Here is a 144179-nt window from a genome sequence, read left to right on the forward strand (position 1 = left end):
ATTTTGGTGATCCTTTCCTTTTTGAATTCTAGATGAATTATTTCATCATAAGTCTTGTTGACCTATGTTTTAATTTCTCTAATTTTAACACCAGGTTGGCTAAGATGATTTTTGAATGCCTTGACTACATCATGCCTTTTAGTTCCTCATGATAAATGTCCTTGGTGAATTTAAAGGACATGGAACATTTGGTATATAATGCCCTGCCTTCAAGTTTTCACCTTCTAAAATCCTTGATGCAAGAATCAAGAGCTCCCAAGTCACTCCCAATGTTCTAACATACAATGTTGAACATTTAAGCATCATGTATCACTTGAGCCTAAGTTGTTGCTACCTCTGACAAGATTTTGAATTCAACATCAAATGCACAAATCACTACCTTGGCTCTATCCTCTAGATTAGGATCTAATAATTTCACTATCAATGTTCCTTGTAACTTTTTAGTTACAACCATAAGAGTTTTTTGTAAGCTCTTTACTTAATTTTTATTGCTAATAATCTTGTAGAAAAATGATATCAACTCTGTTTGATCATCATCATCATTTGATCCTATTAGTGCATCTAGGGTGAGAGATGTGTTGGGTGCACTTTGCTACTCATCCTCCTTCTTTCTTCTTCCTTTGTTCTTCTTCTTCAATTTTCTTTTCCTCATCCTCTTTCTTCTTTTCATCTTCCTTCCTTTTGATTACTTCTTCCTCTTTCTTCTTCTTGTCTTCTTCTTCCTTCTTTCTATTCTCTTCTTCTTCCTTCCTCTTATTCTCTTCATTTTCTTCTTTCCTCTTCTTCTCTACTTCCTCCTTTTTCATTTTCTCCCCTTCTTCCAATTTCTTCTTTCTTTTTTCTTCCTCCTTTGTTTTCTCATCCTCTTCCTTCCTTTTCTTATCTTCTACTTTATTTTTCTTTATTTCTTCTTCTTCCTTATTCCTTTTATCTTCTTCTACATCTTCTTCTTCATCTGAATTAAAGTATCTAGTTATATGCCAACAATCTCTGGTCCAAGATCCTTAGAAGGATCTTCTACAATGTTAATTGTAACCTTTGTGGCACCAACTTGCATGGTGTTAGTCCCAATTGAGATTTACAAAGATAATTTTTTCATCTTTGTGTCCTTGACTTCCATTGTTGTTGATGTTGGTATACTATTCTCAATAGACATAGGGATTTCTCCCCCTAACTTCAAGTTCTTCTATGCAAATTTGGTTCAAGAGGTCATGTATTTAACAATGGCTTCCTCTGCCTCTTATTCACTTCTTCATAGTTTCCTCCCATTAATAGAATGGATCTTCTTTTGTTTCTTAAAAAGTGCTCGATACCCTTGATTATTCCACTCATGTCTTCATCATCATTTACTTCAAAAAGTTTCTTTATTAGGTTTTCTCATATTTTCTTTTCTTTTTCAACAAATCTTCTTCATTTATTGATCAATTTATTATACAAATCTTGTGGGATATTACTCTGTATGTCTTCAGATATTTTGTTCCTCAAAAACCATATTCCTAACTATAGAATTTTCTAGTTGTAGACTATCCATGTTGCTATACAAAATATAGTACTTATTTAATTGAATGAAATTGTAATTATCAATCATTTTTACATTTGAATTTTCTACCTTGGGCTTTCATGACTTCTTTTTAGATGATTCCCTTGCTTCTCCACTTACTTGTTTAATTGGTCTATCTTTTGTTTGCTCTTCTTATTCAGACTCATCAAACTTATCTGATTCAATCATTTGCAATGTCTTTCTTTTTTTTCTAGGCCCACTTGACAATTTCTTAGTCCTCTTCTTTCTAGATGACTCAATCTCTTGTTTTAACTTGGTGAGTCTCTCTATTTTTCTTGTGCCTTGAGGAATAACTATTTTCCCTTCTACTACTTGTACTTCCTCTTCATAAATCTTCTTGGATAGTTGTACAATAATGGGTTGTAACATACAATTTTTTGAGATTGAAATTAAATACTATATTATGAAAATAAAGTAGTTAGGAATGATGTATAGATAACCATATTACCAAAGTAAACATCTTAAGTTCATTTCACATGAAAATAACTATAAAAATACAAGAGAAAATAAATTATTTCTACCCATTTTGTGATATATATATATATATATATATATATATATATATATATATATATATATATATATATATATATATATATATATATATATATATATATATATATATATATATATATATATATATATATATATATGAGAAAAAAAATACATGATAAAGATTGGAAAAGGAAACATACAAAATCTGGTTGAAGTGTCTTATGATGTTGTGCAAGGCTTGGATTTCATGTAAGAGGAGAAGCATTAGCTTAACTAAACCTCCTAAACATAGAACTTATCAATCCCCACACAATAGTATTGCAATAAAGGTCCTCCCTATTCCAAGGTTATGATTGGGGCACTATATTTCTTGCCATCTGAGAAATACCAGTGTTTATAATGTTTGATTAGTAATAGGCAGGCATGCCTAATTAACTAACACCACCGACATCATATGATCAATAGAAGAAAATCATGGGCTTTTAAATGACCTTGGCCAAGGATTTAGATGGGTTTTTTATACTTTATCACCACCACTTGACATGACAACAACATATATGAACTGGGCAAACATTAGATTACTTGGAATTCTGTACAGATTAATTATAAAATTGATCATCTATGATAGTTTTGATTTATGTTCTTTCTTTGGCAGGGATTTTCTTTAGCTCTTCACCCTCTTTTATTGGCCATTCCAGTCAGGGTAAGTCCTTAGTGTTTGTTCTACTTGTAAATCATGGAATTATTTCCATTAGCAGGTATTCCACTGGCATTCAACTAATGTAGAGATGAGAATTTAATTATGGAAATAAGTCATTCTTATGAATCAAAACCACATTTGTTTAATCAAAAGATAATTCATAGATGTAACATAAGAATGAAATGCTTGTTCTTCATGAGAGAAACACATTATGTATATTAGTTCCAAATTTGATGCTAATAATCTACATTTGATCTTGAAGGAAATAAAGGAAAATTGGTAAAACATGAGCCAAGTAGATATAACTCGAATGTATAGTAGATACATATATGAAAGAGAGATGAATGCAAAATTTATCTACCAATAAACATACTTTCATTGATTAAAAGCATTAAGAAAGAATGTAAGTAACATCAACATAACCTAAAATAATACTTGGTGATATTCAAGAAGTCTTGGCCGAATGACTCAAGCCATTTGGACCATGAAAGAAAAATGCTATTCTCTAGTATGGAGAAACCTGCAAAGAAAATAGGGTATCATGCTTGGTGTATAGGTAACAATTAGATCTAAGAGAAAGGAAGGTGAATAATTCCATTCTTAGCAATGTGAAATGTTTTTAAATCAAGCTGTGTCTCAAGGTGGTAGTTTTCAAATCAAGACCATCAGTTTCTTAAGTTCACTAATTCAAAAAGAAGGGGCACCAAGTGTACATGTTGCCTCTCATAGAGAGTTACAAGTTTGAAATATTTAAGAGCTCCTTTGAAAAAATATTTTTAAAAATTCTCTATATATATACAATTTTCAAATGATGCCATCATGCTATTATTATGTTCAAGGTCATACCCATTAAAAACTATATGTGTGTGTGTGTGCGTGCGTGTGTGTGTGCACAATTAAGAGAATTATGATTTATCTTAACCTCATATCCTCTTGGTATATATATATATATATATATATATATATATATATATATATATATATATATATATATATATATATATATATATATATATATATATATATGTATATACATATATATATGTGTATATGTATATATATATGTATATGTATATATATATGTATATATATATATAGATATATATATATATGTATATATATATATATATATATATATATATATATATATATATGTATATATATGTATATATACATATATATACATATATATACATATGTACATATATATACATAAATATATACATATATACATATGTATACATATATATATAGATATATACATATGTATATATGTATATATATACATACATATATACATATATACATACATACATATATACATATATACATACATACATATATATGTATATATACATATATATATACATATATATGTATATATGTATATATGTGTGTGTGTGTATTTATACATACATTAGTAGAGACAAAATAGATATACTTTTTTAATATCATGGTGGCATCATACATTTATATACATATGTGTGTGGGTGTGTATAATGAAGAAAAATGTAGATGCCATCATAGAACACCAAAGGTAATGGTTCTAAACATGAATTTTTTATTATGATTAAATATATAAACATTTTATATGTTGTGCAAGCAGCTCATGTGTGTCCAATATATGTACCCTGTTATGAAGTCACTAGATCCTTACCAAGGTAGTTAGAGGCCATATCTAATGATCAAGCCAATGGAATAAAGTAGTTCCCCATTCCTTAAATCCAATTTAGCAATTCTTTCTCCCCTTTGTTTGATCCTGCAACCACCCTCACAACATTTTCACAATAATAGAAAATTCTTCCATTTTAAATCAATACTAGAATATAACATAGATAATTGTAACAACAACTAACTACCATCATTAGTAAATATAGAAATCAACAATTAACTAGCATAATCATGTTGGAAATATAAGAGGAGTAACTAAGAGGGAGGGGTGAATTAGTTACTACTTAAATAAATCCTAGATCCCTTAGATGTCAGTACAAAATACAATCTAAAAATTGAATACTACTAATTCTTGGTAAACACATAAAATGATGTAACTCAGTGAATACTGAATGTCCTTTGTAACTAATTAACTTTGTAGATTTTAAGATATTTTTTAGTGATTATCTTTACTCAAACTTTATTGTAAACATGAAATAAATAGCATGAATGCATGTGACACCAAGATTTAATGTGGAAACCCAATTTGGGAAAACCACCAATTGTAACTAGTTACTATTTTTTACTCTTCTGAAGTGAGCCTTGTTAGGAGCCAACCCTGTTAAAGGTTACAAAACACACTATTAGGTGTGACCCTATTAAAGGATTTAACCATCCTATAAGGAGTGGCCTTGTTAGAGGTCTTAAAATAATTCAATAGAATTGCCACCTTGTTAGAGGATTTGGAAATAGCTATTAGACCAACTCTGTTAAGAGATTTAGATCACTGCGACAATGGTAAGAGAGTAACAATGGAATGACCTGATTGAGATGCAACTGAGTTGCTGATTATAGATTTGTGTTCTATCTTGTACTTAATACTTCTTAATTGAATATAGCTTTTCTACTCCTTAAGGATATTCTACTTATCCTTCAAATTTGCTTCCTCTCTTCATCTCTTGCAATTCATTCATTACAATTTGCAAAATTGAAACCAAAACTTGACCTTTTACTTATACCTTTAATATTGTCAAGTTGGCTCAAATACAATTTACAATAACTAATATTCATCACCATAGCTAGCTAGAACCAATAAAAAAATCAATTGAGCTTAATATGCCAAAATAAGAAAATCCTTCGTTAGCCAACCCAGCTCAGTAGAACCTAACTTAGAAGTGATTTCCTATGTTAACCAATAGAAGCTTGGTTAATACTGCAAACTTGAAAAAATCCTTTGGTAACTAAGTGAGATCGGTTAACATTGGTTCTATCCAACTTTTCTTCATTAACTGACTAAGCTTGATTGACACTCTTCTAATGCATGATTTCCTTTGATGCCCCAGTGGACTCGATAGACATTGCCTTTTACAGAGGAATGCTCAGTAGACATAGAAAACTATCTTCACTAGCCAAGTAAGCTCAGTAGGCACTGACTAATAATGATATGGCATTTGTCTAACATCAAAGAGAACAATCAATTGATTAATTGTATCCAACAATCTCCCTCTTTGGCATTGATGGCAACACAACATGTAATAGCATAATGAAATTTTGAGGTCAAGACTCCCTTTGTCAGTAAACTTTAGTTTGTAACAATCTTCTACCAAATTAATTCTCTTTTGATGCTTCTTTATATAACTTCTCCCTCTTTGTAGAATTATTCTTCTTTTAATTTTCTTCATAGAGCTTCTACTTCTGTGAAACAAATTTTTTTTTAGAGAGATGACAATAAATTTCTCCCTCTTTGACAACACATGCCAAAGACAATAGCTCTATTTAGTATCAATAGACCTTGAGTACTAATTCATTTTCAATATGCCCTTGACAATAATACATCAACTAATTGATCTTAAACTTAGTTCTTGTTGATGCATCACTAAACTTTATTTAGTGAGCTTCAAATAGGGGAATGACCCCTATCTTACCTCTTAGATACAAGAATGCATCCTTAGGTAATGCCTTGATGAATATGTCTGCAATCTATTCTTTTGTATTCACATATTCTAATCTAACTTCTTTATCCTGCACTAATTCTCTTAAGACATGATATTTTATAGAAATGTTCTTTGTTTTGGAATACATCACTAGATTCTTTGATATGTTGACTGTATTGGTGTTATCACAGTATATGATTATTGGATCTTTGATTTCTATCTTCATTCATTCAAACAATTGTTTGAACCAAACAATGTTAGAAAAGTTGACTGTTTCTACCACATACTCTACTTCTACTATGGATTGAGATGTGCAATTTTTCTTCTTGCTTGTCCAAGATACCAATCTTTTACCAAAGAAAAATGCTCCACCACTAGTGCTTTTTCTATCATCAAGACTTCCTATCCAAATAGCATTAGTAAACACCTTTAAGTCCAGATTGCCTGCAAGTTTTTACCATAAGCCATAATCTTAAATACCTTTTAGATATCTCAAGATTCTTTTAATTGTCATCATATGGTTTTCTTTGGTATTTTTTGAGAATATTTCCACTACTCTAACTACAAAGGAAATGTCAAGCGTTGTATGTATTACATACTTTAATTTCCCAATCATTGATCTATATAAGGTTTGATCTACTTCTTTCAAGTCATCATTTTTGGAAAGCTTATGTCTAGTAGACATGGGAGTTCCAACTGGTCTTGAATCTTCCATTCTAAATTTCTTTAGTATCTCCTTGATGTAATTAGATTGAGTGATGTAGATACCATTTATGTTCTACTGTATCTGTAGTCTAACAAAGAATTCTATCTCACCAAACATGGACATCTCAAATTCTTTACTCATTTCTTCTAAAAATAGTTTTCATAAGTCATCATTTTCTGTAAATAGAGTATCATCAACAAATATTTCTGCTAACACAATCTTTTTATCTAGTCCTTCCTTGATATACATACTATTATTATCATTTATACTTTGAAAACCAATCTGTATCAAATAGTTATGTAGTCTTTCATACTAGGCTCTAGGAGCTTGTTTGTGACCATATAGTGCTTTGTGTAATTTTTAGACCATGTCCTTGTTGTTAGGATCTACAAAACCTTTTGGTTGTTCAATGTAGACTTCCTCATCAATAATTCCATTTGAGGATGCAGATTTAACATCCATCTGATATACTTTGAATCCTTTGTGAGCTGCATATGAAAATAGAGTTTTAACACTTTCTAATCTTGCAATAGGGGCAAAGGTTTCACCATAATCAATACCTTCTTCTTGAGAATAGCCTTTACATAATAGTCTTACTTTATTTCAAGATACTTTTCCATCTTCATTCAACTTGTTTTTGAGTACCCCTTTTGTACCAATTATATTTTTATTCTTAGGCCTAGGAACATGAGTCCAAGTATTCTTCTTCTTTATCTATTCTATCTCTTCATTCATAGCTTCAATCTAACTTTCATTTTCTAGAGCATCTTTAGCATTTATAGGTTCAAATTCATCAAGCAAACATGTACCTTTCAATTTTCTTCTTATCATTATTCCATCTAATTTGTCTCCAATGATCTGATCAGGTGCATGATGCCTTCTGACATATCTTGCTAATATAGGTTCTTTGACCTTTGAATGATTTCCACTATCTTTAGTATGAACTTCAACTTCAAGCTTAGGTCCTTCTATCTATGGCTTGAGTCCATCATATTCAGTTTGAACTAGCTCGGTAGCCTCTAAAAGTGACCTGAGTCCTTCAGGCTATGACTTTGTTTGCACTTCTTGCAACTTGATAACTGTTGGAGATTTGGGGAGCTCAGGAGATGAAGTCTCCTTTCTCTCAAATATATTTTTTAGGGTATTAGGTTCATATTAGATGAATCTTCTATAATTTTCTGGCTCCTTTTTACTTTCTTCTTCACTCTTTTCTGTAGACTCATCAATTCTTACATGTGCACTTTCTATCATCTTATGAGTGGAAAAATTTAAACATTTGTATGCTATACTTCTACAGGAGTATCCTAGAAATATGCCTTCATCACCTTTTACATTAAATTTTCCTTTCCTAGATTCTTTCAAGATAAACATTTTTTGCTAAATACTTTCAAGTAACTTACATTTGGTTCGCATCCATACCATAGTTCATAGGGAGTTTGGTTTGAGTCTTTCATCAACTGAATTTGGTTCAAAGTATGAATTGCAATGCTAATAGTTTCTTTCTAGTATTTGATAGAAACATTTTTTTCAATCATTAGTGTCCTTGCACAGTCCATGATGGATCTATTTTTTCTTTCAGCTATTCCATTCTGTTGAGGTGTACTAGGGGTTGATACTTGTCTTTTGAATCCTCTTTCAATGCAAAAAATGAATGAATGAATTCAAGATGAATTCACCACCTTTTTCTGATCTTAAACTCTTCAATCTTTTTCCATTTTCTTTTTTCACTCTTGCCAAATACCATTTTGAATATCTTGAAGGCTTTTGATTTTTATTTTAGATACATCACTGCCATCATTCTAGAATAGTCATAAAAAAAAAAAAGAATGAAGAATTTTTCTCCACTATAACTTTCTATTTCAATGGGTCTACATAAGTCACTATGAACAATTTCCAAGACTTCTTCTGACTAATAGTTTTTTCTCTTAAAACTTGTCTTTCCCATTTTACCAATTTGGCAATTTGTGCACAAACCAACATTAGGTTTCTTCAAACTAGGAATACTTCTTACTCTTTTATGTTTTCTTATTTTGACCAAATTATCAAATTTTACATGACATAATCTTCTGTGACATAACCAACTTTCTTCAACTTGAGCAATAAAACATGAAAATTCATTAAGATCAAGATAAAATAGATTACCTTTTGTTTGCTTGCCTAATCCAACCAGATTTCCTTTTTCATCCAGTAGGTTTTCCTTGCCATTCATGAATTCTACCTTGAATCCAATATTTTTCAATTTTTCTACAATTAGTAGATTATTCTTTAGTCCTTTAACCCAATAGGCATTATCACATACAAGTTCATTAGTTAATGAGATACAACATTTTCATTTTATGCGACAAGGTTCATTATTTCCAAACCTTACACTAACCCCATCATAGTATTCAAAATGTTCAAATTTTTTTTATCTCTAGTCATATGGTGTGAACATCTACTATCAATAATCCATTTATCATTTTTGCTAACATGAGAAATAAGTGCCATCTTATCTTCTTCATCATCAGATTCATCTTTTACAACAATATACACTATTTCATCTTTACTATTATCAGAATCTTTAGCCACAAAACAAGTTTTCTTACCTTTTTCCTTGTAGGTTTTGTGACCTTTGAATTCCTTCTTGCCTTTGTATTTATGGGATTTCTTCTCATCCTTTCTTTCTTTGTTTCAATGCCTGGTAGTAATATGACCAATTTCTTCACAAGAAAAATAGATTAGAGGGATTTTACCTTTGTACTTTCCTCTACCTTTGGAGTATTTCTTTGCAAGTAGGGCTTCAATAATTTAAATATCATTGTTAGAAATTTATTTAGTTTCTTCCTCACTTCCTGATTGATTTGCCTTTGATTTCTTTCTCTTTTCTTTGAGTAATAGTTTGGCCTTAATCATGAACTCAATATTCTTGGAAACAGGAACATAGTTATCATAATTATATAGTTCAAAAACTGTCAATCTTCCAACTAGAGTATCCAAGTTCAATTTTTTATTCGGATCACATCTCATTTCTTGAATAGTAGACACTCTAATTGCATCGATAGGAAGAATATTTTAAAGTACCTTACTCACAATAGTTCCATATTTAATGTCTCCTCCAAATGTTTTGATTGCACTTACACTAGCTTTGATTCTCTCATTTTCATTTGGTCAAACTGTCCTCTGAGACTTTTTTCCTTGGCTCTTCTTACATTGTCATACCCTCCATAGATATCTTTCAATTTGTTCCACATTTCATGAGCAATTTTATAGTCTTTTACCTCATCAAATTTAGCATAACTAAGAGTAGATGCAATATCAATCATCATGATGTTATGGTTCTTCTTCTCAATAATATCTTTAACTGATAATGTTCTAGTGGAAGTTTTGTATTTAATATCAAGATACTTGCAACCTGAATCATTGATAGTAGTTAGATGTAACCTAATGAGTCCTTGCCATGCTGTAAAATTGTCTCTATTGAGCTTTGGAATCTCTCTTTTATAAGACATCTTGATCTTTAGCTTAGGTCCTTGAAACATTCTCTGCAAGCACCAAAAGCTTTGATACTAATTGTTGGAAATATATGAGGATTAATTGAGAGGGGAGGGGTGAATCAATTACTACTTAAATAAATCACAGCTCCCTTAAATGTCAGTACAAAATACAATCTAAAAACTAAATACTACTGATGCTCGATAAACACATATAAAATGTTGTAACTCGATGAATACTGAATTTCCTTTGTAACTAATTAACTTTGTAGATTTTACAATATTTTTCAGTGGTTATCTTTACTCAAACTTTATTGTAAACATGAAATAAATAGCATGAATGCATGTAACACCAAGATTTTACATGGAACCCAATTTGGGAAAACCACCAATTGCAACTAGTTACTAGTTTTCACTCTTCTAAAGTGAGCCTTGTTAGGAGCCAACCCTATTAAAGGTTACAAAAAACACGGTTAGGTGTGACCCTATTAAAAGATTTAATCACCTTGTTAGGATTGGCCTTGTTAGAAGTCTTGAAACAATTCAATAGAATTGCCATCTTGTTAGAGGATTTACAAATAGTTGCTAGACCAACTATGTTAAGAGATTTAGATCATTGTAGTAATGGTTAGAGAGTAACAATGAAATGACCTAATTGAGATGCAACTAAATTTTTTATTATAGATCTCTATTCTGGCTTGCACTTAATCCTTCCTGATTGAATATAGCTTTTTTGCTGCTCAAGGATATTCTTCTTATCCTTCAAATTTGCTTCCTCTCTTCATCTCTTTCAATTCATTCATTACAACTTGCACACTTAAAACTATAATGTGACCTTTTACTTATACCTTTCATGTTGTCAAGTTGAATAAATACAATTTAAAATAACTAATATTCATCACCATAGTCGTCTAGAACCAATAAAAAAATCAATTGAGCTTAATATGCCAAAATAAGAAAATCCTTCATCGGCCAACCTGGCTCAATAGAAACTAACTTAGAAGTGATTTCTTGTGTTAACCAATAGAAGCTTGGTTAACATTTTAAACTTGCAAAAATCCTTTGGTAACCGAGTGAGATTAGTTAACACTAGTTCCATCCAACTTTCCTTCATTAACTGAGTGAGCTCAATTGACACTCTTCTTCTGCATGATTTCCTTCAATACTCGAGTGGACTTAGTAGACACTATCTTTTGCATAGGAACACTCGATAGATATGGAAAATTATCTTCACTTCCCAAGTGAGCTCGACAAGCACTGACTAACAATGATATGACATTTGTGTAACATAAAAGACAACACACAATTGATTAATTATATCCAACACATCAAATATATGACAAGAAATGGATAACTACCTTTATCATTAACTAATTATATAGAATAACTATTAACAACCAAGATCACATAAAATAAATGGTTAACTGCAACTTCCTTTTTCACATGATCAAAAGAAATGATGGTTTTAACTAATCATCTCAACAACTATAAATTAGTTTTAATTAGGTCAAAATTTTGGGACATAACATACCCTCCCCCTTATGTTTCATCATCCTCTATGAAATTCCTAACTAAAATTTAAATGTAGTATATGTGCAACTAATGTTTTTAACATTGCAAAAAAAAGAAGAAATACAAAAGGAAATAATCAAGCTCTAGTCCTAGAGAAAAGATGAGGGTATTTCTAAAATATATCATTGTATCCATCCCAAGTAGCCTTGTATTTTGCATACTAGTCCCATTGGACTTTGCATTGAGTTATGTCTCAATTTCATAAGTAAAGCTTACATACCTCAAGTATTCTTAGTGGCTCTATTTCTACCACCCTTGGGTCTCGCACCTATAGTATGTTTCAATCAATTATATGATCATAATGAGTGATGCATTTCTTCAAATATGACATATGAAATATGTCATGCATCTTGGAAAGAGCTAGAAGTAGTGCGATTTTGTAGGCTACTAGGTTCATGACTTCCAACACCTCAAAGGGTCCCACATACCTTGGGGGCTAACTTGGAATTCTTACCGAACTTGATGGTACTCTTTTGGAGTTTTAATTTTAATAGTACCTTTTCTCCTATTGAGTATTATTTGGGTATCATTTTTTTGGAAATATAGGAGTAATTGAGAGGGGGTGGGGGGTGAATCAATTACCAAAAAATTATTTCATAGATCCCTTAGATGTCAACATAAATTAGACTAATAAAACTAATTACTATTGTAGCTTGGTAAACATACATAAATTGCTATAACTCTACTAGTAATAACTTGCAAATGTGAAATAAAGGAAATGAACACATGAGACACCAAATTTTAATGTGTAAACCCAATATGGGAAAAACCATCAATGTAACTAGTTACTATTTTTCACTCTTTTGAAGTGAGCCCTGTTAGGAGCAAACCCGGTTAAAGGTTACAAAACAAACTATTAGGTGTGACCTTGTTAGAGGATGTAATCACCCTGTTAGGAGTGGCCTTATGAGAGGTCTTAAAAAAATTCAATGGAACTATCACCTTGTTAGAGGATTTACAACTAGTTGTTAAACCAACTCTATTAAGAGATTTTAGATCACTGCTACAATGGTTAGAGATTAACAATGAATAACCTAATTGTGATGCAGCTGAATTATTGAATCTAGATCTATGTTCTATTTAAACTTGATCCTTCTTGATTGAATATTAATTTTTTTCTCCACAAGGATATCTACTTATCCTTCAAATTCACTTCCACTCTTGCCTTCTTAATTCAATCAACACACTTGCACACTCTTGAAAATCACAACTTGACTTTATATTTATATCATCTAGATTGTCAAGTTGGCTCAATACAAATTTGAGTGACCATAATCATTACTATAGTTGGCTAGAACCAATACTTGAAATAATTAATCTACATATGCTAGAATAAAAAAATCCTTCATTAAGCTTGGTAGACACTAGTCCTGAGACAATTTCTTGTGTTAACCAATAGAAGCTCGATTAACATTGTGAACTTGTAAAAATCCTTTGGTAACTGAGTGAACTTGGTTAGCACTAACTCTATCCAACTTTCCATCACTAACCATGAGAACTTGATTAACATTGTTTTCTACCATAATTTCCTTCAACACTTGAGTGAGCTCAGTAGACATTGCCTTCACAAAATAAACTTTGGGAATGCTTGATAGATAAGGAAAACTATCTTGTTGACCAAGTGAGCTTAGTAAGCACTAACTAACAACTGATATGACATTTATGTAACATCAAAGGCAACACACAATTAAACAAATGTATCCAACAATCTCCCTCTTTGGTGTTGATGGAAAAACATGTCATAGCACAATGAAATTTGAGAACAAGACTTTCTTTTACAGAAAGTTTCTCCTTCTTATATTTTATAAGCTTTTACTTCATGTAGTAATCTATTGGAAATGATTGAAAAGATCATGAATGAAGAATAATGGAACTAGTAAAGAATGTTTTCAATCATTTTTTTTTCATTGATGTCAAACTTGCTACTTGCAGTGATGACAATTCCTTAAGTGATCCAAATACTATCAATTGGTTGATTGACAAGGACGAGGAAATCAATAAGATGTAACCAAAGCACCTAGAGAAAGGTTGAAGTTATGATGGTGTAATGAAGTATGAGGATCAGCTAAGCCATTGATGAAATAGTGTATTGATGACATACTCTAAGAGGATGGACACACTAAGAAACATTAAATATGTAAGGTTTAACTAAGTCATTTGTAAAGCCTAACTAAGTTCATTAGAGAGAACCGAGCAAGCTAGTTAGAGCCAAGTGAATTCGTAGTTGAAGCCAAGAAAATTGTTTAGGTGCTGAGTAATTGTTTAGGTGTTGAGTAATTATTCAAGTGTTGAGTAACTCAGGAAAAGACTTCAAGTGTTGAACATCAGTAAACCAATGATGCTAAGTTCCTGCATTATTTGTTAAGAGAAAAGATTTGATAGATTAGCAACGATAAGTTTGTTACATTGAATTTTGTGAATTAGTTGGATGATAAGGATGATGAGTAGATGTCACATAATTTTATGTAAACCATACAAACCAATTCAAGGTGAATGTTGATGGATCTATCATGAAGTTTCTGGAAGAAATAATTTGGAGGGAAAACAATACCATTTTCTCAAGATTAAATTAAATTGATAAGTGGGAAGACTAGAGTGAGAAATAAAGAACATAACTTCTTTATAAGGAATTATAGGTTAGAGATTAGGAGCGAGTGTGAGAGGGAGTTGGTCATAAGTGTGGTCATGTGAAGAAGCCAAGAGAAGGCTAGTGTGAAGTGTCAAGAAGAGGACACAGTGAGGAGTAAGCATAGAGCATCAAGACTTTGAGTTGATCAAGTGACCATAGAGTGCATTAGCATAACAAGTGGGAGAACTCAAGGAGATAGATCTTGAAGGGTGGACAAGCTATCAGCATTGTAAGGAAGAAAAGCCAAGCAAAGAAAAGAACTAAAGAGTGATTTGAAAATTGCAAGGTTAGAGTTGCAATCTTTATTAGGTCAATTTTTTTGATACTTTCTTACCATTCTATTAGACATTGAAATCCTACATTGCTAGGTTAGCTTAACAATTAGGTGGATAAGCCTCAAGAAAAGGATAGGAGATCCCCAAGAGAAGGATAAGAGATCCTTAGGAGAAGGATAAGAGATCCTTAGGAGAGGGATAAAAGATTCTTTTGAGAAGGTGACTGTAAATCCCATGGACTTGGGTGGGCCTAATAGCTCTATGTAAATCCTTTAATAGGGTGACATTCTAAGTTGAATGTTCTTAAGTCCTCTAACAAGGCACACTCCTAACAGGGTGTAGAAATCCTTTAACAGGGTCACATTTTGTAGTGTGTAACGCATTTAATAGGGTAGGCCTTTAACAAGGCTAACCATAAAAAGTGGTTGAAATCAATTATGTAGTTATTTTTTGGGTTTCATCCCCACACCAGTTTAACCTTCTTATTTTTGGAGAGTTTCTAGGTCACCAAAATCCTTTGTGTTATGTGGTGATGCATGTTTACTTTTCATGATTTTTTAATGTTTAATTGCATCCAAAAAAGGATAGTACTTCTAATTCACCTCTATTTTATTAGAAAGTTTGGATTGGACATTATTGGACCTTGAATAATAGATTCACCCCCCATCTTAGTTATTCTAAAGAATTCTAACAATTGGTATCAGAGAACACTGCTGATTTGTTTCAAGGTACTAGCAGTAGGAAGATCAAGATGTCCAAGAGAGAAGTTCCCAAGATAAACAAAGACAACTTTGTTGCATGGAAAAGTCTGATGAAGCTGTACCTTGGATCAATAAGTGACTATGCACAGACCTCAATCATAGTTGATCATGTAGACCTTGCTGGACCCCTCACTATAGATGACATGAGCAAGAAGAAGGAGCACAATCAAGCAATGTTAGATATTGCTTCAGCACTAAGCTATGCCGAGTATGATGACATCAAAGAATGTGGTACTACACATCAAATGTGGGAAACATTATCAAGAATCTATGGAGGAGATGATAATGTCAAGAGAGCCAAAAGAGAGAGCCTAAGAGGAAAGCTTGATGACATGAAAATGGAAGAAGGAGAGAATGCTACTCAATATGGTGCAAGGATAAAAGAAGTGGTAAGTGCCATAAGAAGCCTAGGAGGATAGTTATCAGAAGAAACAGTATGTAGCAAATACTTGAGAAATTTGCTTCCTATCTATGCTATAAGAGTATCAACCATCCAAGAGCTAAGATGTGTACCAGGAAACACATTATTATTTGAAGGAATAATTGGAAGACTCACTTTCTTTGAGCTATCCAACTTTGACAACTACAAGACAAAAAACTTTGAATCTACATTCAAAGCCAAGATGACAATAAAAGACAATGAGGAGGTGCAAACAAAGAAAAAGAGTGGAAAAGTAAAGTATGTATCCAGTAATAGCAGCACTGATGAAGATGATGTAGACCAACTGGAGGAATTACTAGTAAGAAGATTTCATAGAGGAAGAGGAAAATTCAAAGGTAAGCTACCAATCATTTGTTTCAATTGCAATGAAGTTGGTCATATTGCAGCCAGATGCACACAAAAAAAAAATTACAAGGATGGAGGAAACTTCAAGAACAAGAAAGAGGACAACAAGGACTACAAAGGTAAAGGCAAAAGATGCTACATTATTGAAGGAGACTTTGAGGAGAATGATGATGAAGTAGTCTATGTGGCTATGAAAGATGAATTAGATGAAGATGAAGCAATTGCCCTAGTAACCTGTATGAACAAGAATAACAAATGGATCATAGATAATGGATGCTCTCATCACATGAATGGAAATAAAAGTAAGTTCATTTCCTTTATTATATATGAAGGAAATAGTGTTAGATTTGGTAACAATGCACCATGTCAGATCAAAGGGAAAGGTAGTATCAAGCTTATTTAAAAGATATCATGTGATAAGGCATACTATGTTGAAGGCTTGAATTATAACTTGTTAAGTGTCTCACAGTTAGGCAACATAGGATGCAAGGTTGAATTTGAAAAAAGAGTTGCTAATATTTATGATTCTCAAGGAAGTCTAATAGGAAAAGGTGACCAGACTAGGAGTAATTTGTTTTATCTAGACATGGAAGATGCTTCTTGTCTCATTGTTCAAACTGATGATGTATGGTTATGGCATCAACAAAATGAAGAAAGTCAAAGGTCTACCAAAGTTGAAGAAGCCTGATAACACCATGTGTAAACAATGCCAACTAGGGAAGATGTTCAAGTCAACTTTCAAAAGCAAGGCTTATACTTCTAATGAACTATTAGAGCTAGTTCATACTGATTTGTGTGGTCCTATTGAAGTACAAAGCTACAAAGGTGATAGATACATAATGCTATTTGTAGATGACTATTCAAGGATGATGACAGTAATGTTCCTGAAACAAAAATCAAATGTGTTCCAAATGTTTAAATGGTACTTGGCCAGAGTTGAGAAAGAAACTGGGAAGAGCCTAAAATGTCTCTGATCTGATAGAGGAGGTGAATTTGCATCAAGAGAATTTGAAGAATTCTATAATGAAAGAGGAATCAAAAGGCAGACATTAGCACCTAGGACTCCACCTCAAAATGGTATAGCAAAAGGAAAGAATAGATCAATTATTGACTATGCCAGGGCCTTAATGACGAAGAAAAATGTTGCACTCAAGTACTGGAGAGAAGTTGTAAGTACTATAGTCTACACACTCAATAGAGTTCAAGTCAAGAAAGGTACAAATGCAACACCTTTTGAATTATGGTATGGGCATTCTCCTAATCTAAAACATTTCAAAATATTTGGATGGAAACTCTATATATATAAAGAGTCTAGAAATGGAAATTTTGATGCAAAGAGTGAGGAAGGCACATTTCTTGGTTATTCTACTAGAAGAAAAGCTTATAAGTGCTTGAATATTAACACTAACAAAGTAGTAAAAAGCACAAATGTGAAATTTGACGAGCTTGTAGAAGATCAAAGTGTTGAGTACACCAAGAAACTAGAAGAATACAAGACCTTTGTATACTTTTATGAAGGTATACCTAATAATGGTGAAGTTGCAACTTAGAATGATAATCAACAAAAAAATCTAGTATCTGCCAAGTCACAGACAGTGAATGTTGAACAGTAGACACATTCAGAAGTTGAGCTGCAGACTATAGAGAATGTTCATTTAGATTCTAAAAACTGTTAACATGAAGGAAATGAAGAAATATCTGATGAAAATACACATGAAGATTCAAATTTTGAAAGAGAACATACAAACAAGGAGAGAACCCATATTGGCAAAATATGTGAAAAGACATCATCCTACAGATCAAATTGTTGAAAACAAAGAGGCAGGACCAATGAAAAGGAATAGACTCAGAAGTAAGACATGTCTGCTCAACAAAATGGAACTAAAAATAGTAAGTGAAGCCATAAAAGATGATGACTGGAACAATGCTATGAAAGAAGAAATAGAACAAATTGAAAAGAACAAGACATGGGCCTTAGTCTCAAGACTAGCTGACAAGAATGTAATTGGAACCAAGTGGGTGTTTAGAAACAAGTTAGATGAGAATGGTGAAATCAAAAGGAACAAGGCAAGACTAGTCTGTAAATGGTATGCACAAGAAGAAGGAGTAGACTATGGAGAAACTTTTTCTCCAGTTGCCAAAATGGAAGGAGTAAGGACCTTAGTGGTGTATGCAGCCTTCAAAGGATTTAAAGTCTATCAAATGGATGTTAAGTCTGCATTTTTGAATGGTATACTTGAAGAAGAATTCTACATAGAGAAACCAAAAGATTTTTTGATGAAAATAACCAAAACAAGGTATGTAAATTGCATAAGGCTCTATATGGATTAAAGCAAGCCCCTAGAGCTTGGTATGAGAGACTTCACAAGTATCTAGTGCAAATAGAATTTGAAAGAACTGATGACAACAACAACATGTAAATCAAATCAAAAGAAGGTAAGGATATCCTTGTATCTAAAATCTTTGTGGATGACATAGTTTTTGGAGGAAAGGAAGCACTTTGCAAAAGTTTTGCTGACAAAATGAAACATGAGTTTGAGATGTCTATCTTTGGAGAAACCAAGTTCTTTGTTGGATTGCAAGTACATCAACTAAAACATGGTATATTCATGACACAATCAAAGTACATCAAAGAGATACTCAAGATGTTTGGATTGGAAGACTCCAAACATGTCAACACACCAATGGCAACAGGACATAAGCTATCCAAAAATGATGAATTAGCTGAAGTCAATCAAATAATGTACAGATCCATGATTGGAAAACTACAATATGTTGTACATAGTAGACCAAACATAGCATTAGCAGTTAGAATAGTGGCTAGATTCTCTACTAATCCTAGAGAAAACCATCTCATGGTAGTAAAAAAGATAATGAGGTATCTCAAAGGAACTGATGATTTTGGCCTATACTAAAAAGAGAATGAGAAGTTTGAGCTCAATGCATACATAGACACAAATTGGGGAGGCAACATTGATGACAGGAAAATCACAAGTGGAGGAGCATTATTCTCAGGTAAAGGGCTAGTTACTTGGACTAGCAAGAAACAAACTTGCACATCTCAGTCCACTGTAGAAGCAAAATATGTGGCAGTAGCAATCAATTGCACAAACATTGTATGGCTCAAACATCTATTGAAAGGAATGAAAGAAGAGTTAACCAAACCTATGATACTGTATTGAGATAATACAAGTGATATAAAAATATCCAAGAATCCAGTAATGCATGCAAAAACCAAGCATATTGCAATCAAGTATCACTATGTCAGAGAATTGGTGGAAGACAAATAAGTGAAGATGGAGTACATTCACACAAAGGAACAAATTGTAGATATCTTCACCAAACCATTACCCAAGGATGCTTATGAATATCTTAGAGGCAAGTTGGGGGCAATGCCCCTAACTCAAGTAGTTTAAAGCAACAAAGAAGCTACCCTACATCAACAGGAGTAGATCCTTGCAATATCAAAAGAATGATGTAGAAGATGACAATAGGAACAAAAATTCCAGCATTGTGATAGAGAGAGAAAACATGAGATACAAAGCTTATATTTAGCATGTTGAAGATGCTACATCTTTAGCATTTATGTCAAAGAGGGAGATTTATGAGAAAATGATCAATGAAAGGTAAAGATATGGAGACGTATGAGAATGTATGAAAGGAGAGATGAAAGAGGGAGATTCAGAAGAGATAAAAAATTGATCAGCAAGCAGCTATGAAGGAAGGATTAGGAATACAGAGTAAGAATGCAACAGTCAAGAGGGAGAAGTAGAATAAAGGATTCAATTTGTATTAGCAAAAGAGGAATACATGATACAAAGAGAAAGATATGTAATTCCAACAAGTTTTATGTTTGATATATAATTTTGGTGATAACTAAGTTGATCAGCTCAATCAATTGATCAGTTTAGTTTACCATCAATGCTAAAGAGGGAGAATGTTGGAAATGATTGAAAAGATCATGAATGAAGAATAATGGAACTGGTAAAGAATTTTTTCAATCATTGTTTTGTCATTGATGTCAAACTTGCTACTTGTAGGGATAAAAATTTCTTAAGTGATCCAAATACTATCAATTGGTTGATTGACAAGGAGGAGGCAATCAATAAGATGTAACTAGAGCACCTAGAGAAAGGTTGAAGTTATGATGTTGTAATGAAGTATAAGGATTAGCTAAGCCATTGATGAAATAGTGTATTGATGACATACTCTAAGAGGATGGACACACTAAGACACATCAAAGATGTAAGGTTTAACTAAGTCATTTATAAAGCCTAACTAAGTTCAATAGAGAGAGCTGAGCAAGCTAGTTAGAGCTGAGAAAATTCATAGTTGAAGCCAAGCAAATTTTTTAGGTGTCGAGTAATTGTTCAAGTGTCGAGTAACTTATGAAAAGACATCAGGTGTCAAGCATCAGTAAACCAATGATGCCAAGTTGTTGCATTATTTGTTAAGACAAAATATTTGGCAGATCAGTAATGATAAGTTTGTTACATTGGATTTTGTTAATTAGTTGGATGATAAGGATGATGAGTAGATGTCATAGAATTTTACGTAAACCATGCAAACCAATTCAAGGTGAATGTTGATGGATCTATCATGAAGTTTCTGGAAGAAACAATTTGGAGGAAAATAATACCGTTTTCTCAAGATTAAATCAAATTGATAAGTGGGAAGACTAGAGTGGTAAATAAAGAACATAACTTCTTTATAAGGAGTTATAGGTCAGAGATCAAGAGCGAGTGTGAGAGGAAGTTGGTCATAAGTGTGATCGTGTGAAGAAGCCAAGAGAAGGCTAGTGTGAAGTGTCAAGAAAAGGACACAGTGAGGAGTAAGCACGGAGCATCAAGATTTTGAGTTGATCAAGTGACCATAGAGTGCATTGACATAACAAGTGGAAGAACTCAAGGAGATAGATCTTGAAGGGTGGATAAGCTATTAGCACTATAAGGAAGAAAAGCCAAGCCAAGAAAAGAACTAAAGAATGATCTAAAAACTACAAGGTTGGAGTTGCAATCTTTATCAAGTCAAAACCTTTCTAATAATTTCTTACCATTGTATTAGACATTGAAATTCTATATTGCTAGGTTAGCTTAACATCTAGGTGGATAAGCCTCAGGAAAAGGACAGGAGATCCCTAGGAGAAGGATAAGAGATCCTGAGGAGAAGGATAGGAGATCCTTAGAGAGGGATAAAAGATTCTTTTGAGAAGGTGACTGTAAATTTCATGGACTTGGGTGGGCCTAATAGCTCTATGTAAATCCTTTAATAGGGTGACATTCTAAGTTGAATGCTCTTAAGTCCTCTAACAAGGCACACTCCTAATAGGGTTTAGAAATCCTTTAATAGGGTCACATTTTGCAGTGTGTAAAGCCTTTAATAGGGCAAACCATCAGAAGTGGTTGAAATCAATTGCACAGTTATTTTGTGGGTGTCATCCCCACCCCAATTTTACCTTCTTATTTCTAGAGGGTTTTTGGGTCACCAAAACCCTTTGTTTTATGTGGTGATGCATGTTTACTTTTCATGATTGTTTATTGTTTAATTGCATGCACGATAAGAAAGTGAAAAGGATAGTACATCTGATTCACCCACCCAACCCCCCCCTAGTTATTCTAAAGAATTCTAACATAATCTCCCTCTATGAAGGAATTACATAACTTCTCCCTCTTGAAATGATAAAAAAAAAAATTCAAAAAGATATGATAGTAAACTTCTCCCTCTTTGACAACACATGCTAAAGATAACACATACTAAACTAGTATCAATGTACCTTAAGTACTAATTCATATGCAATATTCTCTTGACTATGCTACATCAACTTATTAATCTTTAACTTTGTTCCTATTGATGTATCACTAACACTTCATTTAGTGATCTTCATATAGGGGAATGACCTCTAACTTACATCTTAGATATAGGAATGCATCCTTAGGTAATGGTTTGGTAAATATGTCTACAATCTATTATTTTGTATAGACATATTCCAATTTGATTTCTTTATCCTAAACTGATTCTCTAACAAAATGATATTTTATAGCAATGTGCTTCGTTTTGGAGTGCATCACTAGGTTCTTTGATATGTTCATTGTGCTGGTGTTATCACAATACATGAAAATTGGTTTTTTGATCTTAATCTTCATACCTTTCAACAATTATTTAAATCAAATAATGTTAGAACAATTCACTATTGCTACAACATATTTTGCTTTTGTCGTGGATTGGGATGTGTAGTTTTTATTCTTGCTTGTCCAAGATACCAACCTTTTACCAAGAAAGAATGCTCCACCACTTGTACTTTTTCTATCATCAAGCTTCCTACCCAATCAGCATCAATAAATATCTTTAGGTCCAAATTTCCTCCAAGTTTGTACCATAATGCATAGTCTTTAGTGCCTTTCAGATATCTCAAGATTCTTTTGATTGCCATCATGTAGTTTTCTCTAGGTTTTGCCAAGAATCTTGCCAATATTCCAATTGCTAGGGTAATATTAGCTCTTATATGGACTACATGTTACAATTTTCCAATCATTGATATGTATAAGGTCTAATCTACCTCTTTGGAATCATCATCTTTTGTAAGCTTTAGTCCAGTACACATGGGGGTTCCAACTAGTTTTGAATATACCATTCCAAACTTATTGAGTATCTCTATTATATACTTAGATTGAGTAATGTAGATATCATTCTTGTTCTATTGTATCTGCAATCCAACAAAGAAATTTATCTCACCAAACATGGATATTTCAAAATCTTTGTTCATTTGTTCTAAAAATTCTTTGCATAGATCATCATTCCCTATAAATACAATATCATCCACTAATATCTCTGCCAACATAATCTTGTTATCTAGTCCTTCCTTGATGTATAGACTACTATTATCATTTGTTCTCTAAAAACCAATTTGTATAAGCTAGTTATGTAACCTTTCATACCATGCTCTAAGAGCTTGTTTCAAACCATATAATGGTTTTTGTAATTTGCAGACCATGTCCCTTTTTTTGGATCAAAAAAACCTTCTAGTTATTCAATGTAGATTTATTCATCAAGAATACCATTGAGGAATGCAAATTTAACATCCATATGACATACTATGAATTTTTTGTATGTTGCATATGCAAGTAAAGTCTACACACCTACCAATCTTACAATAGGAGCAAAAGTTTCACCATAATCAATACCTTCTTCTTGAGAGTAGCCTTTACATACTAGTCTTGCTTTGTTTCTTGATACTTTGCTATCTTCATTCAACTTATTTATGAATACCCATTTTTTTCCAATCACATTTTCATCTTTAGGTCTAGGTACAAGGGTCCAAGTCTTGTTCTTTTGTATTTGTTCTATTTCATCATTCATAACCTCAATCCAACTATCATTTTCCAATGCATCTTTAACACTTCTAGATTCAAATTCAACAAGTAAAAATGTACCTTTGAGCTTACTTCTTATCATAGTACCTTCTAATTTATCTCCAATAATTTGATTAGGTGTATGATGCCTTCTAACATACTTGGCCAATATAGTATCTTTGCCTTTTGAATGAATTGCATTGTCTTCCTCTTGAATTTCAACTTGAGACTTAGGTTGTTCAGTTTATGGCTCAAGTCCTTTAGACTCGATAAGAATTAACTTGGTAGCTTTAGACTATAACTCAGGTCCCTGTGACTCAGTTTGAACTTTTTGCAACTTGGTAACTATAGTAGACTCAGGAGATGAAATCTCCTTATTATCAAATATGCTTGGCAATGTATCTAATTCGAAGTAGACAAATCTTCTATAGTCTTTTGGTCATTTCTTGCTTTCTTCTTCCACCTTTTTTGCAAACTCATCAATTCTCACATGTGCACTTTCTATGATTTTGTGAGTAGATAGTTTCAAACAATTATATGCTTTTCTTTTGTAGGATATACTAGAAATATACCTTCATCACCTTTTACATAAAACTTTCCTTTTCTAGAATCTTTCAAGATATAACATTTACTTCCAAATAATTTTAGGTAATTTGCATTTTGTTTGTAGCCATACCATAGTTCATAGGGAGTCTTTTCTGAATCCTTCTTCAACTAAACTTGATTCAAAGCATAAACTACAATGTTGATAGCTTCCTTCCAGTTTTGATAGCAACATTCTTTTCAATCATTAGAGTCCTTGCAAATTTCATGATGGTCTATTTCTTCTTTTAGCTATCCCATTTTGCTTGGGAGTACCAGGGGTTGATACCTATCTTTTGATTCCTCTTTCAATGCAAAAATTATTGAATTCATTGGAGATGAATTACCTCTGTCTGATCTTAAGCATTTTAATATTTTCCCTATTTCCTTCTCTACTCTTGCCAAATACCATTTGAATTTCTTAAATGCTTCTATCTTTTCTCTTAAATACATAGCAATAATCATTCTAGAGTAGTCATCAACAAAAAGAATAAAGAATTTTTCTCCACTATAGGTTTCTACTCCTATAGGTCCACATAAGTCAATATCCACAATTTCCAAGATATCTTCAAATTGATAGTTTTTTCTTTTAAAGCTAGTCTTTTCCATTTTTCCAATTTGATAGTTCTTGCATAAACCAACATCTGGTTTCTTCAAACTAGGTATACCACTTACTTTCTTGAATTTTCTTATTTTCACCATGTTATCAAAACATGACATAATCTTCTATGCGATAACTAACTTTCTTCTACTTGAGAAATAAGACATGAGCAATCACCAAGATCAAGATCAAATAGGTTACCTTTTCTTTGTTTGCATGATCCAATCAGATTCCATTTGTCATCCAATAGTCTTTCCTTGCCATGCATGAATTCTACCTTGAATCCATTATTGATTAACTATGCCACACTCAATAGATTATGTTTTAATCCTTCAACCCAATAAGCATTTTCACATACAAGTTCTTTGGTTAAAGAGATATAGCCTTTTCCTTTAATGCAACAAGGTTCATTGTTTCCAAATCTTACACTACCTCCATCATAATGTTCAAAATGTTCAAACTTTGTTTTGTCTGCAATCATATGGTATTAAGATCCACTATCTATGATCCATGTATCATTTTTACTAACATGAGAGATCAATGCCATCTTATCTCCTTCATCATCATATTCATCTTTTACAACAATGTACACTATTTCATTGTACACTATTTCATTCTCATTATTATCAGTATCCTTAGCCATAAAACAAGTTTTCTTACCTTTGTCTTTGTATGATTTGTGACTTTTGAAATCCTTTTTTCCTTTGTACTTGTGGCTCTTCTTCTCATCCTTACTTTCTTTGTTTGGGCACCTAGTAGCAATATGACCAATTTCTTCACATGAAAAATAGATTAGGGGAACTTTACCTTTGTATTTTCCTCTACTTCTAGAATATTTCTTTGCAAGTAAAGCTTCAACAACTTCAAAAAAACTATTTGAGCTTTCCTCGATTTCTTCTTCACTATCTGAATGATTTTCCTTTATCTTCTTGCCTTTATTTTTGAGTGAAAGTTTGGCTTCAAATGCAGACTCAGTATTTTTAGAAGTTGGAACATAATTGTCAAAGTTGTCTACCTCAAAAGTTGTCAATCTTCCTACTAGGACCTATCTTGTTATTTGAATCACATCTCACTTCTTGAATAGTAGATACTCTACTTGCATAGATGGGAAGCAAAGTTCTAAGAATTTTACTTACAAGAGTTTCTTCTTTGATCTCTCCTCTAGATGCTCTAATTGCACTAACACTGGCTTTGATTCTTTCCAAATATTTGGCAACATTTTCATCTTCTCTCATTCTCGTCTGATCAAATTGTCCTCTGAGGATTTCTACTTTGGCTCTTGTTACATTGTCATCACCACCATAGATTTCCTTGAGTTTGTTCCACAATTCAAAAGTAGTTTTACAATATTTGACATCATCAAATTCTTCATAGTGAAGAGCAAATGCAATATCAATCATCATGATGTTATGGTTCTTTTTCTCAACAAGATCTTCAATATATAATGTATCAATAGGAGTTCTGTATTCTACATCAAGATATTTTCAACTTGAATCACTAATGGTAGCTAGATGAAGCCTCATGAGTCCTTGTCATGCTAAAAAGTTATCTCTATTAAGCCTTGGGATCTCTTTCTTATAAGAAATCTTGATCTTTTGCTTAGGTCCTTAAAACCTTATTGCAAGCACCAAATGCTCTGATACCAATTGTTGGAAATATAGAAGGAGTAACTAGGGTTGGGGGGGGGGGGGGGGTTGGTTGAATTAGTTACCACAAAAACATTTCATAGATCCCTTGGATGTCAACATAAATTAGATTGATAAAATTAATTACTAATGCAGCTCGGTAAACATATAGAAATTGTTGTAACTCAGTAAATGTAGAGTATATATTACTTTAGCATATCTAATACTAATAATAATAACTTGCAAACATGAAAGAAAGGAAATGAACACATGAGACATAAGATTTTAATGTGGAAACCCAATATGGGAAAAGAAACTAATGTAACTAGCTACTTTTTTCACTCTTTTGAAGTGAGCCCTGTTAGGAGCCAACCCAGTTAAAGGTTACAAAACACACTGTTAGGTGTGACATTTTTAGAGGATTTAATCACCCTATCAGGAGTGGTCTTGTGAGAGGTCTTAAAATAATTCAATGGAACTATCACCTTGTTAGAGGATTTACAAAAGTCTACTAAACCAACTTTGTTAAGAGATTTTAGATCACTGCTACAATGGTTAAAGAGCAACAATGAAATGACCTGATTGTGATGCAACTCAATTGCTAAATCTAGATATCTATTCTACTTAAACTTGATCATTCTTGATAAAATATTACTTTTCTACTCCACAAGGATATCTGCTTATCCTTCAAGTTCAGTTCCACTCTTTCCTTCTCAATTCAATCAACACACTTGCACACTCTTGAAAATCACAACCTGACCTTATGTTTGTATCATCCAGATTGTCAAGTCATCTCAATACAAATTAGAATGACTACTAATAATTACCATAGTTGGGTAGAACCAATACTTGAAATAATTAATCTTCATATACCAAAACAAAAAAATCCTTCATTAGCCAACCTAGCTTGATAGACATTGGTCCTAAGACAATTTCTTGTGTTAACCAACAGAAGCTCGGTTAACACTACAAACTTGCAAAAATCCTTGGTAACTAAGTGAACTTAGTTAGCACTAACTCTTTCCAACTTTCCTTCATTAGCCATGAGAACTTAGTTAACACTATTTTATGCCATAATTTTCTTCGACACTTGAGTGAGCTTGATAAACACTATCTTCACAAAATAAACTTTAGGAATGCTCGGTAGACAAGGAAAACTATCTTACTAACCAAGTGGGCTCAGTAAGCACTAACTGCCAATTAATATGACATTTGTGTAATATCAAAGACAACACACAATTAAACAATTTTATCCAACACCTCTTTGTATTTGCATAACTTTTCTATCTATCATTTTCTTCCTTTAGTGTTTGATAGATTTGGATCACCTATTCTTCTATCTCCCTAAGTAGGCTCGATAATAATTTTGTCCTCAACATGGTTCTAGCTTGTTGGGGTTCTACATTTGTGGCCATATAGGGCCTCAAAGGGTGCCATCTTAATGGTGGATTGATAGGAATTATCATAAGAAAATTCCACCAAGGGGAGGTACATTTCCTATTGGTATTGTCAATCCATACAATAAACTCTTATAAGATCTTCCAAAACCTACTTTACTCTTTCTATATGTCCATCAATATCATGATGATAAGCTAAGCTGATATTTAACTTAGTTCCTAAGGAAAAGAATAGTGATTGCCAAAATTTGGAGGTTATTCTAGCATCCCTGTCTGAGATAATCTTCTCTAGGACTCCATGTAGTCTAAAAATTTCTCTCATGAATTTCTAAGTGATTTCTAGTGCTCCATTAGTTATGTTACTAGGCATGAAGTGATCCACCTTGGTCAGTCTATCTACCACTACTAGAAAGGTGTTGTATTTGCTTCAAGTCATAGGTAATCCTTGTATGAAATCTATGGAAATGATCTACCATTTCCATTTTGGTACTTTTTTTTGGGTATCGGAGGCCAATTGGATAACAATGTTCTACCTTAACTCTTTGGCACTCCAAACATCTAGCCACATAACCTATTATTTATCTTTTTATCCCCTTCCAAAATAATAGTGGATTTATATCTTCATCATTTTTGTCACCCTAGGATGCCTTGAATAAGGAGTTGACAAGAATTATTCTAAAATCAATTTTTAGGTTTTTAGAGCTTTGTGTATATACATCCTATCACCATACCTTAATAATTAATCTACTTCCATTCTAAATTCTTTGTATTGTGGATCCCATGGGTCCTTGAGAAGAGGACAATTAACCTTTGCATAGAATTTTTCTTACTTTAGATGTTGTAATACTTGATCCCTTATTCTCTAATCTATGCTGATCATATTGGAAACATGCCTTCATTGGCTCAAGGAATCTCCTAGCTTGTTCTTTTTTACCTCTAATTTAGCTAATCTCAAAGTCATAATCTACTATAAATTCCAACCATGTTCTCTACCTAGGTTGAGCAAAGATTTACCTTACACCATGGTGATCTGATTGAAGTTTGAAAAGATTCCCTATCAAATAGTGCCTCCACATTTTGAGCACATGCACAAAGGTGGCTATTTCCAGATCATGAGGAACATAGTTTTTCTTGTAGTTATTTAACTTTCTTGAATCATACACAACAACTTGTTATTCTTGCATCAGTACACCTCCTAATCCTACTTTGGATGCATTAGTTATCACCACAAATTCCTTTTAGGGGTCGGGCAATTTTAGTATAGGTGTAGTAGTTAACTTCTCCTTCAAGTACTCAAAGGATGATTGGTATTTTTTAGCCCATATAAATTTCTTCCCCTTCTTCTGAACTAAGGTGATCGGGTAAGCTATTTTGGAGAAATATCTAACAAACTTCCTATAGAATCGTACCAACCCCATAAAGCTTTTGACTTCTATCACATTCTTAGGTATGGTCCATTCCTTAATTGTTTTGCTTTTTAAAGTATCTACAACTACCCCTTTAGCTGATATAATATGTCCTAGATATTGGATCTCTTTTTGATAAAAAAACACTCTTAGACAACTTCTTGTATAGCTTATGTTCTCTCAACCTTTGTAGAAATTTTTCTAGATGTTCTTGATATTCTCTTTTATTTCTTGAGTAGATCAAAATATCATTGATGAAGACAAATACAAACTTATCCAAATAGTCTTGAAAAATACTATTCATTAGATTCATAAAGGCTATCAGGGTGTTAGTTAACCCAAAAGGTAATACCATAAACTCATAATACCCATATCTACTCTTAAACACAATCTTGTCGATGTCCTCATCTTTGATCATTGATTCTAGGAAGTGGGTACCAGTTCTTGATGGTGATCTTATTGAGAATCCTATAGTCTATGCATAATCTCGTAGTTCCATCCTTCTTCCTGAAAAAAAATATCAGGGCTCCCCAAGGTGAAACATTGGGTTGAATAAGTTTTTTTATCTAACATATCCTGTAACTACAATTGTAGCTCCATCAATTCAGTGGTGGTCATCTGATAAGGAGCTTGAGATATAGGTTCTACCTTGGGTACTAAATCTATTATAAAATCAAAATATCTTGATGGAGGTAGGCTACGAAGTTCCTCTAGAAATACATCTTGGAATTTCTCAAGGTATGGGTACTTGTCTGCAATTGATCTTTTTGGTTCATCCACTATTTCTCCATCTTCCACGTTACTTCTATCTCTCTACATCTTCAATTTTAACTAAAAAAATCTCACATCCCTTTCTTTTGCATCTTTTGATTTGCATGGAAAATATTAGACAAGGTTTGATTTATTGTAGAATTCCCTTAATACTTATAGGATTTCCTTGATCATCCAAAAATTCTACTATTTTGCAAGATAGTCAACCTTGGCCTTATGCTCACTAAGACAGTTAATTCCTATGATGATTTCGTATGACCCAAGAGGTTCTACATACAACTTTATATCTATAGATAATTGTAGAAAGTCAACCCATTCCTCAAACAAATACTTCTCTACCTTAGCCCTTGACTAATTTTCATACTCAACCATTGATGGTCTTTCCACAAAACTAGATCTCTTTGGAAATCTACTTAATAACTTAGGAGATATAAAAAATTATGAGGCTTGAGTATCAATTAATATAGAAATAGGGTTTCTATAGATCTTACCAAGAGTTTCAATCAAGCCTATCTAATGTTTTTTCTACTTATTATCTATTGTTATGTAAATTCTCTATTAGTAAACATGTTGCTATGATAATAGGGGTGGCAAGGTGGTTGGTAGGAGTTTGTCTTACTAGGACATTTGTTAGCATAGAGATCCTCTCTACAATTGTAGCATCTTGTTAGTGGTCCCTTCCTCTCATTTTCCTTGCCATTCTTATTTTTATTGGGTTTACTTTTGAAATTCATGTTACCATTTCCTCTTGGTTCCCATTTTTTTGGGTTTGTAGTCTTTAAATCATTTCTTCTAGGATATAGTATCTACACCTTCTAAATTCCAACTCATTTTCCTTTTGTTATCTTAAATAGAATCATCTCTTTTTATTTTATGTTCCCAATGGAAAACCTTTTCTAGGGCTTATTCCATGGTTTGAGGTGTGAGGCCTCACCCCGACCTATCATAGCACATATATTTTAGTCACATTTTGATATTCGAGACTTTGATATTTTGATAGTTATTCGAGACTTAGATGGATAGTGAATTGTTTTATCTATTGATTTTGATACTTCAGTAGTGTTTCACATTATGATATGCACTAAGAACCTGATATTGTGTATGAAATGATCAAACACATATGGATGTATTTTTATGGCATAATAGTATTAGATTATAATGTGATGCAAAATGCTAATTGGATTATGATGATTTATGATATGCAGATAAATGTTAAATTGAATATGATGATTGATGACATGTAGATGGATGTTAAATTTATTATGATGGTATATGATATGCAGAATTGAGATTCTAACACCTTGAATGATTTCATTGAAATGATTAGGAAAGGGAATTTAATTTGAATTATGTTAATATGGATTTCATAAAATTTAAATTATGCATTTATGATATACATTTTATATGACCTCCTTCGACTACTGATGATTGGGTTTAATGTGTAGGAAGTGGAACCATGGAAATTCTTGGGGAAAACAAGTTCCAACCTTATGTGAACACAGTTTAACCAAGGCAAATCTTTGGAAGATTCAAAAGCCTCTTCGTGAAAGTATTTTATTTCATAATGTCAATTTTCTTGTATGAGGAAATGTTTAATCATAAAATGCATTAGGGACATGTCATGGTTAAGTGTAATGTATTTTAATGTGTTGCTTGACACTTGTAATTGTCCATGTATTGATGACATGTCATCTAGGGTGTTGGTCATAAGGTCACTTAATCTTTTTTTTTTCTTTTTCTTTTTCAATAAATGTTTAAGTACACCCACTTGGGAGAGAGTGTTAGGATGAGTCACCATCATATTGATTTTCGAATTCAAAGTTGTGAAGAAGTTTAGGGGCCCTAAATGTGACCCTAAAGTGTCCTCTTATTGAAAATAGCCACCCATATGGTAGTATAACATGTTAGGGGCCTAAATTCAACCATTTTAGTGCTTAGCTAACTTAGGGGACCCCTTAAACAATGCACTCTTGAACCAATTCGAAATTTTGGATTTCCCCATGAGTGTAGCCTCACAATCCCACTTGGTCAAACTTTTTTATTTTGAAGGGACAACAATGTAAGAAATAGGAGGCTTGATGTTCCTACTAAAAAAAGGTTAGTAGAGAGCCTTTTTAGAGGAGTGGTGACAAATTAGTGAGTTGTTCACCCACTCTCTAAGTTTAGAGATAGTTAGGTTTTTTAGGGAGATTAAGGGAGCTCTACTACAACTATCATTGCCTTAAGCTTGGACCAAGGTTGGTGTTTCAAAGTATGTTTCATCTTTTTTCTTGTAGTATTGCAAAATAAATCTACAAGTATGGAGAATTTGTCAATGGAACATGCATTGTATTGTGAGTCTTTGCATTGTGGATTTTGGTATTGTGTTGTGGCAATGTGAATGTGTATAGTGTTCTTGTAGATTTATTGGTTTTTCATTCTTGATTTTCTTATTTTTATTTGAATGTTGAAAGTGATCATGGTTGTGAAGGCTTCACTCACCCTTGGGATGGAAGAGAAGCCTTGGGTGAAGGGATTAGTTGGGCTCAACATTGTAGTTGAGAAGATTTACCTCATGATATGGAGTTATCTTTCTTTCATGGAGTATGGGCTCCATTGAAGCCATATACGTTTATTTTTTTGGGAGATACAAGGGGTTTTGTGTGTAAGAAGGAAGAGATTGTTATGATGGCCTTGAGAGGCAAAATGCAATTGCAATATGATGTTTATATTTGGTTATGTCATCTCCTATTTGAAGAGTCCACCTTTACCCAATGTGATTATGATTCCAATGGTGAATCAATGTGTAAAACTTGGGAGGGAGTATTATTTGTTGTCTTATAAATTTCTCATGCACTATCATATGTTGTATGTGTGTATCCCATTTGGATCTTATTTCCCCTGCTCGGTGGGTGGCTTCATAGAAGCCTAGGATGGGAGGTGAGCCTCCATGGTTCCTAGTTTGTGTGTGTATGTAGGTTTTGTGAAGATGGATTCCTTGAAGATATTAGGGTTTCACCCTTGACAAAGTTGAAAAAAAATTAAGTGTTTAAAGAGAGACCAATGTTTCATGTCATCTCAAATGTGTTGTGATTTCAAGTATCCGTTGTTATTTCAATGTAAAGTAAACTAAAAATTTTATATTATTGTAAATTGTTGAAAAGGTGTAAGGATAGATTGAGAAGTTGTAATTGTAAGGAAATATTCATTGTAAGTCTTTACATTATGTGATTGATGCAATATGGGAAATCATGTAAATGAAACACTTCTCCTTACAATTCAATTAGTGTAAATATTTCATAGTGGCTATAATTTTTCTTGAAATGGTTGATTTAATTTGATACATAAATGGTTGTAGTGTAAATGTATATGCCAGGAATTCATTATAATGGAAGAAAGATATCATATTTTATAGTCCATTTCATGAGTATGAAAATTAGTCCATTTGGTTTTCCAAGTCCTAATAAATTCATAGGTTAGGTAACAACATTACATTCTCAAACATATTCATTAAAATACCATGGTAGGATAAGAGCAAAAATAGCTTGAGAATGAATACATAGTTCAAAACCCATAAGGGGACAAGCCTATAGGTGCACATTAAGCCTCCAAAAAATGTATGGAAAATATAATAATACCCTCCCCTAGATTACAGAGCAATATTTTAATCAAAGAGGATATACTAAGAATCTTGTGCTTGGAGGATTAAAAAATAATACATGTACTAATTGTATGGCTCAAATAATAGTGACTTACTCCCTAGATTATTTGTAAAAAGAGGACATATAAATCCAGTGACCATTGGGTCATCATATTAGAAAACAACTAACACACACACACACACACACACACACACACACACACACACACACACACACACACACACACACACACACACATACACAAAATAAGGCTATGTCAAATCAAAAAGAAAATAAACTAGACACTCAATACTAAAACTAGGAAGTGCCCTATGGAAGTCCCCATATAGTAGCAATAAAAAAGAAAAATCAAAATGAGCAAAACATGAATAATACCAAACATACTCCCTTTTACCTAGGCAGTCAACTCCCTAGTATGCATAAAGGGAAAAGTCAAAGAGGGGATTTAAGATTAGTGGGTCCCTTACACTTCTCAATGCCTCCATTCCCATCTAACATTGGGAAGTACTTGGGATAATGTATACCCACTGACATATGTTAGGCACCCAAAATAAAATGCCTCCTCCTTGCAAAAGGATAAGGCATCATGTTTTATTTAAAAGTGTCAATCCTTTAATAAGAAGCTAAAGGAAGGAGGGGTGTTGGAACCAAGGTAATGTCACCTCGGGAGGATGAAGAGGCACATGTAAAGCCTAGGGGGGTAGGGAAATTTTAGGTGGGGTAGGTAGATGTGATGGGGTAAAAGGGGTAGCAGGTTAATAAAGTAAGTCTATTTATTTTATTTTCCTTATTTATCTCATGTCATGTGTAGGGAACTGAAGCTGTGTTTTTGTTATTATTAAATGGATTTCTTTTATTAAATGTTTAGGGTTAGTTTTTTTTGTGACATGTGTCAGTGGTTAAAACAAGAAAAGTTTATGACATGAGTAGTAGAGGTTAGAGGGAAATGTTGGGACATGGAATTGGGGTGTTGAACCTAAGCAAATAAGGGGTTAATCAACTAATAATGTATTTATTAAAGGGAATAATTAATAATACATTTTACTAATTGGGATTATTAGGATTTATTTAATAAATTATAAAGTAACTATGTTATAGATTTATTGCCTTGTAGTGAATAGACATTGGACTATAGGATTAATATAGTAATTATAAAGTAACTAATTTATAAATATATATTAGTGGATGGATATGTATATGTAATGGTAATAAGTAACGTAGTTGGTAACTAGATGATGTTAATAGTTAGAATATAATTTTATTAATTAGAGGTATGAACTAAGAATCATAGTTAAGAGTAATAGCTTATAGTTGATAATAGAATCATAATTCTCAATTGGATCTTTATATATATTATTTATTCAATTCATTAAATCATAATGTTATGATTTTTAGATAATAATAAAGGATTTATAAATAGTAATTTATTTCAGAATTTGGATAGTGAATAAATGTTAAGCAATTTAAAATACCTTGTTGTAAAATATCTTCACCAAGCAACCATGGAACCATTATAGTAACAATGATGTAGAAATTTTTCTTCCCACTTGCATCCATAATGTCTCACCTCAAGGATAGGATGAGAATTTGAAAGGATAGGATGAGAATTTGAAATGATAACATCACATACTTGTTTTGTCATAACCTAGATTGTTAGATAATGTTAGGAGATAAATTGACACCACCATGGAAAAAAATGAAGTTTAGGATGAAAACAAATTTCATACATCAACTAACCTTATCATCTCCAAACTTAATGATCAAATTAGTAAATTTTTCTAGCACCCTTGAGGATATATAATTTGTTATTCAAACAATTCTCCATTCAATAGAGCATTCATAACAAATATATATTTATACATTTTATCTTTAACTTCACCTTTCAAAAAAAAATTGGTTGTGTTTGGCCTCGTAAACTTAGGGCATGACATGAGCTGTGAGAACATCAATTATCCAACTGGTCCTATTATTTTTATCTTGTTGGTACGTAGGTACATACTTCAGCAGATGGGTGAATTTCTACCAATACTTGTGTACAAACATATCTCCTTGCTTAAGGTTCTCAAAGTCCAACAAATTTTGGTCAAATAAAGTTTGGGGTTACCAAAAATTTTTAAAGATGGTAAGAAAATTTTCCAAGGTAATTTTAGTTATTTTCATATTGATTTCAATCTTGGTGTTTCCCCACCAAGTTGCATTTTCTCCTGAAAAATGGTATATTCCCCAAATTGCCTTTAAGGTTTCTGATAAATTTCTAATCTCAAAAAATTATTCCATTTCCATTAACTAGGCCTCTATAGCATCTCTAAATTCAAATCTAGAGAACTTGAGTGATTTTATATTTTTAATGTATTTGGACAAGTCATTAACTATTTCAAGTTTCTTTTGTTTCTTTGTATGGGTATGTGAGGCTTGTGCATTACTCTCACTATGCTCACAAATTTCAAGTTTTGTTTTGGTAGGGGGTGAGGATTGAATTTTCCCCTAACTTTGCCCAATTTGGGTGGCCAATTCATTCATCCTCTTCCCTATATTGTCTAAATTTGTTTGTGTGTCTTGCAAAACCTAAAGTATTAAATCAATGGGAGGGAGTGGTTTGTTCTCATGAAACATTTCATGGTCTATGACATTCCTTTTTTTGTTCATGTTTCTTAGTTATTTTTTTCTAAAAATAAGTGCAAGTTCTTTATGTCAAATTTTTTGGTTTATACACATTTATGTTGAAACAAAAATTTTGAGAAGAGAAGGGGTTACACAAGAATAGATAGAACTCAACAACTTTTTTTAACACTAAGATTTCTAGCTACATTTGTAGCAACCTTTATTTACAAAATTCCCTATACTAAGGGTGTTACATTTACATTATAGATTCAATCACTCTAAGAATTTATTTTTGACTTCTTGTTTAGTTTCAATTTTGGTTTTATAGATATGTTGCACCATCCAAGATTATGGAAGTGCATAATAGGGTTAGCTTGGTGGACATTCCAAACTTGAATAACTTTTTTTATATAAGTCATCATCTTGGAAAGAGTCCACCCGACCCTTTCCTTCCTCATTTATTGAAAAGCTTATTTTAAAGTTTTTCTATCTTGACGCATGAAGCAATAAGAATAATCATACTTTAATATATTCTTAATAAGGTATGGAAAGATTGGATGTCGTGCTTTCTTATGAGGTGCCTTTTGTGTATACATCCTATTACATTTAAAAATAAGAAAATATTAGGTTTACTAATCTTGTTAGGTGATGTGCCCAAGGTTTAGTATCAAACCCAATGCTTTGATACCATATGTACCATAAAAATTTCTAGACTGAAATTAAATACTATATTATGAAAATAAAATAGTTAGGAATTCTATACATATAACCATATTACCAAAGTAAACATCTTAAATCCATTTCACATAAAAATAATTGAAAAAATGATTAACTAACTAACTACTATAATAATATAAGAGAAACTAAATCATTTCCATCCATTCCATGATATATATTAATTACGAGAAAGAAACTACATGATCAAGATTTGAAAAGGAAACATACAAAATATGGATGAAGTGTCTTATGATGTTGTGTAAGACTTGACTTTAGGTAAGAGGAGAAGCATTAAATTAGGCTTAACCTTCCAACCACTGACCTCATGAATCCCCACACAATCTTATAGCAAGAAAGGTCCTTCCTACCCCATGGTTAGGCTTGGGGCACTATTTGTTTATATCCATCTATGCAATACCAGTGTTTAGAATGTTTGCTCAGTAATAAGCAAGCATGCCTAACTAACTAGCACCACCAACATCATGTGATCAATATAGGGAAAGCATGCCTTTAAATGACCTTGTCCAAGGATTTAGATGGAATTATGATACCTGATTACCACTACTTAACTTGACAACATGGCATATGAATTTGACAAACATGAGCTTACTTAGAAGTCAACATAAATTAATTATAAAATTTATCATTGGCATGGATTTTCTTTACCTCTTCACCTTCTTTCATTAGCCATTTTGGCCAGGGTGAGTTCTTGGTATTTGTTCTACATGTAAATCATAAATTTTTTCCCATTAGTAAGTAAACCACTGGCATTCAACTAATGCAAAGACAAGAATTCAATTCTTGAAATAAGCCATTCTAATGATTCAGAACCACACTTGTTTAACCAAAAGAAAATTCAAAGACATAACATAAGAAGGAAAGGCTCGTTCTTTATGAGAGCCACACATTGTGTATATCAGTTCCAAATCTAATGCTGATAGTCTAGATTTGATCTTGAAGGAAATAAAAGAAAACCAATAGAACATGAGCCGAGTACATATAATTCAAATGTACAGTTGATACATATGTAAAAGAGTGAAAAATATGTGATTTATCTACCAAGAAAAATACTTGCATCAATCACAAGTATGCAGAAAGAATTTAAGTAACATCAATATAATCTGAAATAGTACTTGGTGAGATTCATGAAGTCTTGGTCGAGTGGCTCAAGCCATCTGGACTGTGAACTAAAAATGCTTTTCTTTGGCATAGAGAAACCCGTAAAGAAAATAGAGTATGATACTCAATGCACATGTAACAATTAGAGCCAAGAGAAAGGAAGGAGAATAATATCATTCTTAGCAACATGAAATATTTTTAATTTGATCCATGACTCAAGGTGGCAGTTTTCAAGTAAAGACCATCAATTTTTAAAGTTCACCAATTTAAAAAGAAAGGGGCACCATATTGAGAAATATTATCTCCTTCTTCCATTCTCATATCATCAAACTTACCTTTGAGACTCTCAAATTTGGCTCTTTGAACATTCTTGTCTCCTCCATAGATAGTGTGCAAGGCATCCCATACTTTCTTTGCAGTATCATAGTCTTTTATATCATCAAATTTGGCATAGCTTAGGGAAGAGGCAATCTCTAACATCACCTAATTGTGTTCTTTATTATTCTTCATATCTTCAATAGTTGGAACTCCAGTAGGATCAATATGTTCCATTGTGATAGTAGGTTGTGCATGATCTCCTAGTCCTCCAAGGTGCTGCTTCATCAAACTTTTCCATGGAAGAAATTTATCTCTATTAAGCTTGGGTACATCTCTTTTCAACATGTTGATCTTTTTTCTTCTAGTACCTTCAAATTAGTCCTCTTAAGTAGAAGGCTCTAATACCAATTGTTGGAATTCTTTAGAATAATTGAGAGGGGGGTTGAATTAGTTATTCAAGGTCTAGATGTAAAAAATAAAATATTTCTCTTAGCTTAGTGAACCCTTAAAACATTCATATATATGCATGCATCCATGTAATCACTAAAACATGTAGGTTAATATCAAATAAAATTATAGAAATGTAAAGCATGAAACATAAAAGATTCATCAACATAATTGACATAACGATTTAATGTGGAAACCCAATTTGGAAAAAATCACTAGTAACATGCTACTCTTTTCACTCTTTTGAAGTAACGCCCTGTGAAAGGCCAACATTGTTAAAGGTTACAATATACACTTTTAGGTGTGACATGGTTAAAGGATTTCAATCACTCTATTAGGAGTGAGACTTGTTAGAGGACTTTAGGCCATTCACCTATAATGACACCCAGTTAGAGGATTTACAAATGACTATTACGTTAACCTTAATCCAAAGGATTTACCCTAAACTAATACAATTGTTAGAGAGTAACAATAGAGCTTTGATCTAATATAATTTACAACTTCTCTTAAAAATTATAGATCTCTATTTAGTCCTCCATTCTTCCTAGCTTTCATACTTTGCAGCTCTGATAGATTGTTCACCTTTCAAGCATACATCTCCTTAAGCCTTCTTTCTTAGTACACCAATGTGGTTACCTTTTAGGTCACTTGATGAAGCAAAGTCCTTGACTTCCTATCTTCCTTTTCTATTTTGTTCCTTCCTTGTATTCTCTAACCTTCTCTCTCCCTCAAAACTTTTCTTCATGACCAAACATTCCTTTTTATAGGAAATTAAGATACTTTTCCGCTTTGTTTTCCATCATTCATTTTTGGGTTTTAACTGATTAGGTAGGATACAATGTATCTACCTCATATTCCATTTCTCTTCTAGAAACTTCTCCTAGAATCCATTTAAATTTTCTTAGAAATGGTTCACATCAATTTCTGTGTGATCAACTCATCAACCTTATTTTCTACCTAGTTTACAAGTTTAAAGAAAACAAACTTGTTGGCTTAGTTTTGATAAATCTTCGATCTTTAACATAATGCAGCAACTTGACATTATCAATTTCTTCTGAAGCTTGGCACATACTGCATTTCTTAGCATTAACTATTTAATCACTTGGCATCAAATAAAGTTTATTAACACTTGACATCCTTTAGACTTTACTCGACATCTATTGTTTTGCTCGGTTTGCACTAACTTTTCTCGGCACCTACTAACAACTCAGTCAAGCTTGGTAGAGAATCTTTGTGTAATTTGTTCTTCTAAAGTTTATAAGTGTAACTAGCCTTTGCAACCTCAAGTAGATTATCAACACATCATGTCATCAATATCTTAACTGATCCTTGTACTTCATTACATAATCATAACTCAACCTTTCCTCTAGGTGCTATTCTTACATCTCATTAATCAAATCCTCTTCATCAATAAACTAAGTGATATTACTTTAATATTATAAAAAAAATTCCTACCAACACATAGAAAGTTTGACATCAGTGATAAAACAATGATTGAAACATATTCTTCATCAAAAATCTTCCTCTTTCAATAATCTCTTTCAGCAATGATCTTTTCAATCAGATCTCAACAATTTATTTTTAAATTGATTTTGTTTTCCTAGTTTTAAACATGCTAGTTGATATAAAAGAGATGGTTCCTTGAGGTGTAAAGATGTTGATTAAACCCTCTGCATGCCCTAATGAGGATAGGGGGTTAGGCCATGATTGGGAAAGTATTTTCCTATTTGATAATTTTTCTTTAATAAGGGTTTATGGATACCCTCAACTCGCTCATGTTTTTCCTAGATATATTCGAGAGAGAATGGGGACAATATATTTTTCTAGAAACTAATAATGATGAACAAGGAATAGCTAGGGCCTACAATAAAAAGGGTTCTTTTGTTCTTAGAAATATCAAAATGGGGGATTTTATCATAGGAAAGGACGCTACTGAAGAGATAGATGAATTCATGAATGAATTCTTATTTCCATTAGCCCCTAATAGGACCTATGATCCTAATGACCTTGTTAGGCATACCTTGAAGTAGATGAGGAAGTACACTCTATCAAATAGTAAACCCTACTGGAAAGAAGATGTGATAATGAATTATTTGAATACAGAGAACTGCAAAGACAAGACCTCAAAATGGAGCAAAATTATAAGAGTAGAAGAGAAGAATAGAAGATTTGACCCCTCCTTTAAAGGTTTATACCATGAGGAGAGTTACTTGGATAGATATAATAAATGCCTAGACAATTTTGATGCCATATTGTCTCAAGTCCCTCCTAAAATAAGAGACAAATAAGTACCCTAATCTCCTAAGCATGATGACATTATAGATATTGGTGTTGAAGATGATCATCCAAAGAGATTATCATGGGCACAAGGTGGAAGAAATAAACAAAAAATGATAGAGATCCCAAACAAGGCAAGGGAAAAGGCACTACGAATCTTGCCAAGAGGGACAATATTTTGATGACATAAGGCATAATTTCCTAATAAGACAAGCATGCTAGAATGAAAGAATCCCTAATAAACTTGAGCTTTAAACAAGGATGATGGATGAAAGGATAATCCAAGCTCAAGAATTTATGAAGGATGGTGACTTAATTAATTCTGAGGAATTCAAATGATCCAAGTTTAAGATTAAAAAAATGAACTTACTATTCAACTGTAGCTAGGAGACTCACTAGGGAAAATTGTTGACCTAGTGGAGAAGATACAAGAGTATGACCCAAATAGTGAGACTTATATTGTTGATGATGTTTGAGAGCTTATGAAGAGAAGTGGGATGATGCTTTCTCCTAGATGAGAGATCAATATATCCTGTATGTTAGACCAAATAAGGAGGAAAAGTAGATATATCTCATTTGAGGAGACAAATATTACAGGAGAGTTGCAGGGGTTTTGATTCAATGTTGACTCCAAGCCAATGGAAATCTAGAGCATGGCCCTTGAATCTGTCAAGACAACTCTGATAGAAGTCAAAGATTCCCCCCAAGGAAATTTGATATTCTAGAATGTCATAACAACATCAAGTGTTCAGATTCACAACCTGATGAACAATGCTTCACTAATGGGGAAGAGCAAAATGGATATTCTTGAAGAGAAATTATATCAAATTTATAGCATATCCATTGAAACCAAAAATATATATGAGGAAAAAATAAATAAGACAAATATACTTGAGTAGAGAATGGCTACCCTCAAGAATGAGGTACGAACTTTGAGGTGTGCAACAAGACTTATCACAAAGGTTAAAGATAAAACATTGGTCATCCTTTGAAGTTGATCTAATTTGGAATATCTTATATGGTGCAAAAATTCATATAAATTGATCATTTTACTACTCTATTGTTGAAGATATGTAATGTTAGCCTATACTTGATTCATGGAGTTCTAGGGTTTGATAAAATAGCCATTTATCATCTCTTTTGGAGTCCTAGAATTAGAAGAATTAGGGCTAAATCATCTATTATATTAGAATTCATGTTAAGATTTTGAATTTTAAAGAAATAAAGAATGAATTCCTAGGTATACTTGCCTGAATTTTGTAGAGTTCAAAGTGGAGAAGACATTGGAGTCTTGTCAGTTGGTCCTTTTATTTTTCTTCTCAAAACACCCATTATGGTTGCTAGCTAATTCCTAGGATTGTGATCTTGTAAGAGGTTGTTAAAATTCTAACAAATCAAAAGCCAACATGTTCTTCATAACCATTTTTCAAAATCTTGTAATGTGACCAAAGTTGTTGTATAATTGATATATTGGTGTACTTCTTCTCTGATATATTCCTTTCACTATGTCCAAAATTATTACACTTGTAACAAACAATTTTTCTCCTTGAATCATTAGCTCTTTCTCCTTCATTAGATCTCCTTCTTTCATTACCTATAGGGTTAGACCCCTAAACATTCTACTTTTTCCATTGTCACTATCAAACATAGATTTCCTACAATCTACTACTTTATGTCCAAAACCATGACAATTATAATAATAGAAATTAGTTATATGTTTGAAAGACTTACCTATATAATCTCTCTTCCTATGACCAACTTTATAAAATATAAAGAATCTCCCTTTGGATTGATATCTTACTTCTTTAGGTGGTTCAACTTTGTTTGTTTGTTTGTGTTCATCACATTTCTTAGGTTGACTTATGTGCTCAAATTCTTTAGGTACTTCTATAAACTTTCTTGGTTCAATCCCATTCTAATCATTTTCCTTAGGTTTAGGGGTTTCAACAATTGGAATTGGTTCTTTTCTAGCTTTATCTTTCTTTGCTAATTTTTCTTCAATAAGATATCCAATACCTATCCTATCATAAGAAGATCTCTAATAAAATAGATGTTCATCAATTTTCTCACTACTAGAATATAACTTCTCTAGATATTTCTTAGCTTGAGTTAATTCTCCTTTCACAATAGTCTTGTACTTCTCTAATTTTGCATGCTCTATTTTGATAGAATCTAGTTTAGATGTCACTTGAGTCAGATGGGATCTTAGATTTTACATCTAATTCAATCATGCTATCATCTTTCTTCAAGCTCAATTTTAGTTCAAATATATTCAACTCATGTTTCAAAATCTCATTTTCTTTCTTTAGGGTTTCTACCTCATCACTATCACTAGTCTGCTCCCTAGGTTATTTTCTAGATTTGAGGTGATCAATATTATCTTTTAGTTTTTCAATGTAATATTTTGCATCTTCATAGATTTCTTTGATATTGTCTCCTTCTTCAGTAAGAAGAACAATCTTCTCAGGGGATTCTTCTAGGTTCCTCTTTAACTATTTCAGATCCATAGGGATCTTACTCAAGAAATTAAGCCTCTTTTGAGTAACTGAGATCTGATACCAATTGTTAGAAATAGATAATGCTGGGGGGGCTGAATTAGTAATATAATTTTTTTTTCCCATAATTGGATATTATTAATTACTTTATAACATGCATATGAAAGTAAAACAAAAATGATGAATAGTAAATAAGTTCATACACAAAGAGAACTCATAACACCATATTTTGTTAACTAAGGAAACCTTGGCAAGGGGAAAACCCTAGTGGGATGGTACCAAAAAAATGATCCACTAAACAAAAGAATCTTGTTAAGGATACTGACCCTATTAGGAGTCTATGAAATACATATAGTGTCTTAGTCCTTGTTAGAGGACTAGGCCCTATTAAAAGCCTCAACCCTGTTAGGAGTTGGTTTAACCCTTTTAGGAGTTGTTATTACAAAATGTATGCAAGATGAGCCCATTTCCAAAACATTCAATTATACAATGTAGTTCTTATATACAAATGAGATAGATACAAAAACCTCTTTACTGTTCACTATTGTACTTCTCATATCTCTGATCTTACATTAGAATCCACATCACATAGCCTTCATATAAGTTTGCATATTGCATACATAGTTTGCATCCTCACCATAACTTCTCAAATTACAATCTTCCTTTATATCTTACATTTTAACAAAACTTTCTCCTATCGGCCTTCAAGATTTTGTACACTTGGCATATTAAAAAATTAACTCTTTCTAACATAGGGTTAACATCTAGGATGTCATCCCTAATAAGTTAAGTAATTATTTCTTAGCCAAAATAATTTTTGAACCTTTAATACACCTTTTACTGTTGTTCTCTGTTGTTCTCTATTTACTGCCTTTACTAATAAAATTGATGTATCTGATGCCATACTATATGTGCCATATTGTGCACTTAGCCACATCATTAGGGTACTCTATACTACTTGTCATAAACTACGTACATTCCAAATATCTGTCTAGACTATCCATTACCAAAATTGTCTCTGTATTACCAATGAAAATATCTAATACTAAGACAATTTTTAGTCATAGACTGTGAGATCTTTAACTATATGTTCTTCCATCTCATCCTGAGACATATGTTTCTATAAATGAAAGTCCTAACTCATCCTACTTGGCCATATTTCCAAAAGCTGCTCCCCATATCATTAACATAAACACACTTACATGCATTTAAACATGTTTTCATTTAATTAAAATCTTATGAATCACTGTGTCTAGGGTAAACTTTAAGAAAGCCACCTCCAAAAAAAGATATAAAATATTGGTGAATATTTCATTATTTAAAAAAAACAAAATTATTTATATTGGCGAAACTCTCAATTTTTTATTCTAAATATGATTAATTTTGCCAATTATTTTTGAATCATAATTATTTTTGTATAAAATATTGACGAATCTCAATAATAATAGGAAGTTCATTAATCACCATGGAATATTACAAATCAAAATTGAACCATTTTTTACCTTGTGGAATGTTATGAGAATCATTACATATACTTTAAATCAATAGTGAATAATAAATATTGGTGATATATACCTAAATTAACTAATAATTATAATAATTATTAGTTAGTTCAATTTAATTTCTTCAATAATATATTATATTTAGGTTACTCAAATCTATTCATGTAACGAATATTGTGGCGAATATTTGAGTTTAAATTTTTCAATAAAATAAATTATTAAGCGATTTTAAATATTCTAGAATTGAATTTTATAAAACTACGACGATTTAGGTTGTATCAAATCTTAAATTATTAGCCAAAATACTAGCCAAAAAATTCTAAAATTAGCCAATTTACGAATATTAGCCACTAAATTATACCCTAACTGTGTCATTGATTTTTTACTTTTAAAGTGAATTGCACTTTGTTGCATTCATCCATTCATAATCATTAAATTACATTCTCATTCATTTTGTTACCTTTTTGATTCATTGGTTATCTCATTACAATGCCTTCACTTGTACATTATTATTTCCTTATCATTTAATTGCATTTTCATTTGTCATTTAAAAATATTTAGTTTCATCATTATTTCAACATCCTTTCATTTTATTTTCATTTTTCATTTAGGTACCTTACATCTCATTACCATTTGAGTGCATTTTCATTTGTCATTTAGGTACATTAATTTTTCTTATCATTTTATTGCATTTTCATTTATCATTTAGGTACATGTTGTGTTTCATTATCATTTCATTTTCAATTTCATTTATAATTTAGGTACATTCTATTTAATTATCATTCCATTTTCATATCATTACATTGTCATTTCATTACATCTTCATTTGGCATATAGGTACATTAGGTTATCTCATTTTTCATTACATGGGTTATTTATTTCCATTAAATTTAACTCATCATCATTTCATTAACATGCCATACATTTTCATGCATTAGATTATCCTTTAGATGAATTAGTTAAACTCATTTCATTTCATTTATTTATGTGTAGTGCCTACCCTCATTCACATCTTTTCTGAACATTGTTATTATCTTCAGACTATGATAGACTAGTTTTATGTCGATGGATTAGTGGTATTGTTTTGACACTATCAGACATTATGTTATGGATTCAGTGGTTATATGATGAGATCATTTAGATTTTACATTTCATGCATACATGATGATCATTATACTATTTTCAGTTATTATTGATGATTAGATGGATGGTTTATTATCTTATGTGTTTTATTATGGATACTTACCCCATACTTGCATGTGTATGGTGTGCGTGTTTTCTTATTGTATGGCATTTTTTATGTGGTTAAGGAAGGGATTTGTAGTCACCTACTTAGTCAGGATCTACACGATGCACCACTTCCTGCCATTGTATGTTTAGCTTAGCATTATATATATTGTATGTACATGCATGGTTTTTTTGCAAGTTGCAAGTATCGGGTATCAACTTCCCTGAATTGCCAGGATGAGTGTACCCTATTATACTATCTCAATGATAAGAGAAGGGAGATAAATTCTCAAGTCCAAATCTCAAACCTTTAAACCAATTGTCCTAGTGAGGTAGGACAAGTATCTGGATATTTTACCCACCGAATGTGTTGGATGACATGATTCGTGATTTTTAACCCTTTAGACTGATTTTGAGTGATTTGCTCTATGATGGGTTTTCATATTTTATCTTGGAAGTCTATGGTGAATTTTCTATTAATTAAAGTCTTAATAAATGGATTTAATTAACAAATTAGTTATTTGAGAAAATTAATATAAAATATCATGTTATTTGATATTTTTGATTGTAATTAATTAAATGTGAATTATTGAGAAAAAAGAATTAAATAAAAGAAAAATAGAAATTAAAATTAATAATAGTAATAAAATAATAATAAATAAATAAATAAATAATAATAATAAAACTTATAAAAGTTAAAATGAAAGTTATAGATATTTAAATAAAAATTATATAAAAAGTGAATTGGAGTTATAAGCTTGCATGGGAGTTAACTCTCTATTTCTCAAGTGTCAACAACACAGGGGTTAGTGCATCAATTAAGCACATGGTCTCTACAACCCTAAGGCTCATCTTGAAGGTTGGAAAAGGACCCATGCTTAGTTGGTGACACCTTCTAGCCATTTCTAGAAGCATTCTAGATGTTTCCTAAAAGCTCTTTATATTCAGGCATTCATAGAAGCTTGGATATAGCGGTTGGAGTGCAATTGGAGCATTGGAGGACTTGAGAATTCTGAAGAAGGGAGGAGTTGCTCGGTGAATTTTCTGAGGAAGAGTGATTTAGCATTAGAATCCGGGTAGATTCTTGTGATTTTACTTTTGCTATTTTTGCATCACGCATTCTTTGTCTTCTTCGTGTCTTCCATATGTCTTCTGAGAAGTTTCATATTTATATGCATTCTCAATGTGGGTAGATTAATTTAATTGGAGAATTTTAAATGCATATATCTTATTCTTAATTGTGGATATAATCTTTGTGGAAAAAAAAAAAAACATACATGGTTATGTATTCAGATCTGCAAACATATACATATATAAATATATATTTATATATATGCATATGTATACATTTATTATGGATCTATTATAAAATTTGAATATATGTATATACATACATATATATATATATATATATATATATATATATATATATATATATATATATACTAATATATATATATGTATATATATATGTATATATGTATGTATATACATATATATATATGTATATATATACATATATATATATGTATATATATATATATATGTGTGTGTGTGTGTGTATATATATATATATATATATATATATATATACCTATGTATATTTATGTATAATGCACCGAATTGAGTGATTAATAAAATTGCAATGAAAAAATTATTAATTTGTATCACGATTCATATTGCATGAAACAAAAGTTTATACATTATATGTTGTGGGAATTAAATAAAAGAAAAATAGAAATTAAAATTAATAATAGTAATAAAATAATAATAAATTAATAAATAAATAATAATAATAAAAGTTATAGAAGTTAAAATGAAAGTTATAAATATTTAAATAAAAATTATATAAAAAGTGAATTGGAGTTATAAGCTTGCATGGGAGTTAACTCTCTATTTCTCAAGTGTCAACAACACGGGGGTTAGTGCATCAATTAAGCACATGGTGTCTACAACCCTAAGGCTCATCTTGAAGGTTGGAAAAGGACCCATGCTTAGTTGGTGACACCTTCCAGCCATTTCTAGAAGCATTCTAGATGTTTCCTGAAAGCTCTTTATATTCAGGCATTCATAGAAGCTTGGATATAGCGGTTGGAGTGCAATTGGAGCATTGGAGGACTTGAGAATTCTGAAGAAGGGAGGAGTTGCTCGGTGAATTTTCTGAGGAAGAGTGATTTAGCATTAGAATCCGGGTAGATTCTTGTGATTTTACTTATGCTATTTTTGCATCACACATTCCCTGTCTTCTTCGTGTCTTCCATATGTCTTCTGAGAAGTTTCATATTTATATGCATTCTCAATGTGGCCAGATTAATTTAATTGGAGAAGTTTAAATGCATATATCTTATTCTTAATTGTGGATATAATCTTTGTGGAAAAAAAAAAAAAAACATACATGGTTATGTATTCAGATCTGCAAACATATACATATATATAAATATATATTTATATATATGCATATGTATACATTTATTATGGATCTATTATAAAATTTGAATATATGTATATACATACATATATATATATATATATATACATATATATATATACATATACATATATATATATACATATATATATATACATATATATATACATACATATATATACATACATATATATATATATACCTATGTATATTTATGTATAATGCACCGAATTGAGTGATTAGTAAAATCGCAATGGAAAATTTATTAATTTGTATCGCGATTCATATTGCATGAAACAAAAGTTTATACATTATATGTTGTGGGCACGATTCGTACCCCGCGCCAACGGATGGTAGAGACCTGTCGTCGCAGGTCTGCGGCGACAAGGGTACTATGTACCCGTTGTCGGCGCAGTGCCTGCAACCGCAGGTACTGCGTACTGCAGCAAGAGTTTGGGGGGGGGGGGGTGTTTAATTGATGTTATGATATGTAAAAATAATAATAATAACATTTATATACAATTTGATTCTCATATGGTGTCAATTTGAAATTGTTAATTCGATTTTATGAAAACGTAATACATATGTATGTATGTATGTATATATATATATATATATGTATGTATGTATGTATGTATGTATATGTATATATGTAAATATGTATTTAAGTTATTATTTGATCAATGACTTATATTGAAGGTTTATTTTCATAAGGTGACTCTTTAATAACTTTCAACTATTTAATAATTTAAATGTTTTAAATTATTAAATAAGGAATTGATAGTTGGGTGGGGGATGTATCAAACAAATGTTAATTGGAAAATGGATTTTTTTTAGTTCTAATAAGGAAAACTTTTATTTATCCAAAAACAATATATGTGTTCCTCCATTCATTCTTCAGACTTGGAAACTTAAACTGAGATCTCTACATTTAAATTCAAGTTGTAAAACCAAAACATGTGTCTACATTGTGTATTCTTTATGCTATTGTTTTGTGTTTTGGGTTGACTAGTGTTGACCAATATAGGACATCTACCAGAGGCTTGGGGGTTATGTGATTGTGGTGACATGATGATGTTTTAATCTCGATCTTAATAAACCCAACCATGGTTATGTATTGGAATTCTCTATGTATTGGTTGTGATTACTGATTGTTATAGTTGAAATTCTTATGTATGAGACACTTGACTTAACCATTATTTTGGTCATCGATCAGTTATCCTTGGTTATTTTTCTAGTCGCCATGATGGGACTGTTATGTGGATTTATTTTGATGATGTCATGTTGTGACATGTTTCACTCAACCATTTTTGGAGTCTTCGATCAGTATGATTGATATATATATATATATATATATATATATATATATATATATATATATATATATATATATAGGTTATTGAGAACCATTGGATATTTGATTATCAGTGATACTTCAGTTGCTAATAGAGAGCTGTTGTGTTCATGATTTTCTATGGATGTTAGCTTATGGAGATTTGATGCTTTTATGCATATTTGATGATTTTATGGATTATCTTTTGTGATTTTGAGATTTATGATTCTAGGAGCATTAGGGTAGGATATCTGCATGTAGTAATGGGAAGTGGCTTGCAATGGGGGCCAGGGCCCTAAGAGGCTGCCAGGGTAACTCATTGTAAGTTGGATTAATAAGTGATAACATTCACACCTAATACTAACTAAATGAACCTAAAAAGATAAGTGTTTTGTTCTCGCCCATGCCTTGAGGGCTTGTATAAGCTAGGATGGGAGTAGTGAGACACATGGTTGCGACCTTGCATTTCATAGTATGCCTCATCAGTATGAGAGGATACTAGTGGCCGCATGAAATCAGTATGGACCCATGGAGTTTAGCTAACTACTAGGGTAACTTGTATGTGATAATTGCGATGACACTTTCCCACTTGCATAGTAGGTTTCCTACATGTCATTGTGTGCCTCTAGAGATTAGATGTCAGATTTTGTGTTTGGAACCTTTGAGTTTTAGGATTCCTGGACTTATAGAGATATGTGCTATGTGATTTTGATAGCCTGTTTGGGACTTGAGATTATCTCCTTAGCATGGTGGGAGTGGACCACTTAGGTACCACACGGTCGGGTGGTAGTGTGTTTTCCACTCTTATCATTTTGAGATTCATTGAGACATCGTGGCTGGTGCGTCCTTCATGATGGTGGATATGTATCCTTTTTCATTGATGGTTAGCATATGTTAGATGATGTTATCTTATGCTTTTATTTTCATGTTAGATTACTTCTACATATGATGTTGTATTTATTAGGAGTGACATTCCTACTATGTATACCGATGATCTCTTCGATGATTGGAATGTTACGCACAGAGGGATGGCTAGGATCCACGATGGTCTAATGATGCTATTGATGGTTGGGAGGAACCGTGCACTTAGTTTATTATGTTTGATCTATATGATGAATGTATATGTTTTCTATGATGATGTATCATGTGTATCATGTGATTATCTTTACTCTGATGTATCATGGATTAGAATAGGATGATGTACCTTATTCTATGTATGTATATTTTTGAGCTTGTCATACCTTGTGACATGTACAGTGGATGAATGAGCATTTGAAATGTAATGTATAAACATTGGGCTTATCATTATTATTTCATGTGGATGTTGTGCTAGATGGATTCATGTATGTAATTCAACGTTAAGGGATCTTAAAGAATGTAATCTGTTATTTTATGTTTACTTTCATGAAGAAAAAAAATGCTACTAAACGTAGTGAAAATATAGGTTAATTCTTTGAATCCCTTGGCAGGGCATTACATTATGTATAAGATCATATAAAAAATCAATGTTGTAAAAAGCATCTCATATAAACAAATATGCATATAACATTTGCATCTCATAAAAAATACATGACATATACATTTCATCCATATAGAAAAAAAAACATATGCATAATTCATCATTTCATCATTTACATCTTGAAGTACATATCACACATATAACATCTATAAAAATCATGTCAACCTACATAAGTCATATAGGTTGCAAATACATCACATCCTACATAAACTTGTTAGTACCATTACAAAGCATATATAAAAAATCATATCCTACAATCACACATGTTAGTAACATCTAATAGGTATTATATAAGCATCATAGACATCTCATAGAAATAAGTAGCACAAATCTATAAAGACACATACATCCCACCTAATCAATGCTCTTCATGTATATATATTATCCACAAAAGAATACAAATACATGCCACCCATGAAAGAATATAGAGTCCATCAAATGTCCACACTATCCATCATATCATACATCAAGGTATGTTCCCTAAAAAATATAATTATAAATCATAGAAAGTACATCAAAATGCATATCATACACAAAAACTCAAAATGAAACATATCATTTCTCATCTATAGTTGGTGCTCCCTTTGCATCTAGATCTGGTCCTTTGATGACCTGGGTGGGACCTAATAGTGGTGGTGGCATAACCTGAACCCCTTCTCTCCTCTCCTCCTCTCCACCCCAATATCCTTCTTCTACTCCACCTCCAACCCTAGAAATATATGTATCATCCATCATAATAACTATAAGCCTATGTCACTAGCTCCATCTTTTCTATTATAATCCTCTAAATCCAAAACTATTGCTACTGAAAACCTCCATCCTTTTGGTAGTCCCTATTGTCCTTGACTATGTTGACTGTCAATAATGCTCTACTTGATTGGTGGAAATGACTATATAATACCTATCTTTGTAAAAACTAACGCTATCCATCAAATCCTCTTTCTCCCCCTATAGCCCACATATCTCATTAATAGCCCACCAAGATCTGCCTCCACCCATCATCGCCTATTCCCTCAAGGTTTATAGCTCTATTAGCAACATATCTCTCTCTCTTCCTATACACTCTTCACCTTCTCCTAGAATCTATCCCTCTCCTTTTGTACCACCTCTAATATCCCCTAAAAAATATGTCATTATGTTTATAATCCATCCCTCTCTAGCTAAAAGTGATCTCTACTCTACTCCTCACCTTCTACATCTCTTCTCTCCACTCCTCCCCTTCTTCCACCACCCTCTATTTGGGGCACTTTTGAATAAGAACCTCTTCTTATCTAACCACTTGCACCTGAGACCTGTCCTACCTCACCACTTATGAATCCTCTCTCCTCCTCCTAAAAACCTATGGCTCTTGTGATATCCAAATAGATTGAGTCCTTTCCACTGAGCCAAGTATGCCTAGGTTAAGCTTGAATCTATCAATCCTTTGAACCAATCCCATGTCTATGGTTCCATATGTCTCTACTCCCCCAGTAGACCATATCCCATAATCTATTCCTAAAATCTATAGTATTCTTGTATGTCACACGATTTTACCATAGAAGATCTATAGGAATATCATGTGACCAACCAAACTGGTGCAATACCCTATCAAGGTGATAGTGCTAATCTACTATGCAATCTCATCAACAAAAAAAACCTTAGTGTAATAGTAAAAGGATGATGCAATTTCTCCTTAATCCATGGACCTAACCCCATATAAAACCTTCATGTAACTACTTTAATGTCATAAAAAATGACTCTCCAATAATCAAGGTCGCCTATTTTAAGGTAGGTCAAGGATTCACCTAACTATACATCATCGATGCATCCACTCACCTATCATGCCAACCAACTAGCCTGATCATTGTAATATGCTCCCAGACCCACACCTATAAGAGCATATAAAATACAATACTCTTCCCCATATCTCCATTTCCATGATACACAATTTGGTGGAGGTCCCCATATAACTCAACCAATATCAAAGAACCCCATGCTACTAGAACACTAGTGTCTATGATCTACACTATGGTGGGGATCAAGCCTAGAGTATTGCATGTCCCACCTATGTCTAGGGAAAGGTACCTCAACACTAATCCACACACATATAAATATATCTACATATTTTATGTTGCATCAATTTATTGATCTAAGGTAATCTAAATTTTTTAGATCCTAAATGGTACACTAGGACCTACCAGCATTTGCTTTGCCTACTCTCTAGACATGTCTCAAGTTGCAAGGACCATATATCCTCACATATGTAATCTAAAAATATTTTACACATCCTCTAAAGTAACAATCATCTCCCCTTTCAAGAGATGGAATATGATAGTCTCGGATTGTCATCTCTCACATTAATGTGTGACCATGGCCATGTATGTGCACCTATGAGGAATTTTGGCAAGATAATCCTAACTAATAAATTTAACCCATGCCCACTCAACAAGTTCAAAGTGCTATGCATCTTGCAAAAATTCAACTTATCTCTCTTGTAACAAAAGTGTGTCTATTGACTATTGCATCCACAAAAGACATAACACTATCAGTCTTTTCCTATAGTTATAAAAACCTAACTAGCTACCCAACCCTCAAATTCCTAAAGCTCAAACTCCCCTGACACCAAACCAAAAAATTCAAAACCTTAACCTATACAAGCATGAATCTACCTACATTTCTATAGATATATTTTGTGATCCCCAAATGACCTATAGCTCAATCATTCCCATTGGAATGCATTCTGGTGAGAACACATTCTAACATTTTCCCTACCCTAGTGAAAACCCTAATCAATCCTACATTAACCAAATTCCTTTCACTCCCTTAAGTTGAAGGATTATAGTCCTACTAGAAAGAACACATCCATGCCAAAATTTCCTTTTGGGAATGTACTCCTGTAAAATATTTACAAACCACCAAAATTTACCTTTTATTTTGTCTTTATTGGGAGACTGTGATCTGGCTAGTCCCATAAGGGATCTTGTTAGAATCCAATCTATGAGAATATGATTCTAAACTACTAAGAATGTAAAACATCAAAAATATAAAAGAAAAAAAACAAGAAGAGTTTCAAGCCTACGGATCTACCTACTAACATCACACCTATAGACTTTGTGCCATATCTTCTCAATGCACTAGATGTCCATGCATAAAAATCTCGCTAATCTAAACTAGAGATCCAAAATCAATAATATCTATAAGAAAAATAAAGTAAAATGACCCTTTTCAACCCTTCTAGGTCCTGACATGTAGGACCCTTTATGTGCCCTTTTTCTCCATGTCCCCTCCTAGATAATCCACATTCACCCTTACTTGCTACTTTTACAACATCTTGATCACCAATAAAACCCTTTATCAAAACTTTTTGTTTCATCTTTCTCACCCCAACTTTTATACTTTTTGAGATGTACTCAAGCCTCATATTCTCTTCCTTCTACATTTTCAAGGGGGAGTCACATAGTCTAGTCTCTGTCTCTTATTTTTAAGACTAGGGAAACTTTGTATCTTTAAAAATCTTCTTTGCATCATCTATTGTTTAAAAACTAAGTTAAAGAGGAGAAAACTATAGAAACATAAATCTAATCACATAATAAGTAATCATACTTAATCATCTTCTAAGGTACTATTGATTAAATATTTGATATTTAATTAATTTATGTTATCCCATAATCAACTAATTTAATTATTTGACTATAGTTTGATTAATAATCATATGAAAACCAATAGTTTAACCTATTAATGAAGTCCTCCTTCCTCTATCAAATTAAGTAAATGTGCAATCTATTTAATTTAATTCTAATTCCCCACTTGTATTTAATTAATTCAATAAATTAAATCCCTCAACCTCAAACTAACACCCAAACCCAAAAATTATCCTAACCCAATTTGTGAAGTAATAAATCCACTTTTTAATTAAATAATTCAATTTATTTAATTTACTCCACCTACCTCTTTTTGTCACAAATCCATCCAACAGCCACATCACCCCCTGTAATTGAACCACATCACCGTCTTGTGTAATCCACATCACCCCATTATCTATGTCTAATTACCACTCTAAGATCACTTACAAAATTCAAGGAACAACTCAAGAATTCCTAACTCAAGTCAAGTCCACTCTCCTACCACATCTCCCTCTCCCACTAGAGAACACTAAAGTCCATGTCACATGTCCTTTAGATAACTATCCATTCACAAATCATATCACCTCACACTCATTCTCCTTACAATACTTGTCACAAGGTTATGCATTTGAGAAAGCACAAACCATGTGCTCATTTATCCTTGCATCCTAGCCCTCCCTCAAAATCTCTCTTCTTTATACATCTTGGCTATCCATTTCCTCTATCCATGACCTATATTTTGAACCCTCCATCCTTCACAATTCATCCACCATTTAAGAAAAGTTATTAAGTTATTTTAAGAGATAAATACTATCAAAGCACCATTACAATACTCAAAGTCCCATACACCTAACCATCCTCAAATCTACATCATTGAAGCTTGAAGAAACCATTGAGCACACATACACAACATTGGAACACATCAAAAGAATTAAGGAGGCTACAAGGGTTCACAAGTTTAACATTTCTATTATTTTTGCTTTCTTTTTGTCTTATTATATTTGTTGTTGTTGAATTAGTTTGTTGGATGTTTAGCTTCAATTTTGTATCTTTTTCACACTAATTCTATAACACCCATCATTAAAACCTCTCAAGTTAACCTCCATGTATTTTACCCAATACTCTTATAAAATTGAGCATAGAGTAACCACGATAGATTTTTGCAACATGAAACAAAGAAATGGGGAGTCATTTTTGAGTTTCTTACAAAGATGAAGAATGTTCTTGTAAAATAAATAAGAAATATATTGAAAAAAGAAAGGATGAATATCTCTATCTATAACATAGATAATGAGATATATTTTTAATTATAACTCTAGTTTCCTCCAATCTTTGATTAGATGATATATTTTTTAATCAAGATTGAGGATTTTTTAGTAAAGATGGATGAACTAAATCTATTTAGGGACATTAAGGGTTTTTCTATCAGAAATACCCACAATAATTCTTCAATCGATAACCATAATGATAAATTCAAATTTTGGTTGAATAAAAATAACATTATTGTGGTGAACAATGGAGTAGTTGAATCTAACAATCTCAATCCAAAACCCTTCAATACTTCTAGTGGTTCTAGCTAACAAACAAACAATTTTAATGCAATAAACAATGTTTTTTCTTTAGATAATAATAATCAAAGAGGTAATCAATCAAATCCAAATTCAATTTAACTCAATTTAATATTCTAAGAAGGAAATTCACTCCATTGGGTGATCTCCTTAGCAACGCTTTAAAGACTCTAATTTCTAATAAAGTCACCACTTTATTAGAGTATAGACCCTATGAACTGCAAGTCTAACCAAATTGGTTGAATGATTCTTATAATTTTACATGTTATTCAAGAACTTATTAGTCCCTACCTTATATATAAGGTAGGGAACTAATGTTCCCATTAGACACCCCTCTTATTAATTTTTGCTAGAAAAACATGTGTATTCCAAATTTTCTAAGGTTCTATTTTAAAAATGAATTATGCTATACAAATTTCTATTTTTTGATTGGTTGGAGGCAATTTTGTATGGCATAAATCTGATTTTCCCAAGACAAAAATAAAGGAAAAACATAAGAGATAAGAATGAATTTATTGCATGTTAGATGCATTTAATATTTTTAAGAAACATGTGGCTACCGAACACTCTTACCATTTTAGTTCAAAGTGTTATTGTTACCATTTTCATCCAATTTGATAGGGGATAGGTGTATGTGCTAAAGTTGATATTTTCTAAAAATATACAATTAACAAAGCATATGAATTAATACAATGATTACTTTCCTTTTTTTTAGCAATAGAATATTAATATAACATAATTTGTTTAATAGGACATATGAAAGAAAAGTGGTGTTAAAAATAATAATAAAACTATTAATAAAATAATTTTATATCACATTTTCTAATTTTCACTATACTTTAAAATATTTTCTAATCTTCACTATATTTAATATATATTATAGACATATAATATATTTATAATATTTATGTGTTTGCTTAGATTTTTATAATAACACAATATTTTGTTTTGATAAAGGTGAAAAGGTTATTTTTATTTTGGTAAAAGAAATTTGTAAATGTCATTTCTTCAAATGAAGATAACTAAATTTATCATACATATTTATTTAAATTTTCTAATTAAATTATTATACAAGAATTAGATTTTTAAAAATTAAAATATAATTAGTTATTCACATAATATCAAATTATTCGAAATATATTAAAAGATTAAAATATAAATTTGAAAATGATTACTTGATCATGAAATACTTTTTTTAAAAATACAACATTTTGATCATTAAATAGTTTTCTAAAAAATACAACATTTTCATCATTAAAAAAAATACAACATTTTCATCATTAAATAGTTTATAAAAAAATACAACATTTTCATGTTCTAAATCAAAAGGTAGGAACTCTAGCTCTTGAAGAGCTCTTGTTAATGATGAAATTATTTGAGTTGATTTGTCAAAAAATAACAAAGATCACAAAACCTTTAAAACCCCTTTCATAAATCACGAGAAAGGAAAATGTTAAAACTCTAATCAAAATAAAAAGGGTACTAAAAAAGTATACTTTGCACTTGTCTATGAAAAGACCATGAATTATCTATCTATTTTTAAGAACACCATTAATGTCACTATGGTCATAGACAAGAAAATAAAAGATCCCACCAATATGGTGACTAGGAAAAAAATGTCTAAAGCCACTTTGCAAGGAACTTCTAACAAGGAAGGAGTACCTAACCCTTCATCTTATTTTGAAAAATAATACAATCTAGTAGATCAACTCCAAAAGTATCATTCTCAAATTTTAATCTTGGAGCTTTTGAAACTTTCACCATCTCACAAATAAATATTAGAAAAGCCTTGGTGGATACAATGTTTCCCAACAACTTGGATTCTATTCAATTCCAAACCATGGTTAGTCATATTATAGCCCCTCATTTCGTTTTATTTTCTTAGCAAGATGACATGTTCTTAACTAACCTTTGAAATATACCCTTGTTTATATAAGTCCTAATCCACAAACATAGAGTAAAGTGGTTCTCGATAGATAGAGATGGATGCATATACATTTGTACCTCAAATCTTGTAAGAGTATTGGGATTTTAAAAAAAATTGTGGATCCAAAAATAAAAATCACAATAATATATATATGATGATGAAGAGATATCATCTATAGTATTGGTTTTTTTTACCTATTTGGGTTGGATGTATTGAGAAATAAATGGTTGACAAGTGCTAGAATTAAAGTTTACCTACAACATCTTGTTCTCTAGGCTATGGATACATGAAATGTGAGGTGCACCTTTAATATACCATCAATGCCTCAATTTCTCTATCTTGGAAAAGAGATTAATATAAGTAGAGACTTAAATCAATTCCAATACTACAATAATGTCAAACTAGTCATAGATACTTTTTGTGCCAAACAATAGTGAAACCTCTCCATATAATTCATCTCAATAAAAATCTATAGAAGAGGTTCCTTATGCACATCTTTCATCCTAAGACAATGGGAACTAAAAATAAAAATATAATCCTTCTAATTAAAATAGAAAAGAGGTCAGTGTTAGATAGCTCAAGGGGGGGGATGGGGGTGCACTATAAATAAGTTATCCTAAAGCCTTTTAAAAAAATTCACTAACTTTTAACAACATAAACTTATTGACAATTCACTCAGTAAATAGATTAACCTTCATTAAATGAATCACACCAATAACTAACAGTTATAACATATAAACATAAAATAACATGTAAAACATTCATGCACACATTAACACCAATATTTTAATGTGGAAACTCAATTAGGGTAAAATCAATTTATGAATTGTCACCCAAAAATAATCCACTCTTATGAAGTGAGCTCAGTTAAGAGGCAACCTTGTTAAAGATTACATACAAATTTTCTAGATGTGACCCTATTAGGGTATTTGCACCAAAGATCATCTAGAACTTATCACCCTTTAATGAGTGGCCTATCTAAAGGACTTACACACATTCAATAGAATTACACTTTACAAAAGGATTTACAAATAGAACTATTATGTGCACTCAGTTAAGATATTTTCTTATAAAATGGTTAGAGAGTAACAATTGAATAATATGATAAATATGCAACTACCTTTTCTTCATTAGATCTCCATTTTTCTAATATCTTTCCTTCCTGACTAGCCATGACACTAACTCTTTCAATCCTTTTCACTTCACACTTCATATCTTCATAGTATACCCCTTTGTACCTTCTCTTTTAACAACTTTGCCACTAACTTGACTAGAAAATAGACTAGTAGTGATTGTCTTCTTCTCATCTCCTTATATAGATATATATTTTTTGTTTCATCACACTCATTATGGTTTCTGTGAATTCCTCTCATCCATGTGATCATTAACCAACTCAAACTAGTTGAATCTAGCATTAGGTAAACTATTTTTTGAATCTTGCTAGCTATATCTTTACCTAGAAACTTGAACTTTTCTTGGATTTCAAAATGTCTTCTATCTTCAACATTTGCTTTTACCTTATCAATTTTGCCCATTGATCTTGTTGTCTAACTTTATCCTTATCTTAGAATCTTCTAGAACAATCTAGACCTTCACTTGATGTCATCCTTTCCTAAATCTAGCACAAAATTTTCTTCTTTATTGAACAATGTTCTTGCTTTGTTGAACACCTCCATCACTTAGTTAACATTATGCTCAATTAATACTAAGCTCACTCAATCACAATATTTTTCTTGGTAAAACTTGACTAACTTAACCTTCATTTCTCTTAATTTACTGACCATCATTTCTAGCTTGGTGCAACTCACTGATTCCTAAATTTTTATCTATACAACTTCATTCATTCCTTTATCAACCAAAATAATTTACTTATGCATCATATTAACACTTCAACAAATCATGCAAAATATTCAAACTAGTATTATCTTTACATAGAAAAATTCATTAGTTGCCCAATTAATTTTACATTATTAACATCACTTCATTATCTCAACTTCTTTATTTACCTTCCAGTTCTTCATTCAACACCACTGTTGTCATGAATATTGATGGTATTCCTATGGGGAAGTATGCTAACATTTTTGGAGACATGATTTGGATGTTGTGTGTGGTATTCATGATAGAGTTTGTTATTGATGTCAACATACTGATTATTCTGAGAAGAATGTATAAGAAGCAAAATAAATTTGGCTTCATATGGTTCAAGTAATGAAGATCATCTTATGCATAGTTTGGATTTATTCTTGAGAGTGGATAGATGCTAAAGTTAAAAGCATGCACATAAACATGGAGACAACATTGAGTTATGATGATTTTAGTGAAGGAAATATTTAGGCATAATTTCTGGTAAGTGGTTAACTTTTTTTGGATGGTATCTCCTACTAGAGATTTAGTTTGGTCATGTAAACTTGGATAGAGGTACAAGACATCTTGAATATGTTTTGATTAATCACACACATCTAGATGAGAATTGAGTGAAGAGTTATGAAGACCGTGAGATGAAAGTTTGTGGGTAATTGAGAAATGGTGTAATTTTGTAATGTAACATGTAAATATAATATCTTAATTTTCTCCTATATTATTATTGTAAATTGGAAAATCCTTTAAGCCAAATCAATAATTTTTTCTAGGACTTGGTATAAAGGAAAAGTTATTTTTTTGTGGTAGAGGGTATAGATTATTGAGATCATTTTTATGATATGAAAACTTTAGAGTGAGATCCAATGCAAATATGTATTATGAAAACTTACATGCAAACATCTTTTGAATTAGAGAAGGAATTGGTGTAGTTGATGCACACCGAGCTTACAAGGAATTGTATTTGGAAAATAAGTTGTTTTTGGATAGTGTTGATGGGCAAGTTTATAATTTAGTGAGGATAATACTAAAAGTGTTTGGATAGTGTTTCCTTTTGTCTTCCTTTCAAATCCTAATAAGGGTGACACTACTCCTAACAAGTTTGGAATCTCCTAAAAATGATTCAAAGTCTCCTAACATGGACATATATGTACTAATTGTATTTCACTAACTCCTAACAAGGTCCATCCTTCATAAGGAAATTTGTATGAGTATATCATCTTGTGGGTGCCATCCCCACTTGGGTTTTCCCTCTAATCGATGGTTTCCCTAGTTAATAGATCTAGTGTTATTGTGTATGGTTATCTTTCTATCTTTTCTACATCTACTATTTACATGTTTCAAAAATAATAAGGATATTGAGAGCTTTTTAATTGAATAACTAATTCATCCCCCTTCTCAGTTATCTTGGTGGAATTTACTTTCTAACAATTGGTATTAGAGCATCAGGTTCTTAAAGAAAAATTTTAATAGCTTAAGGAGATATATGGTAAATTTCATAAAAGAATGTATGAAGTTTGATGGAGTTAACTATTACAAATAGAAGGAGAAGATGAAGACACATTTTCTATGCATGGGTCTAGGTTACTAGTTGATTATTAAAAGTCAAAAGGATGTGATTGAAGAAGACAAGCTTGAAGGCTATGAGGAAACTCAGAAAGATATATTCATGTTCAATATGCTTATAGAGAAGCACTATTACTAGCTCTTCCTAAAACTTAATTTTCTTAGGTAAATTTTTTAATATTAGCTCATGAGATTTGGAAAACTTTAAAAAGTACATTTGAAGGTGATAATCATGCTCAAAAGGTTAGATTACAAAATTGGATATGCTTGTATCAAGATGCTTAAATGATGCAAGATGAATCTGTAAGAAGTTACTATGGTAGGATATAATACATTGTTAAAGGAATTAAGACCTATGGAGGAGAAAAGTCTAAAGATGAAATTGTATGGAAGATAATTAAAACTTTGACACTTGCATACAAATAAACAACACAAATGATAGAACAAGTTATTCCCTTGTCATTTAATTTAATAAGAGAGACCCTTCTTGGGAGATTATAGTCAACGAAAATGTAGATGAGACAGAGTGGAGAACTTCCTAGAGTCGAAACTAATTCTAGTTCATTGAGTGTTCAATATATGTCAACAAGTCCATTAGATACCAGGTTGAGGAAGTTGAAGAAGATAGCTCAGGCAATAATAGTGACAAAAGGGAGGAGGAAAATATTTCCAACTCCAAAAAGGATGAAGGTAATGAGGAGGGGGAAAAAAGTTTCAACTCTGGGAACATTTTAAATGATGATACTCAAACTCAAGTGTTGGACGACAAAGAAAGGAATATTGAGACAACCCATGTTTTAGCCAGCTTCTCACTTAAACCTATTACTTTTTGTGATGAGATGAGCAAAAAGGATAATTCCCCAATTACCATTTCTTTCCCTGTTAAGGAAAATTTGAAGATTTCCTCTAACCCACTAGTGCTGCAGGATAAACCATAGGGACAGAAAATGAAGGAGGTTGCTACAAAGAAGGGCGAGGAGCATAAAGAGGAGACTAAGGTGGTGGAGGAGCATTACATGAACCTAGAGGAAAGGGTCAAAGCTTTGGAGGAGGGTTTTTTCACCTTCTCCAAGTTTGGACTTAAAGTTACTCATGCTGCTGCAACTACCCTCCAATTGCTGGCACAACAGAAGGAGGAAGTTGGCTTGGACATGGAGGATAACAAATTACTCTTCAAGTTTCTTGCCAATGATTGGGCCCAGATTCTACTTCATCCAAGGGGAAAAGGTAAAAAAGAAATCTAAGTCTTTTTTAGTTCTGTTCAGTTATGGGGATCTAAGGATCCAAAGACTTTATATTCTTTTTTGACAGTTATGGTTTTGCTAGTATTTAGCTTTATTTAAGTTTTTATTAGTCCTGGGTGCCTTTATGGACTATGGGGTTAGTAGCTAGGTTGTATCCTTTCTGATTCTAGCTTTTTGGTCTATGGTTTAAGTCTCTACCTATTGGTACTCTTGTTCTTTTTGTCTAGTTTTGTTACTGGTTGGTAATGTGCTGGTTACTAGCCTTTTGACTGTTAAGGGCCAACCCCCTTTTTTTTGGTCGCTTTTAATTTCAAAAAAATATGTCAACAAGGAATACAAGTAAAAGTGGAGGTTATGCCAGTAACAACATAACAAAGTTGAAAAAGTCAAGAAGATTGAGGAAATTATTGCCCTACGTATGAAGAGAGAGCCTAGAGGTTACAAAATCTTTCAGTGTTGGACTTGTAATGAACTTGGTCATTATTCTTCTAAATTTTCTAAGAGAGAAAAGAAGTATAAGAGGCCCTATGACTCAATATTTCCTAAGGATTTCCTTTTTACAAATGAAAAATAATTTCATGCTATACTAGAAGAATTATTGAAGAAAAATGATGATGAGATAGGATTTATTGCTATTAAGGATGAAAGCCTTGAAAAGGAAGAATTTAGAGAAGAAAAAACATTAGTATCACAACTTAAAAATTAGAAATATGATTGGACTAGTGATAATGGTTTTCCCTGTCACATGACTGGATATATGAATAAGTTTGTTGAATTCAATATCTATGATGGAGGAATTGTTAGAGTTGGAAATAATGTAGCCTACCATATAAAAGGAAAAGGATCTAATTACATTCGATGAAAAGACTAAAGTACTAGTTTATGCCAAGTGAAGTTAGCAGACACCGAGAAAATAAGAGTTAGTTCATGTCGAGTTTTATAGACTATGTCAAGCATACAAAAGTTGAGGGACAACATGAATATTAGTTGTGACCAAGAATTAGTGTATTCAACTACTAAGTAAACCAGTTTATGCATATGTGTTTATGATGTCACAAAAACCTACATAAACCATTTTGGATGACTTCTACACTCAATTTAATGATTATAGAGACAACTAAGATTTTTTTATGCATTTTTTTAGATATCATTGATCCCTATGCAAGATGATAAACCAATAAAAAAATGAAAGGACTAAGTGATAAAAGAGAGAAATCTAGATCATTGATTATGATATAGAACCTTCTCTAGATATTTATTTAAGAAAGGCTAAAGCCCTTAATCAAGCATGTGTGTGAAAAGGATCAGGAGAGAGTGAATATACAAGTGTATGAGTAGAGGTAGGCTATTTTTTATAGTTAAAAGAAAAGTACAAATAGAGAAACCTAGTAGCAAAGGACAAAAAGTGCATATTAGATAAGGAGATTAGATTGGAACTTAACAGAGAATATCTATAACCTAGCATTAGAGTGCTAACTAGAGGATCAAGTACTAATACATTCTAGCAAGTGAATCAGGGTAAATATCTTAATAGAGTGGTCCTAACAAGCCTATTCAAATCTTCTAATAGAGTTCTTACTTAGTTGTAAGTTTATATGCTTTAATCAAGGCAGACTGAATAAGTCTCATAAGATCTTAGTAGGGTAGACCCCTTATAGGGCATATCACTAGAAGTGATCAAACTTTGTAGCCTTAATAAACACACTTTATTGCTGTAGTAGTGAATATTTGTGGGTGTCATCTCTACCCTAGTTTTACCTTCATCTTGAAGATTTTCTAGGTAACCAAATGTTTTGTGTTATGTGTTTACATTTACTTTCATGTTTATATGCATGATAGATAGATAGATCTATTTCATGATGTTGATATGAGATGGGTTAATGGTGAATGTATTTGATTTGTTTCAAATAGTTAAAAAATTTATAGATCCTAGCCACCCACTCCCCCCCCCCCCCCTAGTAACTTACTTTCCCAATAGACTTCCAACATAAACTAAGATTTAAGCATTCTATTAAGGCTTCTAATTCTAAAATTTTGTTTGATGTGTTCTCTATAGATTTGGCTCATTTAGCTATCCAAGATTCATTAACTATATGAATTATGCAACCTATTGCTTCATTACCAAGGTTAGCTCTCGAATCTCTACCAAAGTTCAATTTCACATAACTGGTAGGTGGAGGGTGCTATTAGTTCTTTCTTTTTATTGGCTTTAGGGTACATCATTGGTGGATTAATAAAATTTTCCCAATTATGCCTCATTTCTGCATTCCAATCCAAAAATATTCCTTCTTCTTTGATTGTATTTCTAAGTTTATTGTTTGTTACTTCTATGATGTTGGCCTCTACTTTATTAAAGAATGAATTGATGGACATTTCTTTGTTGATAATATTTTTGCAGTGTCTTTCCTTCCAAATTTCCCATAGTAAAATAGATGGTGAGATCTTCCAAAGGCTATTATAGATCTTGGAGTGCCCATTTTCAAGCCATCTCTTTAGATAGTCCTGAAGATTATTTGGCAGGGCCAAAGAACAATTAAGTTTTCTACATAATGAGAGCCAAAATGATTTGTCAAAGGAGAATTTAAATAACAGATTTTGAACTATTTTTGAATTATTTTTATGTAAAGGATATATTGATGTAAGGAAACTCAGGTGCGGAAACAACTTCCTACACTAATCTCATAAGGAAAGTATGATGCAAATCCTTTTAAAATCTTCTACACTTACAGATTCAATATCATGTAAACAACAATATTGCAGACAACCATGCATACAGAAAATAGATAGAGAAAGGAACACATAACACAAGGATTTTTCGGTGGGGAAAAACCTTTCGGTAAAACAACCCCATCCCTTCAAAACCTGCACAATGTATTATCTTCAACACGAGGTTACAATACACTTGCAATGTAAGTTCAACATCAACAACAGAAGACTCCAGTAGCTGCTCGCAGTACCAACAATACACCCTTTTTGCATCGCATCTCTTTGCAACCCTAAAAATGCTTATAACATGCACTTCACTTTAGGGCTACTCCCAAAGGTAAACCGTATTAGGGTTTTACCATTCTCTGAGAAAATAGGAACCCCAAAAAAATATCTTAGTTGCCATTTGTCTTCACCTATCATTGAATCTTCCTAACATAGCTCTTACATGTCATAGGAATCTGTCATAACTGTTTTAGTCATGATCTCCTTACACACAATTCAAGATGTTGACATATCAACATTATTTGCAAGAAACACATTTTACAAAACAAATAATAAGAATAGGAATTATACAAGGTTGAGACACCTTATTCCTAACAATTGAAGGGCCCTCAAAGCCTATTTTGTAAAATCTATCTACTATGAGAATCTTTCTTTGAAGAGCTTCCCACAAGAAGATGTCTACTTTTTTGGCATACAAGATCCCAACATTGCGTTAGAGGAATATCTATCCTATCCCACCTTTGGTATCTAGTAATTAACTCATAAACCTTTTTAACTCTTAAATAAACCTCATCCTTTGATACACCCCATATAAGTTTATCCTTTCTATCTTTGTGATTTTCTTGCCTTTGTTTTATGAATTTTTGATACAGTTCTTTTTCTTGTTCTGATAGGTTGTTGTCTTATATTAATTTCCATTTACAACTTACTTTTAGGTCCATGATTGTGATTTGTTATAGTTCTTAACAAATTTCCCCCATTGATTGGTTAATGTGTTTTTAATATTCAAAGGAAGATCCAAGTCATCTAGAGGTGGGAGACCATCCTATGAGTCCTCCCAAAAACAAGTATCACAACCTTCTCTTATGTCCCTAATTAAGTTACTAAAAAATAAGGAACAAGGGTTCAACCTAAAATTCCATGTTTTAGATCCTTTTGGTGGATTATTGATTTAGAATAATGATAATGTATTGGAACTCAAAATATATTTGTGATACAATGTTTTGGACCATTTTCTATCTCTTTCATGATGCATTCTATACACTAGTTTATCTCCTAGAGCTTCATCTTGCCAAATTAGGTTTTTAATTCCTAGTCCTTCTAACTCTTTAGGTTTGCAAATATTATACCATTTATTAAAGTTTGTTTTTTATTTCCATCTAGTCCATTCCAAAATAATTTCCTCATGTTACTATATAATTTTTTAAAATTCCCTTAGGAAGAGGGAGACCTAACATCTAGTAAGTTAGAATATTTGATAGAATTGATTTTATTTTGGTTACTCTTCTGGCCTTGGTTAACCATCTTCCTCTTCGATTTTACATTTTTTTTTTGCCTAATTTTTCTAGAATAGGTTCCATAATTCAGACTCTTTGATGCATTTTTTGAGTTGAATACCTAGGTATTTACATAGAAATAAACCTTTTTTAAAGCCCATTAGTTGACATATTCTATGTTCTAAACTTGGGGAAGTATTTAAGAAAAAGAATCATATTGTTTGCATTTAATTTTTGTCCACATGCTTCCATGTATGTTGTTATAATCTATTTGTAATTTCAAGCTTCTTTGAAATTACTTTCTTCTAGAAGAATGGTATCATCGACAAATTATTGGTGGGTGATTCTAGAAATAGTGACAAAAATTTATGACAATGGTGTAATTTGTGGGTGATTTTCATTTTTTTTGCAATTGTCCTGATTTTGTTATAATACTGGCATTGGCTTTGTAATTGCAACATCGATGTGATTATAAACAAACAAAAAAAAACATGACATCATTCCCCATTTATTTTTGATCAACTATGGAGATGCACATAAAAGAGGTGGAGAGCTCTAAATGAAGGTGGAGAGCTTTGAATGTTGTCATGCCATTTGATTGGTGTATTTTTTTGTTGTGCCCTTGTGATCTCATTTTTCATGCGCTTGCAACTCTACGATTTCCTTCAAGGGGAGAAGAGGTACGTAAATGTTCTTTTATTTTCCTTCTAAACATGTATCCTTGAAATCACAAGGGCAACATAGTGCAACATAGAGTATTGATAATTCTTTTTTCAACATGAAAATGGTGGGAATCTCCCTAGGAAACCTTTGGAAGCTGATTTTCAATGATCCACAACAAACAAGAAGGAAAATGAGGCTCGCTAGAGCCATCAAGAGTTGAAAACCATGCATGCAATATCATATGAGAAACATAAATTTCACCATCTCCTTGTGATAAAAATATTCTTTTGATAATCTCCTTATGCCTTTTCATTTTCATTCCCTCCTTCTCCAAGTGCTCATATTAAATATACGGAAAAAAAGAAGACAATTTTAATCATTGTTTAGATCATATTTCCTAATTTAATGTATAATAATTTTTTAATTAAATTCAATATTTTTTTGAATCCCATTCATATGTAAACATGAAAAATTAAATAACCATTAACCTCAACATTTAGTTTCTCTTGGATCTCAATCAGTTCAGAAAATGGAAGCAGATCAATTTGATATGCACTTTGTGCAAATTCAATTAATTTTGAAATATCCAAACCATTAGAACAACTAACGTAACTATGGTAGATTTATGTAAATATTTTCAAATTCAACATAAGTACAACTATTCACAAATGGAAATTCAGTTTTAGGATGTACTAATGTTATTTTGTATAAAGATAGTTTTATAGATTGGTGTATTCTAAAATCGAATAGCCATTTTTGTGAGAGAATAAAGACTATCTAGTCTCCAAAATACATCAACATAACTGAATATTAGAATTACTTATGAATTAGTATAACCTATAAATTTTAAAGAGACTTCCAAAAGAAAGAAAGTTACCATGAGCATACCACGTTGCATTTTGTAACATGTGGCCCTAAGTCCTAGGCTTTGACTAGTATTTTTGGGGTTTAAATTGAAGTTCTTGAGAGCTAATTTATTTATTGTTCTACACTTTAATCTCATTTCCTTTTTTTTTTTTTTGGTGGGGGGGTGGGGGGGGGGTTCAAATAATAAGTAGCTACTTTTAATTTTGAGGTAAAGAAGACATAAAATTGGGGCTATTTGGAGAGAGGCATAGGATGACCCTCAAGATGACAAAATCATTCTCCATTCATGGGGTCATCATGCTAGCATTATTTTTAGGGGGTATCCCATGTTCCTAATCTCATTCATCCTCTAGGCGAGTACCATTCTTATACATATAGTTTTATGGGTAGATCTAGACTAGTTGCTAGTGTGGACTAACTTAGAGAAGGGGTAAGTGACACTCTTCAAGTGGTGAGCTTTTAGAGGTGCGATAGAAAATTGGCTATTTGAGTGCATTTTCATGCTATATGGGATGAGGTAGATTTTTGCATACATGTTTAATTTGGATTACAACACTAATTTTTATTATCCTTAAAATCATTGGGGCAACATAACTCAGTGGTGTTAATTTGCCCCAATATCTGTGTCTCCTTGTGGATACCTGATATCACATTTCAAGTTAATTTCCTTATTCTCACCAACCATGTGTCGTATTTTCTAGGGCTATATAGGACACATTTATAGTTTCTATCTGGTAGGATTCTATGGTTGGGAAGCATAGTTAAATCCATTGCTAGGTTTTAATATTTGGTAGGTGAATAATAGTCTTCATTATGTGTTTTAGTGATGCAATTTAGAAACTAGTGTAAAAAATATTTAAGAATTTACATCTTCAAGAAGAATTGAGAATGAAGTGACACAAAGGAGGATATTAACAAAGAGAATTATACCTAGAAATTTTTATATTGATTATAACATAGGTTGCATTTTGTCCATCCTCATCTCTATCATGAGCTTGCTGATTATGGTTTATTTTAAGATATTTTCTAATAACATGGAGGTAGTGCTCTTAATGATGATGATTGTGAGCAAATGTAGTTAGGGTTAAGGGTCTTTTTAAACATTATAAGAAATGGCACAAATGAACATTATGCATAATAGAGAACATCTTATCTAGTGTAGTAAAAGATTTAGTAAGTTTACCCATAAAATTTTATCTTCTGTAAGGTACAACATTGACCAATTGTGCATATAAGGCAATATATGCATTGGAATACATGTGAGTTCCCATTACAAATAATTTTCTATGATGATAGATCTAACATATGTAATGCAACTCTTTACAAGCACAAGACATCAGTTAGTGGTATACAATTGTACATTTATATGTGTGGGGGGTTATTCTTTAATCATATTCAAGGAAATTCAAAAAAAGGAGGAAAATGGGTTTTTAGATAAAAAAATCATTTTAAAAGGTTGTGAGAATGTTAATTGGATACATACACCTATATCAATTTTTAACCAACAAGATGTGTGTGAATGGAATTGAATTGCTCATGTTTTCTAGTACAAAACTACCAACATCCATTTGGTTTGAGTTTTGATTATGGGAAATCTTTGATGCTTACATTTTGACTTTTAAGTTTAATTGCCAACATAATTGAATGATTTGGATAGACATTGACCTACTTTGGTGGCACATCTTATCCTTCTTGCTAACATTGGACAAACCATGTCAAATACTAAAAAATGCAACAACCCCAAATATAAATACATTTGTTAGCTCCATTGTCTTAGGCTAAAATTCAAGTATGAACAATATGTCTTACCTATTATACATGTTTTGGATTCAAACCGAAGAAAACCAATTGTAGCATTAAAAAAACCTAATTGAAGGAATTTATTTATCTAGATCTACTAATACAAATCCTATAAAAAATAGAAACCTTGACTAATTTTTTGTTTCCATGCCCATGAAGAGTTTCATATATTATATATTGTATTGTAGGTCTTGGGTCTTATGATTTCAATGAGAGGATAGACAAGATTCTTTGGCATGCACATAGGTGGATTTCATTGGCCTTTTTCATGAATGTTTTAATAAAGCAATTGAAGATGCAAAGCATACAAAAGTTGTGTAGGATGCTCAATATTTTAATATGGTAGACTAGTAAAATATGAAATCATTGTCATGGAATCTATGTCAAACCTAATGAGGTAAATGATACATGTCTTTTTTCCCTTTTCATGAATGTTTTAATAAAGCAATTATAGACGCAGTGTACAAAATTTGTGTAGGATGCCCAATATTTTAATATGGAAGGCTAGTAAAAAATTAGATCATTGTCATGGCATCTACAATAGACCTAATGAGGGAAATCAACATCCTATTCTTTCTTCTAAGCTAATAGTTCTTCAGGTGCAATTTCTTGTAAAACATTAATTTTTTTGAACAATTGTAAACTCTTAGAAAATGCATTGTTATTTTCTATTAGCATTGATGAGCTTTCCTTGAACAAAATCAAAATGAAGAGGCATAAATGAAACACAAATAATGGCATTTCCTTCATTGCACCCATATCTTCTCATATGTCCCTGAGCTAGATAATAATGTCTATTGGTTCTCATCAACAACCACAATAATTAGTTCTTTGCCACTATCAAACTTATCAATGAGAGAAAGCTAGTCCAAATAAGTAATCAATATGAAATGGGAGTTGTGTTGATGCGGTGGATGGAGATATAAATGGAGCATATTTATAGGGGTGAGATGGGTTAATCATTGGGTGAGAAATGTGATGAATAGGGATGAAATGCAAAGGTGGGATGTTGAAAAGGAATAATGGTAAATTTAAGTGAGGTGACTAACTTTTTCTTTCAAAACCATATGTGCAGATATAAACATTAAGTACAACATGTCCAATATTTTCGCAGATATACACATTAATTAGACCAAATTTCTCTTTCAAAACCATGTGCAGATATATACATTAAGTACAACATGTCCAATATTTTTGTAGATATACACATCAATTATACCAAATTTTTCTTTCAAAACCGTATGTGCAGATATAAATATTAAGTACAACATGTCCAATATTTTTTAGATATACACATTAATTACACCAAATTTTTCTTTCAAAACCATGTGTAGATATAAACATTAAGTACATCATGTCCAATATTTTTGTAGATATACACATTAATTACACCAATTTTTTCTTTCAAAACCATATGTGCACATATAAACATTAAGTACAACATGTCCAATTTTTTTGCGGATATACACATTAATTAGAGCAAATTTTTCTTTCAAAATTATATGTCCAGATATAAACATTAAGTACAACATGTCCAATATTTTTTAGATATACACATAAATTACACCAAATTTTTCTTACAAAATAATATGTGCATATATAAACATAAAACACAACCAACTCAATAAGGGCACAAGAATAAGTTATTCCCATGAAGAAGGATCATGTCAAATAATACAAGGGAATTTGATCAAAATAGGGAGATGATTGCTAGATTGTTGTCTAACTTTCAAAGAGAAGACGATGACAAATGTTATTGTCCTTGCAAGAGTTGTAATGACTCAAAGACAAGAAAAATCAAAATCAAAATAGCTAAGAGAAATTGTAGGGAGAATCGTTACATTGAAGGGGAGTTTAATTATCATCCATTGGTAAGTTTTTTGTTATATTGTTTTCATAATTAATATACATATGAACCATGGAATGATGGTTTGCTTATTATCATTTTTATATAGGTCAATCTCCCCAAGGTAGTATTTGATATGAAGCACCACATCTCAGAGGAACATGGAGGTGTGAGTATTGAAGGAGAAGATCATAATCCCATGGAAGATGAAAATCATGCACCGGAAACACAATTGAAGATGATAGTATGAATACATTGATCCATGACACATTTGGTACTGGTGCTACTACTATTGTTGTTGATGATGATGGTAATGATGAGGATGAAATTGAGGTTGTACATGATATAACTCTACTTGAGAAGGAAAACATGACCCTTTAAGAAGGATCCCAATCAACTCTTCTCTCTATTGTATTATTGTTGGTGAATTTGAAGGTTATAAATGGTTTATCCAACATAAAAATGTCACATATGCTAAGGTTTTTCATATGCATCATTATAGTCTATAAAAGGTGAAATATGTACTATTAAGACTTTTTATACTAAAAACTTATATTTCTTGTTGTAGATTGGCATGTGACTATTTTCTACCACTGTCAAATGTTCTCCCTTGCTTGTACTGAGAATTATGGGCCACTATGAAACATATTGGAATGGAGTATCAAGAAATAGATGCTTGTCCTAAAGATCATGTTATTTATAATAAAGAACATGAAAATGTAATAGAATGCCCTAAATGCCATACAAGAATATACCAAGATGAACAAGAGAGAAAAAAGAGGTGCCTTGCAAGATTTTTCATTACATCCCCATTATTCCATGTCTTAAAGGATTATTCAGGTGTAGTAGCTTGGCCCAATTTATGGATTACCATGCACATAATAGAAGTCAAGATGATGTTATTTGAATTCTTGTGGATGGTTCAAAATTTATGGACATAGAGAAAAATTGGTCACACTTTAAAGAAGAACCTTTAAATCTCAAGCTTTCTCTAGCAACTGACCGTGTCAATCCATTTGGACAGATGAGATCTATTTGTGGCCTATTTTTGTTATCAACAATAACCTTCCTCCATGGATGCCAATAAAGAGGGGGTACATTATGTTGGCAATGATTTCTCTATGTATTTTATTAGTTTATTGTCATCTACACGTAATTACAAGTCTTGGAGTGAAATGACCACAATAATTATCTGATGTTGTTCATTCAACTAGGTAAGTACCAAGTGAAAATTATGAATGTATATATTGTGCCTCTTATCAATAAGTTGTTGGTGTTATGGGATGGTTTCACTATGTATGATATCTCTAGACTAATTTGACAAAAAAAATTCAATTCCATGCAATTCTTGTGTGGACAATTCATGATGCCCCATGGTTGACATATTTCTATGGTATATTATGTTGAAATCTAGCTATACATGATACTAATTCCAAAAATGAACATATTTATTCCAATTGTATTTTTATCTTGTAGGTCTTCAAATAAAGGGAAATTTTTAGTCCAATGTGTGGACCAAAGATGAAATCTTGTATTCTAAAAGCTTAAGAATGCAGGTGTTTGATGAGAATAGGACTTCCTCCATAGAAATCATAAGTATTGAAGTTCAAAAAACATATTTTCAATGGGAAAGAAGAGACTAAATCAAAGCCATGAAGAATGAAACCTCAGCTATGGAAGTTGGAATATAATAGAATTTAAGGTAGTATCACTCCACCTAATGGTTTATGTTTGGAAATTATATATTTTGATTGTGTTTTTTTGGCTAATTATGTAATTGATGACCATGAAGGTTGTTAAGGTATCACTAAGCACCTTCCAAAGGGACTAAAATATTGTCCCAAAGAATTTAGTAGGTTGCCCTACTACGAGAACCTACAAATTGTGCATTTGTTTGATACTATGCATATTAGAAAGAATGTAACAAACACATTATGTAAAATATTGGATGAAAGGCATGGCAAAGAAAAACTTACCAAAATTTGTAATGACATCCATGATTCCACTCATGTAATGAAAAATATCATTAAATAAAATAGAAATGGAGACCAAATTAATGCAAGTGCCCTTCCTTGGTTATTAACGAACTAGCACAGTAATGCCATAAAAGAAGCCATACAAAAAATTCAGTTTCCTATAAGATTTTATGTGAACATAAGAAAATATCATACCAAAGAAAAGTGAATTTGGGCTGGGGCTGAAAAAGCATGATTGACATAATTTCATCAAGGTAAGTTTTGTATTTACAATATCTTTATGAAACTATATTCAATTTTCATTGTATTATTTTTTAAAAGAATGAAATATTCAGTTAACAATTGTTGCAGTATGTGCTACCCCTATCACTCCCAAATGACTTCAACAATAATATCAAAAAAGTGATATATGATCTTGGAAAATACATGAGGCAAGCAATGATATTTTTTCAATATCAAAAAAGTAATATATTGGAAAGTCTCTTATTTATATGTTTTTGTGTCTTGAATCCCTTGTAGATGGTTGTCATCTAAAGAAATCCATAAACAAGATATTAAATATTGGAAGAAAAGAGTTCATCTACTAATGTGTGAAACGAGAAAGTGTTTACCTTCAAAAATTTCCAATGCATAAGAACACTACCTCATACACCAAATTAAGGAGATTGAATTGTGTGGACCTATGCAACTTAGGTCAATGTGGATGGTTGAGAGACATTTTAAATTTTTGAAGGTTTTGGCTCAACAAAGAGAACATCTAAGGGTTCTATGATTGAGGGATATATGTTTACCAAATGATGGTGTACGCTACTCAGTATCTTCCTAATCTTGCAACAAAGACCCATCTGAATTGCATTTGGGATCTCGCCTCCATTAAAAAAAATTGAAGGGGGGTACTTGGTGGGGAATGGTAGATTTAGGAAAGTGAAGGGTAATAAATAATGAGATATTATTATAGTTAATTAATTCTTAATCTTCAAAATAAAACTATTATAAGTCATCTATTTACTTTTGTACATCTACTAAAGAGTGGGATGCAATACATTTGTTTATCACAAACAATCAAGATTGGATGATGGTATGGATTGAATGATGTCAACATTCTGGTCATAGATTAAAATGGGAATCCATGTCTTCATTGGTTAAACACGGTCATTGTAATAGAGATCCCAATGTTAAACAAAAGTAAATAGATTTAACATATGGTTTAAGAGAGCTCTAGGTACTTAAATGTTTGTTAATCAACCATATATTTTTAAACTCGTAATGCAATAATTTATTTGTGTTTAACATTATTATAGGTGAAATAGCACAATGCTATATTATGCAATGGTTTTGAATTTTGTATCAAATATTTTGATGACCCAAAGAGAACTTGTGATCCTAAGATAAGTGTAGTCTTCTAGGTGACCAGTATTTTATCTAGAACTGACTTACATCGTCAAGAATCTCAAAATTGATACTATGCCATTTTGATTGATATACTTGACTATGACTTTAATTCCTTCAAATTAGTTCTCTTTATCACCAAATGGTACAGACTATGACTCAATCAAAATGATCCTGATAGAACTATTATTGAGCATGAGAATTGATTTCCAATTATTAATACAAGATTGTTTGAGCTAGTTGGGGATGCGCCCTATCTTCTTCCAAGCCAATGTGAGCAAGTATTTTACTCAAAGGTTGCACATAAATAGTCTTTTCATTTGTTATTAGAAATGGTCCAAAAGGAAGGAAAATACAGTATAATGTGATGGAAGAAGAACATACCAATGAAGATGAAGAAGTGGATCACAATCAAGAGTTAGTTGATGATGCTTTTGATACAAATGATGTTGCTACTAACTATGATGATGATGATGATGATGAGGATTATGATAAAGATGATGATGATGATGATGACCACGACCATGATAGTGATGGTGACGATGATCATCCTGATTATGAGATGGATGAATAATAATATCAATGATGAGGGGGGGGGGGGGGGGGGTTGATTATCTAACATTGAAGGGGTATTTGATTATGAATGCCAATAATGAAATGTATAGTTATGTGATCAATGCCTATGCTATTCAGTATTGAGTTCTTAATAGATCAATGATCAATTTGATTAACTTGTCATGTACCTTTTACTATTTATAATTCATATGTGATGCTAATATTCAATATAATTTGGAGTATATGTATCATAATTATTTTAGCTAGCATAAGATAATTGATCTACATATGCAGAAACCCAAAGCCCTTTCAGGAGCATCCCACATAGTCTCATGGATCATTAGGTATAAGTCAACACACCCTACAGAGATTAATTTATTTTACCATTTGTAAAGTATCTCTCTCATTGCCACCTCTCTCTCTTATCTTTTAGAGTGTAGGTACCAACAAATTTTTATTTGTCAATTTTGTCTTCCTTGAGTGAGGAAAATGTAGGAATGAAAGAAGAGGGTGAGACATTTAGTATGTCTAAATCAAGGAGATTGGCTTGAGGTCAAAATATTAGAAATAAATTCAATAAGTGCATAAAAATTTTTCTTGCTCATGGGGGGTCATTTTATTATGATGATGAGAGTAAAGATGACTCTGATATATCCTTTAGGTACTAGCATCTACAAAAATAGTAGGTCCCCAATGAACTTTCTCAATAAGAACTTATTTTTATGTTGGAGAGAGGATATATCACATAGCACCATCCTCATTACATGGTTTTGGCCTATTTTCCATGGATGGTGTAAAGGTCTCTTACAAAAAGGTTATTAAATTGGAGTAGGGTAAACTTCAAGAAACCCCCCTCTAGAAAAAGATATAAAATATTGGTGAATCTTTCATTATTTTGAAAAACCAAATTATTTTTATCAGCGAATCTCTCAATTTTTTTACTTTAAATATTATTTTTACTAGTGATTATTTTGGAATCATAATTTTTGAGTAGAAAATATTGGCAAATCACAATAATAATGGGAAGTCTACTAACCGTGGTGGAATATTACAAATCAAAATTGAACATGTTTTATCTCATGGAAATTATGATGATAATTATATTATATTTTAAATCAATAGTGAAAACTAAATATTGGTGATATATACCTAAAGTAACTAATAATTATTATAATGATTGGTGAACCAATTTTAATTTCTTTGATAATATAATATTTAGGTGAATCAAATCTAATCATGTATCAAATATTGTGGCAAATCTTTTTGTTTACATTTTTTAATAAAATAAATTATTAAGCAATTTAAAATATTTTAGAACTAAATTTAATAAAAATTTGTGATTTAGGTTGCATTAAATCTTAAATTATTAGCCAAATTACTAGCAATTTTTTTTCTAAAATTATCCAATTTACAAATATTAGCCACTAAAAAATACCTTGAATTGGAGTATGGTGGACCTTTCTATGATTACAGTAGTTGGATGCAGATTGTTAGATTAAAAAAATGTATGTATAGGTATGCACTCACAGAAAACTATATACAACAAAAAGTTCGTGAATGAAATAAAAAAATAGCTATATACATTGTTGGAAGGCCAATAGCTATATACATTGATGGAAGGCCAAAGCATTAGAGAATATTGCAGGTTTTATAAATAGTACACAAGTTGCATCAACTAAGAAGTGACCCAAGTGCATATTTGAGGCATGCGAGGGAAATCATGTATTTGTATATGCAATAAAATCAATATGTGGAGGAAAAGAGCTTCTTATTGATTACAATTTGAATCACATAGATACAAACAAATCCACTATCATGGGTGAGGTGGTACATACTATGCACATTTAAAATCAACTCCAATCAATGAATTGAACACACCATTAAATTTTTATTTATTTTTTCTTGCTAACTTAGAGTAATAACACATGTGTTTTAATATGTCCCAATGATTTTTTTTCAAATACAAGGCTACAATAGGATCAATATCTACATGATACACATGGCAGCAATGGTTCTCACGGGACTTCTTGTTCCTGATAGGTAAAACTCATTATTGTTGTACAATTTAGAGACAAGAAATATGTTAATGCATTTTTTTTAATTAAGTTTTATTCTTCACTAATATTTTGGATTGATTTTAAATATAGTGCTAATAAGATTGTTCTCACAAATGAGTGTTGATCAGGAAAAGGGAAAGGAAAAAGTAGTGCACAAGGAGCTGCACAATGAGTAGGATGAATTCATTATTGATTTTACATCAGCCATTGATCCTATGGATGTAATGCAAAAGGTGCTTCATGATTTAGCAAGAAGGTTAAAGAAATTGGCATCAACTTGACCTTAGACTCCTAAAAAATAATAGAGGGATGATGAGTTGATGCACCTAGTTGAGACATATATGTAGTAAGTATTAATGTAGTTTTTAATAATAACAAAAGTTCAATAATGGTTTTTATAGTATATTATTTTATTTATGTCATTAAATAAAATGCATGTGTTATTTTTATAGAGGATGCTGACGAGGTTCAAAGTTGATGCCCTAGAGGATGATACTTCAAGTGGTTCAAGTACATCACATGTTCTATCCTACACTTGTGTTTTTCTTGAACAATATTTTTTTAATAGATCTAGAAATATTGCTTTATCGTGGCCTAGCAATCTAATTTTTCAGCTCTTACCATTGATCCTATGTTCACTATGCCGCCTACTACAAGGAAGAGAACCAAAGAGGTAATGTCAATTACAAATTTAGCAGCACGTAGCATAGCCACAAATGCAATGGCAATGCATATTGGTAAGTAGATTCCTCTTTCTCTCTCTCATTTTTAATTTTTTTATTTTAATTGAACTATTATTTCTTAGGGGACATTTTGTAATATTGGGTCCATTTTATGCAAGAGGCAATGAGGATATTCTTGGGTGTACCCATGTTAGATGTACTGGAACACTAAAGAATTGTGATCAATTTCTCATGAGAAATGAAGATGGCCTTCCCGTGATAGTAGCCCAACTTCTAGTTGCTTTAAAGATTGATCCTTTCTTTTACCATACAATCTTATACTCATAATAAAATTCACTAACCTCTCGTGTAGTCCCTTGTAATAACTTCTAATCCCATTATTATTTTGTAGGGAATAATATATTTTATGAAAAACTTAATGATAAATGTTTGTGCATATTTGGGCTGACCATACGCACAAGGTATCATATTTTGATTTTATTTCTAGATCATGTTTCCTTTGATCAATTTATTTAAGTAAATTAAAAGTTAGCTTCAATTCATTTATGAATCTAATGATTTATTCCTTTTCTTAAAAGGTGGAATTTGCAAACTAAAGAGTTAAAGGATAAACTCATTGATATCATGACAACACTTTTTGGACCCAGCATCTTTTAAAGACTTAGGCTCCTTGAGAAAGTGGGTCAAGCTTTGAAGTATATTAGGTATAACTACATGATCCAAATGAAGAAAAAAGCCTCATTATGAGTGACCCCCTTATATTCCTATTATTGAGTGGGAGAATCTTAAAAAGGATGCCACTTAGAAAAAAGTAAGAGATGGTGGAGAAATGGTACCACCCAAGGGAAGAAGATATTTCATAATATTAAGAATGAAATTATCTAATAATTTTTCTTATTACTTATGTGATCTAACATATTTCAAACTTCACATAGGTTTCCTGACACATCAAAGGAAACCAAAGTAAGAAAGTAGAAGCGCACACAACACAAGCTTGGCTCAGGTGGATATTCAAAACTTGTTGCACAAATTGTAAGTATAAATAAATAAAAAATTATATGAAAATATTTATAAATTAGGAAAAAAAAATTGTCTTTATGAAATTGATTACAAAAAAAATCATGATATTAAACAAAAATGTAGGTTGTGGAGTTTTAAAAGACAACTTTTGAAGATGACAAGAAATTAGCCTATAGACTAGACTATAAATCCATGGTTGAATGACTCCAAGAAATGAGTATGCAAGGGTCTTCTTCTAGATCTATCAATGAGGTAAATAAGTCAATTATTTTTAATTTCAAATTGAATACTTTAGAAATTACTATATTTGATATTAAGTTCCAAAAATATAAGTCGTTATATTTGTTTTAAGGAAACAATGATTATATATTTGTTTAAAACTTTAAAATGAAAATATTTATATGTATCAAAATGAATGATTCACATTTCTTAGTACTTGTCTTGTATTTATATGTATATATTGTTGATAAATGCATTAATTTTTGACATTAGATTGTAGCCTACCAATCTTGATACACCAGTTGAGCACCATGGAGGCATCAATTCGAATGTGGATCGTAGTACTGAAGGTATATATTTTCTATTCATTTTTTTATTTTTGAATTATTAATATAAGTAAAAAATTTAAATTGAATTTGGTGTAGTAAAACAGATTTAACTATAATATGTCTTGGAATTAAGAAAACATCTTGTATTGTAGTTGTAGTCGATGTAGAGGTTGTTCTTGATGAGTGTGTTAAGGTTCAAGCTGGAAAGCAAGATGATGAGAATGGACAAGGTAAAGAGTGGTACAATGTTTTTAAAAATCTTTAAACCCTTTTTTTTGTTATTGCAAAGGGCCCACCTTTGTAAAGGACAATGAGATCATGTCCATGGGTGAGAAGAAATATCGATGACGACATGGATATGCCTTTGCAACAATATAGGAAAGGACAAAAAAAGAAAAAAATAGAATTGATTCATTTGAACTTATGTAACTTATTTGATAATGAATGATGTTTATGTCTAGATGCTTAATTTATGTTCTATTGGGAAATATACTTCTGAGAGGGGGGTTGTGGGGGTGAATTAGAAGTCCTAACCTTTAACCAATAATTTTTTTAAACCTAAAATACTATATGCATGAAACATATTGAAATAACATGTAAAGTAAATGCATGCACATAAATACTTGACACCAGATATGATCACCAAGAAACCCTCCAAATGAGAAGGTAAAACTAGGGTGGGGATGACACCCACAACTTTTACCACTATAGCAATAAATGTAACTTGTTAAGGTTACAAAGTTTGACCAAGAAACATGTTCTGCCCTATGAAAGGCATGCACTGTTAAAGGCTTACAAAGTACTATTAAATCCAACTCTATTAAAGGATTTCACACCCTACTAGAAGTGTACCTATCTAAAAGATTTTGAACATCCACTTGGAATGTCACCCTACTAAAGGATTTTACAATGACTATTAAGTCAACCTTAGTCCAAAGGATTTCACCCTAATGATACATTTGTTAGGAAGTATAGTAGAATGTTTAATCTAATAACGTACAATCTTGTATTGCTGATTTCATATCTCAATTCAGTCTATATCTTGATCCTCATTGATTTGATATGAAAATGATGTAACATTGATCCTTTGTTCAACTAATTGATTCTGCAATTTGTTCCTTCTTCTAAGTTACCTTGAATGTCCTTTAGTCAATTCACCCATTTCTTCCTTCTATACTTCGCTTGCATACATCATATCCTCTCACTAAATTATTGGGCTTCATCTTCCTTATAAAAGTTTTTGTGACTTAGGGTTAGGTATGAATGTATGGCTAAGATTCATCCTTTTTGCTACTTAACTATTCCAATTTTTTTATTGGTTGCATGTTGATTGCATAGGAAATCAAATAGATTCGATCTTATCTTTTAAGCTTTGAGATTTATCCATAAGTTGGCATACAAATGGTTTACATAGTTTTTTGTGCCATCACAAACAACTAGGTCCATTCTGTGTTACTGGATAATACTGATGCTTGACACTTACTATAATTCTGTTTAACTTGGCACTTGAACTTTCTTGGGATATATTGTTCACTCGGTAGTTGAAATTGCTCAGCATCTATTGTTTGCTCAGCACTTAAGTGACTTGGATCATGAGTGATTTAGTACTCATTGCAACTTAGCATCTATACATGTTATACTCAGTATATATTACTAGCTTGGCATGAACTTAATAAATATCTTAAGTGTGTTGACACTCAATTGTCAAAACCAATTTGAGATCAACAATCTCCCCCTTTGAGATGAGTGTCAAAAACTCTTAACTATACATAATACATCTAATATCCTCAAGTATAATGTATTTATAGTTTAGCATATATACAAAACTTCAAAATGTTTCAAAATTCTTAATAGACTGTATACCTCAAAATTTTGTATCTCCCCCTGAGTTGATGTGCCTCTTATATCCAAAATCTCTTCTCTTCTGAGTAGATTTGTGGCTTTGTTGATACTCTTTTTCTAATACTCTTTACCTATCTGATGTACTCTATTTTTTCTCTTTGTGTTGTTTGCTCCCCCTTTGTTTGCTCTCCCTTTCTCATATTTGTCTCCCCTTTCATATGTTTTTCCTTTGCATACTTTTCTCCTCCTTGCATATTGTCTCCCCCTTTTTGACACTTATGTCAAAGGGTCTACACACTAATTATGTATTTAACCAAAAAAGTCTTGTTGACTTCCATTATAATTTTTTAGAGCAACATCCCAATTTTCTATTGCAAAACCTAAGGATTTGATTTGGATGGTTGTCTCTACTACAAGGTGAACTAAGCCATCTAAAGTTGAAAGATTGGGATCTTTCATTAACACTATTTCAACATAGGCTAGTTCTTTTTGGAGTATTTGCATGTGAGGGGTAAGAGAAGCTTGAATATTTACTAGTTTGGCTTTTGTGTTAGCCTCTTCTGTTGTTAATACAACTAGTTCCTTTTGTGTGTGAAGAACTGTATGGAAATGCTTCTCACTCTAAGATGGGTTTTGTGGTGATTGTATGCCTAATATTTTCAATTTTCTTTCTATACTCAAAATTCTCTAGCTCGTTTCTTGTGTGAAGAGTGTGGGATCACACAATTTAGTGCACAGTGAGAATATATTCTCAAGTACCTTCTTCACTTTTTCAATTTTGGTATCCAATTCCACTTGTGATAGTGCTATCTCACTTGATATTTTCTCATTAACCTTGGCTTGAAACTTCTTTGCAGATCATTCTATGAGTTTTTCATTTGCATCTTGGTCTTCATTTGTCACTTGTTCCACAATTTCTAACAATTGCTCTAGTATAGGCTTGGATTCATCAAGTGTTTGCAAGTTGAAGGTATCTAAAAAGATGTATTTAATCTCATGAAGTGATTGCTTTTCTTTATACTCATTCCTAAGTATTTCTTGTTTCTTCCTTCTATCGAATACCTCTTGCATTATATTGATATATTCTAGTGTTATGGTTTCATAGTCATATTTTGGTATCACTATTTCTTCATCTAAAGTTGGATCTCCATAGTGAAGTATCTTTGCAACCTTTGATGAGCTTGAGCCTAGTGCTAAAATTTGAAGTGGTATTGCTTCAGTGCTTGGCTTCTGAAGGACTCTGTTAGGAGTGCCATTAGTTGGTAGATTTACCAATTTTTGTATTTCTTCTTCTCCTTCTCCTTTGGAATGTCCTTTTCTTTATCTAACCTACCTTGATCAATCACAATTATTTGTCCTACACTTTGAGTTTGTGTGTTAGGCACAGATACCTCTATCTATCCTTCTTGATCATTTGTGTGCCCCTCTATAGTTTGTGTATGTTGTTCAATCATAAAAACTCTTACTATGGTGTCAACCTTTGTAGATGTATCAATTGATGTTTGCACTTGAGGTTGTCCACTAGTAGCTTTAGAGATGACAGAAGGTGGTTCTTGTGTATTCACCTTATCCCTAGTTATGTTTGCTACTACTTTCTATAGCTCATCCACACTAAAACAATATTGGATTGTCACATAATTTGGCTTGTAGTGTGGAATGGTCAAGGATTTCTTTAGATCCTCTATAGTCAATGGATTGATGTTCTGAGCTAAGCTATCAAGAACATCTTTCACTATTACAATGTTTGTAGGTGTGTTTGTGTCATGTGGAGGTCTTAGTGCTAACAATTGTGTGTCTTGCACACTCTATTCTATTTGTTGATCATTAGCTATTTATGTTTCATCCTTTTTTTGTTGTGCCTCCTCTACTTTGGTCTCTTGCTTTTCCTTCTCTATTTCTTGTACCTTGTCATTATCCTCTTCATCTTCATCATTCCTTCCCTCAAAGGGATCTTCTTCTCCTTCCTTGATAGTAGTCAAGCCATATATCAACTTCCACATTTTAGTGGACTTATTGACAACATCCTCAATGTTGTTTTGTAAAATGCAAAATTCTCAGTATTTGGGTGCAAATTTTCTACCATGTTTCTTATTTGCTTTAGTAATTTTCCCTCTTGTCAATTCTAGCATTACTTGTGCAAGGGTTTATTTCCTTATTTACTTTTCAAGATTAAACAATAATACCATTTGTTCTCAACAATTGTATATAATTTCTTGGGCATTGTATTATCCCATTCAAGAGGAGTATTCTTGAATTTTTCCATCATGGCATATATTGACTCTTCTACTATATTTTGTTCCTCTCTACCCAATTTACCAAAATCAATGTTCTTAAAACTAGTTAAGTTTGCATTATCCCTAACATTTTCACAAATGTTTTCTAAATCAGATTTGGGAGCATGACTGATCACTTTGAATTGACTATTGTCTTTTGACTTAGTCCTCTCATCATTAGTCTCTATTTGTAAAATGTACTTTCTTCTAGGTTTCTTCTACATAGGACTTTTTTTTTCAGTAGCCTTCTTCTTTTCTTTTGCCTTGTCCTTGGTCTTCTGACTAGTGGCCCTTATACTAGGTCTAGTTATTGGCTGTAGGCTTTGTAGGGCTTGGTTTTGTAGTTTTCTTTCCTTTAGGCTTTGTTGTAGGTTGTGTCTTAGCCTTCCTCTTCTTAGGTTTAGGTTTAGCTGGTGCTTCCTTGGCTCATTCTTCCTTAGCACATTCTTCTTCTACATCTTCACCCATACCTTAGGTTAGGGCAAGAGGTTCTTGACCTTGTTCTTCTTCTTCCTCTTCTTCTTCTTCTTCATCATCATCTTCATCGCTAGTAGCTTCTCTAAATTTAGCTTTCAGCTTCCTCACCATTTTATCTTTTTTTTTCAAGGTTGAGGTAGTTTTCAACTCCATTTCAACCCTAGACCTTACAACATCATATTTACCAAAGAGTTTGGCTGACTTATCAACTTCCTTTACAAGAAGTGTAGTGATGGCAGCTAATGCTTCATCAATGTTGATTTCATATCCCAAAGGCCTTAGTCATCTGAATCTGGGCACTAGAGCCTAAATGTATGAGTAGTCAATGTCTACCAAAAAAAATCCATTGTAACATTGTTCCACTAATGAAATAGGAATTCTCAACCTTTGTTTCATGGACTTTTTGAAGTCCTCAAAGTAACTAGTCATTACTGATTCAAAGTGATCACCCATTTGTTCAATATATTCATTTATTTGTATAGCAACTAACCTATTGGTCTTCCATCCTAGCTTTCCAAAATATGGGAACTCATTTTTCAAATAAAAGAATATTCATACCAATATGGAACCAAATTTTCATTGAGCACTTTTAGATTTCCTTATTGCTCCTAGGTTCTCCATTATTTGTTGCATCTAAAGTTTTGCAAGATCATAGGTATGATCTTTCTTCACAATCTTGTAGCTACATCTACTGCTACACATGGAACACTATTCAATCTAATTGACTAATAGAACTTGTGAGAAATGACTCTAATAGAAAAGTCAAGAAGAGTCTGTGATTGTGTTAATTATCATTCCATGTTTGTTCCATTTTTCCCCTGTGTTTTTTTCAATCACTTCTTTTGAGTCACTCCTTAGAGTCTTGGGTCAATCTAGGGTTGGGTAACATGCAACCCTATGAAAAATTTTCTTATAATTTTGATGGGTCCACCATCTAGCTATTAGAAACCATTGTGTATTCTATTGAGGATAATTTTTATCCACCCTGTCTCAAAAATGGTGGGGAATTCTAGGGCATGGGTTAACCCTTTTCTCTCCACAATCTTAAATTATTCCTTCAACACCCCATTTTTACACAATTTTTCATAGACTTGACAAATTTCCATGTCTCCAATCCCTCAGACCTTCTAGTTATAACATTTTCTCACGTCCTATACCATTACTACCTTAGGTAGAATCATTGACAATGCACCTAAAGGGTCCTGTTTATAGGCAATCTCTAGTATGGCCTTTAAATTGGGCCGCTTGACCTCATTGCTAACCAATTAAACCTCAAAGGTCTCTTTATCCTTCACATTTTTTTAACTAGAAGCCATATTGCAAACTAGGGTGTTAACAAATTCAAAACTACATAACTTGGCACTTGAAGAATACCTCTAAGATCGATGAAATGATGCTTGATCTCTGCTATGATCCTTGCAAATTCTTCAAGAAAGTTTGTAATATCACTTCTTCACTCTATTTTCTCTTGCTCTAGATTCATAATGATGAAGAATGGGAAAAAATTGGCCTTATACCCCTCAAAATGTGGCATTTAATGCATAGTGCATATAAGTTGTAAACTCAACTTCTATGCAATTTTTGTTTAACTTAGCATCTACAGGAATTTCCCTTAAATTGGTAGCTATTGATATTACTTTTATGTGGCAACCACTACTTGCTCAGCTCCAACTGGCTTTTGCTAACAACTCAAGACATACTAGCATTACTCTACTTTTCAATAGGACTTATCATAGTTAACACTAATGTGAAAACTTGAAGATTTAACTTTGGATTTTCCTCATTTTCTTGCATCTTTATTCATGCTAATTTATCCCTTTCAAGACTAACTTATCTTGGAACTAATGTATGATAAAACATTTAAATAGTAGTCCCACATACCTTTCTTTTTGCTTAGTTTGATGAGGTGTGACCACTTGACCTATTAGGTGAAGTGATCCCTCCATTTGATGTGATACTTCCATATCTCTTCTTCCATGTTTTGTTCATCTCTCCTCTTATGTGTTCAACATTTGTTTTGCCATTTCATTTGTTGAACTTAGAATTGGGTGCCTTTGACCTTGTTGGGCAGTACTTGCTGATGTGTCTAGTCTTTAAACATCTAAAGCAAGTGGTTTGACTCAACCATCTATTGTAGTTACCACTAAAGTGTGTTCTTATGTAGTTCTTAGGGATGTTTCCATACCCTTGATAGTAGCGATAGCTCTACATGGTATTGTTGTCCCAATTATAGAACTATTTATGACTTCTTTGTTTTGATGTCTTGTTTAGTGACCACATGGGCTTAGATCTGCACTCAAAAGCTCTATGTCCATACTTCTGGCAGTTGTAGTAGTAACCTTCAAATCTTGGTGTTCTGATGGTTTTAGTCCTATAGTCATGTGACTGATGACCTTGTTTATTGCACTTGTGATAGTGACCCATGTTTTTAGGTTTGTCATGTTGATTTGTATTCTTACTCCTGCACACATTAGTAGTATGTCCCTTTTTACCACAAAAAATGACAAGTGGTTTTGGAGTTCTTACCTTTTTCATTTCTTTCTTCAACAATCTTGGATGATTCTTCTTCTTCAGTGCTAGTATAGCCTAGTCCTAATGTATCATTGCTAGATCTAGGGGATTTTAGTAGTTTCTCAAAGTACTTGATGACTTCATTTGGCTTGTTAAAGCTTTCAACTATCTCTCTTTCTCTTCTTAGATCATTTTGTAGTTGTTCATTCTACAACTTCAGTGTGGTGATTTTAATGTCTTTGACATTCAACTAATGATGAGCATTCATCATCTGGCTTAAGGTATCTAATTGCATGTTGGAGATTTTGGCAAGCTTAGTTGACTTCTCTTGTAGTCTGTTGGCTAGGTTTCTCTTGTCTTCTTCTATCATGACCTTGTCTTCAATGGCTCTCTTCTTTTGTTTGGTTACTTCACATAGCATAATGTCTTGTGATTCTTGCTCAATCTTGAGATTTTTGATCTCTTCTACTTGAGCTCTATTCTTCACCATTAGATCTTCTATTGCTACATCAAACTCATTTGAGCCTCCATTAGCAAAGAACTTGTTGGTGTCAATCTCTTTGTACTGTGTGTCATTTTTTGCAATGGCAATGCCTTTTCTTATCTTTTAAAATTTTCTCAATTCTTCTTTGGCTTCTTCTAGTGAATACAAAATGAAATGGATCTCAATTCCTTGGTTCTCTATAATCTTTCCTATTTTTTAGACCTCCATCTTAAGTTTTTTTCTCTAAGTTGTGAGGCTTCTCCTGATGAGAACTTAGCTCTGATACCAATTGTTGGAATTACAAATGGGAAGTATACTTCTGAGAGGGGGGTGAATTAGAAGTCCTAACCTTTAACCAAAATTTTTTTTAACTTGAAATACTATATGTATGAAACATATTGAAATAACATGTAAAGTAAATGCATGCACATAAACACTTGACACCATATATGATCACCTAAAAACCCTCCAAACGAGAAGGTAAAACTGGGATGGGGATGACACCCACAACTTTTACTACTCAAGCAATAAATGTAACTTATTATGGATACAAAGTTTGACCATGAACCATGGTCTACCCTATGAAAGGCCTACCTTGTTAAAGGCTTACAAAGGACTGTTAAATCCCACCTCGTTAAAGGATTTCATACCCTACTAGAAGTGTACTTGTCTAAAGGATTTTGAACATCCACTTTGAATGTCACCCTGCTAAAGAATTTTACAATGACTATTAAGTCAACCTTAGTCCAAAGGATTTCATCCTATTGACATAGTTGTTAGAAAGTATAGTAGAATGTTTGATCTAATAACTTATAATCTTGTATTGCTGATTTCAGTTCTCTATTCCTTCTATCTTGATCCTCACTAATCTAATATGCAAATGCTATAATGCTGATCTTTTATTTTGCTAATCGATTCTGCAATTTTGTCGTTCTTCTAAGTCACCTTAAATGCCCTTTAGTCAATTCACCCATTTCTTCCTTCTATACTACACTCACATACATCATATTCTCTCATTGAATTATGGGGCTTCATCTTCCTTATAAAGGTTTTTGTGACTTAGGGTTAGGTATGAATCTACAACTGAGATTCGTCCTTTTTGTCACTTAACCACTCAATTTTTTTATTGGTTGCATGTTTATTGCATAGGAAATCAAATAGATTTGATCTTATCTTTTAAGCTTCAAGATTTATCCATAAGTCAGCATACAAATGGTTTACATAGTTGTTTGTGTCATCACAAACAACTAGGTCCATTCTATGTTCTTCTGCACTTGATAATACTAATGCTCGACACTTACTATAATTCTATCTGACTCAACACTTGAACTTGCTTGAAACCTATTGTTCACTCACCACTTGAACTTGCTTGACATCTATTGTTTTCTTGACACTTGAGTGACTCGACACATGTGTGACTTGGCACTCATTGCAACTCAACATCTATACATGTTATACTTGGCATATATTACTAGCTCGGCATGAACTCAGTAAATATCTTAAGTGCGTTGACACTCAATTGTCAAAACCAATCTGAGATCAACATGTTCTAATAAATCTTATGTTTTAATGTTAATGTGAATGTTCTAATGAAACTTATGTGTTAATGAATGTTATAATTTAATAATTCATGAATGTTAGATTTTATTAATAGAATGAATGAATTTTAGATATTAATGGGGAATTTAGATGTTAGGTGGAGGGGCAAGGATAGGGGGTAGTGGGGCCAAATGATCTTCCACCTTTACATGGTTGGTCCTTATTAGCAGAGAATATTAAAATATTCTCAGAGCCAAGTGAAGATTGACATTAACCTATGAATACATGACAACTAACTATGGGAATCTCTTAGTTTTAGGAAATGTAGATTGAGGCCATAGTTCCATATGGAATATCAATTCATATGCATACGACATTAGGTGGAGCTGAAAAAATGTAACAAGTTTGCATTTTTGTTAGAGGCTTTAATTAGGTATTTTAAGATATAGAACATCATGAACATTGTAACTTTGACTCTTATAGGAAAGGGTAATGTCCTTAGCATGCAAGAAAATCAAGACTTTCTATGTGTTGGCTTGCTGAGATATTCTCTCATCCATAGCAACTAGAGTTCTAACATCCATGATGGTCTATAATTTTAAAAAATTAATAGACCTATTAAATAAATGTAAAGGTGGTGCATTTTTTCAGCTCTTCGTATTGTCCATACATATAGAACACAACTACATGTACATTCTCCATTCAAAGTGACATTCATAAGTTTATCAAATCAATGGTATGATGTCATTCACATCTACACTTTTACATTAGAAAGTTTAGTTAATTTCTATGCTATTGTTGCAAACTATACATATGCTTAAACTTAGTTCTTTGTTGTAAAATATTTTCTCAAGATTCATGATCCCTCATTAAGTAAGTTTCCTTGTCCCCCATTAATAAATGATTGACTTATGTTGAAGTACAATAAAACAAGTAGGGTGGGTACCTACAACTTGATAGATGATTTTTCTATGAGGGAGATGGTACTATCAGTTGAATCTTGTAGCTTGGACACTGTAAGGAACCTCCTCATATGTACTTATCAAATATGAACCCTATGTTAAAACTATTATAGGAGATTGGAAAAAGATATCAAGTAATGCTTATATTGTGAATGTCCTAATGAAATCTAGAGTAGTTGATATAGTCATGTTCTAATACTTAGTGATTGTAGAACTATTTCATCACCTTGACTATTTAAAAAATTAATTATGACTATAAATGATGAAAGGTATTTTCACCTAATAATGAGGTTGCTGATTTTGGTAACTCGAGGATTAAGTGGTATGCTTTCAAATAGTTCATTTTTCCTTATTAATGATGTTTATGATGTTTAATTATATGCATGCCTAATGATGATTATTCTAGTATTTTAATATGAATTAATGAATAAAGTTACATTGATTATGTAATTTCTATTGATTAAAGGAGTGTAGAAATAAGAAATGGTTTCTTAAATGAAATATTCATGTTTTGATTTGTGAGGCCTCGCTCTGACCCATTGTAGCATAGATGATACATTATTATTTTGATACTCATGACTCGATATGTCGGGACACTATTTGATGTATTGAACATTATTATGATATTTTATGATGTGTGAAGCTTTACTTTTAGATATTTGATTTCATCGTCTAATGCTTTATGAACATGTATGATGATGAAGAAAATGAATGTAGAACTAACACTTTGACTATGCAATTTTAATGGTAAAAAATATGAGTAGGATGAGATAAACAATTGATTATTAGAAAAATGGATGTTTTTAATTTACATGATTTTTTTGATATGTAATTTACATATATGCATGTAATTTCTTGAACTACTGATGTGTGCAATGAGTGTGCAAGATAGTTATTTGGGAAACCTAATGGAAAGACGGAGTTGTACTCCTTCCTAATTCATGCTACTTTGCATTGTCTTTCTTTGAAGGTTGTTAATTGGACTTACTATTCTCCTAGCCTTTTTTTGGTTTCTATTAAGTCTTTAAGGCTTAAAAACATTAAATTTAAGTACCTTAGGGGTAAGGGTATGGGTTGGGAGTACTTGCCACCCCCTTAGCCTCTTTGGTTAACTTTTAGGGTCACTCAAAAACCCTACTTTTAATTGATTGCAAAAATTGATGGTCTCCTTCTTGAGTTGGTGACTCAAACTCCACCTTGGGGTTTATCTAAAGTCTAGTTGAGTTAGGATCACATTTAGATGCATTTTGGAGAAATTTTGGGGTTGTTACCCAATCTCTAGTTTTGGAGAAAGTTTGAAGATTGAAGGAAAAAAAAAAGAAAAAGCTCTTCTCAACCTACCATTTTTCCATAACTTTTTGTGAAGGTAGGAGTTCTTCACTCTTTTGAATTGTTTCTTCATGTTGTTCATGCTTGAATCATGCATAAGGCATTGTGTTATTCTTTGTATTGCTTGCTTGTGTGTTGGGGTTGATTTGGAAGGATCTTAACTTGTTTCTTGATGTTATTCTTATGCTTGCCTTTATGCTTTGTTTTTGAGGGGATTTCATGAGGATTCTTTTGTCATCAATCACCCTTGGATAGGGAAGAAGTGGCCATGTATGGGGAAAGGGCCTTAGTTGGACCTCAATAGTGTAGAGTCTCCTCTCATGGTGAGAGGAGGGAAAGAGGGTAGGGTGTATGGGCCCCTACTTGTCATCCCATACCTTGTATGAAAATTTGAATTCTTGAAGAAGGGAAGGAATGAATACCCTTGTTATATTGGCCCCAAAAGGACATTTGTAGAAGAATGAAAGTTTTTGAATTTTAGCCTCGTAAGGGCTATGTTATGGTATGGTGATTGACATCTCCTATTGAGAAAATCCACCTCCCCCCTATTTTGGTTCAATTTTGAACTAATTGTGCAAAACTGGGTTGGGAATGCATGCTTGAATTGTTCATCATATTATGTTGTTTTACCTCCATCTTAGTTCTTGTCTCTCCATGGTTCCCTTGGTGCATTGAAGATATTGGAAAAGACCTCTTGTGAAGGACCTAGAAGAGAAATCATTTGAATTGTAATATTATGTAAAAACATATTTAAATATTGATGTATTGGCAAGGATGTTGGGTTTTCTTACTAGTTCTTTCCCGACAAAGCCTTGAACCAGGTTGAATAATAGAAGAATAAAAAAAAAAGGATTGAGTAATGTTCTTGCATTGAGCCTTTTAGTATTTCAGTTCTTTACATATGTTTATTTGTAAATGGATAAAATAAAGTTTTAGTCTTCCTACGAAATTCATATGTTTTGTAACCATATTCATTTGATTAAAGTTAATCAGATAACATGGTGATATATATCAAGTTATGCAATTTAAGATTAAAATATGTTAAGAAATTTCACATTTGATTTGTACTTAAAATTCATAATTATACATGAGTGTGAGTAAATTAAGTACTTCTATTCGAATACTTATGTATTGCATTTAAATCTAATTTTCACCTTAAAAAAAAATTGTTTAGTGTGTTTATGCCCTATATTTTGGGCATGACATTTTGGTATCAGAGCTCGGTTTCGTAAAGCTTGGGCAATAATGGGTCTATGAAAAGTGTGGACATTTAAAAATACATGAATTAAATCTCCTCTCACATTTTCATATGTGATTGGAAGGAAAAACTAATCCTATCTTGCTATATTAGCAAGACTTTTAAAATCGATGTTATAATTCAAAAAATATATACATAGACTTTCAAAAGAAGCAAGAGAAAAGTTTCAAAGAAAAATATATATTCAAAATAAGCACCTACAAGATGTTGTATTTTGTATGGGGAAATTTTAATCCCCTTTACAACAAAGCATATTCCTAGAGATTCTCTTAATATCTTATAGACTTTCTTTTAATCATTAATTATAAAATTTAATGAAATTACTATATATATATATATAAATCAAAAATATTCTAAACTCCAACCACTTAACTTTATACTTAATAAACCTCTTTACCTTGGGTGCAGCATGCATTTATAATGCTAACATTCCTACGTAGAGTGCAAGACTCCTCATTGTACCAAAGCATGTATCATAAAGCCCCTCCTTAACTATAGTATAATTTTAACATTATAATAATCAAGTTTGCAATTTGTGTACAAGAGACCCATCTTGTGTACCACTTCTTTAAATGGTGGTATTATTGTTGTTGAATGGGCACATTAACTCCAAGTGCTGATGAATGAAACTTCTTTGATTTGAAAGTCCCTCTTAAACTCAGTTGGTGGATGGTTTCTTATTGACTTTTACTAAAGCTTGTTTATTCCTCTTCTATGCATACCAGTTTTGCCATATTGGTTGGCCTTGGGAGATGCACAACCCTTCCCACTTGGCCATATCCATTGAAGATCTTTTGGGCTGCATGGTGGAAAAGATCTAGAGAAAGATGCTAGCAATATAATGGATGGTCTATTTTTTTCAGCCTTGGGCAGAGTGTGTAGACATGGGGAAATGCCCAAGGGAAGGTGGCAAGGTTTGTATGTTTTCAAAAAAAAAAAACTAAGTCAATGCATGATTTTATCCCCTTTCCTATAATGAAATCAGCCTTTTTGGTCACTATGTAATGTGGGGAAGGAATTTTCTTCTCTCTTTTTTTTGGCTAGGGCCAAACCACTTGGGAGGCGCACTGATTGTGGGGGAAGTGGAATTTCCACTTGGTGGTTGGAATTTGTGCAGGCACTTTTAAAGCACACAGGCATGGGGGCAACTTTAATGGATGGTTGGACCATCCTCACCCCCATTCACATCCCTTTTTCCAGGCTATAATGCATTGATTCCAAGGAATAAGACAAGGTCGATCCTTCCCACACCATCAAATCTATAGGGAAAATGCATTGAACTACTCCCTATCTACTGAGGATGACATTAATGTTGAAAGGATGGATGATTTTAAACAAGTGATCTTCCATCTTCATCTAGAACCACTTACAAATATCTTTTTGAAAATACCAGAGCATTGCAGATCTCACCTTTCATTACACATTTCAATCTACACTTACTTGGAGTGCCTATTTTCTCAAGGATTCCTCTACCATAGGATTTTCTATAGGTTTTTGTAGTAATTCTACTGCCAAAGCACTGCTCCACTCAACGTCAGCCATGGTGTATGTACAAAATAAAACACTTTGCTTTATATCTAGTCTTGGGCTGACCGCAGTGCCAGAAAAAGAGAACTATTTGAGGGAAGAGTCACTGAAAATTTTATCTTCCATTTCTTCTTCTTCTTCATGGAAGATGATTAAGCAAAGGTTACCTATCATTTGGGGATGGTGTCAAGTCCTAGTCACCTCCCACCTTCAATGTGATTTGGATGGAAAGTCTTGTTTTGGGCATTTTCAAACAAAATTGCACCCTCTCCCATCATAGGTGTACATCCTAGTCGGGGGGATAAGGTAGGAAGTGTGGGAGCCATGTGGGTCATACATGAAAACTCTGCTTGTATGAAGCAGCACCGAATGCATTGATGAAATTCTACTATTTTCTAGCAAGAGCTCCCATTTCCCTTGCAGCTGATGTCCCCAATAAATGTGACTATATTGACCATCCAAACTACGGCCTAGAGAACTAATATTTCTGCCCACTTCATTTCCATTGCTTGATTAGATATTTTCAAGGCTTCCCTGAATTGGTTTCCCCCATTGTGATATCCAATTCCGGTTATATGGCATGAAGGATCAATCTCACACTTCTAAGAATAGGTTTATGATCGATGGAAGTTTTGATGTGTTTGCTAATTTGGCTATAACTTGAAAGTTGTTGCATCATCATTTATTGAGATTCAAAGTATTATGATCATTGTTTGAGATCTGAGTGAGGCTAGTTGGTGAGTGTGTTTAGTGTGGCAATGTTTGAATTAGTTTGGATTATAACCATTAATGGGGTTAGAAATGTGTGAGATTTATCAATCACTTTAATTAATTTAGGAGTGGCTAACTTCTTACTTCTATGTTTCCCATGTTTAACTATTTGGTCAAGTTAACTATTATTAGAGAGATGAGCTACTTGCTAATGTTTAGGGGGAGTTAGGTGTTAGTAAAATTTAGTAGAGATTGTTTATTGTAAAATGTTAAAGTTAGTGACTTGATTGGTTAGTAAGAAATTTTAGGATTTAGTTAATTAAATTTTATTTAGTATTAATATTCTATTTTAGTTAGTAAATATTGTTAATTAAAAAGATATTAGGAATTGCTAAGTCTAATGTTTAGTTACAAATAAAGTTAGTAAGGATTATTAATATGATCCTAGTGATTTTCTTTAATGTTAGATGTTAAGTCATTTGTTTAGTATGTTTTATTAAGGGTAATTCAAGAGTATGAGTTAGGATTTTAAAGTGCTCTAAAAATGTAAATTATTAAGTGATAGGATATGATAAATTTTAGATATTAAGTTAGCAATTATATAGTAAAGTTAGAAATAGATTAGTTGTAAATTTTTATTTATTTATTTAATTATCTATTTTGGGAGTTTAATTTTCATGTTCATTTTATTTAGTTAGTATGTGCATAGGTTTTTAATTTAGTGTTAAAGTAATTGTATAACCATTACGTTTAAACATTATTATTTAGTGTTTTTAGTTTTAGTTTTAAATTTTGTATACTAGTAGCATTTTGGTTTTAAATATGAATATCAATAAGATTATAGTTTTTAGTATGTTTAGTTATGGATTATTTTTTGATGTCTTGTAGTTAGATATTCTAAAGATGTTTAGAAAAGCTTCAATAAATATATTTTTTTTAAAAATTAAAATTAAAATTAATTAATTGAAGATGTGAGATTAAGTTATCAATTTGGAATCAGAAGATGCTATTGTTTTGAGAGTTCTATAGAGTTAGGTTAACAAGATAACTTGTTTAGGGAATCAGGTGATGTTATAAAGTGATGTGAATGTTGTAAATAAATTAAATAAGGAATAGAATGATTTAATTAGTTCTAATGGCTATATTAGAATTTAAATGTATAATGGATTTTAAAGTTGTCTAGATAGCTTGATAGAAGGGTTTGGGGTTTTGTTTAGAAGATGGGACAATGCGTGATGAGGTCATCAACCTAACATGAACTAAGGGTTCGAGTACCAGAGTTAAGCAATAAGAAAATTATAAGCCACAAGGTATGATAAGAACAATAATGATGACCTATATTGACAACAAGGAGATAATTGTAAGAGTGAATAAGTAAACATTGACGACATCCTAATAATGGTTTTATACCTTAGTAGTTGCAAACCTACAACCTAAGGATGAATTCATACGTCATTTATGACTAGAAGAACGTGAAGTATGGACTATTGATAAGAAAAATAGCATTTAGCACATTCTTGGAAGATTATTAGAATTTGTGTAAATGATGGAATAACATGGATAGTGATATATTTATGAATAGAAGATCATATTAAATTTGGTGAGATTGATAACACAACTTCAGCCGGTATATTGTGGTGAATTTGACCTAAGAAAGATTATGGGTGTGTGCCCTAATATGTAATTATAGTGATTTGAGAATAAGAAATTTAGGTTTGTAAATTACAACTTAAATTTTAACTCTACAGTCACTAAAGCCTCCACATGTTAGAGTCTTCAAAAGGAAACCAACATAGCAACAAGAGGATTGTTGGAGACTCATTTTAATATCCTTGCATTGCACTTTTGAGTGAGTTCTAATTAGGGAAAACCCTTTAGTACAAAAAACCCTAATTTTAAGGTGATGTCAATGAAGATAAGTGTGTAGTTAGTAGGTGGGATCAATCAATATTTGAGTGACATGGTTGATAGACCACCATCTAAATCAACTCAAGATCCCTACAATGTATTTGGGAGACCTAAGATTGTTCATTATCCTCAGAGACCTTGGTATGGATGCATTATGTTAGTAATGTAAATTTTGTAAGTAATTGGATTTATGCCCTTATTTGGCTGATTTCAAATTTTGGCACTCTTAATGCTTCTCCTTTTTGCCTTTAGTGTAATGTGGGGCTGTTTAGCCAATTGTATTATTGAGAATTCTATTTTGCCTCTTGATTATGTCTTTACTTCTTGATTTAAAATTGTACTATTGTGGGCACTCTTCATTTCTTTGATTTCTGACTTTTGCGTTGGATGTTTCATCCTTGATGTTGAATTTATTTGTAAGGCACTTTCTTTTAATTTTTTTGGAAAAGTGACATATGGTGGGCCTACCAAATGGGATTTTTGATAGTTGAGTGGATGTTTAACTTTAGAGTTGGGGTCATTAGTGAGAGTATTCATGCCCCACCCTCTCCCGAGACTTTGAGGATAGGACGTGTGGTGTCCATTGGATGTTATGACTAATGAAATTGCACCCCAACATATATTTGGCTAAGGTTACGGGTTAATTGAAAAGACCCCTAGCTAGAAAGGTACATGTGTAGTGATGGACTCATTGAGTAGCATATCAAGATTCAGTGCATCATGGAAACTCTAAAGGGAGAGTAATTAACCTAGAATAAGGGACAAGTTGCTTATTATCAAAACCTCATTTGAGGGAGTCTTGTAAATTTGTTACCCAGTGAGTGGACATGTGGAATTTGAAATTCCTTATGATATTATTATGGCTAGAGACTTTATAGGTATTTTATACTAGATTAGAATGTTGTTTATATGTGACTAGTATGTTTTTAGGGATATTTGACCCTAGAATTTGTAACCATGTTAGAATTTTGGACTGAACTTTTCCTTTAGTAAGAATAATTAGGTAAATATGTTATCTCCCATGATTGTGTATGTGAATTATTTATCATTCTCTTTATAAGAGTAAATTTTGAAACAGGTCTAGACAAAGTCTACCATAAGATGAAACATTCTAGTTGTGCGACTTCTAGGAGGAAGTCAAAGGCTAGTGGGGGAGGATGTAAGGACCCTCCTCATATGTACTTATCAAATATGAACCCTCTGTTAAAACTATCATAGGAGATTGGAAAAAGATATGAAGTAATGCTTATATTGTGAATGTCCTAATGAAATCTAGAATAGTTGATATATCCATGTTCTAATACTTAGTGATTGTAGAACTATTTCATCACCTCAACTATTTAAAACATTAATTGTTACTATCAATGATGTGAAACATTTTCACCTGATAATGAGGTTGCTGATTTTGGTACCTTGAGGATTAAGTGGTATGCTTTCAAATAGTTCATTTTTCCTTATTAATGATGTTTAATTATATGCATGCCTAATGATGATTATTCTAGTATTTTAATCTGAATTAATGAATAAAGTTATGTTGATTATGTAATTTCTAATGATTAAAGGCGTGTAGAAATAAGAAAGGGTTGCTTCAATGAAAGATTCATGTTTTGATTTGTGAGGCCTCACTCTGACCCACCGTAGCATAGATGATACATTATTATTTTGATACTCATGACTCGATATGTCGAGACACTATTTGATGCATTGAACATTATTATGCTATTTTATGATGTGTGTAGCTTTACTTTAAGATATTTGATTTCATCATCTAATGCTTTATGAACATGTATGATGATGAAAAAAATGAATGCAGAACTAACACTTTGACTATGCAATTTTAATAGTAAAAAATATGAGTAGGATGAGATAAACAATTGATTATTAGAAAAATGGACATTTCTAATTTACATAATTTTTTCGATATGTAATTTACATATATGCATGTAATTTCTTGAGCTACTGATGTGTGCAATGAGTGTGTAGGATAGTTATTTGGGAAACCTAATGGAAAGATGGAGTTGTACCCCTTGCTAATTTGTGCTATTTGCATTGTCTTTCTTTGAAGGTTTTTAATTGGACTTACTATTCTCCTAGCTTTTTTTTAGTTCCTATTAAGTCTTTAAGGCTTAAAAACATTAAATTTAAGTACCCTAGGGGTAAGGGTATGGGTTGGGAGTACTTTCCACCCCCTTAGCCTCTTTGGTTAACTTGTAGGGTCACTCAAAAACCCTACTTTTGGTTGATTGCGAAAATTGATGGTCTCCTTCTTGAGTTAGTGACTCAAACTCCACCTTGGGGTTTACGTAAAGTCTAGTTGAGTTAGGAACACATTTAGATACATTTTGGAGAAGTTTTGGGGTTGTTACCCAATCTCTAGTTTTGGAGAAAGTTTTAAGATTGAAGGAAAAAAAATGGAAAAGCTCTTCTCAACCTACCATTTTTCCATAACTTTTTGTGAAGGTAAGAGTTCTTCACTCTTTTGAATTGTTTCTTCATGTTGTTCATGCTTGAATCATGCATAAGGCATTGTGTTGTTCTTTGTAGTGCTTGCTTATGTGTTGGGGTTGATTTGGAGGGATCTTCACTTGTTTCTTGATGTTATTCTTATGCTTGCCTTGATTTTTTTTTTTGAAGGGATTTCATGGAGATTGTTTTGTCATCACTCACCCTTGGATAGGGAAGAAGTGGCCATGTATGGGGGAAGGGCCTTAGTTGGACCTCAATAGTGTAGAGTCTCCTTTCATGGTGAGAGGAGGGAAAGAGGGTAGGGTGTATGGGCCCCTACTTGTCATCCCATACCTTGTATGAAAATTTGAATTCTTGAAGAAGGGAAGGAATGAATACCCTTGTTATATTGGCCCCGAAAGGGCATTTGTAGAAGAATGGAAGTTTTTGAATTTTAGCCCCAAAAGGGCTATGTTATGGTATGGTGATTGACATCTCCTATTGAGAAAATTGGCCTCCCCCCTATTTTGGTTCAATGTTGAACCTCTTGTGCAAAACTAGGTTGGGAATGCATGCTTGAATTGTTCATCATATTATGTTGTTTTACCTCCATGTTGGTTCTTGTCTCTCCATGGTTCCCTTGGTGCATTAAAGCTATTAGAAAATACCTCTTGTGAAGGACCTAGAAGATAATTCATTTGAATTGTAATATTATGTAAAAACATATTTAAATATTGATGTATTGGCAAGGATGTTGGGTTTTCTTACTAGTTCTTTCTCAATAGAGCCTTGAACCACATTGAATAATAGGAAAATAAAAAAAAAGGATTGAGTAATTTTCTTACATTGAGCCTTTTAGTATTTCAGTTCTTTACATATGTTTATTTGTAAATGTATAAAATGAAGTTTCAGTCTTCCTACAACATTCGTATGTTTCATAACCATATTCATTTGATTGAAGTTAATTAGATAACATGGTGATATATATAAAGTTATGTAATTTAAGATTAAAATATGTTAAGAAAATTTACATTTGATTTTTGCTTAAAATTCGTAATTATACATGAGTGTGAGGAAATTAAGTAGTTCTATCTAAATACTTATGTATTGCATTTAAATCCGATTTTCACCTTAAAAAAAAAAAATTGTTAGTGTGTTTATGCCCTATATTTTTGGCATGACAGACACTCCATTACCTTTTTTCTTTGTAATATGGAGATGTGGAGACCAATTTAAGGATGACCTAAAAAAGAAATGGTTATGTGTATCAATTTTCTAGAACTTATGTCAATTGTTTTAATCTGAAACTTATGTCAACTTTTTAAATTATGCTAGTTTTCTAACATTATATTTTTCTACTCTAGTGCTTGTTTATGGTGGCAAATGGATTGTGCTTGCTAGATATAACATTCAAACAAGTTTACTAGGATTGCATCAAATTTAAGTAAGGTATGTAGTATTTGGTAATTTTCTAATCCATATAGATAATGGTCATCAATTTTTTGAAATTGTGGATGAGTTAACTTTTTTTAAATTAATAGAATTGGGCATGTGAATTTTATTATGAAATTCTCATTACAACTTTTTTATGCTAAGAAAAATGATTATTCAAAAGGATTAATGATTTTGGATATTTTATTTTTATGATTTCAAATGTACAAACCATTTATCCCAACATCTTGATTTTGCAATCTAATTTCAATTATAGGTTATATCCTACTAGGAGAATCTTGACATTCTCAAGCCTTGCCAAAGAATCTTTTACTTCATTCTCCTAAAAAACACAAATTTTTTTTTTTTAAATTACCATATGTAGTTCAAAAAAAAATTGTGAAATGAAAATTTCATATACATTAAACACTAAGAAATCATTTTACATAATGGATTGTCCTTTATCATATATTACATTACTAATAATTTTTCTAATGGTATTAATATGCCTTACCTTCTATGCTATAGTGGTAGCAAATTCTATCCTCAAAGAATCCTCTCTCTATTGTGCTTTCTTTCTAGAACATTGTTGTATTGTAGCTTTCTCCAATGATATTTGAGCTTGCTTAATAGAAATTTCATGTTTCTATTTCCACTCAGGTGCCTCTTCCCTTGCCAATTTAACTTGTTCACCAGTATGCCTACTTTTTAAAGAGGCAATTTTTGAAACAATCTACTCTTCTTCAATTTTTTGCATTGACATTATATGTTCATAACCTTAGAACCTTCTTTCCTGGTAGATTCTAGAACTTCAAATGCATTTGTGTATCTCTCTTCTAATGAGTTATACCTACTCTGAATATTAGCTTTTCTAGTTGCATATTCATCTGAAATCTTTTTATTATTATGTGAAATAACATCCTCATATATTGTTAAGTAATCATTTCTATGCTTCTGGCTAACCTCCATCTAATTTTTAATCAATTCTAATTTATCTTCAAGTGAAAAACATTTCAATTGGAGCCCAAATCTTTTAGTATAATTTTGATCACTGAGTCTCTTAGTGAGGTCAAATAGAGCCCCTTCTAAACTAGAAAATCATGAAGAAAATAAATTTTTATTAGAACATTAAAAATTAAATTTTTAGGTTTCTAAATGGAAACATTATTAGCACAAGGGCATAATTTATTAAGGAACTAGGTTCTTACCTTTTCTCTAAGAAGTTAGCAAGTTTTCACCACTTTTGTGGGAAAAAAGATGATGCTTCATACTCTAACACGAGGTCATTTAGAAATTAAAAATAGAGCATGGAAATATGTTTTGTAGTTAAAAGCAAGCAAATATAATTGTTAGCACATCAATAATCACACAATGCCATAAAGACATTAATAAGAGTCAAAGTGGGTACAATTACAAAATAAATTTTAAAGTTATTTGATAAAATGATCACTATACAATTTACATGAGCTTGAACAAATAACATAAATGAAAAAAATAATTTAACAAAAGATAAGACTACCTTATAACTTGATCAAGCTTTGCATCAAGGGCATATCAAGCAACATGTAGCTTTTTGTTCTTCATTTGAATAATACTTGTGTATTTTAGTTTAGAATCCCTAAATGCATTTTGCTTAAAATTGTGCAATGATATTCAATATTTTAGTACTAACTCAATATAATTCTAAATATCAACATCTACCACATTCAAATCAACCAAGTTAAAGAGATGTATGGGATAGACCAAAAATTTGATATGTATTAACTCTCAGGTTTCAGGATCCCTATAAAACCTATTTATCTAATAAAAAACAATCACCCATTGGGTATGTGCAAGATCATGGTGTACCAAACTATGGCCTTAAGTGGCAGTGAAAAATCAGCAAATCAGGTTTATGTCAACTTGACACATAATTTTGAAGTGGTTATGGACTTTATATCAAAAAGTTGTAAGAAAATAATTTGTAAAAAATTGAATGTAGTTTCTAAACTACTAGGCCTTATCAGGAGAAAAAAATAATTGATTGGTCAAAAGTTTGAATTTTAATGCAGTACTAAGAAAATTTCAGGGCGAAAATAAAAAGTAGGTGTATGTCTCACCACTTTAATCAAAATCAAATCATAATATTTTTTTAATATGAAAACTAGACTCATGCCTCGATGTGACGCATATTTTTTGATATTTTTATTTCAAATAAATAATTAAATATGAATTTTCTACCAAAACTTTTTCGGATTAAAAAAAGTCCTGTGTCTGACCACCCTAACTAATAGAAAATTTGATCAAATTTTTCTTTTTTTGTTTTTTTCTTATACTAGGCGAAGTATAGAATGTGAAGCAACTTTTAGATTTAAAAAATGTTATACCGTTTGAAAGTTATAGCTATTTTTCATTCAGTATGTCAATCAACACTTTACAATAATCTTCATTGATAATTAACTAATAAATACTTATCGAACTCAGAATTTGACAAAAATTATATTGATGGAATCTAGAGAGCGATATTAAAAAACCCATTTCGTTTCATTCAATTTTGATCAAAATAACATTGTTAGACGGCTACCCGAAGTCTGAGTATCACTAAAACTCTCTATAAACACGTCTTTGGGGTTGACCGGGTAGGCTTGGTAAATACCAAGCCTGATCGGATATCCGATTTGACATCAGATATCCGATATGGCTCGGTAGTCAAATTCCAAAAATCTTCAAATTTTGGAGGGAAATTCGATTTAAACGTTCTAATTTTTTATTTTTAAATTATTTCACTTAGATTAATATGTAAAGGCATATTTTAATATATTATATATATATAACAACATAATGTAAACATACAAGATATAATCTAGTAATATATAATAATATCTTATGTTAATCTTATTACAATCTATAAATATAATATATATTATTATTATTTTTACTAAATATAATAACGTAATTTATATATATATATAAAATACATATTATATATTATTATATTAATATCTATGTTATTAATATATACAATAACGTAATATTTTCATTAAATGTAATATGTATTATATACTATTATATTAATATGTATAATAATATAATATTTATATAACATAGTAATATTTTTATTAAATATAATATATATTATATATATTATTATATTAATATGTATGTTATTAATATATTTATATAATAACGTAATATTTTCATTAAATATAATAATGTAATATGTATATGTATATATATATATATATTATTATATTGATATGTATATTATTAATATATATGTATATTATTAATATATAAGAGTCAAAGGGGGTCATAGGGTGACCTATAACCCTCTTTGACCCATTAAACGATGATATATGTCTCTAGGGGTCTTAGGACCCCTAGGGACATATGTCGTCGTTTAATGGGTCAAAGGGGGTCATAGGTCACCCTATGACCCCCTTTGACCCATTAAACAATGACATATGTCCCTAGGGGTCCTAGGACCCCTCGGGACATATTCGAATGGGTATTATGGGTCAAAGGGGGTCATAGGGTGACCTATGACCCTCTTTGACCCATTAAACGATGACATGTGTCCCTAGGGGTCCTAGGACCCCTAGGGACATAGTCGAATCGTTCATATGGGTCAAAGGGGGTCATAGGGTGACCTATGACCCCCTTTGACCCATTAAATGATGACATATGTCCCTAGGGGTCCTAGGACCCCCAGGGACATAGTTGAATCATTCATATGGGTCAAAGGGGATCATAGGGTGACCTATGACCCCCTTTGACCCATTAAACGATGACATATGTCCCTAGGGGTCATAGGACCTCAAGGGACATATTCAAATGGGTAATATGGGTCAAAGGGGGTCATCCCTCTTTGACCCATTAAACGATGACATATGTCCCTAGGGGTCCTACATATTCCAATCGTTCATATGGGTCAAAGGGGGTCATAGGGTGACCTATGACCCTCTTTGACCCATTAAATGACGATATATGTCCCTAGGGGTCCTAGGATCCCTAGGGACATATTCGAATGGGTAATATGGGTCAAAAGGGGTCATAGGGTGACCTATGATCCTCTTTGACTCATTAAATGATGACATATTTCTCTAGGGGTCCTTGGACCCCTAAGGACATATTCGAATTGTTCATATGGATCAAAGGGGGTCATAGGGTGACCTATGACCCCCTTTGACCCATTAAACGACGACATATGTCCTTAGGGGTCTTAGGACCCCTAGGGACATATTCGAATGGGTAATATGGGTCAAATGGGGTCATAGGGTAACCTATGACCCTTTTTGACCCATTAAACGATGACATATGTCCCTAGGGGTCCTCAGACCCCTAGGGACATATTCGAATCGTTCATATGGGTCAAAGAGGGTCATAGGGTGACCTATGACCCTCTTTGACCCATTAAACGATGACATATGTCCCTAAGGGTCCTCAGACCCCTAGGGACATATTCAAATCGTTCATATGGGTCAAAGGGGGTCATAGGGTGACCTATGACCCTATTTGACCCATTAAACGACGACATATGTCCCTAGGGGTCCTCGGACCCCTAGGGACATATTCGAATCGTTCATATGGGTCAAAGGGGCTCATAGGGTGACCTATGACCCTCTTTGACCCATTAAACGACGACATATGTCCCTAGGGGTCCTAGGACCCCTAGGGACATATTTGAATCGTACATATGGGTCAAAGGGGGTCATAGGGTGACCTATGACCCCCTTTGACCCATTAAATGACAACATATGTCTCTAGGGCTCTTAGGACCCCTAGGGACATATTCGAATGGGTATTATGGGTCAATGGAGGTCATAGGGTGACCTATGACCCTCTTTGACCCATTAAACAATGACATATGTCCCTAGGGGTCCTTGGACCCCAAGACCTATGACACCCTTTGACCCATTAAACGACGACATATGTCTCTAGGGGTCCTAGGACCCCTAGGGACATATTTGAATGGGTATTATGGGTCAAAGGAGGTCATAGGGTGACCTATGACCCTCTTTGACCCATTAAACAATGACATATGTCCCTAGGGGTCCTTGGACCCCAAGAGACATATTCGAATGGGTAATACGGGTCAAAGGGGGTAATAGGGTGACCTATGACCCTCTTTGACCCATTAAACGATGACATATGTCCTTAGGGGTCCTAGGACCCTAGGGACATATTCGAATTGTTCATATGGGTCAAAGGGGGTCATAGGGTGACCTATGACCCCCTTTGACCCATTAAACGATGACATATGTCCCTAGGGGTCCTAAGACCCCTAGGGACATATTCGAATGGGTAATATGGGTCAAATGGGGTCATAGGGTAACTATGACCCTATTTGACCCATTAAATGATGACATATGTCTTTAGAGGTCCTAAGATCCCTAGGGACATATTCGAATCGTTCATATGGGTCAAAGGGGGTCATAGGGTGACCTATGACCCTCTTGACCCATTAAACGACGATATATGTCTCTAGGGGTCCTAGGACCCCTAGGGACATATTCGAATGGGTAATATAGGTCAAAGGGGGTCATAGGTCACCCTATGACCCTCTTTGACCCATTAAACGATGACATATGTCCCTAGGGGTCCGCAGACCCCAAGGGACATATTCGAATGGGTAATATGGGTCAAAGGGGGTCATAGGTCCTCTTTGACCCATTAAACGATGACATATGTCCTTAGGGGTCCTAGGACCCTAGAGACATATTCAAATCGTTCATATGGGTCAAAGGGGGTCATAGGGTGACCTATGACCCCCTTTGACTCATTAAACGACGACATATGTCCCTACGGGTCCTAGGACCCCTAGGGACATATTTGAATCATTCATATGAGTCAAAGGGGGTCGTAGGGTGACCTATGACCCCCTTTGACCCATTAAACGATGACATATGTCTCTAGGGGTCCTAGGACCCCTAGGGACATATTCGAATGGGTAATATGGGTCAAATGGGGTCATAGGGTAACCTATGACTCTCTTTGACCCATTAAATGATGACATATGTCTCTAGGGGTCCCAGGACCCGTAGGGACATATTCGAATCGTTCATATGGGTCAAAGGGGGTCATAGGGTGACCTATGACCCTCTTGACTCATTAAACGACGATATATGTCTGTAGGGGTCCTAGGACCCCTAGGGACATATTCGAATAGGTAATATGGGTCAAAGGGGGTCATAGGGTGACCTATGACCCTCTTTGACCCATTAAACGACGACATATGTCCCTAGGGGTCCTAGGACCCATAGGGACATATTCAAATGGGTAATGTGTGTCAAAGGGGGTCATAGGGTGACCTATGACCCTCTTTGACCTATTAAACGAAGACATTTTTCCCTAGGGGTCCTAGGACCCTAGGGACATATTCGAATGGTTCATATGGGTCAAAAGGGGTCATAGGGTGACCTATGACCCCTTTTGACCTATTAAACGACGACATATATCCCTAGGGGTCCTAGGACCCCTAAGGACATATTTGAATCGTTCATATGAGTCAAAGGGGGTCATAGGGTGACCTATGACCCCCTTTGACCCATTAAACGATGACATATGTCCTTAGGGGTCCTAGGACCCTAGTGACATATTCAAATGGTTCATATGGGTCAAAGGGGGTCATAGGGTGACCTATGACCCCCTTTGACCAATTAAACGACGACATATGTCCCTAGGGGTCCTAGGACCCCTAGGGACATATTTGAATCGTTCATATGAGTCAAAGGAGGTCATAGGTCTCCCTTTGACCCATTAAATGATGACATATGTCCCTAGGGGTCCTAGGACCCCTAGGGACATATTCAAATGGGTAATATGGGTCAAATGGGGTCATAGGGTAACCTATGACCTTCTTTGACCCATTAAACGACGACATATGTCTCCAGGGGTCCTAAGACCCCTAGGGACATATTCGAATCGTTCATATGGGTCAAAGCAGGTCATAGGGTGACCTATGACCCTCTTGACCCATTAAACGATGATATATGTCTCTAGGGGTCCTCGGACCCCTAGGGACATATTCGAATGGGTAATATGGGTCAAAGGGGTTCATAGGGTGACCTATGACCCTCTTTGACCCATTAAATGATGACGTATGTCCCTAAGGGTCCTAGGACCCCTAGGGACATATTCGAATGGGTAATATGGGTCAAATGGGGTCATAGGGTAACTTATGACCCTCTTTGACCCATTAAACGATGACATATGTCTCTAGGGGTTCTAGGACCCCTAGGGACATATTCGAATCGTTCATATGGGTCAAAGGGGGTCATAGGGTGACCTATGACCCTCTTGACGCATTAAACGACGATATACGTCTCTAGAGGTCCTAGGACCCCTAGGGACATATTCGAATGGGTAATATGAGTCAAAGGAGGTCATAGGTCTTCTTTGACCCATTAAACGATGACATATGTCCCTAGGGGTCCTCGGACCCCAAGGGACATATTCGAATGGGTAATATGGGTCAAATGGGGTCATAGGGTGACCTATGACCCTCTTTGACCCATTAAACGATGACATATGTCCCTAGGGGTCCTAGGACCCTAGGGACATATTCCAATCGTTCATATGGGTCAAAAAGGGTCATAGGGTGACCTATGACCCCCTTTGACCCATTAAATGACAACATATGTCCCTAGGGGTCCTAGGACCTTTAGGGACATATTTGAATCGTTCATATGAGTCAAAGGGGGTCATAGGGTGACCTATGACCCCCTTTGATGCATTAAACGATTCAAATATGTCCCTAGGGGTCCTAGGACCCCTAAGGACATATTCGAACGGGTAATATGGGTCAATTGGGGTCATAGGGTAACCTATGACCCTCTTTGACCCTTTGAATGATGACATATGTCTCTAGGGGTCCTAGGACCCCTAGGGACATATTTGAATCGTACATATGGGTCAAAGGGGGTCATAGGGTGACTTATGACCCTCTTTGATCCATTAAACGATGATATATGTCTCTAGGGGTCCTAGGACCCCTAGGGACATATTCGAATGGGTAATATGGGTCAAAGGGGGTCATAGGGTGACCTATGACCCTCTCTGACCCGTTAAACAACGAGATGTGTCGCTAGGGGTCCTAGGACCCCTAGGAACATATTCGAATGGGTAATATGGGTCAAAGGGGGTCATAGGGTGACCTATGACCCCCTTTGACCCATTAAACAACGACATATGTCTCTAGGGGTCCTAGGACCCCTAGGGACATATTCGAATGGGTATTATGGGTCAAAGGGGGTCATAGGGTGACCTATGACCCTCTTTGACCCATTAAATGATGACATATGTCCCTAGGGGTCTGCGGACCCCTAGGGACATATTCGAATGGGTAATATAGGTCAAATGGGGTCATAGGGTGACCTATGACCCTCTTTGACCGATTATAAGGATTCTAATATGTCCTTAGGAATCTTAGGACCCCTAGGGACATATTTCATCATGTAATAGATCAAAGGGCGTTATAGGTCAACCTATGACCCCCTTTGACCCATAAAAATGATTCTAATATGTCCTTAGGGGTCCTAGCACCCCTAGGGACAAATGTCATCATTTAATGGGTTGAAGGGGGCATAGGTCAACCTATGACCCCTGTTGATCCATAAGAACAATTCTAATATGTCCCTAGGGGTCCTAGAATTGGTAGGGACATATGTCATCATTTAATGGGTCAAAGGAGGTCATTAGTAAACCTATGACCCCTTTTGACCCATTTGAATGATTCTAATATGTTCTGAGGGATCCTAGGACCCTTGGGGACATATGTCATCATGTAATGGGTCAAATGGGGTCATAGGTCAATCTGTGACCCTCTTTAACCCATATGAATGATTATAATATGTCCCTAGAGATCTTAGGACCCCCAGGGACATATATTGTCATGTAATGGGTCGAAGATTCTAATATTTCCCTAGGGCTCTTAAGACACCTAGGGATATGTGTTGTCATTTAATGGTTTGAAGGGGGTCATAGGTCAACCTATGACCCCTTTTGATCCATATGAAACATTCTAAAATGTCCCTAGGGTTCCTAGGACCCCTAAGGACATATGTCATCATATAATGGGTCAGAGGGGGTTATAGGTCAACTTATGACCTCCTTTGACCCATAAGAACGATTGTAATATGTCCCTAGGGGTCCTAGGACCCCTAGCTATATATGCCATCATTTAATGGGTCGAAGGGGGTCATAGGTCAACCTATGACATCGTTTGACCCATATGAAGCATTCTAATGTCCCTAGGTGTCCTAGGACCCCTAGGGACATATGCCATCATGTAATGTGTCGAAGAGGGTCACAAGTCAACCTATGACCCCCTTTGACCCATAAAAACAATGTCATCATGTAATGTGTCGAAGAGGGTCACAAGTCAACCTATGACCCCCTTTGACCCATAAAAACAATTCTAATATGTCCTTAGGGGTCTTAGGACTCCTAGGGACATATGTCGTCATCTAATGGGTTGAAGGGGGTCATAGGTCACCCTATGAGCCCTTTTGACTGATAAGAATGATTCTAATATGTCCCTAGGGGTCCTAAGACCCCTAGAGACATATGCCATCATTTAATGGGTTAAAGGACGTCATAGGTCAACCTATGACGCCCTTTGACCCATATGAAGCATTCTAATATGTCCCTAGGTGTCCTAGGACCCCTTGGGACATATGTCATCATGTAATATGTCGAAGGGGGTCATAGTTCACCATATGATCCCCTTCAAACCATATGAAAGATTCTAATATGTCCCTAGGGGTCTTAGGACCCTTAGGGACATATGTCATCATGGAATGTGTCGAAGGGGGTCATATGTCACCCTATGATCCCTTTCGACCCATATGAATGATTCTAATATGTCCCTAGGGATCTTAGGACCCCTAAGGACATATGTCATCGTGGAATGTGTCGAAGGTGGCCATTGGTCACCCTATGACCCCCTTCGACCAATATGAATGATTATAATATGTCCCTAAGTGTCCTAGGACCCCTAGGGACAAATATCATCTTGTAATATGTCGAACAGGTTCATAGGTCATCCTGTGACCCGCTTCAACCCATATAAACTATTCTAATATGTCCCTAGGGGTCCTAGGATCCCTTAGGGGCATATGTTGTCATGAAATGTGTCGAAAGGGGTCATAGGTCATCCTGTGAGCCCTTTTAACCCATATAAATGACTCCACTAGAAATAATATTGTAAAAATAATAATAATATAGTATAACAATCATATATATATAATTTATAGATTATAATAATAATAACATAATATATTATATATTATAATTTACATATGATAATAATAATAATAATATATTATAGATTATAATTTATATATGATAATAACAATAATATGTATTAATAACATATATATAATATATTACGTTATTATATTTAATAAAAATATAGTAAAAATAATAATAATAATAATAATAACATAATATATTATTATATATTAATAGATTATATATTATATCTTTACATTATGTTATATATATATATATATATATATAATATAATATTATATTATTATATAAGATATAGATTATATATTATTTTATATATAATAGTTATGTTATTATATTATATATTTATAGGTTATATATTATATCTTTACATATTTCATAACTCAAATTAGTTATATCACTTACAAATTTGTTTTTCCCTCTAATTTTTGTGCCTTTTCCCTCCAATTTTTATGCCGCCAATATCGGATATCGGATCTCATATCCGATATCCGATATGAGATCCGATATCTGATATGAGATTCGATATCCGATTTCATATCGGATATCCGATCTCAAATCAGATATTCGATAAGGCTTGGGCCTTACTTTCCAGGTTTGGTACCTGGATAGGTGAAAAAAAGTCAAAGCGGATTTTGAAGCACTTTTAGACGTGTTCAAACTCTATTTTTTTCACATTGCCACTTTTTGGCACACCATGATCCTGCACATACCCCATTATAGTTCAACATAAAGGAGCTAAACAAAGATTTGCATACATTGGTGAAATTGCATTTCCCCATCTTATGTACCCATTCTACAATTTAAGAATACACCATTTATTGATTCTAAAATTTTTGTTGTCTACTTAACATTACTATCACTATTTCTTAAGAAGGACTAGTTGTCTAGTAGTACGTAATACACCTACCTAGAAGGCTGGAATTATAATTTTTCCTTGACAATTATGAATAGACATAAACATCATAGCACAACTTATGCAAAACTATGTTACATATTTCAAAAAATGTAGGAGCCAAACTATAATTTTACTTGTACATTAAAATTTAAGGCCCTAAAATAAATGATGTATTGAACTTAGTGTATACATAGCTTACAAAAATAGAAGCTCACTAGAGTATGACAATCAATGTTGCAGGCTAAGTATATTTAGAAACCAAAACATTGACAAATAATTTTGGTTTTTACCCTAGATTGCTTCTTCAAGGTGGTTTAGATCATCTTCTCTTATTTTTGTCTTGCAACATTTTTTGCCACTGCACTTATGTTAAAGACAACAAAAGCTTTTTGCAATGCACTGTCATATGATTCTTGTAAAGCTACCTCAAAATAGTCAAATTAAAATTATAAAGTTATAAACGTAATCCAAGAATATAAACCTGATACACACAAATACCCTGGAACAAACAACATATTAAAAATTAATTTTTTTTTGTAGAGATTAAGCTACCTCTTCACGTGACTTTGATTGATTAAATGACCCCATGTAGGCTTCAATAGCACACTCATAAGCTTACAAGCATTCACCTTTGTCTACACTCTATTATCAATAACAAAATGTGTTTGAATTGTATTATGAGTAGTGATACATGTATTTTGCAAAGAATAATGAAAATAGCTTACAAATTGACTCTCAATCTTGCAGATTGATAGCCCTACATTGAATTCAATAGAAAACTCATAAGATCACATACATTCACCTTCCTTCACACTCTAAATCAATAAACAAAAAATGTTAACATTGTACAATGGGAAGTGATTCATTTATTTTATGGATATTAATGACACAACAACTCACAAATTGTGATTCTCAATCTTGCAGATATTTAAAAAATACAAGTAGCTCAAAAATCCAAACCAGATTGTGATTTTTTTATCAAGGACAATTATTTAGGGCACTAGTTATATGGGCAAGAGCTAGAAGCTAATTAAATTTAAGAATTAGAAAAGATACATCTTTAAAAAAAGCATACTAGAGCCATTATTAACATCATAGTTAATTTTTTTTGGCCAAAGAATTTAAATGTGCTTAATTAATTAGGTAAATTGAGATTATGATAAACAATAATGTCATGCCAAAAATAAATAGATAAAGCCACCACAACCATGTAATCCATATCAAATATATAAATACTAGGTTTAATTTGATCCTAAAATAATTGTTATGATAGTATGATATGTACCATGTGCTTCAAAATTCAAAAGTCATGAATAGTCTCACAAATTTTTTGAGAAACATGGAACAACAATAGAAACTAGAAATGAAAATTAGTAGAAAAGTTCATCAATGAAAGATGACCCATTGCATTCACCTTCCATGATGTTGCAATTATTGGTACATCCCCTGCATTAATTGCATCCAAGAAGGATTGTGTGAGCCCTACAAGTATTGGACCAATCATGATTGTTGACCCAACCTACTTTGGCCTCATTCTTTTAGATACAAACTTTGTTAATACATCAAGACTAGCTCATAATTCTAGGCATAATTTTTCCAACTATGGGAAACATGCATAGTTAACTACCAATTCTTTGCAATAACTATTTCTACATTATCACTCTCATAATAAAAAGAATCTAATTGTCTCAAAATTATTCAAAGACAATAAAATCTAGACTTAGAAAATATGTCTTACCAAAATGTGATCAAGTCACTAGAGATCTTTCTCATTATTTAATGTTTGTATAAGAGTGAAGCACTCATGATCAAGAAACATGGTTCAAATTGACTCATGAATCTCTCTCTTGAGCTTGATAAACTTCAATTTCCAAGCAACATTTTTAAAAATAATTTGGCCAGAGTCCAAGGGGTTTATCTTAGTTGGTTGAAGCAATGATTTGTCATTATAGAGACCTTAGTTCAAATACAAAGAGGGACATCTTTATGGAATTCTAAGTTGTGACTCTTGGTCTTCTATTGGTTGTATTTGTCTCATGTAAAAGGTGGATTGTTAGTTGTGACTCCTGGTCTTCTAAATGTTGTTTCTAGTGTAGTTTCTCAAAAGGAGCTTGAATAAGTTTGTAATTCTCATGTTGTTTCTTGAATATACACAAGATTTGTAAACAATTTCAATATATAATAATTCAGCTAGATTTCTCAATTGCAATGACATGTTCCATTGGCTAGATGCCATTTCCATAATAGAGCTATTCCAAAACTGTCACAATTATGACAACTAATTCTGATGGATCAATGTTGCTTCCACAGTGTAGTTGTCATATGGATGTTGCAATTGTGATGGTAGAGTGGAAGCTTAATATGTCATAATTATGACAATGTACTATTGCAATTGTGATGTCTTCAACATGAACTCTTGCCCCTTCCTTCTTCCAAGTTACGACAATTTTATCCATCACAATTATGACAGATTCCATTTCCATCACAATTTGAGATAGAAAAAGTTTGACATCCATTTGATGGGAGTCAATTCATGGTTCTATCACTTGAGAAATGGGTGGCCATCATAAATTGGACCCCAATATAGTAGTGATTATAGTCCTATCTAATATTGATCTATTGGGCAAGAAGCTAGTTTTCTCTTCTAAGATTAATTTGGGTAAAACTATTTTGAGTCTATTTGCTAGTGCTTAACATAAGATTTTAAATATTGTATTACATAGAGCTATTGATCAATAATCTTTGGGGTATTCTTGATTATCTTTTTTAAGAATCAAGGATAAAAATATATTATTTTATTTTGGCTAATAGAGACCCTAAGTTCCTTATGAATTTTATTACTTTCTATAGATTGTTTCCTATAATATCCCAACATTTCTGAAAGAAAAAGGCCTGGAACTCATTAGGGCCTAGAGAGTTGTCTAGATTGAGACTAAATAGAGTTTTTGTATTTGTTCTTATGAGAAAGCCTTATTTAGAAATTTGTTGTCTTCATTTTTTATTAGTCTTAGAACTGAACTGACCATAATTTTATGAGCTTGTAGGTTTGAGTTTTCATAATTATTGAGCATATTATTGTAGTGATCTATGAAATTTTATACAATTTGAGATTGATTTTCTACAAAATTTCCTACACTATTCTTGGTTTTAGATATTCTATTGATGTTGTTATTATTTTTTATAAGATAAATAGGTTTTACAGGGACCCTAAAACCCAAAAGTTAATATATAACCAAGGTTGATAATAAGTAGTTAAAGCCTAGCCAAAAAAAAGACAAGTCACAAGGCTAATAATAAGCATGAAAGCCCAAAAAAAACAAAGACTAATGAAAAGGCCAATATAACTAACAGTTAAAAAGATAGAACAAGAAAAAGCCAACTAAAAAAAAACAACAAAAAACTAACAACAAAAGATAGGAAAAAATAAACCAAGATTACTCTTTTGTATTTTTCTCAAGCTCCTGCATTGTCTAAGTAGCTTCATAGAATTTATGAGTCTCCTCTATCATCTACTCATGAGTCTTCTGAGCTTCTTGATCTAGACTACTAAAGTTAATTTCTATTGTTGCATCCTCTTCCATCTTGGCTCTTCTTTGTCCTTGTCCTCATTCTCATCCAGTAGGCCTCTAGCTTTTAACATTCCAGTAAGGGATAGAATGTTGTCATTAATAGAATTGAGGATGGAAATCATCTAATTTTACAGGTTATGATTATAATTTTCCAGGTTTAGGATTCTCTTCTCAGCCAAGCTGAGTTGATCCTCCTGATCCTTCTAATTTCCTAGACCTAGCTCCTTGCTATTATTTTCTAGTTGGTCATTTTTTCCTTGAACTTCTCCAATTCATGGTAAAGCCACTTCATAGACCTAAAGTTATTGATCATTCTATTTTGAGCTTTATTTAACAAATTCATACCCATTTCCCTAGCATTATCTTTTATTGCCACCATAGCAGGATCGATTAGGTCATCAAACTGGAGTTGGTCCTATTTTTCTTCCAAGATTTGGGGATTCATTATCTCTCTGACAATTCCCATTTTGGTTTTTCTTACATTGAATTTTCTCCATGCCTTTCACCTTTCCTTTATAACCAATTCTCCACCCTCTCCACCAATATTATCTTTCTCCTACTCCTGGGCATGAATAGGGGAAGGAGGAATTGCTAAGATCTCTGGCCCTGGGCCCAAAACCCCTTAGCTTCCATCTCTTTAACCCTCTTCCATTTATTTGAAACTAGTTCTTCCCTCTTTATTTCTATCTCCTCCTTTTCCTCATCATCAAATTTCATTTCCTCCCCTTCCTCATTGTATTCTTTATCACCCTGGCCTGTAGTTTTAGGCCCATGTCCTTTAAGACTCTTTTTGTTTGAGATAATATAAGGTGATTTCTTTTTTGGCTTTTTGACTTTCTTACTATAGGATATGTTTTCATCTGCCTCTGAGCTCATACTTTGGATATCCTCTGTATTAGAAGAAAAACTAGAGCTGCTAGAGTGCTCAGATGAATCCACACCATGCAGAGGAGTTTTTCTTAAAGTCTAAGTTTTAAAATACTCATAAATTAACAGTAATAATCCCTCATGTAGAGCAAGATTCACTATGGGTTTTTTCTTAAATCTAGAAATAGCCTTTCTCATAGAAGTAAATAATTTTAATGACATGGTGGAAATGGTTGAGAAGAAAAAAGTGATGAGTTCTCACACGATCAAATCTAGTATCCAACATAATGTACTGAATAAAAACTCATAAAACATACCTCTAAAGTTTTCAGAAAGACTCCATATCATAGTACATTTCACATTTTACTGGACCATTCCTCTCCTCCGAGCTCTTAGTGAAATCCTTGACCACATTCACCAATAGCTTCTTGTCTCTTAAAAATTTGAAACCCTTCATTGGAATTTTAGACACAAGAGCAATGACTTCCTCTGTAATCTAAAAAGACACTCCATTCACTTTCAATCTCCCATCCTCCCAAGAGTTAACCATACTATTAGTAACATCTAGGTCAAAGCAATGGAGTTTTGCAATATAATTTTCTATCCCTCCCTTCTCCAATTTTTCCCATACTTTTTCCCTTTGTTTCCATTTTTCAACTTCCCCCACATGCTCCATCCTACTTCATTCTCCTACCATTTCAGTGCTCTCCACCCCAACAATTCTAATAAACATCAAACTTTGCAAACCCTTCTCAAACCTTTGAATGTTCTAGTTTCTGCTTCTCTAAAAAGCACCAATATATTTTTCTTTACCCCAAAAAAAGGTGCATGTAAACATCAGCCGACAAAACATGTCGATGTGACACTGATAACCTCACTTGATTATGTTTACCATAAATGCCATAATTGCAAAAACTCACTCCCAAGCTACCATTAATAATCATAATTATATTAAGATCTCCACTATACCCCCCATATTTTTTCTAGTTCGATAAGACTCTTCACTTCTTTTGGAATATTTCTTCCCAAATTCCATGTCATCACCTTTTCTTACTTGACTACTTCACTAGTGAACCATTTTTCCATGGGGTTAGCCTCCCTATAAACATGGGTGATGTGGACACATTCAAAAATTTTAAGGAAAGATTAGGTCTCTTCAATTATATTAGCAATAGACCATGAAGGTTGAGTGATACCTTTAATACATCTTATTATGTTATTAGAGTCCCCCTCTAATTATATTTTTTTAATCCCCATGTCAAAGGCCAATTTAACTATTTGGTAGGTAGCATTGGCTTCTGCAAAATAGCTAGTTTGGAAACCTAAAGGATGAGAAAAAGCCACTACCCCTTCACCATAATTATTTCTTATGATTCCTCCACAACCTAAAGGTTTAAGGTTACCATGTTCTTATTGTTAATAGTGCTAGTATGAAATAATTGTTTTTTACAATTGCCTTCTCATAGCCATATTTCTCTCAACTTATTTTTCTAGAAAATTTCTTCTTTTTCTAGTAGGTTTTGTTATTTAGCCAATAATTCTTTTTCTTTTATATATTTGGTGTTATCCATTCCTTCTTTTGTAATTTCTTCATTGAGTTTTTAAATTCTTCTTTTGTTTCTAATTTCTCTTTAAATATACTGTTGAAATAATTTGTATTTTATTTTAATATGTTTTCTTTTAATAATTCAAGTTTTGAGACAAAGAAGAACATCCTAGATCCCTCAACCTTACCTTCTTGTCAACATTCCTTCAAGTTGACCATGAAGTCTTCACCTTGGAACCACATTTTTAAGATTTGAATGGATTTCTAGATGGTTTTTGTTTAACTATTATATCTAGTCTGACCAGATAATGCTCTGATCCTATATTTGGTAAAATTGAAGAATTAAATACATGATAAAATATTATGAGATCCCCTTTGAAGACAACTCTGTTTAACCTTTCCACATTTTGGAAGATAAATTCCTTCTATCATGCCAAGTGTAAAGCTAGTTTGTTAGGGGACAATCTATTAGACTATCTTTACTAAAACATTCTCTAAAATCTAGCATAAGCTAAGAGATTGTTTGAGACCTTCCACTTCTTTATCCAAGTTTAGAATAGAAATTAAATCCCCACCATACAGAAGACATGTGTGTGATGATTATCCATAAATGCTCTAATTTCACTCAAAAAGGCCTTCCATGAACATTAATAAGAATGAATTGTAGTTTATTTTTTAAAACTTTAAATTTCCCACCCATCCAATTGTTATTTCCTTTCATTCTATTGAAGTCCATATTTTTGGGGTCCAAATGATGATAATAACTCCATATGTACCCTCAAATTCTATTATATAAACTTTCCAAAATCCAAGTTTCCTACTTAACTTTTCTCCCTCTATTTACTTTTAAAAAAATCTTGTACTAGAATTAGATTTGATTCAAATAAGGTTAGGTTATGCTTTAATAATATATTCTTGTTAGGAGAATTAAGTCTCCTAACATTCCATGTTGTTAACTTCATTGCCTTGTGGGAAGGATCTTCCCCTTCCCTACATTGAGCACTTCTTAGATCTTTTTTCATTTCCTATTTTTCTAGTTGCTGCTCTTAGTTTAGCTAATGTTTTCCTTCCTCTTTATTTACATTTTTTACCATACCATGGAGCTTCTATAACCACCATAATACAACCCAGTCCTAATGTATTAATATTATTCCTTGCACTATGTGTGATATTTTCAATTGATTCATCTTCCAATTCCTCTTCATCTTCTCTTAGCTCTTTGATTATCTGTTCACTTATATATGATTTCTCCTATGGTGGATATATCCTTGTAGTTCCTTATTTTTTTGTCCTTTCTTCTTTTCTTCTGATGGCTTGATTTTTTGCTCACTTAGTTTGTGAAAGATTCTAAAAAAAGGGAAGAAATGTGTTGAGAATAAGCTAGGGTTTATGAAAATTTGTTAGCCCTTAAGAAAAACCCTAGGCAAGTTATTTTCTAATCATTTGAAGGCTCATGCAATATAATTTTAACCTTTAAAAAGATGCATGTATGTTTCTATGCATGCACTCTTATCCTAAGTTTGAAATACTTCTATTATTATATTTCATGAAAGCTTCATATTTGTTAAGTTACAACTATGCGAAGCAAAGAAGAGTGCATGTTCGCATGCTTATTTTGTCTTAAGGAAATAATAGCAGAAATTATATGAATAAAGAAAGATAGTTGATACTAAATGTTGGCTTGACATTGTAAAGAATCAATTAGATGGTCAAGGAAAGCCGCAAGGGTGCAATGAGTTAATATTGAGTTAAGGTTTATGTCAAGTACATCATTGCAGGTAGTATAAATGAACCATGGGTCAGAGAAGTGAAATTGTAAATGCTTGTAATTGTGCCATTATAGGGCTTAATTGTAGTTAAGGCTTTCAAGTTGCAAAATGGTGAGGGCAACTAAGTTGAAGGCTATCACATGCTTGTGTGTAGTTTAAGTAACATCTTAAGTTAAGATGTGAAGCAACAATTGATAATGAAGCACACGTTCAAAAGCTTTCCTACATAATTAGAAAACTAAGTTGCAAGGTTGCATGGTAAAAGAAATGTTTAGTTAGACAACTAAGTGCACTGTTGCATGAATAAGTTGAATGCCCAATTTTGGAGTTACAAAGAAGTGATAAAGTGAAATATAAAGCATTGCATGGTTACAAGCATAAAATGTTCTGAGGGCTAGACCATGGCAAGGTTATGAAGTGTATAAAGCAAAGGCTTGTCACAAGGTTGTAGTGATCACAAAGGTATGATTAAATGTAGTTGTGTAGGCACAGTTGAATGAGAAAGAAAGGGTTCAAAAAATCACAAGCCATGTTGTAGCAAAGAGAAAGATTAGGTGCAAGGATGTGAAGCACTAGAAAATAAAGCCCTAACCACCTAGTCACAAATGTAAATAGACAAAGAGGAGATTCTAGTGCAAAGTGGTGAAATGGTCTTCTTAGCAAACGTCACATCTATGAGTTTTAAAGCATAACATGACTTTTCAATGACAAAATTTGAGTTGGATAAAGATGGGATGAGTTGGATGCATGAATTTTTAAAAAAAAATAGATTTGACCTATTTTTTGAAAATTTATGGATTTTCAAGTGTGCCACCCTTGAATTCCAATTAAAGCTATGCTCTCATCATAGAAGTTGATAAAGCCTAGAAAGAAATTAGTTGTTATTACCATTTTCTAAATTGTCTAAATTTTCTGAGCAATTTTAAATTGTAGAAGTAATATCTAAGTGATTTTTCATTAACATAGCATATAGAATTAGTTAAAATACTTGCAAAAATGGCCCAAATAGAAGGAGAATTGATTGTATAGGCAATAATTGAAGAACCAACTACACCACCAAAGGCTCCCAACACATTTGTAGAAGAATGGATACACATATTTCTTGGTTCCACAAATGCTTAGAATGCTAATGACCTTGTGTTCAAAGACCCATATGCAATGTGTAGAGATGAAATTGTCCCTGATAGAAATGGGTATGAATTGTTTTGGTTTTTCTACTAGAATAGAGTGAAAGAAGTTCCAATTTGTAACCCTTGGGTAAGAAATTTGGGAAAATTGATAATGCCAAAATTATTTATAGAAGTGGATTTGGTCAAGGCATTAATCAAATGTTATAATATTGTGAATAAATCATTCCACAGGATGGACAAAAGTGTTTATCTAGCATTAGATAAGGATACATTCATAGAGGAATGATTATTTTACCAGGATGGGATCAAAGCTCTTCTTTTATAATAGATCAAATAAGAAGGCAAGAAAAATTAGTTTCTTTTGAGGATGAGAATAAGTATGGGGAGACGATGGGATTAGGGTTCAATGTGGATGCCTAAATAATGATAATTTGGAGTTTAACTCCAGAGGATGATAAGCCCACTCTCCTAGAAATCAAAGAGTCCCTTGGGGAAAATGTTATATTTTGGCATGTGCAGTCTACTTCCAATGACCAAATTTTTGGGATGCATACTTCGGTAAGCACAAGATGGACACTCTTTAGGCCCAACTTGAAAAAACATATGAAAAAATTATTGGGACAAAAAGGAGTTATGAAGAAGATATGAAGAAAACTTTTTTCCTACAAAAAATGTTATTAAGTTAGAGATGGAGGTGGCATCATTGAAGAAAGCTATTAGATGTGTCATAGAATTTCATGACAAAAATGTGCAAACAAAGGGCCAAAATTTTGAAATAGGGGAAAAATCAGGCTAGCTTATAGAAATTGATGAAGAAAAGCTTGAAGCTAGCAAAGAGGCATATATCAAAGCTATGAAAAATTTGTTAATTCACAAGATCAATGCATTGAAGATAGTTTCACAAAATGTGCATGGTAGTTACATTACTGTAGAAGGAGTGGAATACAAGTGTATAGAGGAAATTGCTCTATTATCTCCACTTTTCAACACATGGGGCCCCTACATTCAACTCTTTGATAATATAATTACTATACTTCCATAGAAGAAGGACCTACCAAAGACAACCATTGTGAGTACAAGGAAAGCAATTCATAAAGTAAGAGATTTGAATAGTTTTCTTGGGGGGAAGATGCAACTAATCCAAATCAAGATGAAAACAATTGTTGTTGGGACACCAAATTTTGTGCCTGTAATTTTGGATAGTGAGGGAAAAATAAAGGATTGGGTTGAATGGTCATCATCTTTTGAAAATATTTGTGATCATCCTAGGTTCTTATCTTTTTGTAGCAATGAAGTAAGTGTCAATGTTGTTTATGATATGGTAGATATGCTCTATAGGCTAGAGATAGAGATGTCTAAGGTGGTTACTAAGGCCAAAGATATGAATGATGCCAAGTGGACCAAATGCCTAGAAGAGATGGATACAATCGGAGATGTTAGCTGGCCTAATATTGATACAAATATCACCATATGGGAGTTGATCATAGATATCAAGACATTTCCAACTTGTGATAGTTATTAGATGTAGTTATTATGTAGTTCATAAATAGAAAAGGAAAATAAAAGGCATGGATGGTGACAGGAACTAAAGACAAATTCAATTTGCTGAGGAGATGTTTGCTAAAAAGTGTCACTTGTCAGTTTTGTAACTGCATCTTAGTTTTTGGGGCCAATTATAAAGAATATTTTGTTTGTAATAGAATAAGTTGTATTTTTTATTTATTAATATTTTGAAAAGTGTCCTCCCATCTAAAGCTTCTTGCAATCCTTTCTATAAAAGGATTCCCAAGATGTGGAGTAGAGATCTAATTTTCTTGTAATTTTGAGAATTATGCTATTATTGTCAGTCAATTGAGTCTCTTATAAACTTTATGATGTATTCTCCTATAAGTCTAAGAATATAAGTGAATATTAAAGGATTTTACTATTTTATTTTGAAGTTTTCTATATTGTTACTAGTATTTTTGCAATTTTTAATAAAAATTAATGCAAAGGAGGAAGTTCTATTGAAATTTACAAGTGGGAAGTATACTCCTTAGAGGGTGGGTGAATCAGAGCTGCAAAGCTTAACCAATCAAACTTTTAATTAAAATCAATACATGCATGTAATATATATAAATAACATGAAAGTAAAGGCATGCATGAAAATAGATGACACAATATTTGATCACCTAGAAACCCTCCAAAATGAGAAGGTAAAACTAGGGTGGAGATGACACCCACAACTTATCTTTACAACAATATGTAACTTGTCAAGGTTACAAAGTTTGACCATCAGTAATGGTCTTCCCTATTAAAGGCTCTAACACCATGTTAAAAGTGTACCTTTCTAAAGGATTTACAAAAACATTCACTTGGAATGTCACCCTGTTAAAGGATTTACAAAATGGCTATTAAACCAAACTATCTTCATAGGATTTCCATTCTCCTAATACAATTGTTAGAAAGTATAGTAGAATGTGTTGACCTAATCACCTACAATTGTCAATTGCTGATTTTAGATCACTATTCAATCCATACTAATATGATCCTCTCTAATTTGATGTGAAGCTACATGTAGCATTGATACTCTATTTTTCTTAACTGATCTTGCAATTCCTCTATTCTGCTAAGTCACCCTATATGTCTTCTTTTCAACCTTGTGTTCTTTGCCCTCTTTCACTCTATCATCTCTCAATTTAAATCTTCTTAATTATTGAGATTTTTCCTCCTTAAAAGGTTTTCATGACTTAGGGTTAGGTATGAATCTATGGCTGAGATTCATCCTTTTTGCCTCTTTAGCATTCAAATTATTTGATTGGTTGCATGCAGATACATAGGAAATCAAAATATATTTGATCTTATCTCTAAGCTTTGAGATCTATCCATTAGCTTTCATGCAAGATGATTTGCAACTGAGTCTGTGAAGTCATAAACTCTTATGTCAATACTGTGTCACTTGACACTTGCTATTTATTGATACTTGGTATATATAGAAAGTTTGTCTTGCTTGGCACCTACAGTTCACTCGAAACATACACTTGCTTGACACTGATTGTTTTCTTGGCACCTGGATGACTCAACACTTACTGACTTTCTAACTTGGCACCTATTGCAACTTGGAACTTGTACATATATTGTACCCAACATATATAGCTAGCTTGACATGAACTTAGCAAATAGCTTAAGTGTGTTGACACTCAATTGTCTAACCATTATGAGATCAACAATCTCCCCCTTTGACATTAGTGTCAAAAACACTTAACTATACATAATGTATCTGACTCCCTCAAATATAATACCACTATTGTTTGGCATATATTCAAAACTTCAAAATTTGATCAAAATTTTGTGAAGAACTATATGCCTCAAAATTTGTAACTCCCCCTAAGTTGATGTGCCTTTGCTACATCCAAAACTTCTCATGTTGGATTTGTCTCATGTTGATTCTGATACTCTTTTTCTATGCCTTGCCTTTTCATTCTTTCTTTATATGCTCTATTCTAACTCCCCCTTTTACATATCTTCCCTTGTAATTGAGGTTTCCTTCAGGTCCCTTTAGTTTCTCCCAGTTCATTTTCATTTGCATTATCTCCCCCTTTGTTTACATTGCTCCTTAAAGTGTATCTCCCCCTTTTTGACACTTATGTCAAAGGGTCTATACTCTAACTGAGTATTTGGCCAAAAAGGATCTATTTGCCTCCATGGCTATCCCTAGAGCAACATCCTAGTTCTATAGTGTAACTTCCAATGCTTTAATTTGGATGGCTAACTCTACTACAAGGTGAACTAAGCCATCTAATGTGGAAAGAGTGGGATCTTTCTTTAACACATTTTCTGCATAAGCTAGTTCCTTTTGCAAAATTTCCATGTGTGGGGTGATAGTAGATTGTATCTAAACTAACTTGGCCTTAGTATTTTCCTCATCTACTATTATTATAGCTAGTTCCTTCTGAGTGTAAAGTGTAGTGTGAAAATACTTCTGACTCTGGGATGGATCTCTTGGCAATTGCATGCCAGATAGCTTCAGGTTTCTTTCCAAGTTCATAATTTGCTGGCTAGTTTCCTATGTGAAGATGGAAGGGTCACATAGCTTTGTGTATAATAAGAAAATTTTCTCAAGTACTTCAATTTTTCAATTTTCTTAGCTAGTTCAACTTGTGAAAGTGCAATTTTAGTATAGATTTCCTCATTTACCTTTGCTTGGAATTTTTTTTCTAACCATTCTAGTAGCTTGGCATTTGCATCAAGGTCTTCATTTTGCACTTGGTCCACTATATTGGAAATTTTCTCCATACTTAGCTTTGTTTCATTAGGTGTCTACAAGCTAAAAGAATTTAAGAATATGTCCTTTATTTCATGTAGAGCTTGCTTTTGCTTGTACTCATTTCTGAGTATTTCACGCTTCTTTTTCCTCTCTAATGCCTCTTGCATTAGGTTGATTTTCTCAAGAGTAATATTGTCATAGTCATATTTTGGGTTGAATATGTCCTCATCTAATGTAGGATCTCCATAATGAAGTACCCTTGCTACTCTTATTGAGATCAAACCTGGTGTAGATATTTGCAATAGCATGGCATTAATGCTTGGCTTTTGAAGCATTGTGGGAGTCCCTATTGTAGGATAATTTAACAATGTTTGTATTTTGTCTTGCTCCTTCTCCTTAGGAATTTCCTTGTCCTCTTCAAATATATTCTTATCAATTACTATGATCTATGGTGGTGCACCTTGTACCTATGTTATAGAGACAGATGCATCTATCTATCTTGTTTGCTCTTTTATAGGCTCTTTCTCCTCTTCATTCTGTGTCTTTCGTTTAGTCATCAAGACTTGAACTATGGAGTCAACCTTTGTAGATGTTTCTACTATTATTTGCATTATTGGTTTTCCACTTGTAGCTATAGGGATGTGAGAAGGTGGTTCTTGTGGATTCACCTTATCCCTTGTTTTATTTGCTACAATCTTTTGTAACTCTTCCACACTGACCAAGACTAAATTTGTACACAATTGTTCTTGCAATGTAGTTTGGTCAAGAATCTTTTTGAGATCATTTGGAGTCAATGGATTGATGTTCTCACTAGATTTTTTAGGAACATCCTTTACAATTATTGTATCTGCAGGTGTGGAGGTATCATGTGGAGGGCTCAAGGGTGGCAGTTGTGTGTCTTGCATGCTCTGTTCTTGTTGTTGCTCCTTAGTAGTTACCACTTTATCCATCCTTTGTTGTGGCTCCTCCACTATATTTTCTCTTGTTTGTTTCTCTACATCCTCCTCCTTGTCATTCTCTTCTTCTTCTTCATTATCTTTATCTTCAAGGGGATCCTCTTCTCCTAGTTTCACTATTGTTAATTCATATATCAACTTCCATATCTTTATTGATTTATTTACAACATCTTCAATGCTATTTTGAAGAATGTTGAAGGCTCTATATTTGGGAGAGAATTTTCTCCCATGCTTTTTGCTTGCCTTTTTGATCTGACCTTTTGTTAGCTTAGGCATTACCTTGGTTAAGGTAGATTCTCTTATTTCCTTCTCCATATTTAGGTAGTAATGCCATTTATTTTCAATAATTGAATACAAATATTTTGGTATTGAGTTTTCAAGTTCAAGTGGAATTGTCTTAAACTTGGCCGTCATGGCATAGATAGATTCTTCCACCATGTTTTGCTCTTCTCTACTCAACTTACCAAAATCAACACTTTTCAAGCCAATTAAGTCTACATTATCCTTAATATTGTCACAAATATTTTCCAAATTGGATTTATATGCATGACATACCACTTTGAATTGGCTTGTGTCCTCTAACTCGGTCTTCTCTTCATCAGAGTCAGGTTGAGCAACATATTTCCTTCTCAACTTTTTCTTTGCTAGCCCTTATTTCTCTATTGCCTTCTTCTTCTCTTTTTTTTTTCTCTTGTGCCATTGGAATAGTAGCTCTTGTAGTGGCTCTTGTTGTTGGAGCAATAGGCTTAGTAGGGCTTGGTTTGGCTATTGTCTTGCTCTTTGGCTTGAGTAGAGGTTGTATGCTAGCCTTTCTCTTCTTGGGCTTAGGATTTAGAGGTGCTTCGTTGGCTTGGTCCTCCTTGGCACCTTCTTTGTCTTCATCCTCACCCATACCTTATGTCAAGGTGAGTGGTCTTTAACCCTATTCTTCTTCTTCCTCTTCCTCTTCTTCATCATCCTCCTCACCCTTTGTTGTGCTTTCACCAAATCTTGCTTTTAGTTTCTTCACTAATCTGTATTTCTTTTTCAAACTAATGTTGTCTTTAGTTCAATCTCCACCTTGGATCTGACAACATCATAAGTGCAAAAAGGTTTAAAAATTTTATTAACTTTTTCTTCAAGTAGAGCTATTATTGTTTCTAAAGCCTCATTAATATTGATCTCATAATCAAGTGGCCTTATCCATCTAACTCTTGGCACTATAGCTTGAATATATGTATAATCAATGTCAACTAAAAAATAGATATCATTGATGTGCTACTCAACTAAGGAAATAGGTATCCTAAGCCTCTGTTTCATAGACTTCTTAAAGTCTTCAAAATAGCTTGTCAAAATAGTTTCAAAAATTTCCCTCATCAGCTCTATGTATTCATTGATCTATACAATAGTTGATCTATTTTTTTCCAACCTATCTTGCCAAAGGAAAGAAATTCATTATGAACATAAAATAATATGCATGTATGAATTGATCCAAATTTGTATTGGACACTCTTGGACCTTCTTATGGCTCCCAAGTTTTCCATAATTTTTTGTAGTTATAGCTCAGCTAGGTCATATGTACGATCCTTCTTCACAATCTTATATCCCACATCAACTAGAATGCATGGCATACAGGTGCAGAGGCACCTAAATTTCAAGAAGACAAAGATATAAAAGCTAGAGAAGCCATTTGTAATAAGTTGTCAAAGGAGGTCTTAATATGATTTAATTGGTGAATGGATCTATTGACATCCATCTAAAGTCATTTGAGTCATAATGTTGGTCTAGGTTGGGTTTGTATGAAAGTTGTAATGTAAAAATGCATAAAGTGCATAAAATGTTGTCAAAAATGCAAAAGGGTTAAAGGAATGTAATGGGTTGGTTCAAAGGTTGGTTTGGAAGTTATAACCAACCAAAAAATATATAAAACTATATGTAAGGTCGAACCAAAGCATTAAGAAAAGGAAGAGATACATTTTGAAAGAAATTTGGTAATATCCTAAGTTGTTATTTTGATTGGTTTTCTGTTTTAGTGTTGGTTCTAGGTCTTGTACGACCATATACAGCCTGTAAACCATGTAAATTTTGTATATTTGGATAGAGAAGTGAATAAAATTTCTTTTGGCTTTGGTTTGGATTTTTTTCATTTAGAAATGAAGAAGTTATGCAGGTTTTGGCAAAGCTTGTAAATTGCAGATTTGAGAATGACCAACTACAGTCAGATTGAAACGTTTGGTACAGGAATATTTTGGAAAATAAAGACCTATAAAAATATTCATTGTAAATATACATGAATTAAATTTCATTTCCTTTTGTTTTGGGTTGTTTTTATATAGATTTGTGAAAGTTATGAAGATTTGAGTGAAAACTGGTTTTTAAATGCCTTCAATGGTGTTGCAGGCAAAGATTTGTGCTTATACATTGATTTATGTATTGGATAAATTAATGGCTTACAGATTTGGAAACTAGACTCACAAATGGATGATTTGGAATTGGTTTGGGTTATTTGAATTTGTTTTGTGAACATCATGTGATGCCCTAGGCAGGGTTACCAGTTTTATTTCTGGTTTATGACAGAAAATATGGGTCTTGGTTCAGAGTACATAATTTATAATATGTTTATTGGATTGGTCTCATATTTGGATATTTTTTATAATTACTAATTTGGAACAATTAATTCAAAGAGTTTTTCAAGAAGATATTTAGAACTGGAGTTATGAACAATGCAATCAGACATAGCAATCTGATTGTGTGAGTGAAGATGTTGTCTTTATCGGTGTATAATGTCAGGGTTCTTTGTTGTAATATTTGAGATGTTATTGGTTCCTTGAGGGTGTACCAGCCTATTGTGAATCCGTTGAGTTGAACTAAGATTCCTTGAAGATAAATACAGAGGGCTCTGCATCACATACTATTCAATTTGCTTTATTTATAAAAAATTTGGAGATAACTCTAACAAAAAATTCTATAAGAGGGTCCTTGATTGTTTCTATTGTCATACCCCTCTTGTTCCATTGAGTACTAGAGTTTTTTTCTATGGCTTCCTTTGAGTCACTTCTTAAGGTCTTAAGCTAATCTATGGTTGGATAACCTGTGACTCGATAAATGATTCTCTTACTTATCTTCACTAGTCCTCCTTCTAACCATAAGCATTTGTCATGAATTCTGCTTAGTTCTAGTATGATCCATTTAGTTTTAAAAATTGTAGTGAAGTCTAGGGTATGGGTAAGTCCCTTTTTCTCAACTATGTTGTATTATTCCTTCAATACTCCATTTTCACATAGTTTATTGTAGGCTTCCTTGATCTCCATGTCTCCTATTCCTCCTACTTTGTAATTATAGCATTTTCTTACATCTTGAACCATGACTACTTTAGGGGGAATGATGGATAGTGCACCAAATGGGTCATATTTGTAAGTTACTTTAGGGATTGGTTTGAAATTTGGTTGTTTTACCTCCCTACTAGCTAGTTGAACCTTGAAAGGCTCCTTATCCTTGGGGTTTCTAGAGCTAGATGCCATTTTCACAAACTAGGGTTTAAAAAATTCAAAGGTTGCATAGCTCAACACTTGAATAAATACCTTTGAATCAATGAAATTGTTATGAATCTCTACTCAAATTCACTCAAATTCTTTTCCTTCACTTGAAATCTCTTCTTCACTCTGCTCACTCTTTGCTCGATGTTTGAATGATGAAAATGATTGAAAAAAAAAATACCCTTCAATACCTAGCATTAAATGCTTAGTGCTCATACAGCTAGATACTTGGCTTGTATGCACTTTCCTACATTACTTAGCATCAACATGGTTTTCACTTCACTCAACAGCTAAAGGATTTACCCTTACTTGGCATCAACTAGCACAATTTTTCTTGGTAGCAACTAATCACTCAACTTCCACTAGTTCTATCAAACAAATTGGCACACACTATGATCTACTTGGCATTTGCAGGTACCTAGTCACACTCAGTAGTAGGATGAAAACTTGAAGTTTTAATCTTTCATCTTTGTTCATGCTAGTTTATCCTTTTTAGTGCTAATTTTTTTGGTACTGATGTATGATAAAGCATTGCATATTAGTTACTCATACCTTCTTTTGCTTAGTTAGTTGAAGTGTGACCACTTGACCTTTTGGGTGACGTGATCCCTCCATTAGAGGTGTTGCTTCCATCTCTTTTCTTCCATGTCTTATTCATTTCTCCTCTGATGTGTTCAACATCAAATTTCCCTTTTCCTTTGTTGAACTCAAAGTTGGGTGCCTTTGATCTTATTGGGCAATACTTGTTGATGTATCCTATCTTTAGGTAGCTGAAACAAGTGGTTTGACTTAACCATCTATGGTAATTTCCAATAAAGTGTGTTCTTATGTAGTTCTTAGGAACATGTCCATATTCTTGATAGTAGTGACAACTTTGCCTAGTATTGTAGTTCCAATTGTACTGGTGTCCATGACATTTTGTCTTTGCTAATTGGTTTGGTGACCACATAGGCTTAGATCTACATTCAAAGGCTCTATGTCCATACTTCTGATAGTTGTATTAGTGACCTTCAAATCTTGGTGTCTTAATGGTTTTGGTCTTGTATTCATGTGCCTGATGTCCTTGCTTATTGCACTCATGATAGTGACCCATGGTTTTAGGTTTGTCATGTTGATTAACATTCTTGCTCCTACACAAATTAGGAGTATGTTATTTCTTACCACAAAAATGACAAGTGGGTTTTGAGTTCTTACTTTTTTCACTTCTTTCTTTAGTAGTCTTGGATGATTCTACTTCTTTAGTGTTGGTATAGCCTAGTCCTAATGTGTCATTGCTAGATCTTGGAGACTTTAGTAGTTGCTCAAAATACTTGATGGCTTCATTGGGCTTGTTGAAGCTTTCTATAATTTCTTTTTCTCTCCTTAGATCATTTTGCAATTTTTTATTCTACAACCTTAATGCAGGGATCTTAATGTCTTTGACATTCAACTCATGATGAGCATTCATCATTTGGCTTAGGGTGTCTAGCTATACATTGGAAACTCTTGCAAGCTTAGTTAGCTTCTTCACAATCTATCAGCTAGGTTTCTCTTGTCATATTCCATCATGGCCTTATCTTCAATGGCTCTCTTCTTCTATTTAGTCACTTCACATAGCATCATGGCTTGTGATGCTTGCTCAATCTTAAGAGTTCTAATTTCTTCTACTTGAGCTCTATTCTTCTCCATTAGGCCTACAATTGCTGCATCAAACTCCTTTGAGTCTCCATAGGCAAAAACTTTTGTAATGTCAATCTCCTTTTGTGTATCATTCTTAGCTATGGTGATGTCTTTTCTCCTCTTTATGGATTTCCTCATTTCCTCCCTAGCTTCTTCCAGAGAATGTGGAATGAGATGTATTTCAATCTCCTAGTTCTCTATAATATTCCCAAGCTTGTAGACCTCCATCTTTGGATATTTTATCCAAGCTATAAAGCTTCTCCTTATGAGAACCTAGGCTTTGATACCAATTGTTGAAATTTACAAGTGGGAATTATACTTCTGAGAGGGGGGGTGAATCAGAAGTACATAGCTTAACCAATAAATATTTTAACTAAAATCAATACATGCATGTAACATATCTAAATAACATGAAAGTAAAGGCATGCATGAAAATAGATGACACAATATTTGATCACCCAAAAACCCTCCAAAATGAGAAGGTAAAATTAGGGTGGGGATGACACCCACAACTTATTGCTGCAACCATATGTAACTTGTCAAGGTTACAAAGTTTGACAATCATCAATGGTCTACCCTATGAGAGGCCTGCCTATTAAAGGCTCTAAAACCTTGTTAAAAGTATACCTTTCTAAAGGATTTCCAAAACATTCACTTGGAATGTCACCTTATTAAAGGATTTACAAAATGCCTGTTAAACCAACCTATCTTCATAGGATTTCCATTCTCCTAATACAATTGTTAAAAAGTATAGTAGAATGTGTTGACCTAATCATTTACAATCTTCAATTTTTGAGTTTAGATTTCTATTCAATCCATACTAATCTGATCCTCTTTGATCTAATGTGAAACTACATGTAGCATTGATACTCTATTATGCTTAATTAATCTAGCAATTCCTTTGTTTTGCTAAGTCACCCTATATTTATTCTTTTCAACCTTTTGTTCTTTTCTCGCTTTCACTCTATCATCTCAATTCAAATCTTCTTAATTATTGACCTTTTTCCTCCTTAAAAGGTTTTCATGACTTAGGGTTAGGTATGAATCTATGACTAATATTCATCTTTTTTCCTCTTTAGCATTCAAATCATTTGATTGGTTGCATGCAGATACATAGGAAATCAAAATAGATTCAATCTTATCTCTAAGCTTTGAGATCTATCCATTAGCTATCCTGCAACATGATTTACAATTGAGTCTATGAAGGCACAAAATCTTAAGTCAATACTGTGTCACTTGGCACTTGATGTTTACTAATGCTCAACATATATAGAAATTATGTCTTTCTTGGCACCTATAGTTCACTCAGCACATACACTTGCTTGGCACTATCTGTTTGCTTGGCACCTAAATGACTTGACACTTACTGACTTTCTAACTTGACACCTATTACAACTCAACACTTGTACATATATTGTACTCAGCATATATAGCTAGCTCAGCATGAACTTAGCAAATAGCTTAAGTGTGTTGACACTCAATTATCAAAACCATTCTGAGATCAATAAGTTCTTCCATATTTTTGTCTCCATTGTTGTGTACTAGTTATCTTGGAATTGTGTAAGAAAGTTTTATGCAATTTAAGTCAACTAGGATAAGTTGTATACAAATTTTCTATTGCTTTTAATTCAAGGAATTATGTAAATGCTCCAAAAAATTGATAGGGTTTCTAGTTATTTAATAAGGATATTCATAAGAATGGGTTTAGGGACAATTGCTGATAAGATTAATTGTAATGAAATTAATTATTTCAAAAATTTTTTTTTGGGTAGACTTTGAATCCCAATGGATAGGAAACTGATCATATATTCAATTATATATCGAAGAAGTCATAGGGTTGCATTAGGCATAAACTCAAAATCAAATCAAGTTTACTTTACTGTATGAATAATTAAATTACTGGTCAACACTTATTTGTAGTAATCTGTTGAGTGTCATTGTTAGCTACTACTATCAAGGATTAATTGTAAAATATAGAAGATGTGTGACCATTGTCTACTTGAAAGGGATAGATCTAGAAAGGAGAATTGTTAGTTGAATGAATTGTGAGAAAATTGCCTAATAATCAATTATATAACCATCATATTCCTAAGGTGCACCCACATAAGCTTTGTAGATCTTGAAGAGTAGAGAATCTTGGTGATTTTGTTGAAGTTGGAACTAGATTTGAAGTTTTCTTAGTTAAACATAGGAAGTAGCTAAGTACTTAGACTAAGATAAGTCCTTTGAATACTAGTATCATGCCTTTTCTTCCTAGTAGTCTAAAAAACACCAACAAAATGGTGACTCTACAAAGTTAAGAACTATAAAGTTCTATGATAATTGTGCACATCCCATATCTATTTGGGGTATTGATTGTTGTTGAGAAAAAAACCATGAGAATTTGAAGGATAGCCAAAACTATGGGAGTTGTGACATAAAGTGAGTTTGTAAAGTACTTTATTGGTTGCATAGAGTAGTTTTCTAAGAAGTATACAATATGGAGAATTATGGTTGGGTCCTCTTTGTGTCTCATCTTTTCCAAAGTAAAATTTCCCTCATAAAAAGTTCCTTTTCTTTTAGCTAAACAAAGATATTTCCCCTTAGTGGGTGGTGACTTGGTCTTAGGTTTTGATACTGGTACATCTATTTGAATAGGTGAAAGATGGCTAAAAATGGGAAGAATCCAAGAGCCTATGTGAAAGAGAACCCATAAATTTCCTTGTATACTAAGTTACCAAAGGGTGGTAGAAAGAAAAAGCTTTAAAAGAAAGGGGAATCTAGTCATACTTGGAAACCCAAAGATAGCCCATCATACCACCCCTTAGCTAAGAAACAAGTTTCAACTCATATATCTAAATCAAAAACCACCAAACTTTTAGATAATATCTTCAAAAAACCTTACCATGAAGCTGGGTTTTATCACAATAAAATGGTATCATTTGTAGGAGATACTATTTTTAGAACCAAGGTTATAGGAGAGATGAGCTAGCATCTCAGCCCCAAGAGTATGCATTCAAATAGACCAAATATTGAGCAAGTTCCTTTTATAGAGAGAAACCTAATAGATTTGGACTACCTTATAGAATCCAAAGAAACTACAATAGATCATGATGATTTACTTTTTGAGGTTGAGATCCTTAGAAGGGGAGTTTTTGAGGAAGAAGCTAGACACATTTGACTGGAAAAAGAGAAAGAGAAGATAACAATGAATACTCTTATTGAAAGAGATGGCTTGCTCTAAAAAATGGTTGCTCTTGGAGAAAAAAATAAAAGATTAGAAGAAAGATCCTTCAAAGCACATTCAAATGTATTTGGATATGTTGAAACTTTAAGATCTAAGGTCTAGGAGCAAGAAAATATTTTAAAAGAGGAGGAACTTGTTATAGCTCAGATTAAATCATACAAGCCTATTCAATGAAAAATAATAGATCTGACTTTTAAACCATTTGACAAGGGTAAGTAAAAGGTTGTAGGAATCTAGATCAATGAACCTCAAGCTACCCCAAAAAAGCCTCCAAATATTCCTATGACTATGTCTATGATCTAGAATTAGAACAAGCTAGGAAAGAGAAAGAAGATCTAGCCAAAGAACTCGAGAAAGTGGAAAATGAAGCATAGGAAATTGAAACTAGAAGGAAAATTTAGTTCATAAAATCCAATTATGCTTTGACTTCACAGCCCAATATGTCCACCCTAGTTACAACCTCCCAATTGTGTACCACCAATTCCAATCCAAAAATTTCTCTTAGTCCGCTCTTGCATCATCCTCTACTACTAGTATGTGGATCTGTGTTGTCCAACAAACCCCACAGCTCTAGATCCCTACTCAAAACCAATTAGCAGAAAGTACATCAAATGATGTTGGTTTTTAGAAGAAACCTATATACATGGAAAAGTATAGAAAAATGCCATTCTTAGGTATTCCTAGTTTCCCACATCCAATATCATTTGACCTTAGAGATAAAGTCATCAAATTCTTAGGTAATAATGCTATCACTAGTGAAGAATAATTGAGAAAGTTTATTGATATGCTAAATGACTATGAGGTTGAGCATGAGGATGTGGTTATGAAGCTATTTGTGCACTCTTTGATAGAGGATGCAAGGTATTAGTTTAGAAGGTTTCTTGATGATAGTGTGAGTTCTTGGAATGAATAAAAAAATTTGTTTAAAGAACGATATGGGGAAAATACTAATGTTGGGTTCATGCTGAATAATTTTAACAACATTAAAATGAACTCAAATGAATCCACATTTGATTTTAATGTGAGATTTCAAAAGGGGATGTATAAGTTATTTCAAGTGATGACTCTAGGAGAGGATGTATGCCTTACCACATATTTTAATGCATTTGACTACAAAATGGCCTATAACCTCCAAGACAAGAGCCCCAAGGAAATTAAGAGATGCTTACAAGATGGAAATAAATATAGAAAATAATATGAAAGCCTTTGGTAAGCTATGAAAAAGAGATGATCCCAAATTATTCAAACCTAAAAATAATAAGAAAGAAGTTGAGAAAACTCCTACAGACAAAAAATTTAAGAAGCCACAATAAGTCAAGTTTTAACTCTTCTCAAAAACATGAATCCCTAAGCTTTTACTACAAATAAGTTCAGTACTAGTGAGAAAGCATATTTTAACAATAGTCATTATAGTAGGTAGCCAAAGATGTATAATTTCCCATATACAACTCAATGGAAGGATGGAAAGCCTATTCCTAATATTGCTCAAGGTCATAAGGATAAGATACATCAGATCCTTTATAAAAAAATTTAGTTAACATGACTGATAATGTGCCATGGTTCATTGTATTTCATGCCAACCATTCCCTAGACCACTATGTAATAGCTCAATCCCTTGTTGCAAATCAGCAAACACAAGGTCAAGATGAAGGGGAAGAAGCAAAGGAGGATGAGGATATAGGCTACAACATGATAAATTTATGTGATAATGGTGACGAATCTAATTTGAAATAACCTGATAGTGATGTTGTAAGTCAAAGAAATTTCTACTAGTCCCATCATCAACTAGAATTATCAAATGATGAGGGTTATGATGAGGATAGAGTATGTGTTGTGTCTTCAAGTGTGGACCATATAAATCTGAGATAACTATCTATAGAGGAAATTGAAAAGATTACAATATAAATGATATCACAAGTGCATAGCAACTACAATCTAAGAAATAAAACTATCAACACTGACATTGTCAAACCATTTGGCATATTTAGGATATCACTCATAAGATGGCAGATGATAATCAGAAGGAAGATAAAATGATAGCTAAGGTTAAGGATAGAAAAAATAAGAAATGGGAACCTAAGAAGAAAGTGCAATTCCAAGTGGTTGAAATAACTAAGACCATTGTACAAAATAAAAGGTCAGAGCATGATTCTAAAAAGAAAATAACAGTGCCTATAGTTCAAGAAGTGTTAACTCCAAGTATTTTTGCAAAATCTACTATCTATGATTCACTTGATATGATTTCTATGTTGTCTTAGATAACTATGAAAATTCCTTTGTCAAAGATTTTAAGAATTAAGGAGCATAATAATAAGGCTTTATCTTGGATAGGTGGAATGAGTAATGATAAATTTGTTAAGCCAAAAGCTATACAATAGCTCCCAATTATAGAAAAGGATAATGGGGTGATGTCCCAAATACCCCAAATGTATTTGGATAATTCATCTGTGGCTTACTTATAGGATATAAAGCCTTTCTTCTTTAGTCGAGTTATAAAAGGAAAAACCCTAAAGAATTGTATAATAGACTCAGGGGCATCTAATAATATCATGCATTTCAAATTCATGGAAGCCCTTGGTTTGCAAGTAGATAATAGATAGGTTAGATTTAGGGAAATGGATGCTAGAGAAGTGTCTATCATAGGTATAATAAATGCATTGCCTTTTAAGTTAGCTTCTTATCCTAATGTTGAGCTAACTACAATTATCCTAGTGGTAGATATCCCTCCCCATTATGGAATGTTATTGTTTAGGAAATGGATTACTGCAATGGGAGCTAGTATATAATGTGATTTATCATATACTACTTTCCATATAGCAGATAAGGTTGTTAAAGTTGATAGAGAGGCAAGGCTTAGTCATATTTTTTAGGAGCATATTGAAAAATATTCTGATTGCTTCTTAGATATTAATGTCAATGCATTCAAAGTAGAGCTAATCATTCAAGAGGTTGAGAAGTTTCCATTATTTATGGCACAAGAGGTAACATGTTGTATGGATTTTTTCATGTCCCCTTTTCAAATAATTAAAAACAATAATCTTTGCTAAGGCAGGCAGGCCCAAAAAGGTGAAGTTTCAGAAAAAGGGGATAATCTTTGGAAGCTAATGGACTAATAAATGAAAATTATTATTAAAATATGTTTTATTAACCCCTCTTGGATGTGAGTTATAGTTATTCCCTCTTTTAAGGGGTTTGGAGGCATTTTGGGCTGATTCCAGAACTTGATTTTTGCTCATTTCTTTGTTATTCTTCAGAGGCTACCAAACCTATGGAGAAGGAGACCTAAGAATGGGAGTTTGCAGGTTTTCAGGAAGGCTAAAGAGGGATTTTGAAGCCATTCCATGTGCATGCTCATGCAGAGTTTGCCTTTGTGCTGAACAGTGCAGATTTGTGGTTTTTTGGGTGTGTTTTTGTAAGAGTTTGGTGTTTCCGGTTGAGTATTTCATATCAGTTTGGGTTGCTGCTGCATTTCAGACTTTTAGATGTTAAAATAGATCTGAATATATGTATTTGGTCATGATTATACTTCTATGATAGATTATTAGTTTTTTTGTGGTGTTTTTGGGCTATTCTATGTTGTTTTCGGGAGCCCGATGAGCATTGTTTTTATCCTCCGTTTGGGAGCTGTTGTGTAAGTGTTATATAGATCTGAAAATTTCATTTTGTAGGCTGTTATTCTGCTTAAATTTCTATAAAAATTTCCACTTTTAGATTTACTAATAATATGTGAAGCTGTGAAGTTTTTGGCACTATTTCTGGCATACCCGATTTGGGGTTTATTGAGAAATTGGTGGATCTTTGAAAGATTGGTTGTTTGATCTTAAAGATCTAATTAGAGGCTTGAAATATCATATAGAATCAGAAAAGGGACATTTCAGTGGTATCAGAGCTATGATCTTGCCAGCCTGAGGGTTTGTAGAAGTTGAGTTATTTACATCTTCTATCAGATCGTGACCATCTTCTTAGCCTTGTCAGAGACTATTCAAATGCCTTGAGGAGGAAGGAGGAGGAAGTTGACAGGCTTTCTCACAAGCTTGAGGACACTCAAGCTTCTTTGGTGAATAATCCATTGGCATTACAATACTGGGAGAGACATGGGGATAAGCATGGCATGGAGTTGAGTTTAGTTTCATCTTGCACTCCTAAAACTCAGTTTTTTGTGAACGATAGATCATATGTGGTTATTGATAATGTTGCAAGTTCATGTTGCATTCACATCTAGGATATAGGGACAATGTTAGACAGGTATGTGGAGTTAGTTGGTATTGGTTATATTACTCAGGTGAGGAGTTTGCTGGAGTTACCAGTTGATTATAGTTTACGGATATGGACTCGAGATTGTTATATTGGCATTTGGGATTTAGTTGACTAGAAATCTTTAACACTTTTTGGTAGCAGTGATTTTTTGGGTGCTATCATGGATTTGATTAGTAGATTGCATGGTGTTGTCTTTTCTTGTGCTAGGAGCTTATTCGATGTTGGTATTAGTTTTTATACACCAGTGTTGGGCTTTCTTCATATATCCAGTTGACCATTTTTGCTGAAATGTGCTGATGATCTTTCATATTTGGCAGTGTGTACAGATGAGTCTCAAGATCATATTGGCATTGATGACATCTAGGAGGATGCAGTGGGCAATTTTGAAGACTTAGTTTCCTTGGTGGTTTCTTTTGGTACAGAGGAGTTGGATAGCAGTGCTACAATTTTTGATACTTCGTATGTTGATATGAGCTTTGGAGTTGATTTGCATGATATGGATGGTAATACTCTAGAGACCAGTAACCTTGAGGATGCTCCTTTAGACAGTGCATCAAAGGAGGTTTGTAGGATACAGTCTAGCCAGTGCCATCATGTGTTTAGTCAGTTGAGAGTTAGTGAGCGAGACATTGCTATCGTTTCCCAACATTTTGATGCTGCTCATCAATTGTTAGCAGTTTATGGATGGGGTTCTCCTACTAGTGATGAGAAGGGAGGTAGTTATCTTTCCTTGATAGAGTTCCACTCTTTATGGGAGGCTATCCAAATTTTGAGATAGGATTATATGCAGTTGGCAGCCAACAGAGATTATCTTATGGAGTGGGGTAGTACAGCATACGATGCATTGTTGGCCAAGGAAGATGAGGTGAGTGAGCTTACTCAGTAGCTTGAGGTGACTTCTAAGATTCTTGAGAGTACACAGTTGGCTTTCAAGGAGTCACAGTTTCATTTGGCTAAGGTGACCATGGAGTTAGAGCAACTACAATCTTTCCTAGATTCTGTACAGTCACAAGCTGTGGTGTTTTGTGATCCGAGGATGTCCATAGTCGATATTGTCAAAGATAGTGGAGATGGGGATGCATCCATCCTTGATACTAACATTGGCATATCGGGTTCATCCCCACTACAGTCAGATTCAGTTGAGTTGGGTGCTGCAGCAGATTGTTGTGGTATGCTTGACATGGTGGTGACCTCTAGTACTAATGGCACGAAGACTAGAGATGTTGTATCAAAGACCATGTGTGATTTTGGTGAGCTGATAGTTGGCATGGTTCCTGCTAGTAATACTACTCCCTTGGTGATGTCTTCAGAGGTAGTTGTCAGTTCCAACTTGGTTAGTGATCGATTGCAGTTAGTTACATCTAGATTGTAGTCTAAGCCACTGACTGAGATTGGTGCATTCTGTCGGCATTACATTGTGAGGTATGCTCATCAATTTATGTTTGATGACCATGTTGATGAGATGATGATATAGAGATGTACTTTGGTTCCTAGTGCTTATCATCAGTTATGGGATAGTTTGATGCCTCAAGATGAGAGTTGTGATGGGCACGACATGGCGATAGGTTCTACAGTTGACAACTTGATAATACATGACTTAGAGAAAGAGTTTTGGAGTGATGCTTCAGCAGGTGTTGTTATTGATTCTACTCCTTTGGCTATGAAATCTCCTAACTTAACTAGTGATCAGTCATAGTGGGTTGTATCACTTGTTCATGGTGAGCTGTTGACTGAGGTTGGTTTTCTTTATCAACATTATATTACAGGGGGTGCATGGGAGTTATGGTTATAAGACAATGGCCGGTGATCTGTAGAGTTGTGTTGACTACAAGAGTTGTACAATGTGTGGATTCTCCATACTTGGTATAGTTTCATTCAAGAACATTCACCATTGTTACAAAGTTGGATTGTACATTCTGTATAGGCCAATGGGATGCGTTGATGGTATTTACTATGTTGGTAGTTTGATTTGTCCACTTTACTTCAGTTTTGATGTTATAAGAGTTTGTGTCTTGTGGGTTTCTGACTATGGAAGTTGTGACTTTGGAGTTTGGTTGAGTAGTATTTGTCAGTTTGATTATGGATTCCTCTTGGTTATATTGCAGAAGATATTGCAGGAGCCTGTGTTAATTGACAATAGTATAGTTCAAGACTACATTTGGGATCTAGGTGGATTGATTGGTTTATTGTTCAGCCATTTCTTGAGGAAAAGCAATATTTGGAAGGGGAGGACTTTTCATGTCCCCTTTTCAAATAATTAAAAATAATAATCTTTGCTAAGGCAGGCAGGCCCAAAAAGGTGAAGTTTCAAAAAAAGGGGATAATCTTTGGAAGCTAATGGACTAATAAATAAAAATTATTATTAAAATATGTTTTATTAACCCCTCTTGGACGTGAGTTATGGTTATGCCCTCTTTTAAGGGGTTTGGAGGCATTTTGGGCTGATTCTAGAACTTGATTTTTGCTCATTTCTTTGTTATTCTTCAGAGGCTGCCAAACCTATGGAGAAGGAGACCCAAGAATGGGAGCTTTCAGTTTTCTAGGAAGGATAAGGATGGGAGTTTGAAGCCATTCCATGTGCATGCTCATGCAGAGTTTGCCTTTGTGTTGAACAGTGCAGATTTGTGGTTTTTTGGGTGTGTTTTTGTAAGAGTTTGGTGTTTTCGATTGAGTATTTCATATCAGTTTGGGTTGCTGCTATATTTCAGAATTTTAGATTTTAAAATAGAGCTGAATATATTTATTTGGTCATGATTATAATTTTGTGATAGATTATTAGTGTTTTTGTGGTGTTTTCGGGCTATTCTATGTTGTTTTCGGGAGCCCGATGAGCATTGTTTTTATCCTCCGTTTGGGAGCTGTTGTGTAAGTGTTATACAGATCTGAAAATTTCATTTTGTAGGCTGTTATTCTACTGAAATTTCTATAAAAATTTCTACTTTCAGATTTACTAATAATATGTGAAGTTGTGAATTTTTTGGCACTATTTTCGGCATACCCGATTTGGGGTTTATTGAGAAATTGGTGGATCTTTGAAAGATTGGTTGTTTGATCTTAAAGATCTGATTAGAGGCTTGCAATATCATATAAAATCAGAAAAGGGACATTTTAGATTCACAATTTTTTTTGACTATGTATTTTGATGGAATGAGTTCTAAGGAAGGTTTAGGAGCTAGGGTAGTGTTCATATCCCCAAAGAAGAATACATTTAGGTATTCATTCACTTTGAATTTCTCATGCACCAATAACATAGAAAAATATGAGGCACTCTTTCTAGGACTAAGAGTTGTAACCAGCCATGGAATAAAAATGATGCATGTCATTGGTAATTTTGAACTAATTATTTCTCAAATAAGAGAAACTTATGCATCCAAGAATAAAAGATTAAAATAGTACAGGAATAGTGTATGGGACCAAATATAAATTTTTAATGCTTTTGGCATCTCTTGGGTGGATAGGAATAATAACAAGATGGAAGATCTACTAGCAAATGTAGCTATTAAACCTAGAGATATATCTTTTGCTAGTATGTCATAGATTGAAGTGCAAAATAGACCATTAGTTCCTAATAATGTCCATAATTGGTAGGTCTTTGAGGATGATAAAGATATCATAAATTTTTTGAATTGTAGAGGCCAGTTTCATGGACAAGAAATGCATTGCTTAGCCTATGTTGAAAGTGTTGGTGGTATGAATATTGTGCTTGGATAAGAGTTTGTGCAACTAAAGACAAATAAAATTCCAAAGGGATTGGTAGTTTTAGAGACTATTTAAGATAGTCATGATAGATCCAAAGTGGACAATAATGAATCTAGTGCCAAAAAATTTGAAAGAGATAAATTTAAGGACTAATGAAGCACCCAAAAGGGTTTATATTAGAAATAAATTGGCCCCTAAAATTAGGCAAGAATTGATTTGTCTTTTGAGGAAATACAAACATGTATTTTCTTGGTCCTATGATGATTTGAAAGCATATAGAGAAGACCTCTTTCAACATTAAGTGTCATTGAAAGAGGGAGTGAAGCCCTTTAGAAAAAAGAAAAGGCCAATAAATCCTATCCTAGCACCCAAGATGCAAGAAGAACTAATAAAGTTAAGAGATGTTGGCATTATCAAGCCTATAAGGCATTCATCTTGGGTATCTAATCTGGTCCTTGTTAGAAAGAAGAATAGAGATATAAGACTATGTGTAGACTTCAAGAATCTAAATATATCTTCATTAAAGGATAAATATGGCTTGCCTAATATGGAAGTAATTCTATAGAGGGTTACTAGATTAGAACTTATTTCCATGATGGATGGGTTCTTAGGTTATAACCAAGTAGTTATCAAAGTAACTG

This window comes from Cupressus sempervirens, chromosome 6 (genome assembly GCF_028749045.1).
Source record: "Cupressus sempervirens isolate cs-2001-9-10 chromosome 6, ASM2874904v1, whole genome shotgun sequence".
NCBI lineage: Eukaryota > Viridiplantae > Streptophyta > Pinopsida > Cupressales > Cupressaceae > Cupressus > Cupressus sempervirens.